The sequence below is a fragment of the Salvelinus namaycush genome, chromosome 5 (genome assembly GCF_016432855.1).
Source record: "Salvelinus namaycush isolate Seneca chromosome 5, SaNama_1.0, whole genome shotgun sequence".
Taxonomy (NCBI): domain Eukaryota; kingdom Metazoa; phylum Chordata; class Actinopteri; order Salmoniformes; family Salmonidae; genus Salvelinus; species Salvelinus namaycush.
Window position 1 is genome coordinate 41,510,510 of NC_052311.1, and position 144,179 is coordinate 41,654,688.

Consider the following 144,179-nt stretch of genomic DNA (forward strand, 5'->3'; position numbering starts at 1 on the left):
CCATGGAAAGGTGAGGGACACAATGCGCTGCTGAGGGAAATGGTATTTCCACACAGCTAAAATTATTTAAAATACTGGTCCCAATTCGCTCCCTGCCTCTTCCCCTAGGCCTTTGGTATCTGTAGACCTGAAGGGATAGGATAGATTCAATCCAAATAGTTGTGGACTATCCACAATTTTGCTTCCACCTTACAGATCTGCAAGCATGGAAGGGATCTGTAAACATCACGGTTGGCCAACTTTGACAGAGTATATGATCCAATTTAATTTTCCTCAGGCAACACAAACTGGAGGAGGCACTGCTGTTTTCAGGCAGATTCACAGACGCCCTTCAAGCCTTGAATGACTGGTTATACAGAGCAGAGCCACAGCTGGCTGAAGACGTACCTGTCGGTGGGGAAAAAGACATGGTCAACAATCTGATCGACAAGCACAAGGTACTTTTTTATACATTCTGTGTATGTGATTCGATAAGATATTGAGTCTTTCCTATGGACACCATAAAAATACCTTTCTTGGGGCGTCAACAATACAGGGTATGGAATTCCTCTCAATCTGACATTCTCTTGTTTCTCAGGTGTTCCAGAAGGAGTTGGGGAAGCGAGCCGGGTGCATTAGGACCCTGAAGCGCTCGGTGAGGGACCTGACCAGGAGCAGCACTGCTGATGCCCATTGGTTGCAGGAGCAGATGGACGAATTGGAGGGACGCTGGGAGGATGTGTGTAAACTGTCCGTATCCAAGCAGGCCAGGCTGGAGGCAGCCCTTCAACAGGTAACTCACCATACTGTCTTATTCACATTTTACGATCACATTTGACTTATATTCAGTGTTATGTAATGTACTTGTATAGAATGGACGGGGTATATCAAAGTTCACATCTAGGATGAGCCCCCAGAAATTGTCCAAGACAATTTCCCCCCTCTTCCAAAACACTTTACTTAAAGCCTGCAGGTATAATGATTTATGACTTGTTATAAACATGCATGAGGCTTTCTAATGTCTTGTTATGTCTTTCTATTAAGGACGGTTGATCTCATTGTCCTTTCATATGTGTGTCTCTGTCAGGCTGAGAAGTTTGACAGGCTGGTCCACTCCTTCCTGGAGCATCTGGCGGAGGCAGAGAGGGTGCTGAAGTACGGGGTCATCCCTGAGGAGGAGGAAGCTCTGCTGGCCTTTCGCAAACAACATGAGGTAGGTAGACATTTAGGCTTAATACCACTGTAGCCTCCATTATTAAGGTGTATAAATAGCATAATAACAATTAATATCAGGGCTTGTAGAGGTTGCAAGATATAAAAGCCTGATGCTTTATCTAGCTTTTGATAATAATAATAATAATAGTTCATGGTATTTATAAAGCGCTTTTCAAGAACCCAAAGTTGCTTTAAAATTGTAGAAATGAAAAACAAGAAACTGAAATCAAAACAAAACAACGCCAAACTTAACAAAAGGACAAAAACATGAAACAAAGAGTAGGGTCTGGGCTCAAGGAAGGGAAAAGGTGTGATGTGTCAGTGCATGACTGAGTGAGCAGGTGTTGTGTGTGTCTGTGAGTAAGTGGAAGATAGTGGGTGCTTGAGAAGAGGTAGGACTAGACTGAAAGATGGTGATGGACTCAGATGGCTGGAGGGAGGTAGTTTCAGTTTTGTGGTTCCCTTTTCAGCTTTACTGACTTTCAATATACCAAGCTTCAGATCATTTTGTATTTACTCATAGTTTTATAGTTTGATGGCATTACCCAGTAGACAGGGGGTGTATTGAGCTCTGTGTTTGTGCCCTGTGTCCAGGAGTCAATCACTTCCCTGAGCTTCCAGGAGATGGAGCTAGAGAGCATCCGGTGTCTGAGTGAGGAAATCCTGTCCTCCTGTCACCCAGACTCCATCATCACACTCAAGTCCTGGATCAGCGTCACCAAGACCCGCTACGAAGAGGTGAGTCCACTCTTACCTACTTAGGATTTTACGTAGGACAAAAATATAATGACAATGACTTAAGCGTTGTATCGGTGTAGCCTTATTTCGTTGAGGTATTTAAGTTCGCCTTTGCGGAGTCACCAGAAAACACTAACATCCGGTTCTCAGGGATACAGTATTTTACAGCCAAACTTCTGCTTCCCCTAAAAACTGAAGTGGGATCTCTGCTCAGGCGTCTTTCTACACCTGCTACGCAAGGTTATATTTACATTGACCATCCCCCACAAAAAAACTCTGAATGTTTGATCCATTTTTAAGATCCATTATGTTTTTGTTGCTGCCTATGATGTGCTAGCCAGTGCAAAGGGAATGAGTGAGTTGGCCAGCCAGACAGCCTGTCAGTCAATCTGCAGTCAGTCAGTCTGCAGTTAGTCATTTTCTGTTAGGTGGTCTTGCTGATTCCCTGTAGACAATACAGACTCCAGAAGTAACTTTTTGCTGGTGTTCCCTCTCTCTCTCTGATTCAGGTGCAGACTTGGGCCCAGCAGCAGGGCCAGAGGATCCAGGCCAGCCTGTCTGCTCTGGAGGCTGAGCGGGAGAAGCTGCAGCGCCTACTGGACTGGATCTCATCCGCCGAGGAGGCCCTCAACCTCAGAGACCAGGAGCCACCGGCTGAGAGCATAGAACACAACCAGGAACTCATCGTCCAACACATGGTATAGTACATAAACACAGAGTTTCACAGTCCCAAACCATAGAGTCTCTACGAGTTACAAACCATACAGAGCACAGGACTAACAAACACAGATAAACAGTTGCAATTCACACAGTATACAATTACCAAGTCCATTTACATTTGACATTTTAGTCATTTAGCAGACACTCTTATCCAGAGATGACTTACAGTTAGTTAGTGCATTCATCTTAAGATAGATGGGTAAGACAACCACATATCACACAGTGAGGACATTGTCCCTTAATAAAGTAACTATCAGCAAAGTCAGAGCTATTAAGGGGGGAAAAAGTCAAGTGCAAGTACTAGTTCACAAAATACTATATATTTTTTTTCTTTACAGACTCAAATTCTTTTTAGTTAAGACTCAAATAATAACTCGCCATTCCTCTCTCCAGGTATTCATGGAGGAGCTGAACCGAAAACTACCAGATGTAGAACATGCCACAAAATCCTGCAAACAGAAGCTGATCCCCAAACAGCAGGCTTCGCCGTGCCGCAAGGCACTGACAAGTAAGTGAAGGGTTAGGGTTTGCAACCTGTTGGCTTAGGGACTTTGTATTTTATTGAATGACTGTTTTACTTACAGCACTAATCTGAGCCATATTAAAATGTTGACGTGCACATTTTTTGAGGGATTATGTCAAACATGGACACATTGTACATTAAAGGCCCAACGTAGTCAAACATGTAATTAATTGTCCTGTGTTTTATACTGTATATATTTCCACACTATGAAGTTGGAATAATGGTGTGAAATTGTGAAAATTATAATAATGCCCTTTTAGTGTAAGAGCTGTTTGAAAAGACAACCTACATGGTCTGCCTATTTTGATGGGATTGAGTTTTGGCCTGCCTGGTGACATCTCTCTGCCAATAACTGCTCATTGTCAGTCCCCCCCTCCACCCAATCAGACCACTCCCAGACAGTCCTTGCTAAATTCTTGCTTGAGAAATTGCTCTTTGCTGTTTTTGTATATTTTTGACCACAGTAAGGTACTTCATTGTTCCCCAGAAATTATTTGATATTGAGATAAAAAATGTGTTTTAAAAAAAAATGTAAAACGCTCCTTGAAGTTTGTAGATACTAAGCTAATTGCGGTATCCGTCTTCCTGTGTTTGCTCCAGAGAGGAGGAGCACTCTGAAACTCCAGCCTACAGTAGTCCCTCTCCCCCTGGAGAACCTGGACCCTCAGACCCCTCAGCTGAGTCAGCTGGTCAGCCGCTGGCAGAAACTCTGGCTCCTGGCTCTGGCCAGACAGGGCCGCCTAGAGCAGCACGAGCAGAGACTCCAAGAGGTGACTGGCACAACATATTGCCAGCTATGTGTTAACTCTTTGCTTCACAGCGGTATGCTGCGTTCCCGTACATGCTTTATGAACGTAGTTCTAAACGTTTGTGAGCAGCTATTGGTGCATTAAAGTGCATTAGTTAATAAGACATAGTAAAAAAAATGCATTATGAAGAGGGTATTCATTGGAAGTGTTACCGGGTTTCCCTTTCAATAGCTTCAAATCTGGATCTAAATTACTCTATGTACAGTGTTAATGTCATTTGTCGCTAATATGATTGATTTTCAACAAACAGATGGATGAATTTGCAAACTTTGACTTCAACGTCTGGCGAAAGCGCTACATGCAGTGGATCAGCCACCTCAAGTCTCGGATCCTAGATGTGTTCCGAAACATCGATAGGGACCAGGATGGACGAATCAGCAAGAAGGAGTTAATCGACAATGTCCTGGCATCCAGTAAGCCCTGCCCTCATACCCACTCCTAGCCTCTCAGTGTCTGTCACTCAAACCCTATATCCATTTAATCAATATCAACGCCCATTCATTATTGATTTGATTTGTGTATAAAACTGCCACTTGCTACTAATGTCCTGGAGAGAACGATGGCCTTATTTAATCAGCAGAAACCTTTGATCAGTCTGTTATTAAAATCTTATTTAAATGTCATCTCCCATCACTGATTCAAAGTCTAAAACTTAAACAAATCCACATGAACAAATCCACATGTTACCTTTTTAGAATTCCCCACCAACTCCCTGGAGATGAATGCAGTGGCCAATATCTTTGACATCAATGGGGACGGCTTCATTGACTACTATGAGTTTGTGAGTGCCCTCCATCCCAGCCGGGATCCCTACAGGAGGACGCTAGATGCAGATCAGATCAACGAGGAGGTGAAATGTCTCCCAGAGTTGTTTTCATGCCCATCATCTTCAACGGTGTAACAGCATACAGTACCACGTACACCTAAACACAGCTGTGTTTGACGAAAGTTATCTGACTGACTGACTCCCGTATCTCCCTCAGGTGAGTCGACAGGTGTCTCAGTGCAACTGTCCCAAGAGGTTCCAGGTGGAGCAGATCAGTGCCAACCGCTACAGGGTGAGGGACCTTAAACCTTTTGATTGTATGTCGGTCATTGTAACAAGGAACATGTGTTGAACTGAACCCAGTGAAAACTTTGGTTATAGGGTTGTTAATGCCAGACTATTGAAACCAGTTATGTCTTTCGTTGGTCTCTGCTGTAGTTTGGGGATTCCCAACAGTTGCGGATGGTGCGTATCCTGCGCAGTACCCTGATGGTACGAGTGGGAGGAGGTTGGACAGCACTTGATGAATTCCTGGTCAAGAATGACCCTTGTAGAGGTTAGTGGAGACTTAAAGTAGGACCGCATTGATTGATAAATAATTCTCAAATATAAGGTTTTAACTTTTAGTTTATTTTCGTCTTATCTTGGATGTTGTCATTTCTTCCGAACCATGTTGAAGTTTGTTAGCTGGTCATTTTTTTTTCCAAGATGGCGTAGCAGTGTAGACGTCTTTGTCCTGTCGTGTCCCGTGTCCCTTGTATATATCTTTTTACATCTTTTTCTTCGCATATCAATCAATCAAGTTTATTTTATATAGCCCTTCGTACATCAGCTAATATCTCGAAGTGCTGTACAGAGACCCAGCCTAAAACCCCAAACAGCTAGAATGCAGGTGTAGAAGCACGGTGGCTAGGAAAAACTCCCTAGAAAGGCCAAAACCTAGGAAGAAACCTAGAGAGGAACCAGGCTATGAGGGGTGGCCAGTCCTCTTCTGGCTGTGCCGGGTGGAGATTATAACAGAACTATGCCAAGATGTTCAAAAATGTTCATAAGTGACAAGCATGGTCAAATAATAATCATGAATAATATTCAGTTGGCTTTTCATAGCCGATCATTAAGAGTTGAAAAACAACAGGTCTGGGACAGGTGGCGGTTCCATAACCGCAGGCAGATCAGCTGAAACCGGAACAGCAGCAAGGCCAGGCGGACTGGGGACAGCAAGGAGCCACCACGCCCGGCAGTCCCGACGTATGGTCCCAGGGCTCAGGTCCTCCGAGAGAAAGAAAGAGAGAAGGAGAAAATTAGAGAGAGCCAAGATTTTCAAAATGTTCATAAATGACAAGCATGGTCAAATAATAATCAGGAATAAATCTGTTGGCTTTTCATAGCCGATCATTAAGAGTTGAAAACAGCAGGTCTGGGACAGGTAGGGGTTCCGTAACCGCAGGCAGAACCGTTGAAACTGGAATAGCAGCAAGGCCAGGCGGACTGGGGGCAGCAGGGAGTCGTCATGCCCGGTAGTCCTGACGTATGGTCCTAGGGCTCAGGTTCTCAGAGAGAGAAAGAAAGAGAGAACGAGAGAATTAGAGAAAGCATACTTAAATTCACACAGGACACTGGATAAGACAGGAGAAGTACTCCAGGTATAACCAACTGACCCTAGCCCCCCGACACAAACTACTGCAGCATAAATACTGGAGGCTGAGACAGGAGCGGTCAGGAGACACTGTGGCCCCATCCGAAGATACCCCCGGACAGGGCCAAATAGGAAGGATATAACCCCACCCACTTTGCCAAAGCACAGCCCCCGCACCACTGGAGGGATATCTTCAACCACCAACTTATAATCCTGAGACAAGGCCGAGTATAGCCAACAAAGATCTCCACCACAGCACAAACCAAGGGGGGGCGCCAACCCAGACAGGAAGATCACGTCAGTAACTCAACCCACTCAAGTGACGCACCCCTCCCAGGGACGGCATGAAAGAGCACCAGTAAGCCAGTGACTCAGCCCCTGTAACAGGGTTAGAGGCAGAGAATCCCAGTGGAGAGAGGGGAACCGGCCAGGCAGAGACAGCAAGGGCGGTTCGTTGCTCCAGAGCCTTTCCGTTCACCTTCACACTCCTGGGCCAGACTACACTCAATCATATGACCTACTGAAGAGATAAGTCTTCAGTAAAGACTTAAAGGTTGAGACCGAGTCTGCGTCTCTCACATGGGTAGGCAGACTGTTCCATAAAAATGGAGATCTATAGGAGAAAGCCCTGCCTCCCGCTGTTTGCTTAGAAATTCTAGGGACAATTAGGAGGCCTGCGTCTTGTGACCGTAGCGTACGTATTGGTATGTACGGCAGGACCAACTCGGCATATCTTTTTAAAAATATTTTCTTAAACCTCAACTTCTACTCTCCTGCAACCCGCCTCACCCAATGTGGCGTGGATCTGCTTTTTTCTAAAGTATTTCTATTTACTTCTGATCTGGAATCCATCAACTGAAGATAGCCAGCTAACTACCTACCAGCTATCAGTTAGCAAACCATTGCTAGCGGTCATCAGCTAACCTTTAGCTCGGAAAGCTCTCGCTAGTTCGAACAACGTGACTAAAACCAGAGCATAACGGACCTATTTCTCTCCATATCCCCGGATTCTTACCGCAAACTCTGAACATTTTCATCTGGATCTTCGCAACTAGCTAACCACAATCCCGGGTGACCACTCCTGGCTAGCGTTTCCATCCCGGAGCAAGCACCAATTAGCCTGAAGCTAGCCCGGCTAGGGCTCCTGTGCTACCACTGAAGCCCACTCCTGGGCTACAATATCCGGACCCCTTTACTGCCGGTACGGAGCACGGAACCCCGCCGATCCTCTACGACTGGAATACCGACATAATCTGCCCGAGGACTCCAACAGGCCCCTCAGGCGTGACGCCCGCTGAAGGCCCATTCTGCTAACCTACTAGGCCTGCTAGCTACCTAGAGCTACCTGGAACCCTACTAATTCCACGACTGGTCTATCGACGTCACCGCACGAAGAGGCAAAAACAGACTTCCCCCCCATCGCGACGTCCCCCAAAGGCTAACTTGCTAGCCCCGGTCTGCTAACTGCTAGCTTGCCTGCCCCGGTCTGCTAACTGCTAGCTTATCTTGCAGCTAGCGCAGCCAGGAAGCTAGCACCAGTTAGCAAACACAATTCTACAATTCACAACCTCTCTTTCGCCATCGCCATCCGGCTTGGATTCTCTGTCGACACGACCACGTCTGGTCTGCAGACGAATACCCCATCCGCTGTGCCCTCAACCGGCCTCCGTCTGAGCAGACCCCCTCCGTCTGAGCAGACCACCCCCCGGGCTACTAACTTTAAACGCGTGCTAGCTTAGTGGAGGCCTCACTGCTCCATCTACGGCTGCCCCCTGGACACTATGATCACTTGGCTACATAGCTGATGCCTGCTTGACTGTCCATTAATTCACGGTACTCCATTCTGTTTATTTGTGTTTTATCTGTCGGCTCTGTGCTTTAACTCAGGATCTGTGTGTAGTTAATCCGACCCTCTCTGCCTAGTCGTCGCCATTTTTACCTTCTGTTGCTGTGTTAGCTGACTAGCTGCTGTTATCTCACCTGTTGTTTTAGCTAGCTCTCCCAATCAAGACCTGCAATCACTTTATGCCTTATTGTATGTCTCTCTCAAATATCAATATGCCTTGCATACTGTTGTTCAGGCTAGTTATCATTGTTTTGGTTTGCAATGGACCCCGTAGTTCCACTCTCCGTACCTCTGATACCTCCTTTGTCCCACCCCCCACACATGCGGTGACCTCACCCATTGAGACCAGCATGTCCAGAGATACAACCTCTCTTATCATCACCCAGTGCCTGGGCTTGCCTCCGCTGTACCCGTGCCCCACCATACCCTGGTCTGCACATTATGCCCAGAATCTATTCTACCACGCCCATAAATCTGCTCCTTTTATTCCTTGTCCCCAACGCTCTAGGCGACCAGTTTTGATAGCCTTTAGCCGCACCCTCATCCTACTACTCCTCTGTTCCTCGGGTGATGTGGAGGTAAACCCAGGCCCTGCATGTCCCCAGTCACCCTCATTTGTTGACTTCTGTGATCGAAAAAGCCTTGGCCTCATGCATGTCAACATCAGAAGCCTCCTCCCTAAGTTTGCCTTACTCACCGCTTTAGCACACTCTGCCAACCCTGATGTCCTTGCCGTGTCCGAATCCTGGCTTAGGAAGGCCACCAAAAACTCTGAGATTTCCATACCCAACTATAACACTTTCCGTCAAGATAGAACTGCCAAAGGGGGAGGAGTTGCAATCTACTGCAGAGATAGCCTGCAAAGTTCTGTCATACTTTCCAGGTCTATGCCCAAACAGTTCGAACTTCTAATTTTAAAAATTAATCTCTCCAGAAATAAGTCTCTCACTGTTGCCGCCTGCTACCGACCCCCCTCAGCTCCCAGCTGTGCCCTGGACACCATCTGTGAATTGATCGCTCCCCATCTAGCTTCAGAGTTTGTCCTGTTAGGTGACCTAAACTGGGATATGCTTAACACCCCGGCAGTCCTACAATCTAAGCTTGATGCCCTCAATCTCACACAAATCATCAAGGAACCCACCAGGTACAACCCTAAATCCGTAAACATGGGCACCCTAATAGACATTATCCTGACCAACTTGCCCTCCAAATACACCTCTGCTGTCTTCAATCAAAGATCTCAGCGATCACTGCCTCATTGCCTGTATCCGCCACGGGTCCGCGGTCAAACGACCACCCCTCATCACTGTCAAACGCTCCCTAAAACACTTCTGCGAGCAGGCCTTTCTAATCGACCTGGCCCGGGTACCCTGGAAGGATATTGACCTCATCCCGTCAGTTGAGGATGCCTGGTCATTCTTTAAAAGTTACTTCCTCACCATATTAGACAGCATGCTCCGTTCAAAAAATGCAGAACCAAGAACAGATATAGCCCTTGGTTCACTCCAGACCTGACTGCCCTCGACCAGCACAAAAACATCCTGTGGCGAACTGCAATAGCATCGAAGAGCCCCCGCGATATGCAACTGTTCAGGGAAGTCAGGAACCAATACACGCAGTCAGTCAGGAAAGCAAAGGCCAGCTTTTTCAAGCAGAAATTTGCATCCTGTAGCTCTAACTCCAAAATGTTCTGGGATACTGTAAAGTCCATGGAAAACAAGAGCACCTCCTCCCAGCTGCCCACTGCACTGAGGCTAGGTAACACGGTCACCACTGATAAGTCCGTGATAATCGAAAACTTCAACAAACATTTCTCAATGGCTGGCCATGCCTTCCTCCTGGCGACTCCAACCTTGGCCAACAGCCCCGCCCCCCCCGCTGCTACTCGCCCAAGCCTCCCCAGCTTCTCCTTTACCCATATCCAGATAGCAGATGTTCTGAAAGAGCTGGAAAACCTGGACCCATACAAATCAGCTGGGCTTGACAATCTGGACCCCCTATTTCTGAAACTGTCCGCCGCCATTGTCGCACCCCCTATTACCAGCCTGTTCAACCTCTCCTTCGTATCATCTGAGATCCCCAAGGATTGGAAAGCTGCCGCGGTCATCCCCCTCTTCAAAGGGGGAGACACCCTGGACCCAAACTGTTACAGACCTATATCCATCCTGCCCTGCCTAGCTAAGGTCTTCGAAAGCCAAGTCAACAAACAGATCACTGACCATCTCGAATCCCACCGTACCTTCTCCGCTGTGCAATCCGGTTTCCGAGCCGGTCACGGGTGCACCTCAGCCACGCTCAAGGTACTAAACGATATCATAACCGCCATCGATAAAAGACATTACTGTGCAGCCGTCTTCATCGACCTGGCCAAGGCTTTCGACTCTGTCAATCACCATATTCTTATCGGCAGACTCAATAGCCTCGGTTTTTCTAATGACTGCCTTGCCTGGTTCACCAACTACTTTGCAGACAGAGTTCAGTGTGTCAAATCGGAGGGCATGTTGTCCGGTCCTCTGGCAGTCTCTATGGGGGTACCACAGGGTTCAATTCTCGGGCCGACTCTTTTCTCTGTATACATCAATGATGTTGCTCTTGCTGCGGGCGATTCCCTGATCCACCTCTACGCAGACGACACCATTCTGTATACTTCCGGCCCTTCCCTGGACACTGTGCTATCTAACCTCCAAACGAGCTTCAATGCCATACAACACTCCTTCCGTGGCCTCCAACTGCTCTTAAACGCTAGTAAAACCAAATGCATGCTTTTCAACCGTTCGCTGCCTGCACCCGCACGCCCGACTAGCATCACCACCCTGGACGGTTCCGACCTAGAATATGTGGACATCTAAGTACCTAGGTGTCTGGCTAGACTGCAAACTCTCCTTCCAGACTCATATCAAACATCTCCAATCCAAAATCAAATCTAGAGTCGGCTTTCTATTCCGCAACAAAGCCTCCTTCACTCACGCCGCCAAACTTACCCTAGTAAAACTGACTATCCTACCGATCCTCGACTTCGGCGATGTCATCTACAAAATAGCTTCCAATACTCTACTCAGCAAACTGGATGCAGTTTATCACAGTGCCATCCGTTTTGTTACTAAAGCACCTTATACGACCCACCACTGCGACCTGTATGCCCTAGTCGGCTGGCCCTCGCTACATGTTCGTCGTCAGACCCACTGGCTCCAGGTCATCTACAAGGCTATGCTAGGTAAAGTGCCGCCTTATCTCAGTTCACTGGTCACGATGGCTACACCCACCCGTAGCACGCGCTCCAGCAGGTGTATCTCACTGATCATCCCTAAAGCCAAAACCTCATTTGGACGCCTTTCCTTCCAGTTCTCTGCTGCCTGCGACTGGAACGAATTGCAAAAATCTCTGAAGTTGGAGACTTTTATCTCCCTCAACAACTTTAAAAATATGCTATCCGAGCAGCTAACCGATCGCTGCAGCTGTACATAGTCCATCTGTAAACTACCCACCCAATTTACCTACCTCACCCCCATACTGCTTTTATTTATTTACTTTTCTGCTCTTTTGCACACCAGTATCTCTTCTTGCACATGATCATCTGATGATTTATCACTCCAGTGTTAATCTGCTAAATTGTAATTATTCGATTTATTGCCTACCTCATGCCTTTTGCACACATTGTATATAGATTCTCTTTTCTACCATGTTATTGACTTGTTTATTGTTTACTCCATGTGTAACTCTGTGTTGTTGTCTGTTCACACTGCTATGCTTTATCTTGGCCAGGTCGCAGTTGCAAATGAGAACTTGTTCTCAACTAGCCTACCTGGTTAAATAAAGGTGAAATAAAAAATATATATATATTTTTTTTTTAGCAACATCCATAATCTCCTGGCTAGCATTTTTTTATAGCAATGCTAGTGGAACAGCTTGTATCAGTTTTTAGCAGTGCATTCAAAAGCATGGTGACAGCGCCCGTGGTGACCTGAGAAGCACTGTAGAGCTCTTTCCGCATGCTTTTAATACAATAAATTTCCACTTGCATTGCATCCACTACATCCTCCAAAAACACTTGCTTTAACTTCTCTGGGATATGTGGGACGCTAACGTCCCACTTGGCCAAAAGCCAGTAAAAATGCAGAGTGCCAAATTCAAATAAATTACTATAAAAATCAAACTTTCATGAAGTCACACATGAAAGATACGAAATTAAAGCTACACTTGTTGTGAATCCAGCCAACATGTCAGATTCAAATAGGCTTTACGACGAAAGCACACCAAACGATTATGTTAGGTCAGAGTCACAGAAAAACACAGCCATTTTTCCAGCCAAAGAGAGGAGTAACAAAAAGCAGAAATAGAGATAAAATTAATCACTAACCTTTGATGATCTTCATCAGATGACACTCATAGGACTTCATGTTACACAATACATGAATGTTTTGTTCGGTAAAGTTCATATTTATATCCAAAAATCTTAGTTTAGGCGGGACGCTACTGTCTCACTTGGCCAAAAGCCAGAGAAAATGCAGAGCGCCAAATTCAAATAAATTACTATAAAAATCAAACTTTCATGAAATCACACATGAAAATTTAAAAATTAAAGCCACACTTGTTGTGAATCCAGCCAACGTGTCAGATTTCAAATAGGCTTTTCGGCGAAAGCAAACGATGCTATTATCTGAGGATAGCAACAGAGTAAACAAAGAGAGAGAAGCATATTTCAAACCTGCAGGCGCGACACAAAACACAGAAATAAAAATATAATTCATGCCTTACCTTTGACGAGCTTATGTTGTTGGCACTCCAATATGTCCCATAAACATCACAAATGTTCCTTTTGTTCGATTAATTCCGTCGATATATATCCAAAATGTCCATTTATTTGGCGCGTTTGATCCAGAAAAACACCGGTTCCAACTTGCGCAACGTGACGGCAAAATATCTCAAAAGTTACCTGTAAACTTTGCCAAAACATTTCAAACTACTTTTGTAATACAACTTTAGGTATTTTTTAAAGTAAATAATCGATAAAATTGAAGACGGGATGATCTGTGTTCAATACAGAATTAGAACAAACTGTAGCTAGCTTTCTGGTCACGCGCCTCTAACAAACAGTACACTTCAAGTGACCCTCGTTCAAGATGGCCGCACTTCTTCATTACACAAAGGAAAAAACCTAAACCAATTTCTAAAGACTGTTGACATCCAGAGGAAGCGGTAGGAACTGCAAGAAGGTCAATCAGAAATCTGGATTCCCAATGAAAACCCATTGAAAAGAGTGACCTCAAAAAAAGAAAACTCTGAATGGTTTGTCCTCGGGGTTTCGCCTGCTAAATAAGTTCTGTTATACTCACAGACATTATTCAAACAGTTTTAGAAACTTCAGAGTGTTTTCTATCCAAATCTATTAATAATGTGCTTATCTTATCTTCTGGGGATGAGAAGCTGGCAGTTGAATTTGGGTATGCTTTTCATCCAAACGTGAAAATGATGCCCCCTATCCTAGAGAAGTTAATGAAGCCAGATTCACAATGACCATTGATGTCTGTTATTTATTTCACAGTGAAAGGTCGGACGAACCTAAAGATAAAGGAGAAGTATTTATTCGACAACTCCCAGAGAGGAGGCTCATCTAAAACCCTGACGGTCAGCAGGTCCAACTCCAGCCTTAGTCTCTACAGCAGCGCCTCGGCTCCAAGCAGCCCCCTAACACGCAAAGTAAGATCACGTCCATCATAGTGTACTACCAAACCCCGAAACACTATTATCACTACCTGTGTATAAGCCTACAAACCAACAAGGTAAGCTTACCACTGTAACTTTGTACTAGCCCCAAACCAACACACTCTCCTTTGTAGAAGTATGATAGTCCTCAAAGCAATAAGGTAAGATCATCTATTCATGTCATTGAGGTGGCTAGTATCATGGTTTGATCATCTCTATTCCATTTTCCAGGCCTTACTGCGGAGGAGTCTCTCAGGCGACCGCTGCATCCGGCCCAGGAGCGCCATAGCTGCTCTGGGGTCAGATCTACAGTTCTCCACTGCGGGGAATGAGGATTCTCTTTCACAATCAGGTGTGTACAGTGAATCAACCCTCTATGAACGGAATTGGTCTTGCAATTATAGTACAGTTCAGATGAGTTCAGCATGATAGCCCCTCCATTGACATAATGTCTTTTGTTTTTTTGTATTTTAAGAGGAAGCTGAAAGACTGCCCACATGATGAGGAAGGTATGTCCACTACACGCATCATGTGAACGCTAGAGTGATGAGATTCACTACAGCCTTGGGGTCCAGAGAGAGAGAGAGGCCAACAAGACAAGGCCTCAGTCACAAGCCCATAGACTGCCACTAAGGGGAACTCCACAACCTTCAGAAGTGATACAAAAGGGCCTGATACTCTATTGGACACTGTGTTTGTAGGCTCTGTGGAGAGCCTCTGATTATTCAGCTAGGGATCTGGACATGACCTCTGACCTAAACCTGGACATATCCCACTACACTCCTCTCTGAGTCATTGTATTGACATAGTCATCATTTCGATCATCTATATCAATATGCAACTTCAACACTGGTTTTCCGAATATGACAGAGTCCGAGGATAGAGATACTGGAACAGTCTGCATGGATACACATTGCATGACGGTTACCAGTATAGATTACAATCTAGCTTCAATATTTGTTTTACCCTGTGCCGGTATAATGATGTCAGGGCAAGCTGCGATCAAGCAGCGATGTGGCCTGAAGCTAAATCACAAAACTCTACAAGAGCAAACACGTGTATTAGCAGAAACTGGATATTCATTTTCGAAGCTATATAAAGTCAGGATTTCATCAGCGACTGTCATAATTAGTTCCTTTATGTTACTGTGTGTACTGCATTTCTCCTTTTAAATAAGTGTGTCTGTAAAATGCGCTCACGTGCAAATACGTGAAGGTGTGCTAGTAGGCCCTGTGTCTAATAACAAGATACAGACCGTCCAAAAGATGACGCCAAAAACCTACACAGCCAATGGTTCCATCGTCTTTCACCATTGTAATAATTTTTCCATGACATAATAGGAAACACTAGATTGGTCCCAGATCTGCTTGTACTGTTTCGCCAACAACGTCCATAGTAGTTGGCAAGCCAGCACAAACAGATCTGGGACCAGACTAATGAAACACTGCTGGCGGGGCCACATTGCTATTTCATGTTTCAAATTTAACCTGAAGTGATGCTACACTGTCAGTTAAAGGTTTATTTTTAACGTCCTGTTAAAGTATTGTTTTAAATGCTACATTTTAAGATCAAAAAATGTATGAAGATGGGCATGGGTCATTATTTTGTTGAGATTATTTTCTCAGGTTTGGTTTTGCCTTTTGATGTTTTAAGGGTTCAATGTTAAGTGGAACATTACTGTGACATTGTAGATGTACTTTTTATGTTACTGCTGTGTAGTCACTGGAGGTTTTGTATGGCAAGTTATGTTCTTCACACATGAACTTCTCCCCATGAAATGCACTTTTTATTTACTGAACTACAGTCAGTGCATTGGTTTGGTTCTGTATGTGTGTGTGGTGACACATTTTCTGATTTAATTCACTTAGCTTCAGTGTTTAGGACTAGAGAAATAATAGTTATTTTATTTCCGATGAACAACTGTATTTCTACAGGGTTTCACGGGGTGTGACCCTCCCAAAATACAAACGTGTAGTTCTCAATGAGATCTTGACTTTCTTTCTTCCATTCGGGTCTTAATTCGGACTATTTTATGCAAACCAACATATTAATTTACACTTGAAGTCGGAAGTTTACATACACTTAGGTTAACAAACTATAGTTTTGGCAAGTCGGTTAAGACATCTACTTTGTGCATGACACAAGTCATTTTTCCAACAATTGTTGACAGACAGATTATTTCACTTATAATTCACTGTATCACAATTCCAGTGGGTCAGAAAATGTACATACACTAAGTTGACTTTGCCTTTAAACAGCTTGAAAAATTCCAGAAAATGATGTCATGGCTTTAGAAGAATCTGATTGGCTAATTGACCTAATTTGAGTCAATTGGAGGTGTACCTGTGAATGTAATTCAAGGCCTACCTGCAAACTCAGTGCCTCTTCGCTTGAAATCATGGGAAAATCTAAATAAATCAGCCAAGACCTCAGAAAAAAAATTGTAGACCTCCACAAGTCTGCTTCATCCTTTGGAGCAATTTCCAAACGCCTGAAGGTACCACGCTCATCTGTACAAACAATAGTACGCAAGTTTAAACACCATGGGACCACGCAGCCGTCATACCGCTCAAGAAGGAGATGCATTCTGTCTCCTAGAGATGAACGTACTTTGGTGCGCAAAGTGCAAATCAATCCCAGAACAGCAAAGGACCTTGTGAAGATGCTGGAGGAAACAGGTACAAAAGTATCTATAGCCACAGTAAAACAAGTCCTATATCGACATAACCTGAAAGGCCACTCAGCAAGAAAGAAGCCACTGCTCCAAAACCACCATATAAAAGCCCAACTACGGTTTGCAACTGCACATGGGGACAAAGATTGTACTTTTTGGAGAAATTTCCTCTGGTCTGATGAAACAAAAATAGAACTGTTTGGCCATAATGACCATCGTTATGTTTGGAGGAAAAAGGGGGAGGCTTGCAAGCCGACGAACACCATCCCAACCGTGAATCACGGGGGTGGCAGCATCATGTTGTGGGGATGCTTTGCTGCAGTAGGGACTTGTGCACTTCATAAAATAGATGGCATCATGAGGTACAAAAATTATGTGGATATTTTGAAGCAACATCTCAAGACATCAGTCAGGAAGTTCAAGCTTGGTCGCAAATGGGTCTTCCAAATGGACAATGACCACAAGCATACTTCCACAGTTGTGGCAAAATGTCTTAAGGACAACAAAGTCAAGGTATTGGAGTGGCCATCACAAATCCCTGACCTCAATCCCATAGAACATGTGTGGGCAGAACTGAAAAACCATGTGCGAGCAAGGAGGCCTACACACCTTACTCAGTTACACCAGCTCTGTCAGGAGGAATGGGTCAAAATTTACCCAACTTATTGTGGGAAGCTTGTGGAAGGCTACCCGAAACGTTTGACCCAATTTAAACAATTTAAAGGCAATGCTACCACATACTAATTGAGTGTATGTAAACTTCTGACCCACTGGGAATGTGATGAAAGAAATAAAAGCTGAAATAATTCTTTTTCTCTACTATTATTCTGACATTTCACGTTCTTAAAATCAAATGGTGATCCTAACTGACCTAAGACAGGGAATTTTTACCAGGATTAAATGTCAGGAATTGTGAAAAACTGAGTTGAATTGTATTTGGCTCAGGTGTATGTAAACTTCAGACGTCCAACTGTATGTCTCTTTCTTCCTTTTGAGCCTAAACATATAAGCAAAAGGTCCCACCTATAGCGTACGTTCCTCACATGTGTCTCTCAAACAATTACACCTCTGCATACAACAACTATCAGACAAAGGATTGATTTCACTCACCATGACTGTGCAAGTGCTACAACTCATATCAATATTATAAACCCAAAGAAAACTGTATATCAGGTGACACGCTTCTGAAAGTCTACACCCTCAACTCTACCTCAAACAGATGAGGCTTGAGGCTGACGATGTCCTAAAATTGACACCGTACATTATTTTGTCTATAGGTGGTATCTAGACTTGTCCCTGCTCAGTCTTGTATAGTGCTTGCCTTCTCTATGGTTTAATGTATGCTTACTACTGTAAGCAAGTGTGTGTATGTTACCACTGTTAGCAAGTGTGTGTGTGTGGGTATGTGTTAAGTGTGGCTTTTCGATTTGATTGAGACTGGTCGAAGAAGGGTTAAATCTTATATGACAAAAACAGTGGAGTGTGTACTTTACATGTGTGTACTTAAGGTTGGGGCTTATGCAGTTCTGATTAAGAAAAACAAAAAACAATTCATTCCACTGTCATTTTACGCTTCAATGTGAGAATGTTGGCCAATACAGATGTCAATGTACGGTGAAACACAATAGCCAGATTATTCTACTGCTATGCACCCCTATCTTTCTCTACTGTACATGTCAATTTCTATATCCAGCACTTGTTCTGTTATCTAATTTAGGAACACTGTAGAATAATGCCACTAATAATGTTTTCAGTCTATTGTAAAATAAACCATTTGTAATGAAATTAAGAAAATATTTCATATTTTAATACACACTTTATGGCTTTGATTTCCTATAATTTATTTCTGACCTTCAGACAACATCACTGCTCCATTTAAACACACGGGGTTCTCATAGTTAATTGTTACAGAGAAGTGTCACGTAGGCTAATAATGAATGTATAGTATATCTATGCTAGTAGTCTGTGAAATAATTTAGAGACAGGAAATCATACTGATAGCATGATCAGGGTGCTGAAGGATGATGGTACATAAAATCAGGGAAGTAGCTATTCCTAGTCTCAAATGATCATGTATTTTGTTCCTGTACCTAATAAGAGTATAGAAAGAACAAGATCTAACATAATTCCCAGGTGGTCGTCTTACTCTGTAATCTTTGTTTCTGCTTTCTCCACACTAAGACCCTTCATAAATGTCCAACTTCCTATTAATACATGTCACCCAAAACACACAAATGTGTATTGTTTAAAATGGAGCCACAAGACCCAGCAGAAAGAGAGAAGGGGAAGAAAACGGCCAATTGTGTTTCCACACACACAGCCAGCACCAACTCAGGTCATGAGAGTGACCTGCTTGACCGGCTTGGCCTGAAGTGAAACCACCATAGTGTCCTGTGACTGGACTTGTGTCCAGTTCACGAGTTCCCACCAGACCTGGGTTCAAATAGTGTTTGCTTCCTCTCAAATACTTTGATCTAGGGCTCTATTCAATCTGTAAAGCTGAAGCGTTCCAGAATCCACGACAGAAATGTGAAGGTCACCGTGAATGCAGACTCCGCTGAGGCGAGAACGTTGCCTTTTAACTTTTCAATCACGCTGTACAGCTGAACTTCTGCGGTGCGGAGTGAATAGAGCCGCGCGTTGTGTTCGATTGAGCCTGCTTGGAGTGCTGAAAGGGTGATGTTTGCAGTTTTAGGACTATATTTCCGTGTTGATTCCATACCGCCAGGCAAGCTCAATCAAGCGCAGCTGAAGTATTTGAAAGACATAACGCAATCTCAACACAGGTCTGCTTCGCACACACACACATCAAAATGCGACATCAACATTCTGTTCTGTGTGTGTCGAAGCCTGACATTGTCTGAACAAAACAACATCAGGACAGTTATGATACACTATCCATGCCTCAAAATAGACCAATCTTCTGTTCTCCCTAGTCGGTAACCCTTCACCTCTGGACAGAGGGTGTCTCAGTCAGGAGAACACATGATGTGAATGCCTTGCAGAAGGACCAGAGGGAGCTGCAAAACTATATCAGATGATAGTTGGTCATTTACTGTACTGCTGTAGCCATACAGGATGGTCTCTGTAATGTTGGGGAAACATGTTTGCCACATTAGGCTGTATACCTATTTAGTCACGCTACTCAGTACCTCAGCATCCTAGGCAATTGACTTTACTGACTATACTTTTGAGTGAACGTGCCCAATGAGAGCAATTGAGAAGAAATTCCTCCAGGAAGACCATGGGCTCCTTCAACTGCACAATCGAGTGTGAGTTATTTTGTCCTGCTTGGCAGACTCAACACTCTCACTGTGCTGATAATGAAGGAAAGAATAGTCAGAACAATGCCTTGCAGCTTGGATCCCTTCCCAAAGACAGGAAAGAGCTAACTTAATGAGAGACCGATGAACTGTGTTACTGAGGATGGTTCACGATTCACAGCCAACCACTGCCTGACATCCACCTTAATCGCATGGCTATAGGGCGCATGAATCTGACAAACCATCCTGGATTACAAAAAGTCAACCTGAGAAAATGTTTTCGTAACTCTAGAACTTTATCAGACAAAAAGTAGAAGCCTTGTATGATAGGATAGGTTAAGCAAGAGTGGCGGGTGGGCAGAGGTGGAGATGGGTGGGCATGTGGGAGGTTATGTGGGAGGGATGGGGAGGGCTCAGGGAACAATCAGGGAGTTGTTTTGTTTATTCGTTAAAAAAAAAAATAGTTTGTGGTATTCGGAGCAGCTTAAATTTGGTAAAAATGCATGCTAAAAACGTCCAAAATAATAAACAATATGTTTTCGTAACTCCAGGACTTTATCAGCAGAAAACAATTAAAAGTATACGCCCTTCATTAAAATCTTGTCAAACATAAATGTGACAAAGAATGCTGACAACAAATGTGCAGAGGTAAAGGATCTGTGTAGGATTATTATTTATGTTTTCTACCATGTTGATTTTGGGCTCAGTAACTCCCAGCACCAAAAATGTGATAAGCTTGGTAGTGTGGGTGTTAAAGATTGTTAGAAATGTTTTGTCTTCGGTAGCACGTTCAGATGACAGATGCTCAGTAAACTGCATCTACTGTACTGTAAGCATGCTCAAGTTGTAATGAATAAGCATCCAATCAGGATGAAAATAATTTGAGGACATTTTCAGGAGAATAAATATCTGGCCTTAATTGAGTAGAGGAGGGGGGTTGAGATAGAAGGTGGAGGGGTGCTCGTTCTCTGCACTCAAATCAACTCCCATCTAATCAAGCTCCAGGCCAATCAGGTCCATTCATTTGACATCATGGAATTTATGCTGAACAAAAGCTACCGTGCAGCCCCCCCCCCTCTGAAGTCAAAAATCACAAGCTGCTGTCCGAAGCTGTCGTATGGTTGGCTAAACTGGGCTACACACCCACCCTTCCAACCAGCAGGGAGGTCACAACCCTACTACCCCACCCTACCTCACTTCCACAGCCGCCCAGCTCCTCTCCCCCTCTCCAGCCTCTGTAGCCCAGGACATTGGCTCCCTAACTGGACCCCTGTGAACCAAAGTGCAGCGAAGCTCCCCCCCGAGTCACGTGATAGTCTGGTACAGTAGTTATACACACACAGCACCATCTCACTGTTATTTAACAGACAGACATATCAGCAACCTGCACAAGGTCGCTCCAGAGCGTAGCGTATCAGCACTGCAGCCTCACACGCACATACTCTGTCAGAGGACCATCACATTGCGCTGTGGGACTCAACCACCGGCAGCCAACATCCATCAACTGCATCCAACTCTGTCTGACTGAGAGGAAGCTTACAGAGTCAGGTAGGAGCAGTCAGGTGTTTCGGTGAGGATTGTAAATGTGTCATAAGTAGATGAAGAACTACTATATCATGTTTTGAGAAGAGTTGCGTTAGGGGTTGAATACCATCATGTTACATGGCCATCTGAGGTTGAGGATCACTGGTATAGATATTTAAATGGGGTGGTGTTTTTCCTGGTTGCTTAATGAGTTATAAAATCATCCATGTTATTTGACTGTCTTTTTTATAGATTTTATTTGACACATGACAATTACTTTTCAGGTGTGCCTAACTATCATTTATCAAGTTTACACGGTAATTGGGATGGACTAACAGAAGCATATTTGACTGTATTTAGAAAATAAATGATATAACATTTTGGATTGAGAGATGCAACTAGTTGATCAGGTCTCTTCAAAGATAATTGAGGCACTTTGTATTTTTCTTACTTTACCGTACTGTACATCTTACCTAAGACGACATACCTCATAGGATTTAAAATGTCAATTCACTTTAAGTTGTATACCCCCTTTTCTAGCAATTAGTGGTACAGTACAGTATATCCAATATGAAGTTTGATGTTCTTTAGTTTTTCTTCTTCTAGCAAGTAATCTGTGTGAAACTAACTTGATTGCAATTTTTTCCATGTCTTATTTTACAGTCAACAACATACTGAAACTTTGCCAGGGTTGCACAAGGAGGAATGGTCTTTTTGTCACAATGATTATTAATGTAAAGTAGAAATAATGGCTGGAGATTGGTTACAGCTGTACAATACCAAACAAATTGAAATGCGTGAAATACAGTGTGGATGATGTTAGAGCTTTTCCTTGAAATACATGAGTAGTTGAAATGCAATTGCCATTGCATTGCATGTTTAATGTCAAATGGAGATGAATGTACTTTCTCATCAGTCCTCATATCACTTTGTCTTTCTCTTGTATAACTGTCTGGGGTACCTTTCATAAGAGGTGAAGGACAAAAACGAAATCAGATGCTTTTAGCACCATCTACTGGTCTACAGGCAAAACGTACCGTATATTCAATAGCGTTTAAGTAGTACCATAGGCCTACTTAATATTTTTGTTGATTTCTACTGAAGATTTGTTGTGAACGGTTAAACAAAAATGGCATAGTTCAAATACTTGTTTCATAAAACAGAGTTTTCCACAGTGACGTGTGATTTTATAAATGTCTGTATTTTGACGAAAGTGCACTTCACAGCCAATTCTTCACTGTGAAGAAACATATGTTCACTCTAGGCTGCATCCATCTGGTTTTTGGCAAAAACAAAGCAAGTTGTAAGAGCTTGAGGAAACACCTGCTGTTTCTCTTAGGGGAAAATAGAAAAACAATTAGGTAATAATCCTTTAGTATTGCAGAGTTTTTGTTATTGCATGGTTTAAATTGTATGCTAACATGGGTAACTTTTTCTCATTAGACTGGTTCATGTGCTCCAGCTACACAATGCAGTGTTGGATCCAATTAGCCCAACATTCATCTGAATCAGGAGACAATCATTAGATCAGAGCAAACTAAAGAAAATGTTAGCTGACTGAATCCCTATGTGAGAAAAGGTTAGAGGCATGATGTACTCCAAACAAAGGATTGTCGACAACATTCCAGGTAAACGCTGCAAGGTGCCAACTCGATTGGAAATTACCTTTAAATGTCAAGCGCGCTGTAATCCGGTTATGGCTTGAACCCCGGCCAAAATCGTGTCATGTCAAATGAACAATTAGAAAAGATCAACAGTACAATATGATTGTGACAACATCTATAGGCACCCTACTAGAGGGTAGAACATAGATAATAAACACATTTAATGACTCTCCAAGGATTCAAGGCTGTTGGAGAGACGTGCTGAGAATATGGGACTGTGGGACAGGAAGAAGATTGAGCAAACAAGTCAAGCCTGCTTTTCATGTGTTTTGGGTGTGTTGTCTTACTGTAATGTCATAGACATTACAGATACACTAAGTGGTCAAAGTAGCATATACTGCATTTCCTTTGAGTAGGTTACTCGGGGGCACAGTAACAACTTGTTTCATCATCAGCCTTTTAGGTCAGTGCAAAAGGAAACCTGTACTGGAAACTAGGAGCAGTGACACTGTTAGTAGTGTCACGTCTCAGGTTACAGTCTCCTAAAACCAATCTGGAGTAGTAGGAACTGCCCTCTGATATTCTGTTATAAATACACAGCTTCTTGTGACTGGTGTGTAGTAGAGTACTTGGCACCTGCCTCTACCTCTCTCTCTCTCTCTCTCTAACTCTCTCTCGCTCTCTCGCTCTCCCTCTCTCTCTCACGCTACAGCCAACGTTTTATGTTTAGAGGGGCAGAGCCAAGGGCATATTTTCTAGGGGTGGAGGAGAGGGGGAGGGTACAGTAGTTGACCCCTCCCCCTGCTGCTACTGCAACTTGCTCTAGTGCTCTCGGGGCTGCAGGGAGGCAGAGCCGAAAAATTTATTTTTCGAACGAGGCTCCTTTAAATCCGGGGGATTACGGCGTCATAGACAAGAGGAGCCTGTGTACTTCCTGTTCTGTCAATTGAATGGGATACACGGAAGTCGTGAGTGTGTGTGTGTGTGTGTATGTAAGAACGATAAAGAGGGGGGAGGGAATATGAACTGAATGTACACACCTGCCGGCTGATGGAATAATGCTCTGATCACAGTGGAGTGCGAAGTTACCCAAGAGAGAAGGAGATATAATAGGCAGTCTCACTCCATCACAAGGTAAGATTATCATTCGTCTGAGTCTAAGGGGAATTAGAAAATAATTCCACAAGCCTCTAAATCCATCTGCTCCACACTGAAGCTGAGCCAGTTTGTTAATTAGGTAACATGGGATAGAGAAATGGTCTAACCAATAGTATTATTGGTTTGACTGTTTCCTCATCACTCACATCCCATGTTGCCTACTTAACAAATTGTCTCAGCTACAGTGTGGAGCAGATGGAATTATTATGTCTTCCGTGTAGGATGGATTCAAGCTGAAGAAGAACCAGGAAGAGAGGAACTGAGTTACTGTGAGCATACAGTAGTTCTGTAAACTCTTAAGTGTGTGTGTGTGTGTGTGTGTGTGTGTGTGTGTGTGTGTGTGTGTGTGTGTGTGTGTGTGTGTGTGTGTGTGTGTGTGTGTGTGTGTGTGTGTGCGCGCGCGTGTCCGTATGTATGTAAATAAGAACCGTGTTTCTCTCGGTTCAGACACTGAGTGAGGTGACTCATCAACTATTCAGTTACAGACGTTGAATTACAGGCAACTATGAATCAGCAGAATCACCTGTGTGTATGGGGCTGTTCCGAGACTAGTGAGTTTGTGTGTGAAAGGTCAGGTACTCTGTGCCAGACTCAACATTCGGGGGGGGGGGGCTGCTGAGTCTGAGTCTTATGGTCACATACTGTGTAGCAGACAGGCTGGCTTTTGTAACCAATGACAACGTGGGTGAGAGGATACCCCCACCAACACTTACACATAGGCTAACCTTGAGGAGAACCAAGGGAACTAAGGAAATGGGTTCATATAATGTTGCCATTGTGATGATGTTGCAGAGCTGAGAATGGGGATTTTGATTTAGTGTGTGTTCTGGTAGTTTTTGGTAATTATGCCTTTCAGCACCCCAACAAATATCAGTTCATGTTGTTCACTAGTTTGCTCCAAATGGGGGAGGGATGGTTGGGTTGGAGGGTAATAAAGGAAATATATATTTTTTAAAGATATGTATGCATGTATTTATATATGTGTGTGTATGTATGTGTGTATGTATGTATATATTTGCAAAAAAATATATGTGGGATTGGAAGTGATGCAGACAATTGCATTGATGGAAGCTACAATCTATCTGCAATATTAAAGCTGATTTATAGCCCCCCCCCAAAAATACAAATAAAATATCAGTACATGATCAGTATTATGGCAACGTATGTTGTTGCATTTTAATCATGAAATTGTGCATTGTTTGTGTGTTTCAGGTCCTTTATGCAAGTTGTTTACTGGCTGTGCCCCTGCCCTTCACCATGACTCTCCTAACCCACGTGCTGGCATGCCTCTTTGGCATGGGCTCCTGGGTGGCCATCAACGGGATGTGGGTGGAGCTGCCCCTTATCGTGCCCGAAATTCCAGAGGGTTGGTACCTGCCCTCTTACCTCACTGTGCTCATCCAGATGGCCAACGTGGGGCCCCTTTTCGTCACCCTCATGCACCGCTTCCGCCCGGGCAAGCTGGACGAGCGGCCCGTCATCTACTCCATAGTGGGCCTGGGCGTGGTCGCCACCTTCCTCCTGGCCTTCTTTTGGAAGCACACGGTGCCCCTAGCGGGCGCTACGCATAGTGTCCCCCTCCTAGTGCTCTGTTTCCTACTCTCTGTGGTGGACTGCACCTCCTCGGTCACCTTCCTGCCCTTCATGATGCGCCTCGGGCCCCAGTACCTCACTACGTACTTTGTAGGGGAGGGCGTTAGTGGCTTGGTGCCTGCCGTGGTGGCTCTGGTGCAGGGGGTGGGGGTGGTTCACTGTCGGAATGCTACAGTGGCTAGCTTAGCCAATGGGACCTTAGGTATTAACTCCACGGTAGAGGCCAGTGGAGAGCTCCAGGCTCAATACCAGCCCGCTAACTTCTCGGCCCAGGTCTTCTTCCTCTTCCTCAGTGCCATGATGGTGGTGTGTCTGGCCGCCTTCCTCTTGCTCAACCACCACCCGGCCGTGGCCAGGGAGAGGAAGCGCGAGCACTACTTCAACAGAGGCCTGGCAGAGAAGAGTGACCAAGCCCTGTCCCTGTCTCACAGACCTCAAGAGGAGAAGCCCATGATCAACTCTCCGGATGGCCACCGGAGAGCCCGGCAGAGCACCTTTGGGACAGGCTTCTACAGTGGGCTGGAGGTGACGTTCATCTTTGTGGTTCTGGCCTGGGTCAATGCCCTGACCAATGCAGTGCTGCCCTCAGTGCAGTCTTACTCCTGTCTGCCCTACGGGAACCAGGCCTACCATCTGGCGGCCACCATGGCAGCCGTGGCCAACCCCGTGGCCTGCTTCATCGCCATGTTCCTGCCCTTAAGGTAAACCCAACTCTTGATTAGCATAACTGACTGATTAATAATTTACTGAACATAGACTCTCAGATCTATGCAGTCACCAGTGAAGGCTGTTGAAGGTAGACATGGGGTGGAGTCATTGTAATGGCTGGAATAGAATGACTGGCAGTCACTGAATCAAGTTGACTTCTCTAACAAAATACAGAATAAACAGCATTAAATAACATTGTACTGTCTCATCCTAAAACATACAGTACTTCAACGGATCATTTAAGTAATCCAAACGCCTTGAATTTTCCAACCCACTTCCTCAACTCACCTTCCATCTCTTCCTTGTTCTTTTTTCAGGTCATTGGTGCTGATTGGGCTTCTGACAATAGTTGGGACAGGGTTTGGTACTTACATCATGGCCATGGCTGCACTGAGCCCCTGTCCTCTACTGGTCCACAGCGCCTCAGGAACCGCACTCATAGTAAGGCTCTTTCTGTTATTACGTCATGAAATAGAGAGAATACATGTGTTACGTTGCAAGATTGCTGATAACATCTGAACACAACATTACTTCAATTTGATTTCATTGGGCCATTGAAAAACGACATGTTTCTGAGTGAAAATGGGACGTTTGAGGTCAAACAAAGGCTTCCTAAACAACAGTAAACAATCAAACTCATGTCCATGCTATTCAGTATGCAGTTAATGATCCTCTAATGTACTGTGAATATTGACACAATGCTAGTATTTTTGTTTGTAATGTCTATCTACTCTCTGTTGTAGGTCATAGCCTGGATGTTGTTTGTCCTGACCCTCTCCTATGTGAAGGTGATCATTGGGGTAATCCTTCGGGATGAGGGCCACAGCGCCCTCGTGTGGTGTGGAGCAGTAGTACAGCTTGGTTCCATGCTAGGTGCCTTGTCCATGTTTCCCTTGGTCAGTGTCTATGGACTCTTCAAATCAGGGGACCCTTGTAACACCATGTGCACAAAGTAGGGATCAAGCTGTGGCTTACTGTTGAAACTCACTGTAGAAAAGAAAAGTTGTTGACACTGTTAATGTATATTTCATCATGCGAGTTTGCCTCTTTAAACTGATTTTGACGTATCTAGTCTGTCGCCAAAGCAATTACATATCTCCCTATGGTTCCGGAAGGATCTCTTTGAGGCACATTCTCAGATTAGAAACTAAATGGCACCAAACCGTTTGTGTTTGTTTTCTGTTGAAAAAAGTTTCAAAACATACGGTCTTATTTTGATCACCTTGTTGGCAAGATAGGTTTTTCTGCATTGCAGGGGCTTTAAAATGTGTAGTGTATTTGAGGTTTAAAAAGGCTACTGAAGTTTGCGTTTTCCACTTTGACATTTCAGACTTTAATTTTCCCTTGCGAAAAATGTTTCATTCCCTATGAAAATTCCCATTAATTATAATCCACATAATAATTCACATTTCCTGTTGCTGCAGGATTATTTTCCTGCTGTTGCAAACTGGCTCAAATTAAGATCTGAAATCTGTAAAGTGTGGGAGGCCAACTTTTATTGTTACAAAGACCACAAAGATGCTAATATTTTATTGCTAAGCTTTTTACAATTCTTCTTTAAAATAAGATGAATGCCTTTTTTTACATGAAGGGTAATTAAGTATAGTGTTATAAAAGTGATGGTTGGAAGATGTTACTGGGACAAAACAGTGCCTTCATTTTGGAGTTTCTAGCACTGCAAATGTCAACCAAAAGGTAATTTATGTTTATTCTTTACCCGTCTATGTTTTATGTATTTTTTTTCAAAACCAAAATTTGTCTTACATGCTTTGTATACGACCTTACTGCAGTTATAATGTAATGGACTGTCATTATGTATGGCTCAAGTCAATAAAAATGTGTATATATATATATATGTTTTGTATTTCTCTATTAATTGCTGACCTCATTATCAACTTTCTGTAGTTTATTTATCGCTAGCATGGATATAAAGCATCACTGTAATCCTAAACATACTTCAAACCTTCGCTTCCAGAATTTGACCAGTAGGTGTCAGGCTAGGATAATGGTAACACAAGCTGAGCGTGAGATCTGAACAGAGCAGGGGTCTACATCCTGGCAAGTAGCTCAGACCTATGGATATCAATCTAACTGCAAGATCTAATGGAAAAGTATTTAGCGATGAATACAACTTTTTAAAATGTATTTTTTTCCTTCACACTGCTTTCTTAAGAAAGCGTGTATAGTTCATTTTGTGTAGGCATGTTTCTGTTATTTATTTTGTTATTTATTTAAATTTGAGTCATGTACAGTAGCTAGATTATCGGTGTAGACTTACAGTATGGTTTAGGATTTTTAAAATGTATTGATATACATAACACATTTACTCACATTAATGTTACCATGAATATAGCCCTTTTATAATAAGGCCATATTCAAGATCATTTTATAAATATCACTGTATCACATTTTTCTTTTTTACATTAGTCATTTTCTATTTGCCCTTCCGTCTGCTCTTTGAATGCATTCTGAAATTTCGCAAAGTACCGTAGGAGTTGTGCATGTCTCTTGAGTATTGCCCCATGCCACTAAGAGTCATGTCTCAATCATTTCCTGAATCTCACCCACTCACAGTAACTTAGAGTTCTCAGTTGATGGGTGCAGGTGTGTGCTCCTTTTCTCTACAGACCCTAAAGATAGAGAGCACCGAGGAGCAAAGTCATAGCCTGATTCAGGCCCCAGTGGATTCATCATCTCCTGTTGTCTCATATCATACATATGCTCTTATGTCTATTTGTGGCTTTAATGGTTTAAGTGTGCAGGGGCCCATCAATAACAGAGGTCAGAGAACTTTAGGTGCTGAGTAATATATGCAGGGATTTCTTTGATTTATCCTCTTTGTCGAGAGAGCCCTGGCCAATTAGGATGCTTCTTCTGTGAACGCTATTGCTTCTGTGAATGTGCAAACTGAAATGCAGGTGGACTGCCTGACCTACGGGAAGGTGGGTGCTTTGGTGAAACCGTCATTGGAGTAGCAATGGCCATCTCTCTCTCGTTCTATCTCTCTCTCTCCTATTGTCTCTCGAACCAATTTTCTCGCTCAGTCTCTCCCTCTTGACCCAAATCTCACACTGTCCGTTTCCCTCTCTTGGCTCCCTTTGATTATGCGTACAGCATACGTTGTGATCCTAATTTGAATTGAAAACATATGAGGGGAAATCCTAGCTCCCGCAGCTCTTTAACGGGCCGATGTGGGATTGGAGAATGCTGAGAATGATTGAATTTTGTGTTAAGGCCAGGAACGATCAGGTCTCGCCTGGCGTTATGCAATCGACCATTCTCCCCTCACAACGCGACGTCTGGTAAAAGCCAGAGAGGGAGGGCTGGAAAGCCCGACGTCTGGACGAGACCTAAAAGGGATTTCTCTAAATGATTCAAGGCAATACTAAAGGAATGCTGAGCGATCAGAGGAGCCAAATGAGATTTGATTCACCACTTCAAATGCAGAGACTCTGGAGGAGACTGCTTTTAATATTGTTAAATGGATTTTTTTACACCGTGATGCTTGACACACTATATTTCCTGACGGACGGAAACATATGGTTCCTATAGGAATCCTGCTATGCACTTTTATTGATATGATTATGTCATGTCTGTTTTCGTTCCACTCTTTCCACCTGCTTGGCCGCATTTGAACGTCTTATTGCGCAAAGGCCGGCTTACTCCCAGGCCTTAAAATTACCACTTTGTCCAAACTCATCAAAAACATTTTTATTGCAACCTCATACTATCATTTTGGGCCCGTTGGGGAAGGCTAGAGACTTTTTTCCCCCGTTTAGCCCATTACAGAGTTGTCTTGACCTTGGCTACTCTTTTCGTGCGACAACGTACGGCGTAATCAAAAGTTAAAAGCAACACAAGGTAGGCACCTAGCAAAAAAAACACAGCTTTTCTGATAAAACATTCATATGGGCTATATTATATATCAGGCAGGAAATCATTGGAGATGACAGGGTTGCCTTGCGGTTAAGTCCAGTATGGGTTCTACTTCTAATATCATCCTTCTCCCACCCCTTGTCAACCAATTGTAGCTGACTGACCTACATCAGGAGTGTACTATCAGTGTACTATATGTATTTTTTGCAATACTTCATAAAATAAATGACATTTGTGAGATGAAATGAATGAGTTAGGTACTCTATGAGTGACAAGATTTACTGCTCTACCATTTGTGAACCATGAGGCCACACACACACACACACACACACACACACACACACACACACACACACACACACACACACACACACACACACACACACACACACACACACACACACACACACAGTCCCATCACAGAGAGTGCAGGGGCTTCTGTTAACATAATACTCAGCTGTTATGAGTTTTCTGTGCTACAATGCACACAGTAGGGACTATGAAACAGAATGTCCGAGCTGCGGTCAGAGAAGGAAATACCTCTGTGTTTACTGGCTCTCTAAAACGTGGAGGCACTTCCTTGTGAGTCCTCTGCGAGTCGTCTGCTGAAGGCCTAGAAGCAGGGCATTCGAAACCGATTTGAGATGGATCACAAAATGTCTCATGTGAGGGGAATTACTGGATCCCAAATGGTATCGGGTGAGGAAAACCCTGTTGGACCACAGAATGTGAGGAAAAGTAAACAGTTATTGATGACAGGAAGTGAAGGATGACACTAAGTTCTTAAAGTTACTTAATTGTTTTGCTCTGTGTGATATATTTTCATGAAGGTAAGACTAGGGGCTCTATTCAATCCGTATCGCGGAAGTTCAGCGTTACAGCGTGATTGACATTTAAAAGGCAATGTTCCCGCGTTAGCCGAGACTGCATTCACGATAAACACTGCCAGCTCAATCAGAAATTACTTTTACATTTCTATCGCTTCAGCGATACAGATTGAATAGAGCCCTAGCCGTTCGCTAAGCATTTTATTTCCACGTCTAACACACATCTTCAGCTAGTCTGGCTATGCTGATTCTCTACACGCGGAATAAGGCTGCGGCCGAAACGTGTCCATGCAGAGCAATTTGGATTCATTGAAGATTATTTTCTGGTGTCCTGTCCATCTCATTTACTGTATTCGGACAGTGAACCAGACTAAAACCTCCTGTTGAGAAGTCCTATAGTCTCCTCTCTGTCAGGAAGGCAATCCACCAGGGGTGTGCCGGCAGGTCACCGCGAGGTCACGCCGGGCATCCATTAGAGTGCTCATTTAGTGGATTGCTCCTTTAAGAGGAGGGATCGGCCTGTTAAGGCAAAGAATCATTACCCTTCCTCCCGCCCCCACCCTGCTAACAATCAATACAGAGGGATCATTAAAATGAATAGCTGGACATTCCCCTTTCCTCCGGATCCTCATTGTGAAATCAGTGTCAGGGGATATGAAGCTTGAGCCGAGAGAAGGCGTCTAAAAGCCTCCAGTGATTGTCATGAAGTCATCTTAAGCCGAGAGCCCATTGCTGAGAGAGAGAGAGAGAGAGTACTAAGCACCCACCTGAACTCTGACTAGCCCTGCTTTTAGCCCATTAAGAGCAGCCCACGTGTCTGCTGCTACTGTAACATCAACACAACTACATAACGTATACAGAACTGTATGGTAGACAAGCTTGAGTGCAAATAGTAGCGTCGATGACTGTACAGTATGTGTGTGTTTCAGGGGTTTTCGCATGAATTTAGTGCACTAAAAAGGAATCAGAAGGGGATATCGGAATTAAATGCATTGGATCAATTGACACACTGAAACCTTATGATAATATCAGTAAATGGACTCTTTTTGAATGATTTTCAATTCAAGTCTCCTCAAGCACAACAGTATGTCCTCGTCAGAATTGTTTGAATCCTTGCATGACATTTCCCCTCATCGCAAAAGAGAGAAATAGTGAATCAAGTTGAATGATTGCAGATGAAGAAAAGATACGCACACAGTTTTTCCAGTCCGTCTGGCTCTGTCTTTTTCAGTGTCTCTTAAAGTCACTTTTAAAAGGGGATTCGTCTTTGTGACCGCAGTGATGTGACCATGTCAGTGGGTCATCTGTTTGGCCTGTCACGTGTCCAGAGGGCCCGTGTGGAGAGAGAGAGTGCACCTGTGGATCCCCCAGACACACTGATGCACGTACGCATGCACACGCACGCGCACACACGCACACACACACACACACACACACACACACACACACACACACACACACACACACACACACACACACACACACACACACACACACACACACACACACACACACACACACACACACACACACACACACACACACACAGAGAGACCCTATCAACCCTCCTTCCCCGCTCCCTATGAGGGGCAATATAATCATTCATTCTCTTCACGGGCAGTAGATGCTGATCAGAGACCAGCATTAATACCGCCACTATCCTGCTAAATTTGCATAACGACATACCCTTATGTCTCTGTGATCATGAACAAAAATATCCATGCAGTTTTCTCCTTTACCCAAAACAGAAAAACATCAAAAATATCTCTATTGCTTAGAATGACAGATTATCAAAGTCCAACTGTATGCATGGTCAAGCAATCATCTCTTAAAGCATCTCTTAAAGTCGCCCCCATGGCTCTCTCAACATGCCCTTCATAACAGAGGTAAGTTATATCCCGGATTTACGATCTGCAGATGGCTGGACTGGAGGAGAGGAGAAAGAGAGGGCAAGAGCTGAACCCCTGTGCCTAGCTATGCATTCACTTTATAAAAGCAGAAATCAAGGGCTCAGTGGGAATACAACGAGAGAGGAAGCGGAGCCATAAAGAACCTGTAAATCTACCCTCTGAAACGTCTTAGCACCGTGCCAGGTGAAGGTGCACGAGCGCCCCAGAGACCAAATGGCACGAGCTAGAATCATTACGATTTTCACTGGGATCTTTTTTCACTTACAAAGGAAGCACATAGAATCAAGCCACGTAGCAAATCTGTCAATTTATCTCACGCTGTCTTAGGCCACTTCATCAATAAATGCCCTATAACATGAACATGATAGGACCACTGCTATTTGTTTGTCAGTTAGATTTTTCTTCTAAATCAACTATATGGGTCCTCTAATAAAATGATACCGGTTTCAATGATTACTCAACCGTGTCAAAGGGTAGCTGGCTCCGTCAGAGGAAGATCTAGGTGAGAGCGGGCACCAGGAAAAAGAGGCGTGACTGCGTCTGTAAATAGAGGGGCTATTTTGGGACTGCCGTGGGTGTACAGGGGAGCACCGCCCAGGCCTGCCCGCCTGACTTCTGTCACTATGACGATGGGCCATTCAGAACTTTGCTGCTAGATGGAAAAAGTCAGGACTGGCAGGTGGTACACAGGAGCGTGGTACAGCTCCCTTGGTGAGAAACACTCTGCCACTCCCATAACCACCCACTCCACACATGCAAAACCTTACTGTAGGCTATACACGTCCTTGCAAAGACATACACCTGAAGGAAATGCATGTTCAATCGAGTATAGCAGCTAGCCATGCTAGTCAGGTCAATCTAAATGAAGGTAAAGGCTTGAATCTTGGATCAATGGCTTGAATTGCATAAGAAGAAGAATTATGACCAAACATTGCCTGCTATTTGCAGTTCATTTATGTAAATACCTTGTTGCATCTCCACCCCACCACCCCAAAAAATAACTGCCTATCTAAAAATTCTAAAATATTGTCCATATATTTTATTGTATTTTAACATTTTGTTAATAAATAGGCCATATATGTAGACTACCGTATTGTACCTTGTAAGAGACCTTAGAGGAAATTAATGCATCATCAGAGTTTGCATAAAGCCATGGTAAGATAATTGAATTTGGCCCATACACATCAAGGTCCTGCTGTGTCCATTCCAAGCTTTATTAGGCATATGGGTACAGGTTGGAACCATCCAAGGTTTACCATGGTCAAATACTATAACACAAGAAAACCAAAAGCTGTTGAGTTATAGAGAAAGTCTTAAACTAAAGCATAGCCATATGGAGCATGGATGGACAAGGCAGAGAACGAGTTCAGTGTGCTTAGAGAGATGCATTTCGTAAGTAATTGATTCTGTATCGCTGTATGGAAAATATTGTTTCAGTGTTGAGGGTAAATTAGATATCTAAAAATGTTATGTCATTCCAGACAGTCGGAGGGATAAAACACCATATAGGATTTCTGGTAATGATTTGTGCCAAAAGGAAAGGGTTTTTATAGCACACGCATAGATTCATGGACAATGCCATCTGGTAAAGACAGCAATATAAAACAGCTAGAGTATCACTTTATGTGTGTTGTGTGCGTGCGTGTGTAAAATGCTCAACGTAAAAATCAAACTAAAATCCTAATAACAGCAATGCACAGGTCAGTATTGTCATTATTATGTCATTTATTCATTCATTTTTTTATAGAACACATGGAGTGTACATAAAACACCATTTCAATTTCCATAAATATTTCATATCAAAGAGGAAATATGTTTCACCTTTGTGCCTGGATAGAAAATGATTAAGAGATACAATCACGTTGTAGCAGAGAGACAATAGAGAATAAGGCACAATACATCAATCTGTTACATAGAGCCATGCTATCATATAGTCCACATGTATTCATGAAGCTAATTAATGGTATAGTAAAGCTAAATCATATATATCATTAGTATTCTCTGCATGCTGAAGAAAGACGTTCTACTTGACGACATAGAAAAAGATTGCAGATCTGTCATCCTTTAGAAGAAGAGACCCCCCGTAGCTCAGTAAGGGCTGTCTGTCCTATCATACTAAGTATATGAATCTAGATCCTAAAACATTTGGTCATGACGGAAGAGAAACCTGTGCTGCTACCATGGTAAAGTGCATTACATACTGACTGAAGCCTACTGAGCCACTGTCTCTAACAGTAAAGAAGAAGCTTGAACAATAATTAGGTAAAATCCTTTGATATGAGGAAATCAATTATTGCCGAGCTGAAGGCTCAACCCTTCTCTAGCTGTATTATACAGGCAAGGGGAATACGATTTAGTCTTAGATAGTCCTTATCATCATATGGTATGTACATGCAAACCCAGTTGTTCTCCTTCGGTATGTGTAGTAGGCTCTTTCCTGATGGTCTAAGCATTTCTGAATATTTTTCAAAAGAAGGGAAGAGGGAGAGGGAGGCCAGAGCGGAAGGATAGAAGAGGCACTAGGTGTTAAGACAGGTGCTAGCAACGAGGTGGTACATATTGGATCATCAGAAAAAGGAAGACACTGGAAAAAAAACGAGGCGCTAAACCGCAAAACTGCATATTAGATTTAAGGCATACACAAAGTACATTTCAAATACATGTTTATACAAAGAATATCACACACAACATTCCGTATAAATGGACAAGGACATAATAAAAAAAACGGATACACAAATCTAACCTATACACACGTCCCTACTTCTTTTCCAGCTATTTTTAGTTTCCCTGTAAACGAATGATTGAAGTGATCGAAATGACATTGCGTTCTAGTCAGTGAGTGATGTTGTAAGGCACCGCCTGGGTTGATGTGGTTTGCCAGGACGCTCTGACCAACATACGACACACCCATTGGCTTGTCCGTATATTAGAGTCCAACACACATAAAGAAGAGGTCATCAGTAAAGAAACAAGTATTCAGTCTTACTGAGCTGTTTGGTCCATGGAAGAGCAAGAGTTGTCATTTAAGGCAAGTGTAGTAATTGTCAGTCCCTCCCATTATATCTAAGGCCGTCTCACATTATATTATAACATTTGTTCATATGGAGCTTTGCAGTTTCCTGTCAATGACCACCAGTCGACCAATCGTTCTGCAGTGTCACGAGGGGCAAGCGCATCAGGCATCTGGGAAATGTAGCAATGAGGAAGTGGTAATGTGAAAGCTCTCTGTTAAGGGGGTCCTCATGTGGATATAGGAGCTTTGGTTTGTGGTCCCTTTGCCTCTGTCCCTTTTTGTATCTGCAGAGAGTTTATGTACTGAGATGCACTGAGATGCTGGACAGGTCGTTTCGGATGATCTCATTGACTGTGGAGACAAAGGGAGAAATAGTGTTACTCAAAAACCCATCCAAAACATACCTCTCATTATAACATCATCATTGTCACAATATTCATCCTCGTCATCTTCACCATCATCACCACCATTTTCTGCGGCTGCACCTGTACCGCATGATATTTGGTGGTTAAAAGTTTGTCACTGTGATTTCTGCAGATTCATGTAAGAGTAATAGCTCCACTTTCTCAATAGCAGCACAATTGCAAACTGAAAAATATATAACTCATTCTAAATCTCTTATGACGCAGCAATAAAATTGTTTTTCTTTAAGAATTTTCAGCGAATCACCGCTGTGGGACTTAGACACAATTACACACTCACACACACCCTTATTCTCTTTCTTGTCTTTCCTGTTCTAGATCCTGTGCCCTCGTGTTTCCCACAGTCAGGCAGACAGAGAGCAGTCCCCTCTCTTTATCTGCTGTGTGCTTTGGCACATTGGGGGGGAAGTGACTGACCCGGGCCCTAGGACTGGGAGCAAACAAGAGGCTCCTCAAGGCACTCTAATGTAAAGCAGAGGAACAGAGAGAGAGAAAGAGAGATAGATAGAAAGACAGAGAAAGAGACAGAGAAAGAGAGAAGGGCCACTCAGTCTGGAACTCAGTGAGGTCACTATCCACATCACTGGAGGCGGGAAAGGAAGTCAGCACCCGCCTCATATCCACTCTGCACCCACAGACCAGGGCAGACTGGGCAGACTAGGCCTACTTTATCAGCTCCTGGCCCACTGGACAAACAGGCATACAGTGGAGACAACCTACCCACACAGATATCGCAACCCCCCCCAAACACACAGACACAGATATCACCACCCTACACACAGGGAGAGAGGGGGGGGACCAAATGAAGGCACCCTTTCATTTATTGTGGCAGTAGAAGTGTTTACATGATTTAATACTGTATTTTCCTGGTGTTTCTATGACTATGAATGTTTATGGACATGAGTTGTGATAAATTAGTTCAGTGTTTTGAATTATGATCGACTGAAACAGCTTGGTAGAGGTAAAAAAAAAAGGAAATAATTCTGAATATGAATGCACGGACGTATGCACACACACACACACACACACACACACACACACACACACACACACACACACACACACACACACACACACACACACACACACACACACACACACACACACACACACACACACACACACACACACACACACACAGACAGACAGACAGACAGACAGACAGAGTTGGGGCTCACCTCCCTTTCAACTCCCACTGGAAAAAGTCAACCTGAGCCAACACCACGGGCTGTTTTTACCAGTGATTCCGCTCCGGGCTAAACAAGCTTTTACACGTTGGGGTTATTTTTAGTTACGCCTCCTCGGGGCAAAAGAAAAAGGCACACAAGCGTGTTACAATTAAATGATCAAACTTTAATGCCAGTCTTCAATTCCATGGTTGTGAGAGAAACAAGAAAGTAGCTTAGGGCAGAGAAGAATGGTCGAGGGAGGGAAAATCCAACACCTCAGCGGCGTATGCCACAAATGAACCTTTTCTCTGAGAGAAAAGCAGTAGCTTCCTCTCTTCTTGTCAGTCAGGATAAAAACACTGACATCTCAACACCCACGTATTAACCACACTGTTGTTTTTCTACGCTTTATCAACTAATATTTTCCACTTTCGAGGCGCAGGAAAAAAGAGAAAAATTGTACAGGTAGTTCAACTGAACTGCCCCTGACAGCCTCCTGTCTGAGCCCTGTTGACGTTCAGAAAGCCATCGAAACAGGATGTGGCCAACTTTTACGCCACACAACTATCACAAACAGTTATTTATAACTAGCTAATGCCCTCAATTATCTGTATCGCAAGGGGAAAATAATCATTCTTAGGTAGGCCTCACAATAATTGACTGACCAGGGACAAATTAGTTTGTATTCGTGTTTGGTGTTTTACTGTGCTTAGAGCTCCCCATAAGATGTCATGTGAAACTTTATTGCATTATTCAAGGTCCACTCTATTATGAAGTCTGTCTCTGTCTCTATACCCGTGTTACTAGGTAGGGGCTGTCCTAAGTTGTAGGCTAGTATCCAGGTTAAGGCGTCAAGCCCTGGATCTTGTTCATGGAAATAGCTTTGGAAATGGCGATGGAAATGGTTTCAAATAAAAATCGACGTTTCTCATTGGACAAGTAAAGGTAGTCCTTCCTTGTTTCAGGGAGTTTTCCTCCATGTGGTGCCTAATGGACATGACCCAGTTGTATTACTGTACCCTAGGCCACCCTGTCTAGTCCTTGAGGAGAAACACATTCTTCTGAGGCGAGGAAAGAAGGGAAAAAGGGGTCAGCCTCGCTCCTCTCCTTGCATTCTTCTTCCATGACGCAACACTAACCCGGATGACGGTGCTTTACTCACTCTCACTCCCTCCATCCACCTCACTCTCTCTCACATGAAGGAGGCGAGCATGAAAACACAGTCAAATGGTGAGAAGTCCTATTTGAGGGCGAACATTGTGTTCGAAGTGGATTTTTGCCATAAATCAAGGCAGTTCAAGGCCTAAGACCCTATCAAATATGCCCAGCTGACAAAATAGAAAAATGATGATACTTCATGCGGATGATAATGTGATGATAGGCAGTCAGTATCAAATGTGGTTACATTATATATAAAGTCATATTCATTTAGGTTCTGAAAATATTATTGCAACCACTACAGATATTAATGTGTGACTCTCCTTGGATCAAACTTTGATTGATGACAACACTACTTTTGTCATTCCAACCTGCTTGACAAGCTTCTCAACAGCATCGGAAACTTATTTTTCTTTCGGTTCCGGTTTCTCATGTATGGAAAGCTATACGTGTGAGAAGTCCTTTGTTGAATAAACAAAAACAGTGTTAAATTCAACTGAACATATTCCACTCATGCAAAACAACACAATCCTCGACAAAAAAACAAATAAAAGATGCATCCTTTATTACCTTAAGTACCTGTAATCGCGTCCAAACCACAGCCATCACTGTCAGCCTGTTTAACAGCTCATTTTGGAAGTGGTGAGAGTGACAGAGGGCTGAATCTCAATTGTGATCCTTTGATTTCTCACCTCCTCTCTCCTCGCCTCTTTCAGAGGGGAGAAAATGTTGATTTTCTCCTACAATCAGTATGGTTACATGCACACAATAACCTGATTACTGTGGCTAGTCAGATGAATATAATAGTTTGCTTAGAACATTGACACATTTTGCAAGAATAACGATTTCCCTAATAATCCTGTTTACATGGACACATCTGAATGTAGGCTACCCGATTGGGACACAGTGTAGAAAATCAACAGATCAAAATAAACCTTTATACCACAGAGAAGCCTTTTTGATTCTAAGTTTCCCAACATATAACGTTTTGTGAAAACTAAACTTCTAAGATTCATACTTTCAGTTTATCGAAACTCACTCCACTCACGCAAAAGAGGGAGGCTTCTGCTACTGCTGCTGGCATGTGCCGATCAAATACACAGTCTGGAACCCTGGTTAAGCTGTTTCCATGTCCTAATAATTCAAAAGATTACTCAGAAAACCAGGTGTTTTAATCGGTGTGTGCTTACTTTGATTTTGACCGTACGCCGATGAAGGTAAGCAAAGTGTTTGCTTGACTATTGCCATAAATCAGCCTACTGCCATAATCCATTTTATATTCAAATGACTTACTGTGCATGTAAACATACTCAATGTTTGGAGAAGGAGAGAAGGTAGCATGGAAATATAGTGTGTCAATGAAGCAGACACCGCTCCTACCCGCCTCTATAATTATCCTGCTGCAGTACGTTCTATGTGTTTGTGCGGTGGGGAGTACACGTCTAACCATGTTTCTACGGACGGACAGGCAATAGATGGTTGTATCTATGGGATTGGCTTGGGTTGGGCTTTCTAATCTCTCTGCTACAGTACATCAGGGAAGAAGCAGCTTTCCCTCCGGGGTGTGGCCCTACTGAACAAGTGTATAGAGAGCTCTCCAAGGTACTCTCTCTGTCGGCATAAACAGTCATTAAAAAGACTTCCCTCATCTCAAGGAGGAGCTACCAGGCACCTCTGAAAGGGCCCAAAGTGCACAGCAGAGGGACTGCAATGCCATATAATTAAATTTCAAGCTTTGACTAAACCATGTTTGTCAGTTGTACATGAAATTAGAACACAGCACCAAGTGAACCGAGAGGTTTAGATTACAGGCTGCTGTTAGGTTAAGCTACCGTAATGTGCCTGAAATGGACGCCAAGGCAGTAGGCACCCAAAAGGTTAAAGAGCTTGTCATTGTTCAATTCTGATAAAGACTGATCTGAGACCAACAGCGAAGTCCATCAGAGCAGCAGTGGAGCAATTTGGCCCTATTTTGATTGCGTTATCCAGGCAGAAGCATTATGACTTCATTTGGGCGAGGAGAACGCGCCACCCGAGCTCCCCCAGCCAAACCTGACCCGCGCGGGGAATTGAGTTAGCCGAGGTTAGCAGATAGCGTTGGCGTCGGGGTTCGATAACATCCAGGCTATCCTCTGAGAACAGAGGATAGCCATGTGGTTAGAGGAGACGGAGAGGAGAGCCTCAAAAACACTTGGTGGTCCCTGCAAGCGTAACCCGATTCCCCCTTTACCCAATCAACGACTGGCAATGACCTGGCAGCAGCGTTGACTTCGCTTCACCTTCTTCCTGCTCAACTTTCTAAACATACCCTTTGAACTCTGAGTTGTAAGCGTTGTAAGAGAGGCATCCTCTGCTTGGGAGTTTCTATTCTCTCCGGTCTCCGGCTGCCCATGAAGGAAGGCATAGCTAACTTCCTGAAACACTTTCACAGGGTGGATAAACTACATTAACTCCAGTGGTGTTAGGGTTAGAGACCTCGGTGCTGTACATAGGCGTACTCTTCCTCTGCTTACACTTCCCCGGGCCCTCGAGTGCCCCATCATGCCTTGTCTGAAAGACAAGCACAGCTTCCACCTATTGTGTTCTGGCTCCATATGAAGAAGCTGATCTGAATCATAATGGTCATTCATATCAACATGGACACGCACCGGCACGCAGGCACACAAGCGCACCAACACATACGGACAGCATCCACGAATGCACGCACGCACACAGACACAAACAGGCACACACAAAGGAGCACGCATGCAGACACACATGCAAACCATGGCATGAAAATCCAGATGATTTAGGAACAATAGCGTAATGCAACAAAACGACGCATTTACCCTTCTCTATTTCAAAATACTGTAATAGGCAGAAGAGGGGAGTACAGCCAAATGCTCAACCTCGTTTGAACTCAACGTGTATGTGAAATTGATTTGTTGAGGAAGCTGAACTGGAGTTTGAAGCTGCTAAAGCGAGACAATTGAATTTCGTGCTACATATTACTTTTGTTTCCCTACAATATCAAATCCGCTCTCGGTTTCAGCAGAAACGCTTAATGGACAATTTGCAGCCTCCCACGCAGGGCTGCAACAGCTAGAGGGAGAGGCTGGATGCACGTCACCCAGTCCTCTTCTCTTAAGAATCTGTCAGAGCCAGTGTTGTGAAAGGGTCAGAGCATGCAGACAGGTACACACATACCCATGCACGCACGAACACACACACAGACAGACAGACAGACAGACAGACAGACAGACAGACAGACAGACAGACAGACAGACAGACAGACAGACAGACACGTGCACTCGCAGCACACACACACACACACACGCAGCACACACACACACACACACACACACACACACACGCAGCACACACACACACATGCATATACAAACTCATCCCTATTGATAAACGCAGTTGGACACAGAGAAATGACACTAAGCTAAATCTTCGTCGTGATCGAACACTTCATAAATTCGTCTCAGACTAGCAGGTAGACAACAGAGACTGACACCCTGGGAAGCCCTGTGGGTGTAATGATGTGATTATATGTGCAGATGGGGATATATCATCCCCACAACTCTGCTAATGTGTGAAGCCTGCCTTTCCCCATGTGGAAGCACTCAGCCTCACGACTGACCGGAGGAGACGAAAGAAAAAGTTTTAGTGTGTGGGAGAGAGAGAGCGGAGAGAGAGGGCGGGGGGGGGTGTAGCTGGAGTCGACTGTGAGGGTCTCTGCTCGTGTTTTACAACCCTTCCGGCAGCAGCTGGGCCGCTGCGCAGACGTTGCTGTGTGCCCTGGGCCTCGGCCAATCCGCTTCCTCCACTGCCAAGGTGCACACCAATGGTAAGGGGGGGAGAGGAGTAATGGTTAACAAAGGCTGAGCCACGCTGGCGGAGAGAGGGAGAGAGGGAGTCCTTGGATCTCCAGGAATACTTTCCTCTGATGGCTGCTACTGCTTGCAGGACCTCAGAGTATTGCTCCACGGTGGAGAGCAAGGAGTGGGGAGACAGCGAAGATAAAGTGAAGTGCTGCTCTCATCTCATCTCCACCTGTGTCTTCCTACGTGAGTCTCTGATGTGCTCCTCATCTCAGACAGCTTGCTTTATAGGTCTCCGAAGTCAGATGAAGCCCGCTCGTTGCCAGGCTAAACGGGTGGACCCCTAGAGAGCTAGCGAGCGTCTGCTCTGTGCTCAGCCCAGACGGAAAACACCAGGCAGTAGCCAGAGGGCTGCAACCGCCGCCTCGCAGACCGAAACAGGCTGAAAAACAATAGCCAGCCAGCCCAAAATTACACAGCCAATCTAAAAACAACAGCCTTTTCACTGAAAACCACCCGACACTGATTTGCTTGTTTTGGCAAGGCACTTTCTCTTTGATCTCCCATGGTGTGTTGCTACTGGTGCCTCTCCTCCCTATCTTACTTCTCTGTGAGATGCCGCCGCCGCCGCCCGTTCCTCTCCTCCTCTCACTTCCTCTAAGGCCCTGGGGGCGGTGGGTGTGTTCGCTGGGGCCCTTCTCCGGGGACAAGGCTGGGGAGGTGTTTACACGGCTAGGGCTGCTCTCCTGTGAGCTCATCATTGACGGACTGAAATTAGTCACTTGATCGTCTTCACTGTGTCCTCCCCCAGTTTCTCGACTACTAATAGCACAAAGTAAAGCAGCGGGAACCAAGATCTCATGATATATTTGATAGTCAAATTAAACAGGGGCGTTAATCTCCTTCTGCATGCTATAGTATACGCTATATGCGTTTCTTTACGTATAACGCTGCAATAAAGCGCAAGCCCAACCAACCACAACGTCTACAAATACCTGAGTGAGAGAGTGAGTGAAACACACGCCTGCATGGTGGAGATATTAAAGGAGTCGGATTTATAAAGTTGCCTCATTGACTTAAGGTTGCATGCTAAAATAACGATGGTCATCAGACATGCCCGGTCTGATTGATACCGAATTGGAAAGGCATGAGGCAACAGTGGCTAAGGCGCATGGATTGAGTTCTCCCTTTTTGAATATGGCGGAAAAAGCATTGACATATTGAAGCTATCATACTTTGCGAGATTACAGCCACCTGAGTGAGAATTTGGACGTACACCTGCATATGATGGGATTTATGACATCAGCATTTGTATTCTGCCTCTTTAAATCACCTGTTCCCTGTCAGTTGTAAAGTGGGATTCTGGAATCCACGTTTTATATAGAAAACCACATTCCCTGCATCCAAAAAGGCATACCTCAGTGCAAGTTTTATTAGACCCTATCTATCATAGACATGAGGCTTAGAGCGGTACCTTATCGTTTGAGTGTGTGTGTGTGCGTGTGTGTGCGTGTGTGTGCGTGTGTGTGCGTGTGTGTGCATGTGCGTGTGCTTGCGTGCGTGCGTGCGTGTGTGTGCATGTGTGTGTAGAGAGCCTGGCGCTTGGCCTTCGACTTGGCCGTCGCTCTTTCCATCCCGGGTGAAGAGGTATGAGCTCTTGTTCTTTTGCAATCTCTTTCATGCATTTACAAAAGGGAGCCTTTGAACTTGACAATATACTCCTGGAGCGACCCATCCCAATGCCAGCAGGGATACCGTCTCAATCTGCCTCGCAATGTTGGATATACAGCGAAGACCTTGCCACGAGGAACTTCCAGGAGTCACAGCACATCACAGCGCAGCACTAAAACTCAGACGGACGGACACTAAATCCACAAAAGGCTCAAGCAGCGCAGAGAAACTCCTCCTGTCTCCTACACTCCTGCTGGGATCTCGCAGCTGACCTACAAGGTCAGACTTATATTTACTGTAAGTCTCAGATCTGATTCACTCTCAGTCCACTGACCTGGAATCTGCTCTGAGTCTACACTGTTTTAAATCTTCTTCCACCTGCTATGATTGGTAGACTGAGAGGCAAAAGGGTCAACTTAGGGTGACTCATGGACTTACTTACCTGGGCTAGGGTTAAAGGGAAGGGGGTGGGGTGGCTTGGCAAGTCCTCTCCTCACGTCAACCTCTTTTTTGATTTACCTAGTGTGCAGACAGACAACCTTCTTACATCTGGAGGTTCTGATCCATCCAGCCATCCTGGATACTATAACATCTATAGGGATCCCAGGATATCTGTGCCAACTTCTTCCTACACACATCACAGCAACCCTGCGCACACATGCAAACTAACACACACAGACAGACAGGCAGACAGACACACACAGGAACGAACGCACGCACACACACACACACACACACACACACACATACAAACAAAAACCTTTGGCGGTTTCACCTGATTCACCTGATTATGGCCGATACTGTCAGGACCCGGTGCGAGAAACAGTCACTAATAATCGTCAGAACCCAGAAGATGAGGCAGACACAGCAGTACTAGAGATGGTGGTTTAATTAAAGAACAAAATCTTCAGGCAAAGAAACTAAATCCACAATGTCCAAAAATAAAGCCAAGAGGCACAAAGTGGAAATCCTCCAAAATACAAAAGAAACTCCACAAAGTGGTAAAAAACAGCAGGGAAAAACAAACCTCAAAAGACTACTCAAATAATACACAAGAACTAAACCAGAGAACCTCTGGAAAATCCAACAAGAGAAATATCTATATAAAACAAGGCTTGGGCTGGGGCTGGGTGCTAACTTACAAACACTGAGCAAGGAACTGAGGAACACACAGGGTTTAAATACTAACAAGGGAATGACCTACAGGTGCAAACAATAATTAGAGCAAGAAAAACAAAAGGTACAAAAAAGGTGCAATGGGGACATCTAGTGACCAAAACCCGAACAGTCTTGGCCAAAACCTGACAGATACGACTTCATCACCTGTAGATTTAATGCTTGCCATCGCTCGGGGAGTTCGCCACATGAACGTCTTAGCAGAGAGGGAGTGCCGCTCTTTTTCCTAAATACAGTAAATCTTACTGATTCAATTAAAACATATGTGACATCGCCGCTCACCTGGAGCGTTAGCAACTGACCTTACCTGACACGAGGGACGTGCAAGCGGATTTGACATGAGTGATTCATAATACCTAACCGAGAGAATCTCAATTTACCCCCATCTAAAGAGAAATAAACAAACGTTTTCAAGAGTGCAGCTTCGCAATCTCACATCACCTCCGAGTTTTAACCTGGACTCCCCTGACTAGCTCTTGGAGGTCTTACCTCTTCGTGAGGTACGGCAGTAGACAGGGTCGGCTTAGCGTCCACCTTCTATACATGTTAATATCGAGACGAGAACTTAAAATTGTAGTGTGAGAAAAAGAGGTCAGTCGGGGGAGTCTAAGGACTAATTGAGATGTATATCCTCCACGGTTCGTAAGCCAGCAATGGGACACTGAACGCTCACCGCTTCCGAACGATCCTTAAAAGCAAACCCATTCAACCTCGGCGTGGTAATTCTCTGCTCTGCAGGCGCTCGGTGGGAAAATTAGATAAAAAGAGAGAGAAACACACTCCTCCACTCTGAGCCGTGTTTTCCTTTCGTAGACTTCTACCGATTCAGTTCATAACAGCTTTCAGCCCAGTCAGAAGCGAGTATGTTCTGTCTGCGTGTGAAGTACAGGGGCATCAGGAGAAACTGCCAGGGAATCGAACCAGAGATTTGATTCGATTCACTCTCAGTGTGTCTGTCCGCCTTCTTGTGAGTCTGCCCTGTGTGTGTGTCTGACTGAATATCCCTGGATCTAAGCAGGTATTGAGGGTGCCTGCAACCCCCCCCCCCCATAGCCATTCTCATAGCAGCTTCGGCCCCATTGCTTCCTATCGCTCTCTCGGAATAGGAAAAGATATATAAATATATGAGTATGCCATTTAGTAGATGCTTTAGGAGACCCAGGAAATCAATGTGATGACGTTAAATCAACGTGGAAAACTGATTGGATTTGAAAAAGTAATCAACCTAAGGCTATTTAGTCTTTTTTTCATCCACCTTTTAACCTAAATCCAATGACATGGTGACATGTATTGTTGATTTCATGTTGGATTCACGGTTAGTTCACAACTCAGCCAAATGTAAATAAAAACTAGATGTTGAACTGAGGTCTGCTCTACGATTCCCATTCCGCAAGGAGAATATATACTCTAAAGTAGAAAATATCTCCCGTGATCCTGACGCTAAAACTTGACATGATTACAGAAAGAAATACAGAAGAAATCGATAAATAACTGTACGATTATAAATGTGTATACGAGAAAATTCCTTTTCTCTCTGTTGAAACATCTGTGGAGAGGATGATTTGTGTAATGGCCTGCACCATTGAAACAGGGGGTGATGTGCAGTTAGTTTATAGGCCAGTGACAGAAGCTACTGGACTACTCGTTCTTCCCCACTCTCTCTCTCCTCTCTGTCCCTATCTTCCGCTCGCTCCCTCTACACTCTCCATCTTCTCTCTCTCTCTTTAACCCCCCCCCCCCCCACTCCCTCCCCTCAGCAGAACACAATGGAGACCGGGTGCTTTTCCAAGAGCAGCAAACCCCACGTCATTCCCCATCTTGCCTGGCTGGAACAGCCCTCTTCTGTTGACATCCGTCACTACAGGATACTATATCACTGAGCGAATACATTTCAGATGGGGCCTATTATTAACGAGTCTGAAATGAGAGATCTGCTTCTGTTTACCGATGCCACAGGTATTTACATTCCCCAACAAACTAACAACAACAAAAAACCACCGGTATGAAGAGTGTGAGAGTGAGGACTTACAGTGTGGCAGTGGCAGACCCGCTTTGTAAAGGGGGACTTACAGGAATGTGTGTTTGTCTGCCTGTGTGTGTGTGTATCTACGCGTGGGCGTAGATTGTGTGTTGTGTGTGTGCCAGCAGACAATCACAGCAGTGAGAAAAGATTTACCGTGAAACCATCCAGAAGCCAATATGTCAGTGGTCTGGAGAAGAGGAAGCTACAATCATATCTAGTATAATGTCTTTGCCAGGCTACAGATAACCTCAACGGCTCACAGGCCAAAAGGGAGTCAAATGGGAGTCAATCAAAGCCTGTGGAGAACAATATAGATCATCCTGTCAGTGTTGTAAACCACATGCACATCAATCATATTTAGATGCTGTGGAGAGAATGCATGGGGCTATAGGGCGCAGAGGTACCACCACCACCACCTCACCCAGATGCATGGCCCATCCCAGGCCAAGCCACAGGCCTCTCTTTGGGGCGTGACCTGCTGCGAATCGCGTGGCTCCGTGGCTTCTGAATGTGTACTCTCGGAGCCTCGGAATGCAAGCCACAGAAACCAGCCATCTAAACGGCTGTGTCAGGAGAATCTGCATAAACACACATCACATGCCCATCCAGGCGAGTACAAATGATAGAGTAATGAAACGTCCTACCGACACACACACACACTCGCGCGCATCCGCACACGACACACACACCTTACTTTCATTAGATCAATTATGAGAAAGCACAGCTAGCCACAGTGTCAATTGGCCACTCTTCAAAGAAATGGAGTTTGTGCTGCCATAGATTGGCTTCTACCTAAATCCGTTCACGTACTGTACCTAACCATGTGCGCACAGCATGGAATAATTAGACACTCTCACAGTAGCAAATCGTCTAGAAGCATTCCTGACATCTGAGCATTCTTTCATAAACACAAAACCCATTAAAAAGGAAATCTGGTCTCGCATCTAATTACATCAGGCCTCTGACATGGAGAGACCCAATTTGTTTAGATATAGAACTGCAGTTACGTGGTAGACGGATTCTTTCACAGTGACTGTGGATATTATGACGGAGCGGCCCGAAAGCACAGCAGACTACTGTGGTTAAGTTGCTGGGCCTGTAGGAACACATTTGAAAATACCCAGAGCCCAATGGAACGTAATAGGTTGACATTTAAAGAGAATATACAGATCTTTTGTCTTTGGGGGTGCTCTTGAGACAAAAAAATATAAATATTGCCCAGAAATGACCTAATTGGACAGAAAGGGACACATATTCCCACACCCATGAGCAAAAGCATACATTGTTAGCTTACAACTAAGGATTGTGTGGTTTTCTAATAAAAAAATGGATGAATGCTATATTAATGAATACAAAAAAATCTATCTAACTTCCATATAGTATGTTTAAAGTTAGAGTCTTCATACAGCTCATCCGGCCAATCACCTTCCTTAGGAGTTTACTACAAGGATACTGCAATTCAAAGCTTGATGGTGACAGCCTATCATACTTTCACCATTATATGTAACCACTTAAATAGGACTATTTCCCCTTTCCTCATTATCTTGGACTAGAGAGCATATAACACCATGACATGTCATAATAGGGGGAACCGTGTAGAAAGCAGCTGGTCCCAAACAGCAACCAGAGACCTTCTCAAGCCTGGCCAAGAGGACAGAGGTAAAAGCACACTGAGAGGAAACAGAACACGGTGCTAAAGGTAATCCAAAGTGCTTCACACACACACACACACACACACACACACACACACACACACACACACACACACACACACACACACACACACACACACACACACACACACACACACACACACACACACACACACACACACACACAGTGCAAAGGTAACCTATTCCTCAAAGCTTGATGGGATCTCGCTATGACCATGAGATCATGGTATATTCTGATTTCAGGGTTTCGTTAAGTCCAGCATGCATTTATTATATTACAGAACATCAAATAGTTACATTAAAAGTGTAAGGAGTGAAGAGATCACTCTGAAGGCTTTCCTTGCTTTGGACTTACTCCTATTTCTAAGTCATTGCATATCATATCCTACTATATGCATAAATAATGTGAGAAGCAAAGAAAGGATATTAATCGTGACTAATAGTACATTGGGCCAGTCTATGATAACAATAGTAAAACGAGATAAATAATTGTTTTAATCGCAGGGTACAAGACATGGTTTTGATTCCACTAGGAGAAATCTGCAGTTGACACAATGTCCTAGTGATCTTCATTGTCTCCCTAACCATCTCCTAAGCCGTCAACGGCTCTCAGAGGCCTATCATACGGCCTTGTATTATTTTTTCCTACCATTATAAAACTTCCCAAAAGCCTACACCCTCCTTTATCCACCGTCAGTTCAAGGTCCTGCCAGGAAAACAAGATTCCTAACACGAAAACGCAGCAATAACAACAATATTAAAAAGTCCACATCCTCTCTGAAGTCATAAATAATAAAGAAGCCATCCCCCTTCTATTATACCTGTCAATAACATGAAGCATAAGCCGTGGGGATAGGAGGTCTTGACACTGCACTTAACCAACAGAGAGTATTGCTCTCCCGCCTCTATTAGCCCAGGCTCCGCCCCCTCCCAGCAGAGCTGGGGGTCAAAGGGTGAGTGTTGTGAAAGCACAGGCTCTAACCGCTAACGGCTGACCGTCAGATGGTCTACCTTTCCTCCTCAACACACACACGCAGGCTCGCAGACACAGACACACACACACACGGAGGCAGGACGCACTCGTGCAAGCACACACACACACACACACACGGGAGCAACTCAATAACAGCAGCTCATAGAGTCCGTCCCATTAGACACCCCTCACCCCAACCGCAGCTTCTTTAATGAACCCCCTCACCCCAACTCCGCGCCAGTCTCGCGACACACACTCCGATGTTAGAGACTCAGCATGTTTTCAGAGTTTTGCGGACACGCTCTCAATCATCATTAGGGGTTTTGCAGAGTCCTGGGGTCTGGGCACCTGTCCAGGATGTGTAAAAGTTTCCATGAGAAAAGCTTGAGTTGCCGTTGGAGGGGAACGGTCGCGGACAAGGATCCTTAGAAATGTTAGAATTCTGTATTGTTGTTGGGGAATTGTTTGAGGGAGATGGAGAGAGAAAGAGAGCGAGCGAGGAAAGACGAGGTCTGTCTAGAAACCTGTTGCCACTGACGTCTGCCTCTCTGCCTCATGTAACACCGGGTCTGTTTTCAGTTTAGAAAAAAAAAACGTTTCAATTGTCCAAAATTTGAGTTGAGGAGGAAACAACTACTGGAAAGCTGACCCTGAAATATAAGGCAATCAGAATACACATGTCAAGTGTCAGAAATCAGCAGTGTACATTTGGTTGTTTTTCTCATGTGGGTGAATAAGGCCCCTCTGTATTCAGCTGTAACCAGATGGTAAGAGTCTGGCTGGCTGATTAGCGTTAGCCCTGTGCTAGTTCAGCTGCGCTTCATTATATCACCCATCACACCAGAAGCTAATGAGAGAAGACACACAGCGGCAGCCTCGCTGGATCAGACAGATGTCCAGGCCAGCATACTATGACTGCATTACACACGCACACACACGCACGCACGCAAACACACACACACACACACACACACACACACACACACACACACACACACACACACACACACACACACACACACACACACACACACACACACACACACACACACACACACACACACACACACAGGCACAAAGAGGCCTTCATAAGCACCCTGGATTGAGGACTGGGGGTGCGTAATGTGGCTCAAAGCCTTCAAATCTGATGTGTAAACAGCAGCCAAGTCTAGGATCAAAGCGGCTATGTGTGTGCGTGTGACGGGAGGGGGTAATGATGTCACCGCAACTGCAGCTCGGCTAGGACGTGTGACAAAACGTGGCGTCATCACAGACCCCTGTTTTATGGGCTAATTAGCCAGGCTAACAAGGCAAGCGTAAATATACTGCCCTCCTCATTCTTCGTAACTTCTATTGTTTTTATTGATGTCGTTTGCATGACATTGTGCTCAATGCCATATGTATTGTAAATCGCCCCGGATTAGAGGGAGCGAGGGTATGACTCAACGTGAAAGGTATTTTTTTTACTTGAGAAACTTCTGTTTAATGTAAACCTCACATTAGATATGTATATATTGCGTTTGGCGTATGACAATGGGCCAGAAACAATACAAAGACCTCTAGGGCTAGCTTTTGAAAATTCACTTTAACATACATCTTGCTTCCATTCCCCCTAAGCATCAATCCATGGACCTTGGTCCAGGTTTATTCGCTCACTCAACTCTTCTGGCTATCGTGAGACAGACAGACCCCTGCTGCAGCGAACCAATGGCAGCCGCAGGCCAGCAGTTCTAAATACATCCCCAGCACAAGCCAACAGATCATTCATCAATTTCAATACAATCGCAGCTCCTGGACATTACCCAAAAAGCCTTGGGGCACCCTTTTACAGACTGACAGTGCGTAATGTCCTGCAGTTAGCTAGCCTCGAGGCTCCAATGCTCCATCACAGAAGTAGTGGATGAAATGGTGCTAGTTGGGAGAGGGTAGTGGGTTAGGGGGTTGAAGGGCAGTTAGAGGGGCTTATGTTCAACTTGTCATCCCCTCCCCCTCTAGATCTCCTACATATCTACCCCACACTGACAATAGAGCTCCTTGCGGTACAGTAGCTCAGCCCGTTGATAGGTTGAGTGATGTCTCGGGGGCTGGGTTAGCCGTGCGAGCCGAAGGCCAGTGAGAGATATTTCCTCTGGCTGATGAGAGCCCGAGGCCTGAGCGTGGGAGGCGCTCCACTCTGGGGAAGCTCAAGTGTCGTCCCGCTGCAGAGCTCAAATCACTGGCTCCAAACCGGCCAGGCTGGGACTCTATGCTACGCGGCTAATGCTAAATCACCACCGCCCGCCCAACCGCCTGGTGAGGTCATCCCCTACCGTCGCCCCTCTAATGGAGCAACTCGCTAACATATGATAATAACGGAAGGTAATGACTGTGGAAAGGGAGCTCGCCACTCACCGACTTCTCCCAGCTCTAATTTTTTTTTTTATCTCAGGCTCATTTGAGGGGTCTGGAATTGTCCGGAATGGGGCCGGTGGACCTGACCGGTACAGCGTGCAGATGCCTTTGGAGTATGCTGTTACCACCACACACTTACCGGTACTCCAGGAGCACAGTTAGCCCACCACAGATGCTCATTCAAGACATTAGATGAGGCGAGATTGCAGCGGGCCAAGGTTTTACCAGGGACGCCTTGGTAGGCCTCTGCCAATCAATACGCATTCCTGTGAGTCTCTAATGCATCTGTATTCACAGGCCCAATAACATTTGGTCACTTGGTCCAGAGATATGGGCTCCGCTAAAGTGACAGTGGATGGGGTGGTGTTGGCGGTGGTGGATTATGAAGACATGGTTACTACTTAAGGGTTATAACTTTAGCAGAGGGCAAATGTTGAATATTTCCACACTGTACAAATGATGGCGTAAAATGACCCCCTAACAACCTTTTACCTAGCGCAAAATAAAGCTTGAGTTTCACTCTTATTTGATTAATTCTCATACTCTGGCTCCTTTTCCTGCCCATAACTACTGAGAAGTTTGAAAAGGAATTAGACATGTTCATGACAATGCTAATCGTATTTCCTTTGGACTTAGCGCCAGTGTTCTCTTGTTTCAATGTACAGTAAGGGGAAATATGCCAGGAGCTGGCGCGGAGTCAGAAGATAAATGCTAGCTCTGGATGTGTGAAGTGACAAAGACTTGTAGAATGTCCTATTTGAGTGTTGTGCTCATTTTATGGAGTTGATAACAGACAGACGTCCTCACTTCTCGCTATTGTCTGTTTACGAGGTGAGGACTAACGGGGACTCATCAGGCTGGACAGATTTGCTGACAACCACGTTTCAACTCAATTACAGCACTGCTACTAAACCCCTCGGCCCCCAATGCCCATCACCCCTGTGCTCCCTTGGCTCGCACGCATGCAAACACACACACACACACACACACACACACACACACACACACACACACACACACACACACACACACACACACACACACACACACACACACACACACACACACACACACACACACACACGAATGTACACACACAGTGCTGTAGGTCTACTGCTGTTTACAGTGGGAGTGAAACAAAAGGTGCACAGGAAGAGGGATGTTCCTGAGTTGAGCGGGGACTCGCCTTGTTCACTCTGTTTGGATGCAAGGGGACTTTATCTCTTCTGGCATACCGCCACGTATGCTGCATACCGCACAATCAGAGCATAACAATAATGTGATGAGCAACCCCGACAGGGCCATAACAGGCTGGGAGTGACCAGAGGGAGGGACGATTATGAGGAGGGGGGGCACATGGAGAGTTAATAGGGGGTCTACACACAAATGCTGTGTTCCCCCATTCCCCTCACATCCAGTGGGGCTTTGGTAACCCCCCCCCCCCCCCCCCCCAGCCTCCCCAGCGTCCCTCGATGACGTCAGCTCCAACACTACACCCTCCGCAGGGAAAACACGGGAAAACAAAGCGCCTCCTGCCTGCTGACATCCCTCGCACCGAGGGGGGGAAAAAGCGTTGCAGCTCAGGAAACCCCTACCTATTGTTTTGCTTCCTTCATTATTCCTTGTGTCAACAGTCGGGTCCGGCACGCGTGCGCCACTGTTTTTGTTCTCTTGCTCCCTGCCTGACCTCGCTGCTTCTGATGTTTTGACAGATTGTTTCGAAATCCCATCAAGGCCCAATTGACTGTTAAAATAAAGCTGTTACTAACTCAGACAACATACACGGTAGTTGCGAAAACAAAAAGGATCTGTAATGTCTAAAATGAACAAATCTGACGTAAACCCATGGTTGATAGCGCTGCAATTCGCCAGGAAAGAGGGAGATGTGGGGGAAAGGGTGTGGGTGGGTGTGGGTGTGTAGATAAGCAAAGGTGTAAAGTTAACGTCATGTGCACTGTAAATGGAACGTTCTAGAGAGAAATGAGAATCGTGTTTTTTATGACCCTGTGTTTTCATAAGGAAAAACAACACCAATGTGATAATGACAATGATGATGTGATGTCACTAAATGGAGAGCTTTGATTGACAGGTCTAGGTAGATAAACCTTGTTCTTGTGACTCACCATCGTCCAGGTACATCTGGTCCAGATCCTGGGGTTCCCGCTTGACGGTGACGGCTAGGGAGCGGGGGCTGGCGTCCACCGGCAGCAGGCTGGGAGGGCTGCTTCTGGCCTGAGTCTGGCTCTGTCCCTGGGTGGGGCTGTAATCTGGTGCCTGGGCGAACGGGCTCTCTGCTGCCCCCCCTGGAGTGGAGGGGTGGGACCCTGGGGAGGTGGAGGGGCTGCTGTTGTGGTAGAGCGGGTGGAAGCCATGGGGACTAGGGTTACCAAGGTGATGCGGGCTGTTGCCCTGGGAGTGAAGCATGCCCTGTGGAGCTTGGTCGGGTGAGGAAGGGCAGACCAGCGGCGCTGGGCACAGCCCTGGCGTCTCTTGGATGGCGGACGCCAAGGGGCCATTGTGGGCGTGCGTAGGGCTGGTGGAGAGGCACTTGGGGTAAGACACGGGGGACAGGTCGTGCAGTGTTGGGCTGGACCTGGGGGAGGAGGCGGGCATGCTGCTAATGCTGCCATGGCAAGGCGGGCAGGGAGAATAAACCCCAACCAGGCATGTGTCAGCATCCCCCACAGGTACGATAGGAGTGAGCCTGGGTTGGCCATAGTAGAGCTTGGAATGAACAGACAGCCCCTGAGCCCCCAGAGGCTCATACTCATCATTCGGTTCTGTCTTTATTATCGGGACTGGAAAAAGAGAGGGAGAGAGAGAGAGAGAGAGAGAGAGAGAGAGAGAGAGAGAGAGAGAGAGAGAGAGAGAGAGAGAAAAAAGACAGATTAGAAACGTGAGGTAGGTCCACGTGGCTGAACGAGCAACTGAGTGTATGAGTAAAGGAGTCGGTGTAGTGAGATGGATTGTGGGTAGGATACCCTCCAAAAACAAAAAACAAACAACCAGCGATTAAAAGAGACACTGTGTCATTGGCTTGGCCTCTCAAACGCCAGCTCAGAACCCCCCCCCCCCCCCAAAAAAAAAATAGATGAGTCATCAGAGCAGAAAGCCACAGCTGGCTCTAATCATGAAACGGCGCTATTTTCTTTGGACTCTCCTTCAGCTCTGATATCCTATGAAAAAGTGCTTTAAAGCGTCTGGGCTGCTGCTGCAGGAGCCCGAGACCCCTAGGCCTCTTCCATACTCCAAAAGCAATTGTTGCTCTCAGGACAAAAAGAGAGAGAGAGAAAAAGGATGATTTGATTGGGGTGGTCCGTGCTCCTTAAGAGAGTATGGTATGCCTGCGGTTTCAGGAGCTCTGACTTCAGCTAATGCAGGAGGAGAGTGCTATGACCCCACTTGCTCGTGCCGCCGTCTTCCAACTCACTCAGAGTCCATTTGGGAGATGTTTCCGCCATTTCCTGATTAGTTTGGACTGACAGTCATCGTACAGTAGGTTTCCTGGCTGTGTGATCAAGATCAGTTTTCATCTTTCGGAGACTGACCATGACGTGTGCACTATTTATTAAATATGTAAACATATCCTCCAGTTGCACACGCACACACACGCACACACACACACAAAGCGCCAAACCCTAAGGAAAAGATGAAAGAAAACCCTTTATAAACCCCCACATGCTCCGATTCTGCCACGAGTACTGTGGCACAACTACTGTAGGCTTGAATTAAGACACCCAGATGAATAACAAAAAGCTTCTGAGTCACAATACATGCACTGTCTGTTGCTATTTCTGCACACAGTGAAACGTGTTAATGGGTGCGGTTAGTGTTTGATGCCAATCATAAGTGTTTTGGCAAAGTCTGAATCACTCTAAACGTCTTCTGACACTCTCTTCAGCCTACTAAATGTCTTCTGACACTCTATTCAGCCTACTAAATGTCTTCTGACACTATTCAGCCTACTAAATGTCTTCTGACACTCTATTCAGCCTACTAAATGTCTTCTGACACTCTATTCAGCCTACTAAATGTCTTCTGACACTCTATTCAGCCTACTAAATTTCTTCTGACACTCTATTCAGCCTACTAAATGTCTTCTGACACTCTATTCAGCCTACTAAATGTCTTATGACAACCTATTCAGCCTACTAAATGTCTTCTGACACTCTATTCAGCCTACAAATAGGCCATCATAAGTGTATTTCTTATAATAGTTACTTTTTACTAACAAAGTAAGAATAAGTCAATCCTGATGAAGGCGTAATAATACTAATAAGCACTTCTACTTCCATTGTCTGAATAAATGAGTGTTTTGATTAGACGAAAACCAGCCCTATCGTGATGTTATGATGTTATTATTGTTGGGACAGGATGTAACTGAGAGATTAACTTTCACACCCCCAGTCTCCTTTGGGGAGAGATGAGCTGGTGTGATTACCCAGTGGGAAGCTCATTTACGTCAGTCTTGTCAGAGCCACGGGGCCGGTCCATCTGTCTCAGAGGCTCCCTAGGTAAGGTCTGTATCCTTAAGAAAGTCCCAGGATGACACCTCCATACACTTACTAGGGAATATCATACTAGGCCTTGTAACAGGTTCTCCATAGTACAGACCTGGGTTTACGCTAGGTCTAGTATTTTTTTCTGTTCTCTATACTTTAGCTGCATTTGATTGAGCTTGCCTATTGCAATGGAACCAATGGAATAGTCCCAAAAGTCTAAACCCTACATACATAGCAATACATAGAATACTTAGCAATCTGATTTATTCTGTAAAGCGTCATAGTCTCCCACCGTCTCCCACTTTCCCTGAGACTCAGACGCTATGTCACACATTCCCCCTCTCTTACAGTATCTGCAGAATGAGATCCTTTGAGGGATCCTTCGAGCTCGCCTCTCCTCCATCCAGCTCTATTTGTCTCCCCCACTCTAACCGATCATTCCTCAATATGTCTCCCCCCGTCTCTCTGACCACTCCTTCCAGCTATCTGTGTGTGTCCCCCCCTCCAAACACACACCCTCCCCCTTCCCAGTTCCATGAAAGCAGATTCACCCTGTGAGTCCCATCCCCAGCTGGCTTCTATTTCCTCCCAACCTGCGGGTTATGGCCCACATGTTATTCTCCACATCTCTGCCTGTCTGTGTCTGTCTGCTCGCATTAATGTGATCAGGCCTGATCGGAGTATTTATTAGGAACTGGTTTCCTCCCAGGGATGGGGGTGAGGGTTCGAGGACGGGTTTGAAGGGTGTTGAGCACAGAGGGCCTAGGCCCGGTAAGTTGTCGTGTGAAGGGAAGAGACAGCCGGGCAAGAGGGTTTTCTGGGATGCACTCTGATTCTCATTACGATTGGCTGCTCTGCTCTCAGAGTGGAACTATGGAGTGGATGATCTACTGTCTCCATAAAAGAGCTGGTTTGATTGCACTGTGGAAAGAGTGTGCACAATGCATTATACCTAGGGTTCTGAGTTTCTCCTGACCATGTGACCTGACTAGGCCCTAGTTTTAGCGACCAGGTGGTGCTTCATGGTGGTAGTCATCAACTCGCAGGTGTCTAATTCACCACGTCCCACTGTGGTCGCAATCGGGCTGACGGCTGGTGTCCTAGTCTACGTAGGCCATGTAAAGGTGCGTGTGAGTGTGTCTGCGCGTGTTTACGTGTGTGTGTGTGTGTCTGTCACTGCCCTAACTACTGCCCTAACTTGGAAACAAGGAAACGTCTCAGTCTCCAGTTTGGTTAGAATGACACATCTTTGGGGAGAAGTTCACGGCGTGCGGTTCGTTAAGTTTTCATGTATTGTGTCTCTCTTGTTTCTTCCGAACATAACCCTCTCTCTCTCTCCTCCCTCCCACGTCTCAGACCACAAACCTACGGCCAGGAATCAGCAGCAGCCCCCGTTGGTGTTAATAATAGAACCCGATCTACACGAGGAACCTCCAAACGGCTTGTGAAATGAAAGGCATTCCGAGAGCTGACTTTGGTCGGGCTTTCGTCAGCGCCAGCACTTTCGGCGTTTGTTGTTTTATGTGGTTCCGTGAAACGGTTTCTTCTTTAAAGAGAAGAAAAGGGCGGCGTGTCACGTCTTTACTCGACGCAAGAATGATTGGAAATGAGCTCGGAAAAGAAAAGTAACGCTCACTCACACACACTGGGAGGTAGACAAGGACACTTGTGCTGTATGTTCGTCGCAACATCGGATATGTGGTGATTTATACAAACCAGAACTGCTGCCAACAGCTCATTTTAGAGTCTACAAAAAAAGAGTAACTTCAGAGTGACATATTGCTTAGATTCTTGGATCTTTCTCCTCTGAAATTGTAACTCATGACAATGCACTTTCCGGACAAGCTTACTAAGCTTTAGTCATCAAATTCATTGGACTAACGTGACATTGTGAAGGAAAGCGAGGACAATGAATAGCATTTTGAGAAACACAAAGACAAATAAAAACTACATGTTTCATAAGACAATCTACATTCTATTGTTTGGCATCAATATGCAACGGCATTATTACCATGCAAAATGCTAATTTGGAAAAACTCCCTGTGTGAAATTCGGGAAGAATATTACCGATAACATCTGGTAAAAAGTAAAGGTTCAAATCCGCTACTCCTTTCTTGCTTGTGTAGGACAAAACAGGCCTACGACAGCCTTGTCATTCAAGCTTATCTTCACCTGTCAAACATGGCAAAGACTCAATCGTTTCCAATCCTCCAGACTGCATCTGATAATAATATCCGTACTAGCTCTGAGGCGTGACTAAACTAAAGGGGAGATACGAATCAGATGATGTTTACATGACAGAAACAATGCCTCTCCCGTGAGATATGACTGAGCTATTTAGAGGATGGAGAGGAAACGATTCAAATACATACTATCTCTTGTTTCCTTACTTGGGCATTTAGCTGCTCCGTACAGGTTTGAGGTTCGACAGTGAAAGCTTTGGCCTTGTCAACACGTTCAATAAACCTTTTCACACACTTGTCTGAGAACGTTTTGACATGAATGAGCAGAGAACATCACGTGACTACAGTGGAAAATACACGCTGTTTTCAATAGCGATCGGAGGACCGCAGATCGTTTGTTTCGTCCTTTCACTTTTTCAAACAAGCGGGGCTATTTTAAGTGGCGGTTTCTAGATGAGCACAGAGACGAGCACACACCCGAGCGTGAACGAAAAGTTATTTTTAGAAAGCATAATTGACGACCACAACTGTGATTAAAGTGGGCCAGAGCACCGGAAGCCCCACTCAGATGGGTGAAGGAGGAAGTGATGAGAACGACCTCTATGTAACACATACACACACCCCCCCCCCCCCCCCCCCCCTTACCTGGCCACAGTGTTCAAACACTCTCACACAGTGAAAGCCTCAAAAGCAAACAACCAGGTTTTCCGCTCCTTTGCTATTTATATATCTCTGTTATAATTATCCTCATTGTGACTTAGAGATCTGTTTGCTTTCATGACATCCTGCATCTTATCTTGGACAGATATAATTAGGGCTTCTCTTTGACCTCAGCACAGTTGAAACGGCACTGTTTGCTGAAGTCATATACAGTAGAGGCCACTTCTCCCAGACACTTCACCCATGGGCAGACAGACATGGATTCAAGCATTGTCAGCATTGTCTGAGTTGTTTATTATTGCTTGTTGACTATTGTGTTGAATAAATTATATTTAAGTGTTAAGGCCCGAGGAGGTGTGGTATACAGCCAATATACCACGGCTAAGTTTATAATACCTTATTGCTATTAGAAAAGTGTTACCAAATGAAATTAAAACAGTAAAAATGATTTTCTTGGTAATACCTGTGGTATAACACAGCTTTCAGCCAATCAGCATTCAGGGCTCAACCCACCCAGTTTATAATAGATTAATAAATATCAAAATAAGAAATAAGAAGATCTGGTGAACCACAGCAAGTGCCTTTGACTGTGACTCTAGTGGTACATTATGTTCCGTCATAAAGACACTGCCCCTGCTTGTGTGGTCCCCACTGCAATTTAGTTTACTTGGCATCGTAACAGAGAGCACACCCCATTCATCTGTTAATTGGACCATGTTGACGCTCTGTGAAAGTGACTTGAAGATGCAATTGGTCAAAGTGTGAGAGAGAGAGAGACGCAGCAAGCTGTGAATAATTAACAATGTTGTTTCTAGCAGCATCAATGGATTTCAATCAATATCAAAGTGTCTATGCATGAAACTTGGATTTGGCCAATTTACTCTGAGCCCAGAATGAAAGGTATTTAGTTGGTGATGTAAGACTGTGAAATGACTCCTAATCCCAATAACTTCTTCACATTCCAATGTGTCAAGCCAACTATAAATGTGGAGACCAGGGGGCACGTGAGTGTGTAGCGCAAAACGTGAGTTGTGTGTGATGGATGTTCCCGTGAGTTGTGTGTGAGCTCGACGGTCCAGCGATTGACTTCTGACATTTAACGTCAACATTGCCCAGAGGCTCTGTCAGTCAACCCTTCACACCTCATCGCCGGAGAACGCAAGCTCGCAACCAAATAAACACAACTCACATCTTCTGCTTCACTTCTGCCCTCGCTCAACAGAGCCGGTGATGCAGCGGTGTCAAGCACTACCGAAGCTACAACAGATTGCGTGTGTTTTTGTGGAGCGGAAATGATTTCGGAGGAAACACTGAAAGGTACAATTGGGTAACATTGCCGGTGTAATGCATGAGCATGTATGACCCCTTTATAATTTATCAAGCAACACTAGTAGGAAACATAAACCCCCCAAACCACGTGCAAGTGAGGAGGTAAACCTGAAGGTTTGTGGGGTTACCATTTGGTGAGAGATAGGTGAAGCGCTGGTATTGGCTCCTCTTTCTCTTGCCATTGCAGACGTAGAAGTTGACCTGCACTGGGCTGGATATTCTCTGGTTCCTGTAGGGAGGGATCTCCACCACCAGCGCCGTCTACAACACACAGAAACAGCACAGAATGGATACACGCACAGTACGAACCCTCCAGACGCACAGTATATTTGTGTGTGCGGAGCAGATTTTCAAAAAGCTGTCAAAAAAACATGCATTACCTAAACATTATGAAATCAGACTAAGACGGCATGGTGAAGATTTCAGTTTGAACTTCCATCACTAGCTTAGGCCTACAACCCCTTTCAATGCTCTTCTAAGACACAAACAGAACTCCAACTGTACTAAGTGTCAACTCATTAAAACCTCTTGGCAATAGGGGGTGCTATTTGCACTTTGTAATAAATTCGTTCCCAAATTAAACTGCCTCGTACTCAATTCTTGCTCGTACAATATGCATATTATTATTACTATTGGATAGAAAACACTCTCTAGTTTCTAAAACCGTTTGAATTATTTCTCTGAGTGAAACAGAACTCATTCTGCAGCACATTTCCTGTCAGGGAGTGAGATTTCAGAAATTGAGGTCCCTGTTCTGAGGTCAGTTTATAAGTCCCCATGTAAGCCATCGGGCTACATGCACTGCATACGTCTTCCTCTAGATGTCAGTAAGCGGGGAGAATTTGAATGGAGTGGATTGCGCAATCTGGGCCACTATAAATGATCATGGAACGGAAGTACCATTCTTTTCAACGGGACATCTGGCGCAAGAGGACATCACAATGGCGTCCTGCAAACGCTTTCGTTTTAGCAGTTCTATATCTCCGGTCATGTTTTTATTCGTTATAGGTGTTAAAGACATCATAAGGTAGTTAATTTAAACCGATTTATAGCAGTTTATATCAGTTTATTGCGATTTTCCTGGATTTCTTTGTGATGCGCTTTCACGAGTTGGACACCTCTCCAGTGGGTGGCTAACGTTAGCGGCTATTTCGACAGGACAAGAGGACATCTTTAAACCAAAAGACGATTGTTCTGGAGAAAGGACACCTTGCCCAAGATTCTGATGGAAGCTCAGCTAATAGTAAGCAGTCTTTATGCTGTTAATTCGTACTTATGTTGACAAATGTCAAATAATAATTCCGCCATGAATTATGGTGCGGTCTCGCTTTAGCGCACGCTGTATTGCGCAGTAACGTTAATTTAAAAAATCTAACACAGCGATTGCATTAAGAACTAATTTATCTTTCATTTGCTGTCCAATCTGTATTTTTTAGTCAAGTTTATGAATAGTTTTCGATTAGATTAGGTGCCTCTCCAAGATGGCGCCGGACAGATTGCTTGAAGTTTTGGCCACTAATCACATTGTATAACCACGATTTGTGCCGCTAAATATGCACATTTTCGAACAAACTCTATATGCATTGTGTAATATGATGTTATAGGACTGTCATCTGAAGAATTCTGAGAAGGTTAGTGAAAAAATTAATATATTTTGGTGGTTTATACGTTATCGCTATTTTTAGCTTGAATCAATGCTGTTGTGATGTTTGCTATTGTGGTAAGCTAATATAACGCTATATTGTGTTTTCGCTGTAAAACACTTAGAAAATCTGAAATATTGTCTGGATTCACAAGATCTGTGTCTTTCATTTGCTGTACGCTGTGTATTTTTAAGAAATGTTTTATGATGAGTAATTAGGTAATACACGTTGCTCTCTGTAGTTATTCTAGTCGCTTTGGTGAGAGTTGTGATGGTGGCTGCAATGGTAAACTATGATTTATACCTGAAATATGCACATTTTTCTAACAAAACATATGCTATACAATAAATATGTTATCAGACTGTCATCTGATGAAGTTGTTTCTTGGTTAGTGGCTATTTATATCTTTATTTGGTCGAATTTGTGATAGCTACTGATGGAGTAAAAAACTGGTGGAGTAAAAAAAGTGGTGTCTTTTGCTAACGTGGTTAGCTAATAGATTTACATATTGTGTCTTCCCTGTAAAACATTTTAAAAATCAGAAATGATGGCTGGATTCACAAGATGTGTATCTTTCATCTGGTGTCTTGGACTTGTGATTTAATGATATTTAGATGCTAGTATTTACTTGTGACGCTATGCTAGGCTATGCTAGTCTAATTTTTTACTGATGGGGGTGCTCCCGGATCCGGGTTTGGGAGGAATTAGAGGTTAATTAGCAGGTATGTATGCTTGTTTTGCTTTCGGGGGAACCCTGGAGGAGTGTTCTGAACAAGCTTTCTGAGCTGGGTCTTCGGCCCAATCTGGATGGGCTCAGCAGGAACCCCAGAGTGTGCACCGCGCCCCTGTTTGTGTCTGTCTGAAGCCCTGAGGGCCAGGGGTTTGAACCCTATCCCTGGACTACTACAGGGGAGAGATGTGGGCCTTTGGCCTTGTTTTCACAGCCCCTGACCAGCGTGTTGCTCCAGGCCCAGGGTGAAACCTCCGTAATCCTGGACGGACGTGAACTTTGGAGGCTGCAGAGCAGGGATTGAGGTGCATGACAAAGGCGCCATTGGGACATGACTGAGTGTCTGCCTGTCTAGAGTCTGTCTGTCTCTCTCTCTCTCTCTCTCTCTCTCTCTCTCTCTCTCTCTCTCTCTGGGGGCCAGCTCAGGCCATATGGGGTGGTGGAGCAGAACAGGAAGCCATTCCCTGTTGCTCAGCATATTTTGTGGGGTCTGTCTACGTGTCTGTGAGTCTGTTTATAGGCCAGGTCTGCCCCGGACTGACGGGGTCAAAGACAGCAGAGACACAGGTGTCGATGACCTAACACCCCCTCCATCCCCCTCTCCTCCCATCCTCCCACCCAGTGAGCAGAGCGATCCAAACAGGAATAATGAAAACATATGGCAGGCAGAGCATGGGTGACCTAACGGTGGCCGGTGGCAGCAGGGGAGAAAAGGTCAGCAACACTGTGGCTTGTTTGTCGGTACGCCAAATAAGCACACTGTACTATTTGTCCTTCACCTACCTAACCCAACCCTTCACTGTAATTTCCCAACATGTGGGACTAGCCTTAACATCAGCCAGCCCTTAAGGCCAATTAAACATTGAAGCATCAGAGAGGAGGAGGCCGTATTCAACACTCCTGATGCAACAAAGCCAGTCACCTGAACGTGAAAACAAACGACAACAAAAACATCATCATTGAAATGCCGCCGTATTTTGACACATGTTCCATGGGCGATGATTTACCCTAGACCCCTGCAATTGTCAATGACAGCAGTTCGTTTACAGGGAGACATAGGGATGGTGAGACCCAGCTGATGAAAGAGAAGAGAAAGGGAGGGGGCATGGATGATTTGAAACACATTGTCATCACACACCCTAATGTGCACCCGAAGACACAGACACACACAGGCAAACACACACTCTCACAGACCTTACGAGTCTCTCCTCGCCATAAGTACTTCTTAATTAACTCCAGAAGCACATGTAGCTTCTCTGGGACACGTACAACATTTACCGTCCCCTCTGACGAATCCCCTTTGCCTTGTTTTTATGAACAGAATGTAGGCCTAAATGTGTGACTGGGCATCAGTAGAAAGGTGCACTGGTTTATTTTCTCATTACTTCTCCCGTGAAAACAGCAGGTAAAAAGGGAGGGGAATAATCCACTCTTGGCCAGGCCTCAAGCGGAAGGCCGAGCTCAGACAAAGTGTTTAAGCGCTCCTCCTCCCTGAACCAGAAGTTGAACAGTGAACTAAATGTCTGGCTACGCTGAATGAGGTGTTTGGTAGGGCAACTGGGCTTGCATCAGTATTCATTAGGCAACAAACTGAAGAAAATGCACTGAAACTGGGAGGGACTACCTAAACTTGTCCAATGAGAAACATCCTTTTTCGTTTTCCATTACAAAATGGTTTGCTATGGTGTGCCCTAATGAATATGACCTAGAGTAGTAGAGAGAAGGTGGCGGTGTGTGTGTGCACGAGTGCACACGTGTGTGTGTTTGCGTGCACGTGTGAACGTGTGTGCTTATTGAGGGGTGCTTGTTGATGATGAAGCAAGATACTCTAGGTGCAATCACTCTGTTTACCGTGAGAGAGAAAAATGTGTGAAAATTCCATTCAGGATTGCATGGACTAATCAACACGACTAATCTCTCTCCTTGGTAATGTCTTAGCAAAGGTTACATCAGCAAAGTGAGTAAGGGGAAGTGAGGGAGGTGAGGGAAGGAAATACAGGGGGAGAGAGGGGGGAGAAAAAGAGAGAGAGAGAGAGAGTGAGCGAGAGAGAGGTGGGTAATATAATGGAAGAGAAAGATACATGGAATGTATGACTGACTCAATTTACACTTTCAATCTTAACAACAAGACTACAACCTATTCAGTACTGTGTTTTACTGAAAACACTGTGGAATACTTACAGACTTGAAGGAGTCCTTGTCAACTTTGGCTTCTGTCTCCCATAGGTGGTGTCCATCTATAAAAAAAAGGACAACAGAAAATATGAAACACTACATAACCACACACAATATAATTGCAAAAACTAAACTTGCGAACGGGAAGCATAGAAATAGCGCACATAGAACAGATCCGCTGCTTCTTAGACTTGCTTTCGATGAGAGTGACAGACCCATAACTCCAATTTCTACGTGAATTTGGTCGGATCGGCCAAAAAAAGTGACATATTGCAGCTTTACCTCTGCTTCATAAACGCTTTTTGTTCGTTTCATCTTGAGAGTGTGTTGTGGTGTCGAGGCCTCCCTGTCATGCAATAAAAGCCCAGGGATCTGCAACAGCTGCCGGGAATCTGTAGCTGTAGCAGTTCTCTCACATTCTTTGGGTCTCTCCGGGATTTCATGCCACACCTTCACGAACAGATGCTCTTGTGCTCTGTTTATACAATCAGGCCCAAACCACAGCACATTTTCTTACAGCCTATGACTCGTTAGTGGCTGTCAGAAATAGAAATGACAAAATTCAGCCTTTGTGTGTCTGTGTCACTGCCAGTGTCTGTGTGTGTATGGCACTGCCATGCTGGCTGGCAATATAGTTTTATCTGTGGCACTACCATGCAGTGTTGGCTGGCAATACAGTTGTGCCAGTGTGTGTCTGTGGCACTGCCCTGATGTCTATGGCACTGGCTGACTATATCATTCTGTTTGTGGTCCTAATTTCACAAGGACTGTGAGATATGTGTGAAGTAACACACACTAAATATGTTATGGCCATTGGGCAGCTGTACTAGTATAACTAAAGACCCAAGTAATAAGATGTGGTCTCCACACCAAATTGTTCTCCCAAAGTGTTCTTTTTCACAACGCAAAAAGAGAAGAAAAGATCCCAGTCATGCTTGGCCTGCTATCACTCGTGAGGAAGGGTGGAGCTGGGGTTGGGAGAGAGCTTAGGAGGATGGAAGTCACCATGTATCTATTTCCAAAAAGCAATATTAATAGTGAGGAAAAGAGAAGGGCAGACATTGAAAAAGATCACAGACCGATGTCTTTATTTTGAGTTCAGGCAGAAGTGAGAGAAATTAAGACAGAAGAGAAAGATGAAGTGAGTAAATAGACAACTGTGATATTTCGGTAGGGTGACGAGCACGCCTATATGACCGTGTAATGCTATGTGCAGGTGATCATGATGTGCCATGGAACTGATATGCTCGTCAGGCTGTGAGATGGGAAGAGAGAGAGAAAGAGAGAGAGATGATAGGGAATGCTCATTCCTCATATTACATCTGGGGAACCAAGAGGGAATCTCGCCCGCCCCCGCACTGGGACTCCCTCCAAGAGGGGAAACCTTAGACGTCAACCCTCCACAAGTAAACATGTTTTTCAGGATTCTCTCTCTCTCTCTTTCTCTTTTTCTCTATTGCTCTCGCACTCTCATTTTCTTTCCCCATCTGTCTTCATCTCCCTCTCTTTCCTACTCTTACTCGTCTCAATCCCGTTGACATTCTCTTTCGATTCACCTCACTTTCACCCTCTGTCTGTTTGTCATCTGCAGAAGCAGCAATTAAGCAGACCCTCCTACTCTTTTAAAATAGATGAAACAAGACGAAACAAAAAGAGTAAAAGCAGCCATTTCCCCCTCTTCTCTCTCCTTCACCTTCGCTGGATCGGGAGACAGCCACATATGTGGCATGCCAAACTTTTCAAGTCAGAGAGTGCCGTAGGACTGAACCGCAAATCGTTACGTTCTCTCTCTCTCTCTCTCTCTCTCTCCCTCCCTCCCTCCCTCTCTCTCTCTCTCTCTCTGTGCAACATCTGTAAAACACTTCTGTTCTGTCAACAGAACCGCCCCTCCCTACTTCGCAGTGCCCCCACCCACATACAACCCCTCCCTCCATCTCCATCTCTACCTCGGCCTCCTCCTAAACTCTCCCTCTATCAGACTGGTCACAGGGCAGTGGTAGTAGGAGGCATAGCAACTCCCTATACGGGTCAATGGCAATTGCACTCAACACATCAAAAGGTTTACACACACACACACACACACACACACACACACACACACACACACACACACACACACACACACACACACACACACACACACACACACACACACACACACACACACACACACACACCATTGTCTCAAGTAAAGTCCTTTGGGGAAAGATCAGCCAGCTGCCTTTTAATGTGTCTAAACTGGTGGGAAGAGTCCAAAAGACTCACATTGCACAGTGACACACACCAAATGACCTACTGATGAATGAAGCATCATCAGGACAGTTGACGGAGAGGTTTAAACAGCCGAACCACAACTCAGTCAACTCCCAGGACTAAGTATTGCTAAGCAACAAGACGGACCCTATGTTTATTCTGTGATTCATATAATACAGCATATGCTCCCACATGACTACAATAACAATAACCTCCCACTTGTTTTCTTTCTCGACAGTAATTGCTTGGAGATTTGGTTAATGACAGGAGATACAATGTGGAACGCAAGACAGGATGGTGGGACCACTCTGGTATTTATTGAAGAACCATTCTTATCGGGCCTCTCTTACACGTGTCCCTGCACTGACCTGTGTTTGGTTTACACCCAAACACAGAGAGAGACAACTCTCATCCTACTAAAACATAGGGAAAGGGGCATACCAACAACAGAACAACTTCCACTGGCCAAAGAATGTTCACCTTGGTGGTTTTGGGAATGGAAAATCTGATTCCCCCCGTCTTAATTGCAGAGGCACTCGTGAAACAAGCCAGCCTTATTTTTCGACTTTCGTCCCTCCCAGAGATAATTTTGGGGGTGTCTTTTATCTCTCTCTATCCCTCTTTCCTGTTTATATAATACAGTCAGTTATCAAATTTGTCAAAATTCTGCTGCCACCTGTCTGGCAAAAACTGTCAGTAAATTTGGAGCCAAAATAGCAGGCAAAATCGCAGGCCAAACAGGGTCCATCACACACCAGACCAGGGTTTGGCTTCTGCTTCTCTAGGACACCTGGTACAGTACCTGCCAGTCCTTGTACCGGTGAAACCTGACAAATCTGTCAACAGAGGTGGTAGGGTGGGAAAGTTAGACGTGGGATCCAGGGTAGAGGTGCTGGGCTAGGGGTAGACCTGACTTCTATTTCCCTGCTGTGGAGCTATATCTGTGCTGTATGCTCCAGACCTCCAGGCACAGCTCCAATCACACCAGATGTAAAAGCTATCCTGCTCACAAGGGAATTCCCTCCCTCCCCTCTGAGTCAGAGTGTAGGCTTTCCCCAGCACTCCCTCCTCTCCTCCTTCCCCAACTCCCTCCATGCATGGAAATCAGGGCAAGCCAGAACACACACTCGATAAGGTGCACCAGGTATGCCTTTCTGCTCCTGTGCCAAAACGAGAGGGTTGAGCGAAGTCAAAACACACACGCATGCACACACACGCACAAACACGCCCCCCCCCCCCCCCCCTACATAAACACCAACGTAATAAAAATAACAGAGACATCATAGCTAATCCAACTGATCAGCGACACAAAACGAAATGGAAAGTCTCTGAGATATGGAAAGGAAAAATAATCACTCCGAAAGCCTATAAAACAGTACTTACTGGTACAGAGCGTGAGACTCTCAAACACAGCAAAACAATTCTCCGTTAACACATCAACTATGATCGCTCTCAACCCACATGGTGCATGCAAAGGGTAACATCATACTTATGAATCAACTGACAACTTCAAAAGTTCTCTCCACAAAACGTGGGTGAAATATCACAGATCGGTCTCAGAGCTTGGAGTGCAAAGATAATAGCCATCTCCAAAACCTTGTTGGAACTCACTCACTAAGCAGAGAGTCAGCAGTGAGAATCGACAGTGAGAGTCAACAGTGTGAAACACACCCAAGGAACGGATGCAGGACATCCACTACTGGACAATATCCGCCTCTCCTGCCCCTGGCTTTCCTGAACAGCACTTTGTCTCACCCTGCCTGTGCCCCCTCCCCTCTTCCCCTCTTCCCCTCCTCCCTCCCTCCTCCCCCTCTGTTCTCATCTGTTCCGCTTCGCCTTTCTTTAGGGAATCCTTCGCAGATGAGTCACTGAAAACACTTCCTACTGAACACACAAACAGGCCCGTAGGCTAGCTACCCTACCCCTCAGCGGCAGCACACACACAGACATGTACACACACACACATGCACACACACACATGCATATGCTGTTTGCATCAGTCAATCCTGCGGGTCCTTGATACAGAGCAATAGGGGCGGCCTTAGCATTTGAAAAGTAAAAGTAATTATTTTTCTGGGCACATTAAACCCTCCCGCAGTGCCACCATCCATGAGCTTTGCTCTTTTGTTACCGAGAGGGAGTCTCAGGGGGATCGAGAAACAAGCAAAACAACATACGAGAGAGGAAGAGAGAGGGAGAGAGAGGGAGAGAGAGGAAGAGAGAGGGAGAGAGAGGAAGAGAGAGGAAGAGAGAGAGAGAGAGGAAGAGAGAGGAAGAGAGAGGGAGAGAGAGGGAGAGAGAGGAAGAGAGAGGGAGAGAGAGGAAGAGAGAGGGAGAGAGAGGGAGAGAGAGGAAGAGAGAGGGAGAGAGAGGGAGAGAGAAGGAGAGAGAGAGGAACAGAAAGACAGTCCATTATGAGCCTCTTAAATGGATACTGGTCGCCTACAAATCTTAACCACTGTTATTGTGACAACAAATCAATCACTTTTTGTTGGAAAACGGACAATTCATTATCTAGTTGAAATCAAGCTTCTATACGTTTATGGCCAAATCAAACTATATCTCGGTACAGATAATGAAGTTTTAGTTTGAACAATAGATGCGGTAAAAAGGTCAATGGCACGCAGGATTCTGTGATATATCTGATTTGGATATATTTGGCTGTTTTCGCTGCATAACATTTCACAGTGGTCCCGTTTCAGGTTTAGAAGAAGTGACTGCTAACTCAAGTTCATATGCGCTGGTAGCATAGCTAGCGTACAGAAATCGGTGGTAGTAGTCGTGTTTAACTGTAACGCACTTGATTGGGGACGATGACGTGAACATATATTGGGGTTGACATCCATCCAAGTATTTTACTCCGATTTTAACCTTAACATATTGTGAAATACACCAATAAACGTAGATTTGATTTGATTTACAATACACATTTGACTAATTTTGCTGGGGGGGGGCAAAATGGAGATTCGGGATCTTTCTCCCACGGCATCTTTCCCACCCCGCGCGATACCATGGCGATTCCATTGTTTTGGTCGAGTACCATTGACCTCTTTACCCCATCTATTGAGCATCCTACCAATAAAGACTGTAGAGCACCAGGTAGAACTCTACAACCAAAGGAAATGGCAAAATATCAAATATGGGCATTGACGTACAGCATGAAGGAGGTGCCCTCTCTGTGCAGCAATGGAATACAGTACTATTCCATAGTTTGGCATAGAAAGCTCAAGTTAGGTCAAGTTAAGTCCTGTCTATTGCTCTTTTGTAGCTCTTGAGGAATAGATATTTGGAATTTTCTGGGAGGTGTTTATTGAAGCACATTCTAGAACACTAGCAGCTCTCCTCACCTTTAATCACTGCAGCAGTAATGGATGTCACCACTGGAACACAAACAGTGATGGCTATAGTGTGTGTGTGTGTGTGTCTGTGCGCGCGTGTGTAATTAGTGTAATGCTATGAATTTCACTCATGAACTTTTTCCAGCGTAATATAAAACCCGATTTACGGCATACAACTTTAATATGAATATATTTCATTGGATAGCTTTTCATTTTTCTTCCTCTTTAGTCTTCCCGACCTAAATCAACAATAAGAGATTTTCCAAACTCAAAAACGTTTCTCAAACTGCAATATTATGTGATCAAAATGCCAAGATTTCATTCTATATAAAACATTTAAATAGAGCATAAGAAGATCTCTACAGATGAATCAACTCCTGTGAAGTGTATCAACTCCTGTGTGTGTGTGTGTGTGTGTGTGTGTGTGTGTGTGTGTGTGTGTGTGTGTGTGTGTGTGTGTGTGTGTGTGTGTGTGTGTGTGTGTGTGCGTGCGTGCGTGCGTGTCATACTGTGATAATGAGCTTTGAGCTGGGAGACCCTTGGAAGTACTGGGTCCTTTATTGCTTACATAAGAGCAGATAAAGCAGACAAGACACTGAGACAGGGTCAGGGAGAGGGAGGGGGCATGAAAAGAAATCCCTCACTTTGTGCACCTTCTCAGAAGTCTCGCTCCCTGGACGCCACTGAGAAGGAAAACAAGCCACTGAAATTGTCGATAGCAGGCAGCCGTGTGGGGATCCCTGGAGCACAGAACTCCAGACCACATTGGCTAATTGCTTTAACGGGCCGACGAGTAGAGAGAAAGATAGTGAGGACAGGGCTGGGAGAGAGCAAGAGAGAACGAGAGAGCAGAAGGAGTAGGAGGGGGAAAAGGCATGGGGGATGAAAGGTGAAGGGGGTAAAAGGGGTTCTAGACTAGACAGGGCTTCCCTCTCTTCCCTCTCTTCAGGGATACCCCTTCATGTGGAGTTAGTCCCAGCACATTAATAACCACTTGGTGCACGGATCCCTTTAATGGGATCATTTTCGTAAACAACCGCTGAATTTCAGAGCGCCAAATTCCCAAAAAATTGCTAAAAATATTTATATTCATGAAATCACAAGTGAAATATACCAAAACACAGCTTAGCTTGTTGTTAATCCACCTATCGTGTCAGATTTTGAAAATATGCTTTACAGCGAAAGCAATCCAAGCGTTTGTGAGTTTATCGATCACTAGATAAAACATTACGAACAGCTAGCAGCAATGTAGATTGGTCACGAAAGCCAGAAAAGCAATAAAATGAATCGCTTACCTTTGATGATCTTCAGATGTTTGCACTCACGAGACTCCAAGTTACACAATAAATGTTCCTTTTGTTCGATAAATATTATTTTTATATCCAAAAACCTCCATTTGGTTGGTGCGTTATGTTCAGAAATCAACAGGCTCGAGCAGTCATGAACGACAGATGAAAATTCCAAATAGTATCCGTAAAGTTCGTAGAAACATGTCAAACGTTTTTAATAATCAATCCTCAGGTTGTTTTTAACATAAATAATCAATAATATTTCAACCGGACTGTAAACTATTCAATACAGGAGAGAAAGAAAATGTCGAGCGGCCAGTGTCGCGCGCATGAACTAATGGAAGGACATCCGTCTATCCACTGACGCGATTTGATAAATCTCGCTCATTTTTCAGAATAAAAGCTTGAAACTATGTCTAAAGACTGTTCACACCCTGAGGAAGCCATAGGAAAAGGAATATGGTTGATATCCCTTTAAATGGACGAAAGGCAGGCAATGGAACAGTGATTTTTCAAAATAAGAGTCACTTCCGGGTTGGATTTCCTCAGGTTTTCACCTGCAAAATCAGTTCTGTTATACTCACAGACAATATTTTGACAGTTTCGGAAACTTTAGAGTGTTTTCTATCCTACCCTGTCAATTATATGCATATTCTAGCATCTGGACCTGAGAAATAGGCAGCTTACATTGGGAACGTTATTTTTCCAAACATAAAAATTCTGCCCCCTAGCTTCAAGAGGTTTTTAACAAGTCCATCTCTCCTCCTCCCCTCACCCCGGTGGGCTCTAAGGGGCTGAGGGGTGAGCCAGCCATCAGGGCGAGAGACACACAATGACACAGCTGTGGAAGGGTAAGGGGTTGATAAAGGGGTTTCGGGAGTGGGAGGGGATGGGGGAGAGGTTACTCTTGGCAGCAGGGGTGTTTTCATGACAGGGAGACTCCAAGGCCAATAATACCAGGCGTGGGGAAATCCTCTCCAAAAAATAGGAGCAAATACCTCGCTCAGAGCTGATAAAGCAGCTGCAGAGTCCTATAGCCTGCCATCTTCACCCAATAGAAAACAGACACCCTCTCAGGACATAATGACGTGTCAGGGCTGATGCTTCAAGTCTTGTACCAGTCTACTGAGTTATCCTGGAGTTGGAATGTACCTATAGTCGTCTTTCTGAATAGCCCCTCTATAGCTTGTCTAGCAACTCCAAATCATTCCTACGAGGGTAAATGAAGATATTATGAAAACTTCTCAAATATAACTTTCTCTTCTTACAGAACAAACGTCTTGAAACACGAGCAGTAAATATCAGTTAACAAATGCCAAGAAACACCACAGACAGTATATCTATATAAACCTATAATGAAGAAAGGTAGGATTTTCCTCTTTCCTTGGAAAATGTCTACCACTATCCACTATCTCCTCATGATCATCATCATCAACATCATCACATGTGTTTACACAGGCCATACTTGGCCAGTACAGTTGCCTTTGATTCACTGGACCCAATCAAGGAAATGACTGTTTGTAAACTTGATCACCAGTGTCTTCACATAGTCATCTCTTCTCTCCCTCCCACACAAAGAGGAAATGAATGGGAAAAATATGAAATGTAAGTAATAAGTAATAACAAATCACACCGCAGGAGGGGGGAGACAGTGTGTGTGTGCATGTGTATGTGGCAGCATGAGAGAGAGATAATGAGTGTGAGATAGAGAGTGAGAGAGGGAGAAAGAGAGAGAGAGAGAGAGAGAGAAAATACAGGAGAAATGGTGGGACAGAGGTGTAGATGCCATGTCTTAATTTGATCATTCTGTTGTTGCAGGAAATGCAAAGTTTGTAATTTCCTATTTGCCCTTACAAAAAATGTATCAACCCCTACTAAAATGTCAATTAATTATAATCCTGTTGCTGCAGGATTATTTTCCTGTTGTAGCAAACTGTCTCAAATTAAGATCCTACATCTGTACGAAGGTAACTTGAAAGACGTGAAAGAGAGAGAGAGAGAGAGAAGCAAAGAAAGAAAGAGAGGTTGCACATGCCCCGCTTGTGATTCATTCCTTAACTTGTGGCGAGCGTCACTATACAGGCAATGGAAACTTCTACAAATGTAAATACGGTTTGGTTAAAAATATAGTTCCTTAATGCACACCACATGTGGCTCTCTGGCAGACCCTGCTCTATTTTGACGGGAGGAGACCGGGGGAACGCAATGAAGGGAGAGAGAGAGAGAGAGAGAGGCAGACAGAGGGATAAATTAAAAGTGAGATATTAAGGAAAAGTGTGAGAGAAAGACAGATATATAGAGAACGATAGAGAGAGATAGTGATAGAGTGTGTAGCTGCTCTGTTGCGTCCTAACTTACCTTGGGCCTTCTCCACGAACACCACCTTGGAGTCTGGCAGAAAGTTGTGTCCACTCAGGAGGATCTTCTTTCCCCCCGTGGCGGGGTAGCTGTCCAGGCTCTGCTTCTCTATCAGGGGCAGCTCCTGGGCCGAGCGCTGGGCTGGAGGAGGGACAGACAGAGAAACAGACAGACAGGCAGACAGACAGACACGAGGAGAGAGTGTTAATTCACATCCAACTTTGCACAATAGCTGGACAAAAAAATAAAAACAGTGAGCGGATATACACTTTATACTACATATACAACAGCACTCTATACTGCTAAAGCTTTCCTTACCCACTCCCCATCCGCCCCCGGTCCTCCAGATCCCCTACCTCCCCAACTCTGCCATGTCACAGCAGGAGTTGGTTAGCAACAGCCTTATCAGTTTTCAAATGGCTTTTAAACACCACTGGCTATTTTCTGATTTTCAGACAACAGATGTTGTTTTTTTAACGTCAAATATATAAAAATGGATGAAAACAATTTTATCTGGTGACCCAATCAGCTTTTTTACTTTCTAGATTCATTATTTTTCATATTCACTCGGGGAGGAACAAGCCAAATAACGAGTCATACTTTGGTCATGCTTTATCCACCACCTGTCTCTGCTTTTATCAATGTACCTCGGGGTTCTTGGTTATCAAGACCATGTTCACAGCCAGACACACAATGCTCCGTCATTACATCACTGTGAAATGTACTTGATTCATTCATCTGTAATAATGATCCATCAGATCATTGTAAAAAAAAAAATGTAGTAGCCAATCAAAAAACGTGCCTTAATCAACCTGGGACTAAAAACGACAAGACTGGCACATTCCTACCATCTACCACACATAGTCTATCTCCTCAGGATGGACATGACCACACACACACACGCACACGCACACACACACACGCACACGCACACACACACACAGACACAGACACAGACACACACACACACACACACACACACACACACACACACACACACACACACACACACACACACACACACACACACACACAAACACATAGACACACTCAACTGATTGACATAGTTAGCGGTTTCCATACACTCTTCCAACCCCGCCAGATCTAGGGCTGGGAAATGACCCTTCATAAACCTGTGATAATAGGGTAGCCTCACCACAATACGTTAGGCATAAAGTCATAAAATGCACTGAGGGATAAATAACATATGTGCCTGACCTCACAGTTATCAATTAAAGTACAATGCATTCAATGACTTGGCAAATAGCTTTCATCATATAAAGATTTGAATTGGGTCCAAACGGCCACCTCATACTGATTTCCGTGCTATGGGAGTGTTATTGGGTTTGTGTGTGTGCACCTGTGGATATGTGTGTTCATAAGGAACAGTCGTTGTGTGTGTGTGTGTGTGTGTGTGCGTGTGTGTATCTGTGTGTATCTGTGTGTATCTGTGTGTTTGTGGCTGTGTTAGTGTGTGGGGGTGTATGTGTGTGTGTGTGCGTGCGATGGTGAGTCCATGTGTGTGTATATGTGTGTGTGCGCACATGTGCGTGTATACTCACAGCACTCGATGGGGTTGGAGGAGGCCTGTAGGGAGATGGTCCTGCCATTGGGCTGGTTGATGTGCACACGGAACACCATCCTCACGCGCGTGTTTTTGCGCCCGATGTCCGTCTCGCCCTTGCGCAGCTCGATGTCGGAGTTCCGCAGCTTCAGAATCCCTGCACAGTCAATGCTGCCGCACAGGGGAGAGGATCCATTTTAGCATCCGCATACTGGTACTAAGCAATACACTGTCTGTAGGAGCACTACGCTACAGCTTGTCTCAAGAATCCTGAGTTGATTATAGGCCATGATCATGAGACTATATCGAGACATACATTACAGATGGAATATAATGTATCATCATATAACATAAACATAACAAGTACAGCATGTTATTATTAGGGCATCATCATTAGACCACAGAGACTATCTGTAATGCAGATGTACAATATGTTCACTGTCACGAACAAGTCCTGGAGCTCTATTTGATCAAAGAGACTAGGGCCAGATCCACAAAGCCTCTCCCAAGGTAAGAGTGCATATAATATGATTAATTATGATCTAAAAGGCAAAACTGACCCGAGATCAGCACTCCTACTCTGAGACGTCTCGTCTAAAGTTCCGGGTCACAGATATCGGAAGTCCCGCAGAACACTACTGAGTCGCTCCCCATCTGTAGCTAGGTTCTTCTTAGAACAACATTCCATTTTTTGATGTGACTTTTAATGTTCCTGGTGCCCCAGAATACAGCTCTCTGGAGCAATCTTCAGGGCAGTGTTCATTAGGGCAAGTAACAGAACACGCTTTAAAACGATTTGCAACTGTTTCACTCCGTTTATCGTCTATTTGGTGCCTAATGAACACAGCCCAGGCCATTGGTCTCTCCACTGTCTCCTCCAGAGGAAAACCCCATTGGCTGCCGCTTGCATTCTCACAGCCACTTTATAACCCTCTGCCTTTCCTCAAAAAAACATGCTCCCTCTACACTGTTCATACTTTTAACATTTCAAACATTTACGGTTTCAACCTTACTAACCAATGTCACATTTAGCTGCAGATGTATTCTTTATTTATGCTGTCTTTATTTATTTTATTTTATTTAATATATTTTCTTTGCGGGAGGATTTTCCTTAGGGGAAAAAGGCATCACTTTTCAGACTGGCCTTTCAAGAAATTAAACTAAAACCAAAATGTTACTGGTAAAAAGTCAGGAAATACATATGGGATATGGCTCGGCATTTAAATTATTTGACATTGTAGCTTTTTGGGTGGAATCCCTGGAACATGTTAAATGTCAAGTTTTACACAAATCCATTTCCCCCCTTCATTTTGGTCTATCTGAATGGGATTCTTTTTTTTTTTAAAGAAAAATGTCAACAAGTTTCTTTAGTGGCTCATGCATGATGTAAGTGTTCATTCATGCAGTTATGGTTTTAAAACAAACACATTAGAGGTAGTGTGCCGTGCTCTATTTGACTGTCAAACGACTGTTGGAATGAACATTAGTGTCTCTCTTCATGAACGATGGTGTGGAGCAGCCAGTCGCGGCTTGTAGCAGTGATATGTTGAAGTCAGCTCAAAGTAAAGATCTGTAGGGAGAGCATGGCGACTGTTGGTCATAAAAACACTGCAAGATGTATCCTACACTTGTGATGGAACAGTGTCAGCAAAGAACTAAGTCACGGACTGCAATGGTGGAAAGGGAAAGGGGGATACCTAGTCAGTTGTACAGGAAAGGTGACAGGAAAGGGTTACCGAACAAAAAAATTGATTTGCATATTGATGGTTTATTTTACATTTGAACTGACACATTTTGACTAGTCGAGTGGATTTCCCCCCCCCCCCAACAACAACTCTACTTGTTCAGTGAATGTTACATGATTCGAAATCATAGTATAGAAGTAGCCCAGAATTTTCTAGATTCTCAGAGACAACATGCTGTGCAATAAAGCAGAAGCTACTGGCTACTATCTATTTCAATGGGTGGATACTAAACAACAGATAAAACTTTATCAGCAACAATAGGGAAGAAAGAGATAGATTGATATGTGTCTGGAGTCTGACATCGGTTGTCTACAGTACCGTCTATGTAATGTCCCACACAGTGAGTGAGCGAGAGAGAGCTGGCGTGAGAGCAAAGGGCTAGCCGGAGTGTTATCAGGCTGACTGTTAACAGCTCAATGGAAAGACTCCGTCAGCGACCAACCCTCCTCAGACAGACCCTGGCCTTCCAGCCAGTCGGTAGAGAGAGGAAACATGGGCTGTGTTCATTAGACACCAAAGAGATGAAAACAGACTGAAACATGGAAGGACTACCTGGACCAAGAAATGCTCATTTACTTCTCCCGCTGCGATACACTTTAAAACGTTTTCAGTAATGTGACCTAATGGACACTAACCTGGCCTACACTGTTCTACCCCAACCCTGAGGCTCAGTTCTACTATATCCTTTCACTGCTCTCTCCCTCTAGTTTATACGGTGACGACAAAAGGGAAAACCTGACGTCATCTGAATAGTTCTCTCGAATATAAGATTTATCCATGGTGCCCTGTAAAGTGTAATGGCTGAAGTTCAACAAAGTATACCCTGTCTGGATTTGATACATTATAAAAGGTCAGCATAGCATTGTTGGAAATCAAAAGGTGTATGCATGTTAGGTTCAACCACGTTAAACCAACAAAGTTCCTTTTCTAGTCAAAGAGATCTGATATCTCATGGTGCTTGCCAAATATCTTTGTAACCTCCCACAATATCCAAACAAATATTAAAATACGCTTGAACTTAATATAAACCCATTCAATCTACATCAGGTCTTCTAAAAAGTACATTATACCAATGAAACACAGAGGAGAATAAAGCTACAGTTCTGTAGGTGGTGATGGAGCTTATATAACCGGGGTTGAGTGGAGATTTAGCTGCCTTCTCCATCAGAGAAAGTCCTGGGCCTCGGGACAGCAGACCAATTGTGGCGTGAACAGAGCCTCAGGGCAGGAGCTGCTGCCTGGGCACCCTGGGGAGAACAACCTTCTGACCTGCTGGAGATCCGGAGTTGGAGAGTGGTTTAAAACTGCACATAAGGATATAGTGATTTCAGGAATTGTATATTTTTATGCACAAGGCAGATTGGGTGCAATTGGGAGAAAACCAACAGAAATAGGGCCTATTGGATTTCATGGGCATTATTCCTTTTAGACTCTACATTATGTACTGCACTGTATTAGGCATGCTTTGGTTGTCTTTCTTCCTGAATTCCAACACACACTGTTGGTGATCATTGCAAACACTGCAATGGTACCATTTCTAACACTAGAAGCGCAGAGGCAGTCCTTTTGACTGCATATTTATTTAAAATAGAAATATCTCTGCCATTGTTAGTCATGCCCCCCTCCTAAATAAGTCCGTTGTTCGAATTTTGTTAGAATTTCGTTGTCACAAACAGAATTTGTGTTATAAGCAGTTTTAAGAGGACATGCCTTATTTTTTTGCAGGGAAGACGTTTTGAATTCAATATAATATCAGAAAGAGCCGATTCTGAGGTTTCCAAAACACGTTTGTCAAATAACTCTCAAAATTGAAGAGATACGCTCAAAATATAAATCTTTCCAAGAATAACCTCTGTTTCAAGCGCTCCACATGTGAGCGTGCAGCAGCAGATAGCTTTCTGCAGGGTTACCCAACAGGCAGCCCGCAGGTGATTTTATTTGCCCCCACCCAAGTTTTGCGAGCAAAAAAAAACAAAGTAAAAAAAATAATTGTGTATAATAAAATATCAGATAATCAGCTCCAAGTTATTTTAATTTTGGAAATCTGTTCCCAAGTGTTCCCACACACAATAGAAAGACACATGATCGTATAGAAATGTAAGCAAGGTTTGAAATTATTCTGTTTATGTCAAATATTATATCTGTTTGGGCTTCTTGCGGTCAATTTGCAGTCTACATATCATTTGTAATTATGTACCTGTCCCCTGATCATCCGCTCAAGGAAAAATCTGCCTGTGGCTAAATCTAGTTGAGTATCCCTGGCCTACAGTAACATAAACAGATGAAAATGCTATTGTGTTTTAATGTTATCCAAGACCTTCATAAACACAACCAAATTATAATTAAATATGAAATCCATTTATTACACTGTTAGAATATTGCAGTCAAAATGCTCGCTCGTTGCTTCAAAGTGGGGTCCTTCGAGGCCTAGCTTTTCTAGTGTTAAGAGCGAGAGACAGGAGAGTGAAAGGACAAGCACTCACATGGCTCTCATGTTGTTCTCGGGCAGCAGAGGGATCTCCAGCACCTTGGTGTTGGACTGCAGGGCCTCGTGGCTGGCGGTAGAGACAGTCTTGCCTGTGATGCGGTGGACCTGGTAGAAGGCGTGCGGTCGCAGGAGGCGGTCGTCTGCGGTCCCGATGAACAGCTGCAGGGTTAGGGGCTCGCTCTCCATGTAACCGTAGAGCTGGCGGGAGAACAAAGAGATCCAGGTGAGACCCAATGTCAGGTTTTAAAGCACCTCATAAACAACCCGTCATTTTGGGGAAATAGAGATTGAACATCACATCAGCTACTGATAGTTAATAAGAAGCCCTTTAATGAAAGGTTTTTAGGGGGGGGGTTTCAGAAAATAGGCCCTTTGGTCGGATTTGTTTTTCGGTTGAGTTGGAGACCCGTTTCCAGATTCTTGGTGTCTTCTGTTTTTTGAATTTGGGAGCGGTTTGTTAATGTACATCCCTTTAGGGAAGGGTTAAAGAGGCTTTTGATATTTTGGAGGTAGTCTGTCTGGGGTAGAGATCTTCTGGGCAGCCAGACACAAGTGCTGATGGAGAGGTTGGCTTCCCATCACTTCACTGTTCATTAAAACCTCACAGGCGCCATAAAAAAAGTGCCCAAGGAGAGGATAGCAGTCGACAGTGACTCAATGGAAAGTGACCATTTTGAAGACCAAATAGAAAACCAAGATGATAATTTAAAAGTCTGCCTCTGAGCATAATGCACAATGTTTATGAGGATTTGATCCCCTCAGCAATGGACTAACGTTAGTAAACATTAATTTCCATGTCAGAAATGGAGTTGAATTCATAAGGGGTAATCATAAACAGTATTTTGGCAATCTATGTTGAATATTTCTGCTGGTGCACCATACGTATTAAGTATTTTAAATGCAATCCTTTATAGAATAGCTTTTTAATGTGATCAGCAATATCTCAAGAACAATAAATCCTAGATGATTAGTAGCTCCACACATGTGTTCAATAAATGTCTAGTACACACAATATCAAAATACTAATGTTTATGAGAAAATATCAATTCTGGTCAAAAGTCACGCACACCCAGTTGAAACAAAATGTCATGACTCTTTATCGATTTGTTCATATTTCTTAGGTCGTCTATTTGTTCTACATTGTTGACTACATTCTTCTGCGTTTGGTCCCAGGAATTCATAAACTTAGTGGCCTTGTGGTTATAGTGCGCCCTGAGATTGGAATGTGGGAGTTCGATCCCTGGCCGAGTCATACCAAAGACTGTAAAAATGGGTCCCAATGCGTCTCTGCTTGGCACTCAGGAGATGGATTGTGGGTAAGGCCCTGCGATAGACTAGTGTCCTGTCATATTAAGCTGCCTTACACTACAGAAGCAGGCTCCTATGAGCTCAAGCTATTTACTTTTGGTTGAAAAATACAGCAGAAAACTCGATCCACATTTACTCGGATAGCTTGACTTTCAAGGCTAGCTTAATCTCTACAAGTAGCGTACTCCCTTTAAAAACATTCACATACTCGTGCCTAGCATGCTGACAGCATACAACCCCTTGGCCTCTGGGCATTTATGAACCTGCATTATGATTTTCACTAAGGCCTATGAAGCTCTGAAGCGGAACCGGTGTCACACAGAGATGAAAGAGGCTCCTGTATCGGAACCACCACTTCAAACAGTTTTACACTTCCCCTCTTCCTCTCACGGACCACCTTCAGCTGCTACTGATTCCCCAATAAAAGCAAGTACACCAATAAAACAGGGATGGTTACTACATCTTCTAGATAGTACAATAGACTTGGTAGACAGCGTTGCTCAGTGTGATCTCCAATGGCCCCAATAGCCAAACAAGAGATAGGTGAGAAGGCGATGCCTGTCAGTTCATTGAACATTTAGTCAACCTCGGAACAACTAGAATCATCTAGAACAACCATAGACCAACCAGGAGAACCATCTAGAACAGAGCTCTACAACCCTGTTCCTGGAGAGCTACCATCCTGTAGGTTTTCACTCCAACCCTATTCCAGCGCATCTAGTTCTAATACTTAGCTGGTTGATAAGCTAAATCAAGTTAGTTACAACTGGGGTTGGAGGGTTGAAAACCTAGCGGAGGGTATCTCTCCAGGAACAGGGTTGGAGAGCCCTGATCTAGACCAACTGAAACCATCTACAACAACACTGTCTGCAGAAAGAAGCATGGGGGATGGTTGAAACCCATTTGGAGAGGGGAAAAATACTTAAACCACAGGAGAAATTGGCAGAGGTGCACATTCCTCAATGTGGTGAATGTTACCAGATATTTTGGGGTACGAATCCTGACCCAGGCCCATTTGCTAACCCAATGGACCACTTCTGGTGCAACCAAATTGCTAGACCTCCCAGCTCCCAGGCAACGTTTGTTCAAGCGTGTGTGTGTGTGTGTGTGTGTGTGTGTGTGTGTGTGTGTGTGTGTGTGTGTGTGTGTGTGTGTGTGTGTGTGTGTGTGTGTGTGTGTGTACGTGCGAATGTGCATTTAATGTGGACTTGGAAGAATCTCCAAACCTAGAAACTCTCCAAAAATTGGGGATCCGTTCCGAACAGTCAACAGGCAAATCTCGCACTGGGTAACGATGGACAGACCTCCATGGCTTCACACAGCTAGGTCCTTGACCACATCAGAGACCGTCACAAAAAATCACTTCCACTAGACAGGTCTAACCAAACAACGTCCATCTGAAAAAATCCCACAAATTGCTCAATTATCTCCCCAATAAACGTGTATAATTTCAAAATCCCCTTCTTAAAGTTCAGTCTTATGGAAGTTCAGCGCTGCTGTGTCCGAGTGAAAACAGCGAGTCAAACGGAATAAGCGACTCCGTGTTTATTTAACGGATTGAGTCATAGAACAAAACACAGAACACATGTAACCTATGACATCATCTGATTAATGGATTTATAATTACCTTTGCAAGGGGTCAGGGATTGGGGAGTAAGTGAAGGTAGAGAAATACGTCATTGGAATCTTGTGTCTACAGTAATTCGTCTGCCTTGTTGGCCATGTGGACACTTGGTAACAACCAATAATTAGGACCCCACTTCTGCCAAACACAAAGGGGAATGACCAACCGAAGACACAATCAGCACGCATCTATGAAGGCAGTGGAGAAAGACTGAGCTCATTTTGCTCTGGTGAGACAAACTGACGATAAACTTGCCAGGTGACTGTGAAAACAAGTGAGGTGAGGTGATCTACAAACTGAAGGCATAATTTGGCTGGTGCGACATATTGAGTTATGCTCACGCCTGCTAATGCAGTAGCTCTCTGTTGGTGATTCTCAACACAGTACAGTACAGTATAGCACAGTACTAGACGTATGCTATCCAAGGGTCTCAATAATGGACAAACCAGCAGCAATTACTACAAAACGATCTGGTTTTCTACTTCTCGACTTGATATCATCCCTTGTTTGATTCAGATATCAAGGGAACTAGTTAAGCAGGCTATACTCTCCTTTCCTCCTTCACTTTCCCCTTTTTTTCGTCTTCACAGCTCCACACAGTGTCTCCAGCAGCTGTCCTGAGCTGTGTGCTAGTCACACATGCTAGTCATCAGTGAGTTACGCTGGGGTCAGGCGCTTCTTGAAGTCTCTGTGTCTCCAGAGAGCACTTCATCCATGCAGTGATCTCACCAGCAGACCCCTCTCTCTCTGCTCGCCTTGTTATATTTTACTTACGGTGTCACCAGTGGTAATTACGCTTAGCCGCCACATGCTACCAGTTACTTACGCATAGACAAGTCGACCGAGAAGGAAGGAAAAAGTCGTACCATCATGCTACAACGGAACCGATGGAACCGGGCATGAGGTACCAATTTGAAAACGCAAAACGGTCTGTTAAAAATGGCATAATTTCTTTATGATTTAATAAAAGGCAGGCTGCCAATCTGCTAAGCCTGTGTCCTCTGTCCCTTTTGAGCTTTGCTCCTCGGTAGACTTTGCTATTGAATTTCTTTGTGACCTCCAACCATTACCTTAGCCTCAGCCTTCACATGTCTGCATATGGATAAACCGCAAGAGGTGAAGTGTGTGTGTGTTGGGGGTAGTCTTTATCCCTTCACTCGGCAATGCTGCGGTAGCGCACGATGACGGTGGCGTCCTCCGGTGGGGTCGGGAAGTGATTAATGAGTTCAAGCAACCCTCAGTGATGCTGGTCTTCCCAACAGCAAAGGAACGTGGTAGGGTCCCCCCTGGGCGACCTCCCTCAATAAATTTACCATATGTGCTCCCTCAGCCCTCCTCTCCCATATCCCCTCTACCTCTTTCCCTCTCTGCTCCAGTGACGTTCCCTTGTCCACACACGCCAACCACAAGCTGAGCGCAAAATGTACTTCTTCATTTTAAATCCTCACAAGGGCAATAAGAAAAGACAAAGTTGAGGAACCGTCGTAAAGTTTAAGTGTGGTTCAACGAGAGAGGCTTCGCACACCTTTGAATCCTAATTCATATTTGTGTCTCTAGCCATCTATGAGTCTTGATACAAAGCCTAATCTTGACCAGATGAGTTTAGCTAAGCTATGAATGTAGTCAAGCTGGGCTACGTATATTTATCTTTGAGATCTTCTAAACCAAATTTTGGTCACACTACACCAGCTTCTGCCACTTCATGTGCCAAATTAATTTACATCTCTAACCATCATCTACTGGCAAGTTAGACAGCATCTCCTCTTCCAACACGTGCCATGCAGGATAGACCGAAATCTCAAATTAAACAGTTTGTACATGTCCGCTGAAGCATTAATTGTTGTACACAGCTGGGTTGTCTAGGTCAGACTGGGTTTTGATGATGTGTAACTCTGAGGGTGTTGAGCTCAGAACCAGAGCTCACCCCGTCCTTTTCCACCATTCATTTCACATGAACCATTACAGATCCATCATCATGGCTGCTAAAATTCAGCCCTGAGATGGTGGTGCTCTGAAGAGGTTTTTCCTATGGGCTTTCAAACCATGTTAGCTATGTCCTCTTAATGAGAATCATGTGTCCTTGTCAGTGATAGCTTAATGAAGTTGTTTTTATTATTTTGTGTAGCTGTTGCTTTATTACCTTGGTTTACTTACTTTTTACATAAAAACTTGACTTCACACTTGTAAGTGTTATGCTCAAGATCTAGAGACAGACCTGGTTGAAAAATGGCAGAGAAAAGATGTGCACATGTTTGTTTAAGGAAGTGACTTGCTGGTGAGTAGCAGCACAGTCTGGCCTGTAGGGAGAGTGTGAATATGGGCCTGCACAGGAACACTCTCTTCCCTCTGACTCTTTCCAGCTCCCAGAGATTTCATCACCGCCTGGAGAAATGTCATGACTCGTAGTCCACGTGGCGCATGCAGCGGAGGGGAGAGAAGACTGGAAGCAGGGGAGAAGGGAGAGGAGGGAGGGCAGCTCAGGTTTTCCCCATTTTCACGCTCCCTCTCTCAAGTGCTGACAGTCACACGGCGAGACTTCGCTGTACCCAATTCAAACACTCATCCAAGTTGTCTCTCTCCCTCCATACTGTCTTCATTATCCCCTTTCTCCTCCTCTTTCTCCAGTGCCTCATAGTCATACAGTATGCATAGATCAACATGTGAATTGTTAATGTATTGGGTTTCCCTAGTTCCAAATGGCACTTCTTTATAAGCGACAAAGTGGCTATATTCCTCAAAGTGTGTATTTAAGTGTATTTCCCAATGTTATGTAATCAAGGGCACCGTTTCAAGTCCTGGCCCATGTCTAGACCAGCAAAGTCCAGATTCCAAATAAAAGAACGACTTGTTACCAAAATGTCTAGGCATTACGTTTTAGCCCAGGTACAGGGTATTACATTTGGGCATAGTGATGTGTAGATGATTTCAGTCTACCCCTGATATAAAGGCTGGCAACCAGTGTTTTGCCTCATAACTCTGGCGGCTTCTGGTCCTCACCTCAAACCAGTGAAAATGCAGTCATTTAGTCCAATTCTTTCCAGTTTCTGTTCAATGGTAATTAGTGGTTGCCCAATATACCAAGGCTGTGAGTAAGGGAAGCCCCTCGGAGGCCTAAAACACAGTTTCATGGGAGCCTAACTGCTCCTCGGGGCACAGACGAACAGCCATGACTGCCTCTTGTAGAGCAGTACATGGTCGTGTTCAGTAGGGACAAACCGAAAAAAAGAAAAACGCTCTCGAAATGAAATGAAACAGGGAGGTACTATCCGAACTTGTCCAATAAGAAATGCTCATTTTCATATCTGTTGCGAAACGTTTCACTATGGCGTTCGTCAATGAACACAATCCGGGAGTCTGCACGAAAGAACAAAAGGCATCTTTCATGTTTTAAACAAGAGGCGGCACCAGATTTAAAACACAATAAATGACAGTCTTCGCAGCGAACGTACATTTACTGTAGCTGTTGCCGAAGACATTACACAGCCAGCATAGATGTCAAGGTGAAACGGCACATGTTCAACCAGCAGCACATATGCTAAGGTTCTTCATGTCAGTCTAGATATACTCTATCCATATGTAGTACTTACTATAACACTGTGTGATGGGTCTAATATTCTACAGGTGTTGTCTAACACTGTGTGCCCTGTGCGTGTCTACGTGTTTCCTATGGTTTCTTGTCTCAATGTATACCTGAATGAAATTCCCCGAGAGGGTCACGTCCCAGGTCGCTACCCCTCAATGCAAATATAATTCCATGTAATTCCACTTTGGCAATCATTAAATTCTATCATAATATCGGTTTCTTTGGAAAAACCCATCCATCAAGACGTGGTGGTCTTTGGTGTAAAGGAAGGTAGAAGATCAGGTTTGGATTTTTCCTGAGCATGCCTTTGGAAACCATGTTGTAGACGTTGGACATAACTGTGGTGAGAGGAGGGGAGCCTGGTGAATCATCAGGGGGAGAACTGGGAAGGTAGTTGGGGTAGAGCAGAGGACCCTCCATCCCGTTAATGGGCGCTGTGGTCTGCAGCCAGTAAGTAAAGTGGAAAAGTGGCCGCGGGGGTCAGGACGTGGTACATCATCGTGAGAAGGGGCTGAGAGGCCTGTGGGAGGAGGTCTGCACTGTAGCGATCTCCAAAAACAAATGATGGAATTTTTGATCGAGGAGCCAGAAAGCAAACCGGTGGGGGTGAGAGGATACGGACAGCAGAGTGCAGTCAGTGTACCCCATAATCTGGAGGTTACCACGAGTGTGCGGCTGCGGCAGCGGGCTGCAGCTCGGGGCCTCTCCAGATTTACGTCTTCATCCTGCAAGAGGGGCTGGTGGAGAGCGGTATTATGGTGGAGGAGACGGAGCTAGGAGCTGAGCATGATGTCACTGTTACAAAGGGACGTTTCCTAAACAAAGGGGAGCCTGTGTGTTTGGCAGCCGGGATTAGAAAAACACCTCCGTTCATTAAGTAGGAGCAAGAGGAGGACTTCCGTGATAGCAAATTGAGCGGTCATGAAGACAGAAATAATGGCGCTGTAAAGGTAGCAAACATTGTTTTGAGTAAATGTTTTTCAGTCGGGTGTTTGTCAGTCAGTGCTCTTGGGGTCATAGCGTGTACTGCAACGCTTCATTAACTGATAGGTTAGAGACACGGTGTCTCATCATGTTGTTCAACAAGTTATTTTTAAACTGTTGTGCACAGCAATGGGATATGTCACAATCACCCATAGATGTTGTGCCTGTCCAACCCTGAGCCAAAACCCCAGTGTTTGTGCAGGTTTAGCCAGCATTGGGAAGGTCGGTGTGGGAGAGAGGTTTGAGGAATGAGTGGCTCACGAGAAGCAACATCGGCAGTGATGCGGAGGCCCACTGGGCCAGGATGGTGGTGGGGGAGGAGGCATCGGATGGGCTCTGGGACTAGTCTCACCTCACCCTACCCCTCCTCCTCTCCCTCCACCCAACCCCAGGGCCACCCGGGCCCTAATCAGCAGGAAGCAGAGTCTCTCTGGGGGTAACACAGCCGAGACCCAGCTGCCTGCCTGCCTGGTGACTCCCTGTGCCCTCCCTCTCTCCTTCTTTCCTCTGCACCGCTCCCTACGCCTCCCTCTGCCCTCCCTACACCCTTCCACCGCCTCACTCTCTCCGTCTGCCCTCATCACATCTCTCTCTGCATGTGCTCTCTCTCCCTCCATCTCCCTCTCTCCCTGTCCTCCCTCCCTCCCACATCACTAAACACTCACCCATTCTCCATGATTGCACCACCCACCGATCGCCTGCCACTCATTTCTCATAACAGCAGGGCACCCCAGGGACTACAACATGCCCTATCACCCCTATCCAGCCTCCCTGGGGACTGCACAGGATGAGTGAAGAAAGAGAAAGAGAGAGAGAGAGAGAGAGATATGTGCCCCCACATCCTACACACGGGGAAGAGATATGATGAAATCCTGTCTTCATTTTGCTAACGTTGTGTGTGTGTGTATCAAGTATTTACCTGACCTTCTGCATTAATCGTTCTCTGCCAACAAACTTCCAGTCAGAGGCTTGATTCTTATGAAATTCCCCAGAGATTCTAATTCACTCCAAATGTAATATTAGAGGTGTTGAATCATTGTTCCATAAAAGTAAAAGTAAAAAACAATGTGAGTGGGTGAGAATATGTGTGTCCCTAGAGCAGCTGTCATTATGTTTATCTGAACCATTGCAATATTACAGTTGTTAATACCTCTTTAATAAAACACATTTCCAATCGAGTACTCTATACTGAATAAAAAATGGACTCCAGCACCCAAGTGATATCGGCTCTTTCAATGAATCTTTCCTCGATTCCTCACATCCTCTCTCCTTCCCTCCTTCACAAAATACAGCTGAGAAGGAGGCGAGGAGATAGGTTCTGGGGAATCAAAAACGGGCCTCGAAAAAAAAGGGCCTCGATGCTTGATGCTCTCAATAGACATTCATCAGGGTTTATGCAGGCTTTAGTGTGAGTTTCTTTTCACTTCACTGAAGTATCCGTGTAGTAAGACAGTAACTCATCAATACCATCACCCACCTGGGAAAAGTTTCCCACACATACACACACAGGATGCTAATTCCCTACTCCTGACTCACTCCTTAGACCCCAGCCTGACATACAGCCCGAGTCACAAAGTGGTATAAACTAAACTAAATCAAGTTCAGTTTCACCTGCCAAAACACTGAACGTTGGTCAAAGTCTCTCAGTGCAACAGAGTACAATGTCAACAGTGCACTTTTATGTCGTTATACAAAGGGTTTGAATGAAGGGGTGTAATTACTTTCATTTAGAGAGAGAAGCTGAAACTTGACAGGCTATGTCTACAACACCTTGTTGGGCGCAACAGCTGTTGTCAGACTTGAAACTCAGCACGTTAAGTTGTGTTGAAAAGATCTATTTGGAAAACGGGCTGCAGTGCTAACAACACGTTGAGTGTTTTAGAGAAGTAGGAACCATCAAGCTGGACCAAGAGAAGACGGTTTGCTCAGCCCTTCTAATAGGCAATGTGCTACGCTATACTGTATTTGCTATGTATTTATATATAAGCTATGTGTTGTTATATTTATTCACAGTACATATATAATGACACACACACAAATTCCCGCCCCCCCCCCCATACACACTTAGCAGCTTACCAGGGTCCCCACCTTGAGTAAATCAGCGTGACGGCCTTAGAGAGAAAGGAGCTCTGTGTTGTGCCGCTGTGGTGAGAGTGACGTGAGCTCTAGAAGCATTGCCAAGCACAATAACGAGAGGTGATGGTCCTGCTCCATGCTAATTGTGTCAATATGTGCAACTGCTAGCCACAGTGACCTCTTACTGCAGTAGATTGACTCCTGGCTTCAAGGGACATTAATAATAGAGAACACACGTACGCGTGTATGCACGCACAGGTGCACACACACACACACGCACACACACACACACACACACACACACACACACACACACACACACACACACACACACACACACACACACACACACACACACACACACATTATTGAGAAAGGTACCTGTACGACTGGATGACCTCCGGAGGGAGCTTTGACTGCCCCGCGGCTGCCCTCTGTCTCGTAGTGGGCACGGTGGTGGGACTTGGGCTGCATCTCGATCTGCAGACTGTACGGGCCAGAGCAAGACGGCAGCTGCCAATCCAGGGCGGGCAGGGAGCTGTGAGGAAGAGGGACCGTGCTTGGTATTGTGTGGAACATATAGATAGTATTTATAATATAATAATATAAATAAGAATCTACAGGATAGCTTGGTCCCAGCTGTATGGGCCGTAGCCAACTCTTCTGTAGACATCATGCAATACATGGACACATATGCATGGCATGACAATGAATGAAACCAGAAAGGAGTTGGATAAAACACAAACAGACAGGACCACCAGGCTACCTACAAGCACGCACGCATGCACAAAGACGGATCCATTTCACTTAAATCCAGATCTCTGTTTCCCTTGTTAAATAATGTCCTGATCCTTTCCATTTCATCATTGGCTCTAATCTAATCAATTGAAGTCCTAGCCTGACGTACGTAATTCCTAAAGCCTGGGCAATAACGGCTCTTTTGATGAAAACTAAATGAAACTAAATGAAAGAAGCATGAGGTCTGGTTAGTCTTCTGTGTGTTTTTTTTTATATTGCTGTGACAGGTGTCGATAAGTGGATTCTTAGAAGAAAAGGGTTCCAAAAGGGTTCTTCAGCTGTCCCCATAAGGAGAACCCTTTTTGGTTCCAGGTAAAACCCCTTTTGGTTCCAGGTAGAACCATTTTGGGTTCCATGTTCCAACAAAGGGTTCTCCTATGGGGACAGCCAAAGACCCCTTTCAGGTTTTAGATAGCACATTTTTTCCTAAGTGTGTGGAGAGGGCATAGTCATTTCAGCAGCACAATGATACAACATGCCTAAAGGCTTAACATAGATAACCTAAGTGCATTGGTGGTATCAATAATAGAAGTCGAGCTATCATCAAAAATCATTGAATCCCACGCAGTAGTTTAGTTTTTAAAACCAGACAACTGTCTGACAAACCGAAAGACCATGGTATCTCAGAAAGTGTCACAGCTGGCCACTCATAACATCATTGTTCAGATGCCGCCAGGGAATTAGCCTATCTTCCCATGTGAAGACTGCAGAGATATTGAACCAAAACAAACATTTGCGAGACAATATTTCACTGCGCCGGATGCCTGTGAAGCATAAAACCCCTGACCTAAAGGCTGGCCATGAAAAGCAATCTCCGGCATCCTCTTGGAACTTTCAGGGTGTTTGTTGACCCAAAACTAACTGATTTCCCCCCTCTCAGGCTTTATCTGTTCTGGCCGAACATTACATCATGTTTAGTGGCCAAAGAGAAGAGGGGGCACATGACAGCACAGGGAAGCCGGTTGTGTGATTACCCCACCAACTGTTTCCTTGAGCAATCTTGTCACCATCACTTCCTGTCTCTGCATTATCTTAATCAAACATTTGATTTCCAACAGGAAAGTGTGCCAGGGCAGGAAAGAGAAAACAGAGAAAGGGTCGCCGTGAACTGAAAAGGTTGCCTTGTTAAGAAGGGAGTCTGTCTGTGTGTGTGTGTGTGTCTATCCGTGTGTATTGTTTGTGCGGGGGTATCTATGGTAACAGGGCACATGTGCTACACTACTCCTCCCTGCGAAATATGATTTATGAAATGTTTTGTATCTTCAAAGAGAAGCCCTCTTGGACACGATACAGTGACTACGTTTCGACTGCTGCCTTTCTCTGCGGTCTATGAAGACAAAAACAATTTGGCACTTGCAATAAATAAACATGTCTATATTTGGAAAAAAACAAGACAAAACCTGGGATGGCAAAATAGCGGTGCAAGTGGAAGAACTGTTTTTCGTGTGGGAAAAAGGAGTAGACCTTGGGTTGGATGTTAGTCCATAAATCTTTTGAAATAAGCTCCATGAGCGTCATTGTATTTTTCAAGGCCTAATAACGCTTAACAATGCTGCCTTATGTTCTAAGTGAATTCCCTGGCGCCGTCAAAATTACTTTGTTTTAAACTGTTGATAATTAATGATTATACAGTACAATTAATTGACCCAAGCCTTCCCAGTACAGCAATATTTTATTTCCACCTACCTGAGGTAGGGCTTTGGCTTGGACCAGGAGTAGGGGTGCTGGGGCACGTCTAGGAAGCCCCCACAGTAGCTCTCCTTCTTGAAAGGCAGGCGGGAGATGTGGTCCTCCTGGAGGAGCTCGCTCCCAGGGCCCATCTCCTCTCCTCCCGGCTCCGTCTTCAGGCTCATGGTGGGGCTGTGGTCTAGGTTGGTCTTGCGGGCCTTGACGGGGACGCCCTCGCCCATGTCGACCAGTCCGTCGGTGGTGAGGGCGTTGATGGCTGCCACGATGGCAGAGTTGGTGTACTGGTTGGTGTTGGCCAGCCAGCTGTCGTCTGTGACACTGACCCTGGGCGAGCCGCGCGGGGAAGGGGTGGACGACTGGTTGGGCGAGTAGGTTGGCTGTCTATAGGTCGTGCCGTTGAAGCTGTATTTTCTCTTCCCCACGCCAACACTGCCACCTCCTCCGCTGCAAGCCGGGGAGTTGGGCCTGGAGCTTCCACAGGGCCCCTGTCCCACCCAGCCCTCTTCGGCTTGGGCCCCGATCAGGGGGGAGGTGGATGGCGAGTGGCGGGGGGAGGTCGAGGGGGGGCCGAGAGGAGCGTGTGGGCAGGAGAGGAGAGAGGACGAGCTTTTCGGAGAGACACAAGGAGACTGCCATGGCGAGTTCTGGGATGAGTTGTCATAGTTGTAAAAGCCAGACTCGTAGGACGACGCATCCGAGTTGCAGCTACGTGATGACAAGCTGCTGGCCGGGCTGAGGCAACTGGGGTCGCGGTAGCCATCGGCGTTTGGCAGCGTCAGGGTCACAATGGAGTTGAGCCCCCGCTTGTGGTGGACGAGGTGGTCCATGCTGCTGCTCTCCTCCACCTCCTCCTCAGGGTACTGGTGGTAGGCTGTAATCTCGATGCGAGGACTCTCCAGGGCCGGGGCCCCATTAGGCCTCAGGCCGTGGGACATGTAGTAGCCCTGGGCTGGGTTTTGGTTGTTGTGATCGTGGAGACCGTAGCCTGTCTGGTGGCAGGAGGACACGGAGATAATGGGGCTGGACTGCAGTGTGTGGTACTGGGTGGCCAGACAGGGATTTCCCATGCCCAGTGGCAGGGACAGGCTGACGTTTGGAGTGTAGCTATATGCATCTGGAAAATACAAACACACAAGGGCACTGTAAATATAGGCCACCATAGAAACATTTTTTTTTACAAAGTTGATGCTTTGTAAAATGCACCTTTTCTCACTTCTAAATCCAAGACTTCACAAACAGTGTTTTTCATGACGTGTTGGTAACAATTTACTTTAGGTCACCTATGTATTCATAACGCCTTGATAAAAGCTATACTACAGGTTATAAAACATAGCAGGCTAGCAGATACCCATAGACGTCCAGTCATTGCGCTAATGCTAGTTAGCATTAGTGCATACTGGACACAGAGACATAAACATGGAATCCATGAGTCCATCTGACTTTGGGGGAGTAGATAATGGGCTGCATTGCCAAAATCCCAAAATGATCCCTTAAACCCGACGTCTATTGACCCGAACAGTGTTTTTCATGACGTGTTGGTCCAATGAAATGTGTGAGATATCAGCAGATTGTTAACAGTTAACAGTCCGTCTGGAGCTGTGCAGAGATCCACGGTGTGCTCTCTGGACTATAGGACCTCCTCCAGCAAAGCAGTGATGGATACCTTATTTGATTGATCGCTTCACTCGCTGAGTGAATTAGGGCTCGCCCATGTTGAACGCTAACAGCACTATGCTTTGCTCTGAGCTCGTGATTAAGTTTACAGCTGCTGAGGCATCACACATATACAGAATACATGCTCAGACACAAATGGTTGGACACACATTCTCACACACACACACACACACACACACACACACACACACACACACACACACACACACACACACACACACACACACACACACACACACAGATACTGCACACATAAACACAAAGACATACAGTACATACACACATTATCCGCCACACACACACACACGCACACACAAACACGGAAAAACATTTACTTTAACAATTCACACAATTGCTACAATATAATGATTTCTGTCTGATAAGGGTCATTTTGCAATCTCAAATGAACACCAACCAAATGTTGTGCAGTGTACTAGAGTAGGGCAATCCCCTTCCAGCTTGTGTGCTATATTTGTTAACCGTAACTCTACGCAAACAGCACATCACATGAAATGATGAACCTGTCATGCACCACAGAATACGTGGGTAGACTGTCTAAAATTAGTTCACGACAGACTATTTCCAGAAACAGTGGCAGGTCAAATTCTAATTGTATTTAGTAGTTATTATTATTATTTTTTTGCTCAATGAAGCAATTAACAGTGGTATGAAACGTTATAGGCGCACAAATGTACATTAAAGCACATTATGGTGGAGAAAGCAGAGGAAGGGTATGCAAATGTAAAATGTTCTTAGCAAAAGGGCCAAAGGGCACTAACAAAGCTTGCAATAATAAGGGAAGCAAACATAACTACATTATTAGATCTTCTAATATCTGTAATCATAATAAATTACAAGTCTAAATGCCACTATGTAAATTATTCTGCTACGCAAGATAGGACAACAAAACATTTATTGTCCTATACTTATTATGGTCTAAGAAGCCTATGTATTATTAATTACACACCAAAAACATGAAAAAAAAGCATGGGAATAAGTCAGCTCTGACAAACAGATGAAAATAATCACACTAGGCTCAACTGCATAATGTAAAACATACACACAGAGCAAAAATAAATCACCCAAACAGTTTGAGCTACCACAAGTTCAGGAACACACATCAACCCCTATCCAGAGATCCGTCACCACCCACCTCTGTCAGGCCTGTGGCCACACTCTCCCCTTTGGCTGTACTCAAACAAAAAGTTGAAGTCAAACTCTGGTTCTTCACGACGGGAGCTCATCTTTGCCTCAGCTTAAGGGTGATGAGAACAGCCTCCAACACCTCAGCTCCAACTTTTGTCAATCTCTGTCTGTCTGTCTTGTCTTCTCCTTTTTTCTTTAGAGATGCTGATGTTTTCTGGTGCTCGTTTCTGACAGACCCTCCACTTGTACCGAGGATGCAGATCTCTTTCTCACTCCACCTAATGTGACTTAGAGGAGGGGTGGTACACACCTACTGACTACAGGGCTGACTGCAAGTTGTTTTTCCCTCTTCTCTCTGTGTGTGTGTGTGTGTGTGTGTGTGTGTGTGTGTGTGTGTGTGTGTGTGTGTGTGTGTGTGTGTGTGTGTGTGTGTGTGTGTATGTGTGTGTGTGTGTGTGTGTGTGTGTGTGTGTGTGTGTGTGTGTGTGTGTGTGTGTGTGTGTGTGTGTGTGTGTGTGTGTGTGTGTGTGGCGCACACTATGCCTCAGCACACTCTCTGTTTCTAACACATGAGCTACATCCACCCACACACATCGGGACTTTCACTCATTTGTGTTATCTCTGCCAATCTCGAGCTTTGCATTTCCAGGTTGCGTCGGCTGAACACTGAACTAACAAAGTGACAGATAGCAAATTGGGGGTGAGAGCTCTATGGAATGATGATATCTCAAATCCAAGAAAAACAATCACTGATGCTGTTTCGGTGACTTGCTTTCAGGAATTTTTTATGACAGTAAGTAATCACATCTGCAAATTCATGGCACTATTAATACTGTATACACGTTTGCCGTTTAAAGTGCCTCACATGGCATGCTTTTCTCTCTCGTCACCATATTCCAAAATGTTTTCACTCTGGTTTTGTTATTACCGTCCATAAATCCTTTCCCCCAGCACATGGGACCAAGTCAATCTGCATGTCTCTAAATACAAGCTGGTTTCATTCACACAGATCGTGGGGATCTGCTAGGCCCAGACAGAGTCAACCTCAGGAAGAGCTAGGTGGTCACAGATAAAGTCATCTGTAGGCTCAGAAAATCAGAGGCTTCGTGGCTTGCAGTCAGTTATCACGAGCACCTTTTCTTGTGGCTAGGTCACCGTAGAGAGAGGGGTTGCGTGTGTGTGTGGGCATGATGGTACATGCTACCATACAGGGTCACAGGGAAAGGAGTTTGACTGTATGTCTGCAATACTGCAGTTGTCAGCAGACTGGTGAAGCAGAGTGGTTATGCATTTACCCCAGCCAAGCAAGCTACACACAGAAACACACACACCAAGCGTGCACGCGAACACACACACACACACACACACACACACACACACACACACACACACACACACACACACACACACACACACACAAACGCACATGTGCCTGCTATTAATTATGAGTCTTACGAGGGACTGAAATGAATAAATAACACAGCCCCCATCCATCCACGTCTCGAAACCTCAAAGACAAATTAAATCCCCAAACCACAAAAAGTCCATGACATCAGCACTGGAATACTTCTGTAGTCTAGGCTACTTCATGAATTAAGTGTCAAGGCAGATAGAGCACCTTCAGTGAGGTGGATGGTCCAAGTATGTGTGCATGCATGACGCAGATTTGTCAAGGTTGAAAAGCACGACCATGAAAACATACATAAATATTTTCAATCAACATGGTCAAATAAACACATCAAAATGTGGGCTGTGAATGATTGATTATTGACAATAAGGGCATTGTGAAGCCTGGGGAAAAACATACAAAAAACAAAAACAGCGTTCCTTGCACTCACATGTCGCCTACACATTGCTATAAAAGTGTCACTCGCGCACTTCGGGCCCTGGTTATCATATGGATGCCCCTCACCGCGTCAGGTATAGCGCGATACGCACAGCATAAATTGCGCGCTTAGGAGACGCCTGTATTGAAAACACCGACACCTATTGGTAGCTGAAGAAACATTCCCAGACGGTTGCAACTATTGTAGTGTATAACGTCATAATAATAAGCATGATTTCATTGATAGCAACTCACGATTTGAGAATCATTAAAGTAAACATGACACAAGCAATCCAGTCAGATAATAACATTTGAACATTGCCACGTCAAATTAACGGAAAATATAGGCTAGACAGTGAAGCCGATTACCTTCTTCTGCAGACTTCATCTCGGTAGCGAGAGAGTTGAGAAACTGCAATCCTCGTTCCTTTCCCAAAGCCGCTGGGAGGACTGGTCCAAAGTTGAATTTGGAGCTGAGTCTCAAACAGCTGATATCCTGCATTCAACTTGCGATTGGTCTACTTTTGTGGTTGTGACGGTTGACAATAATATCACAGGTAGTATCATATGAGCACTGCGAGAAAAAAACTATTTCAGACTGTAGAAATGTGCATTAGTCAAAACAAAAATAAACGCATTATTTGTCAATAAATAAGTAAACTCGAATGCTGATTTGATATTAATTCAAACACTTTCATCTACGTGACAGCACTCCAAGAGAAACTGACATGGAAAAGAGAGCAGAGTATGCGCAAGGGTTATCTTCACAGCACTTCTCACACACTCGGGGTTGGTCTGATGGTCAGATGAGTTTTGCTGTCGTTTTGTTATGCTTTAGCCTAATTAAGATTTCCAGAGACTCCCGGTAGCTGTGACACAGGGCTTGTCAGAAGGGGCTGGCTCCATCCCTTTTAAAGCTGGAAAACACCTCCTGTTCAGCGCGCCGCCCCTCTAGGAATGACGTTATCGCTGCCTACAAGCTCCTTTCTGGAGGACTGACGATGCTTGATCGAGTGCGCCAAGAGATTCCATTGTTGTATACGTGGGAGGGAGTCGGGAGGTGTTTTGAAAATCCTCGACTATTTATTTGGGTCTTTCATTGCTCACCTTTCAGGTCAGTTTGGGAAGTTTTGAATGCAGATAGCCTAGTTCAGGAGTATTCAACCGGGGGTCCGAGGCCCCCTAGAGGTCCGCTGATGCACTGCAAAGAGTCCGCAAAATATATAAACCAAAGAAAATGGAACAAATCTTTTTTTTTTCCAATGTTGTTATGAATATCGCTAGCAGCAACATAATAAATACATGTTTTATTACATACCTACAGTAGAAAATAGGATAATATCTTCTTTCTAACTTTCTATTTCTCAACTACTAATATTGAGGAAATAGGCTTTGTCGCTGGCTTGGACATACGTTTTTGCCAACACACTAACCTTTGTTTAACCAGCTAAACAGCTGCTCTTAGCGAAAATGTGTTCGGCGTGACCTTTCTATGTAATTGGCTATGTTAGTTTACACTTCCTCTTCCAATTATAATTATAATGGGGTGGCAGGTAGCTTAGCGGTTAGAGCGATGAGCCAGTAACCAAAAGGTTGCTGGATCAAATCCCTGAGCAGTTAACCCACTGTTCCCTGGTAGGCTGTCATTGTAAATACGATTTTTTTCTTTACAGACTTGCCTAGTTAAATAAAGGTAAAACCAATAATGTGGGGAGGTCAAAATAATGAAAAAGGATCAACTAAACCTATTTATTTTAAAATGTTGATTACTTCTACCTTCCATTATCATTTACCTGATGATAAGACAAGACGTGAATTAAAACAAAACATTCTGGGCCTCCTGAGTGGCGCAGCGGTCTAAGGCATCACTACAAATACCTGTTCGATCTCGGGCTGTGTCGCAGCCGGCCGTGACCGAGAGACACATGAGGCAGCCCACAATTGGCCCAGCGTTAGGGGAGGGTTTGGCCAGCTGGGATGTCCTTGTCCCATCGCTCTATAGCGACTCCTTGTGTTGGCCAGGTGCATGCATGCTGACATTGGTGTGGCTGGCTTCCGGGTTAGTCAAGAGGCAGTGCGGCTTGGCAGGGTCGTTTTATTTCGGGGCACGCATGGCTCTCGGGGGACGCCTGAGTCCGTACGGGAGTTGCAGCGATGGGACAAGACTATAAACTATCAATTGGATATCATGAAAAGGGGTAAAAAGTACAATAAACATATTAATAATAATACAAAGAAATGCTAATGTATGATGGGGATCCCTGGGTAAGAAAAGGTTGACGACCCCTGGCTTAGTTCATAAATAACTTGAACATCCATAGCCACGGTTACAATTGTATGACCTCATTAGAATTGTATTGCAACATAAAAGCCAGGTGAATGCAAATAATATTGACCTGGGTAAAAAAGTTAAAATATACTCACCTCACAAATACCAAAGTTAGACTAGCCTAACCTACCATATACATTACAGAGGTCTTGAAATTGTGCTGAACAGAAATATAAATGCAACATGTAATGTATTTCTCTCAAATTTTATGCACACATTTGTTTACATCCCTGTTAGTGAGCATTTCTCCTTTGCCAAGATAATCCATCCACCTGACAGGTGTGACATATCAAGAAGCTGATTAAACCGCATGATCATTACACAGGTGCCCCTTGTGCTAGGGACGACAAAAGGTCACTCTAAAATGTGCAGTTTTGTAACACAACACAAGACTACAGATGTCTCAAGTTTTGAGGGAGCCTGCAATTGGCATGCTGACTGCAGGAATGTCCACCAGAGCTGTTGCCAGAGAATTGACTGTTCATTTCGCTATCATACGCCACCTCCAACGTCGTTTCAGAGAATTTGTCAGTACGTCCAACCAACCTCAGCTCAGGACCTCCACATCCGGCTTCTTCACCTGAGTGATTGTTTGAGACCAGCCACCCGGACAGCTGATGAAACTGGGTTTACACAACAGAAGAATTTCTGCACAAACTGTCAGAAACCGTCTCAGGGAAGCTCTTCTGCGTGCTCGTCGTCCTCACCAGGGTCTTGACCTGACTGCAGTTTGGCAAATACTCAACTTCGATGGCTACTGGCACACTGGAGAAGTGTGCTCTTCATGGATGAATTTGGTTTTCAACTGTACCAGGCAGATGACAGACAGCGTGTATGGCATCATGTGGGTGAGCTGTTTGCTGATGTCAATGTTGTGAACAGAGTGCCCCATGGTTACGGTGGGGTTATGGTATGGGTAGGCATAAGCTACGGACAAAGAACACAATTGCCTTTTATTGATAGCAATTTCAATGCACAGAGATACCATGAAGCTGAAAATGTCCCAGTTTTTCCACGGCCTGCATACTCATCAGACATGTCACCCATTGAGCATGTTTGCGATGCTCTGGATCGACATGTATGACAGCCACCCAAGTTCCTCAAAAATGGTCAAAGACTCCAGTAACCCAAGTCATAGACTGTTCGCTCTGCTACCGCATTGCAAGAGGTACCGGAGCGCCAAGTCTAGGTCCAAAAGGCTCCTTAACAGCTTCTACCCCCAAACTTTAAGACTGCTAAACAATTAATTGCATGGCCACCTGGACTATTTACATTGACCCCCCCCCCCTTGTTTTTAAACTGCTGCTACTCGCTGTTTATTATCTATGCATAGTCACTTTACCCCTACCTACAAATTACAAATTACCTCGACTAACCTGTAGCCTACACATTGACTCGGTACCGGTACCCTCTGTACATAGCCTCGTTATTGTTATGTCATTTTATTGTGTTACTTTTTATTAAATGTTTTACTTTAGTTCATTTAGTCAATATTTTTACTTTTATTTATTTATTTATTTATTAAATATCCGAAACATACAATATACTTGCAGTGAAGCTGCTCAACAACTACATCATACCAGTCATCCAACAGATTCCCATTCAGAGCGACACACAGAAGCATCCAGGGTCAATGACCTGCTCAAGGGCACGTTGACAAATCTACCACCAGGCTAAAAAACGTGAGCCCGAACCTTCCAAGTTCCCCAATAGCTGCCCCTCAACCATTCGAGACCCATCCCACAGTCCCCCTCAAGAAAAAAAAGAGGAAATACAATTCATTTCATTCCCCACCCCCAAGAACCCCCCAATGCACCAACAACCAAAAGAATGAACTTAAAAGGAAACGACAGAAGAAAACAGCAAACAACAATGCAAAAAAATATATAAAACAAAATAATACATTTCAAACAAAGAACATCAAGGACAACTAAAATCATAACAGCAATGCCAACTGTATATGTTTGTATGCATGTCTGGCACTATTTCATGTATGTGTGTGTTCTTTTATGTGTTTATTTGAATGAGAGTGTGTGTGTATATGCATGTGTACAGTTTGCCTCAGGCAAACTGGCATTAGTTGTAAAAACACTGCCCCTCAGTGTCATTCAAACTGGCTTTGTATTATGTATTATTTTTATTTTACATTTTATTTTTTAACTTTTATATTTGACCATCAGTCAATATTTTCTTAACTCTATTTCTTGAACTGCATTGTTGGTTAAGGGCTTGTTAGTAAACATTTCACAGTAAGGTCTACACGTGTTGTATTCGGCGCATGTGACAAATAACATTTGATTTGATTTGGAATATCCAGCAACTTCGCACAGCCATTGAAGAGGATTGGGACAACATTCCACAGGCCACAGTCAACAACCTGATCAACTCTATGCGAAGGAGATGTGTCGCGCTGCATGAGGCAAATGGTGGTCACACCAGACACTGACTGGTTTTCTGATCCATGCCCCTAAATGTTCTTAAAAGTTTCTGTGATCAGCAGATGCATATACTGTATGTATTCCCAGTCAGGTAAAATCCATTGATTAGGGCCTAATTTATTTATTTAAATTGAATCTCAGTTAAATATTTGAAATTATTGCATATTGTATTTATATTTTGTTCAGTGTAGTTTGTTTGTAATAAACACACAGTGTCACGCCCTGACCATAGAGAGCCTGTTATTCTCTATGTTGGTTAGGTCGGGGTGTGACTAGGGTGGGCCATCTAGGTAATTATATATCTATGTTGGCCTGGTATGATTCCCAATCAGAGGCAGCTGTTTATCGTTGTCTCTGATTGGGGATCATATTTAGGCAGCCATTTCCCCTTTGTGCTTTGTGGGATCTTGTCTAGGTATAGTTGCCTGTGAGCACTACTCTGAGCTTCACGGTGCGTTTGTTCACTTTATTGTTTTTGTTATTTGAGTTTTCTCTTCCTAATAAAAAGGATGGAAACATACCACGCAGCATTTTGGTCCACTCCTTATGACGATCGTGACACACAGGCCTACCAGTGTAGGCAATTCTGATCTTTTTTTGACTAATTGGTCTTTTGACCAATCAGATCAGCACTGAACAAGATCTGATGTGAAAAGATCTGATTGGTCAAAAGGCCAATTAGTGGAAAAAAGATCAGAATTGGGCTGCCTGTGTTGACGCACACATACAGTATAGGCCTACAACAAAAATAACAGGCTTGACTTTGGCATTAAACAAAAGTACATAAACTAAACTGAATGAAACCTTAAGTAAATTCTCAATAGAAACCCAGCCTTCAATTAGACCTGGCTGTAACCCAGCAGCATGTCAATCTGTCTGCTGTTTGAAGACGAGAATCGCGGGTCGGCAATGTTGTAGCCAATCATTTAGCCTAAAATGTAAAGTATGTACCACGATTTGCCTCATTATTGAAGAGAGTTTTCTGTCCGGTTCCTGGTCGGAGGTCGACAGTCAAACAGCGGTGCATTCTGGAGCGCAAGGTTTATCCTGTTTTGCAAGTATGAGTGCAAAGGTTACCAATTCCCAGGTGGAGGACATGTTTGTATCCCTGAGCTATGTGTGTTTAAATCATGATTCAATCACTTTTGTTGACGTTCAACATGTGTTACTTGAATGTGTATAAACCTAGTGGTAGCCTATGTACCATGGGTACTTTACATAGGCTACCGCTTGCCTATTAGCAACACTTCATACAGGCAAAAAAAAAAGGCTTTACACACATTCAGGTTACCACATGATAAATATCAACAAGTCATCGTGAATATAAATATCAACAAGTCATCGTCATCGTCTTCAAGTTCGTCACCCCTCACCCCGTCCGTTGGCTGGTTGTGCCTGTTGGTCTGCCCTGTATGGCGTTACCTAGTTTAAATATCAACACTACTGGCACAGCAGCACAGCATTTGATTAACACCTGATACCACTTGATTTACATCATCATCAATATTCGGTCTGGTTGGCAGATATGCACAGAAGAGAGATGCGGTAAGCTAAGACATAGAGAGGAGCAGCTGCATCAGCAACCCCCCCCCCCCCCCCCCCCCCCCCCCCCCCGACTCAACTTCAGTCAGGGGTTGCACATGTGAAGGCAGCAGCAACACAGGTAGTCTAGACTCTAGCTAACCGTAGAAAACTATCCACACAAGCCACTAGCCAGGCATACATCAAGAGTTAGAAGAGTATTATTAATACACTATGAAGCTATTATTTAAGAATGTAAGAGCATTTAAGATAAATCACAATCAGAACGTTTTTGGGGCTAGCTAACTAGCAGGTTTACATCAGTCAACATCAGTGATCAGCCGATAGCCCACCCTCTTTTCCGGTGTCAATCATGTGTTTAGGAGGCACTCTATCTAGCTTGCTTACAATATGTGATGAATGCGTTTTTGCATAAATATATAGGCCTTTCCTAAAACATTGAAAAAAAATGGCTACAGAGGCAGTTTGTATGCTATGATTTTCGAGATATGAATTATCTGAAAGGTCTGTTCCCCCTGAAAGGCCTGTACATGGCCCTGTGTAACTCTATTTATTGAGACTGGGGGCCAGGGCTGGGTCATCTTACCTTGCAAGGGCCATTGGGAGACTTTCATTCATGCCAAGCAACAAAAAAACAGTCATGTAGTCTGCACCCACACTAGGCACTGTAGCATGATATTGCCCACATGGTAGGACCTGTAATCAAATCAATCAATCAAATGTATTTATAAAGCCCTTCTTACATCAGCTGATGTCACAAAGTGCTGTACTGAAACCCAGCCTAAAATCCCAAACAGCAAGCAATGCAGGTGTAGAAGCACGGTGACTAGGAAAAACTCCCTGGAAAGGCCAGAACCTAGGACGAAACCTAGAGAGGAACCAGGCTATGAGGGGTGGCCAGTCCTCTTCTGGCTGTGCCGGGTGGAGATTATAACAGAAAATGGCCAAGATGTTCAAATGTTCATAGATGACCAGCAGGGTCAAATAATAATAATCAGAGTGGTTGTCGAGGGTGCAACAGGTCAGCACCTCAGGAGTAAATGTCAGTTGGCTTTTCATGGCCGATCATTCAGAGTATCTCTACCTCTCCCGCTGTCTCTAGAGAGTTGAAAACAGCAGGTCTGGGACAGGTAGCACGTCCGGTGAACAGGTCAGGGTTCCATAGCCGCAGGCAGAACAGGTGAAACTGGAGCAGCAGCACGGCCAGGTGGACTGGGTACAGCAAGGAGTCATCAGGCCAGGTATTCCTGAGGTATGGTCCTAGGGCTCAGGTCCTCCGAGAGAGAGAAAGAATGAAATAAAGAAAGAAAGAGAGAAAAAGAGAGAAAGAGAGAGAAATTAGAGAGAGCATACTTAAATTCACACAGGACACCGGATAAGACAGGAGAAATATGAGAACAAGGCAGTTAACCCACTGTTCCTAGGCCGTCATTGAAAATAAGAATTTGTTCTTAACTGACTTGCCTAGTTAAATAAAGGTGAAATTAATAAATAAATATACTTTACATAATATATAAGGCCTATCAAAACATGTTCAGAAGTATGTTTTCCACATCAGAGGGCGAAATGTGCTTTCTACCAGACTTTCCACAAAGCAACACAGAATTGTAGGAGAAACTGTGTGAATACACCAATTCCTGTTCTCCCCCATTTCAATCATAAAACCTATCCATAATAAATGGATTGGCAGAACACCCTGTGCTCTTCTCTCTCTGGCTCCCCATGTTAGCACTCCTACTGACGGAGATCAGAAATATTGCTATCAGTGCTGCTACTCCCAGGACTCCATAATTAGTGACAGTTTGAATAATCTACGGAGTAATTCATCTTGAACCGGAGCCAGTCCTGAAAAACCCTGGATTGCCCCTTAACCTGAAAAACTAGCTGGCAAGTTAAGCATAGAGGATCATCACACATAATCACCAGCAGACATCCCGGGCCTTGTGGGGTGGGCGGTGTAGGGTTGGGGCAGCGTAAGCACTCTGCTAGAGGGGAAAGTATATGCAGTGTTTTCTTTGCCTTCAGTAGATTTCTGGTTTCGACTGTGGCTTGGCTGTTTTTCTTCTCGGAGCTTCTGGGTGAAAAGCCACATCACATACTTTAGAAGATAAATTATGGTATTAACCATTGGTAGGGAAAAAGAAGCTGTAGACAATTGAGGAACGGCTCAATGACGGGGGTCCGTTACCGCTTGTTTACAACTGCAGTCACACCAGGAATCATTGCTCCCTGGCAAGTGGAATTGGAACTTCATTCTTGTAAATGTGCTATTGATTGTAATTGTAACATCGGTGTCTGACACCAGCTGAGGAGAGAAAGGCCATGACACCTATTGATGACCCGACAGTTTCAGTTTCCCAGCCTGGGTTCCATACAGTATTTATTCCTGTATATCATTCTCATCTCAAAGTGTCATTAAAATAATTAATAATTGTGTTTTTACATAATTTTAATGATACACTTCCTGGGAAGACGTCATAATGTATAACGCTTCTGCATCTGGCCCAATGGCATCACACACACACACACACACACACACACACACACACACACACACACACACACACACACACACACACACACACACACACACACACACACACACACACACACACACACACACACACATATAGCACAGCATAGCGCAGCAAAGAGCAACCACATGGGATGTCTTGCGCTGAGATTTACGAGCAGTCTGCTCCTCGCTTGTGTTTTCATGCAAAATGATTATTGCTCTGTCTTGTAAACAGACATTCACTCCCTCAACATTTACGCATTGAAGACTGCTGCTGCGGTTGGTTTTACTGGTACTCTTCCTATGGTCATTTCTGGATGCAAGCTTAACGGTTCCAGTGCACAATCGAGAACATACACACATGCACATTATACACACAGTCACAGACACACACACATGCCATGCACTTGAAACACACACACACACACACACACACACACACACACACACACACACACACACACACACACACACACACACACACACACACACACACACACACACATACACACAGGCACGCACACACACACACAGAGAGGCTGTCAACTTTAGCTGCCAGTTGATCTTGGCTGAAGACTTCTGAAGTGTGTTTGAGTGTGTCTGTCTGTTGGAGGGTTTTAGATGTTCAGATGTTTAGTGCTACGTGTGTGTACACAGCGCAAAACATCTGAACATCTAAAACTCTCCAACAGACAGACTCACTCAAATACACTCCAACAGACAATATCAACTGGCCACAAATTGTAACATCGGTGTCTGACACCAGCTGAATCAGAGGAGAGAAAGGCCATGACACCTATTGATGCCCCGACAGTTTGTACTCTTCAGCCCCTCTTGTCTCTAATCAAATCTAAAAGACATGCTAGGTATTCATACTTTACTGGGGTCCATCCAGTTGATGAAAGATGGAGATGTAATGGCATTCATTTGAGAATAACAGAATAATAATGTTTTTATTGCTGTGTTACCATTTTATTATGTACTTTCTAAGTAAATACTTGGTAAATAATGTGCCATAAGATAAAGTGATACTAACCATTTTACTAGATGCTGGCTGGTACCGCCTACAGTAATGGTCACACTCACTTGTGCAGTGGAGACTGGATTGTGACTGAGCGAGCACACTCCAAAACAGAGTAAACAAATGTGATAAAAAACTGTTCTGAGAGGTGTTTTAAATACTCAAATTAAAGATAGTCTGGGGAGATTGAGCTATGGATTTGTGTTTACCATTATTTTTGAATGGCAACCACATCTCTGTACCCCACACATGCAATTATCTGTAAAAGCAGTCAAGCAGTGAATTTCAAATACAGATTTAACCATAAAGACCAGAAAGGTTTTCCAATGCCTCGCAAAGAAGGGCACCTATTTGTAGATGGTTAAAAAAATTACATATTTGACAATGCATATCCCTTTGAGCATGGTGAAGTTATTAACTACACTTTGGGTGATGTATCAATACATCCAGTCACGAACTCAGTTGCTGGAGAGGAAGGAAACCGCTCAAGGATTTCACCATGAGGCCAATGGTGACTTCAAAACATTTACAGCGTTTAATGGCTGTGATAGGAGAAAACTTAGGATGGATCAACAACATTGTAGTTACTCCACAATACTAACCTAAATTACAGAGTGAAAAGTTGAAGTCTGTACAGAATAACACTATTCCAAAACATGCATCCTGTTTGCAATAAGGCACTAAAGTAAAACAGCAAAAATGTGGCAAAGAAATTAACATCATGTCCTGAATACAAAGCATTATATTTTGGGCAAATCCAACATAACACATCACTGAGTACCACTCTTCAGATTTTCAAGCATGGTGGTGGCTGCATCATGTTATGGGTATTTTGTCATCGGCAAGGAACATGGATTTTTTTTTAGGATAAACAGAAACTGAGTAGAGCTAAGCACAGGCAAATCCTAGAGGGAAACCTGGTTCAGTCTGCTTTCCAACAGACACTGGGAGACAAATTCACCTTCCAGCAGCACAATAACCTAAAAAACAAGGTAAAATATACACTGGAGCTGCTTACCAAGATGACATTGAATATTCCTGAGTGGCCTAGTTACAATTTGGACTTAAATTGGCTTGAAAATCTATGGGAGGACTTGAAAATGGCTGTCTAGCAATGATCAACAACCAACTTAATAGAGCTAGAATAATTTTTTAAATAATAATGTGCAAATATTGTACAATCCAGGTGTGCAAAGCTCTTAGACACTTAACCAGAAAGACTCACAGCTGTAATCACTGCCAACGGTGATTCTAACATGTATTGACTAGGGGTGTGAATACTTATATAAATGAGATATTTCTGTATTTCATTTTCAATACATAAAAAAAAATATATAAAATGTTTTATTGTGTGTAGATGAGTGATTTTTTTTTATTTCAACCATTTTTAATTAAGGTTTTAACACAACAAAATGTGGAATAAGTCAAGTGGTATGAATATGAAGGCACTGTACATGGCAGTTGTAGGAACTCAACATAACTCCTCATACATTTTATCACCTCAAATAAGCAAAGACTTATTTCAGTCCGTAACATCATTAAACTTATTCTACAGTAGCTGTACATGTCAATATATACTTGAGTAGTGTGTAGACCTATTGTGCACAAATGTGTATTGCTGATAGTTTGTTGAAAGCACGGGACGATCAATTCCACAAGCATCACATGGTTCTGTCTTGTGACACTTGTTACTTAGGCTACCGTTGTAACAAAGGGAAGCCCCCTTTTTGTCTCACTTCCTTATGTCCTCTCCGAGGGTATCTAGTAGAGTGGCTCTGAAGACAGCAGAATTCTGTTGTTGATACAGAAAACAAGGTGTGAATGATTGTGGTTAGCTCCGTCGCTGTTAATGATGCCTGTAGCGCCTACTCATTGACAACCCAGGGCCTGTAGCTACAAACCTCACACTCTTTTTCCTCTGTTACTATTTATGGAGCTGCATAATTCACTGTCTTACAGCTCACAATGAAGAACTGCTGGAAGGCATGTCTGGACATCACAGTATGTTTAGCAACAGACTTTTTTTTTTTTTTTTTTTTTTTAAGATTCCTCATATGGGTATGAAGTGACGTGCTGTGTTTGTCTGGCTCTTACACTCAGAGAACAGGATGGTCATTGTCACACAGCCATTGACTAAAATGTAATCTATAGACCTGTCAGAAATAGGACCAGGTTACTGTGCTGGTGTGTTGGCAAGGCGATGGAATGACTTGATTCATAAGAATTTGCATACTATTCTCAAATCCTGTTTAAAAGATCAGTCCTTATACAAACTGTATTTTGTTGAATGTCTTTCTGGTTTATGCTGCAATGAGATTATTGTTAGCTAGATTAACTATAATGTAGCTAATAATATGCTAAACGTAAGCTAGCTTGCTGCTAACATGAACAACATTCTAAAACTAGCTACATTATCCATACTGTCAAAGTTTGACATTGTAAAAATGGATTTGCTTTATCATCTTCATGGTTGAAATGATGAAAGGTAAGTGATTAAAACGGGTCAACTCCTAAAATTGGGTCAATTAAATCTGTCCAATTCATAATTCAGACTTCAAGGGTCGTTCAAGTGACGATTTCCTCGTATGACCTCCTTTGTGGCTCATTTGGTAGATAATGGCGCTTGCAGTGCTCGGGTATTGTGTTTGATTCCCATTGGGGACTACTATGCAAAAGTAAAAATGTTTATGCACTCCCTACTGTAAGTCACTCTGGATAAGATTTTCTTCTAAATTAAACTTGTTTATTCACATTTATGACAGCACCTGAAGGCAGCATTAGTGTACAGAATTTGCATTGTCAACAATACAACATATTTTTGAACTTTAGTCCAACACATCTGTATCACCAGATGTGAAGTAAGTTCGATTCTGTTGTATTGTACCATCTTGATCTCCCGTGACTGGGACAGTCTGTTGTGTTGTAAAATATACTGTGGATAACCAAAGCAGTATGCATGCACGTGTGTTTTATCCAAACCTGTAGCCAATAACATGCTATGTCAAGTCATATAGACCCAATTTTCCAACAGGAGATTTAACATGGAGAATCATTTGGCGAGCCGGACGAGAAAGACCATAATGTCAGTTTCAGACAAGATGATATTATATAAATACAGTTTTCCCTCAAAAAATGTGTATTAGTTTAGTTTTGTTGCAAATCCAGTAATGATATGGGATTATGAGCTTGGATGGTTTCATTTTCCTTGGGCTAAGACTGTCACATCAGGCTCTATTACGATGATTTAAACCCAGGCACATATGCCAAGGCCATTTTTATGACGGGGTTCTCCAGGCTTTCTGAAGTGCATTTAAATGCCTTTATAGAGTCTAGTGCAGTGAGAGCCCTGGTTATGCCGATGTAAAGGGTCACTCACAAATTCAGGTTCAATCTCCGAATCCCGAAGCGGTGCGTGAAGGCCACTCATTGAATCAAGCTGCACTCTCTCCTTTGACATTGGGGTTGACTAGTTGTCACGTGCAGCCAGGTTTTCATGGCTATTTTCGAACCATAGTTTCCATTAAGTGTACAACAGGTGAGGAGATGTGAAAAACACTGCACTGTACGTAGCCTACATCACAGCGTTGTCAGAATGATCGAGCAGTTCTGGCTCAATGCTGAATGCAAAGACATTGCATATCTCTGTTTTTCCTGTCGTTCCAGATTTTGTTTTGTTGAACATACCACTGCGATGAGGGCAATGTGATGAAGAGTGCCTTGGTACTCTTTTGTTTTTCGGTGACCAATAACCCCACAAAGAGCACCTTCAATTAGGTTGTTGATGATCTACTACTGTCTCCTTCTGGCACTTTCCGTCCCCCTTCTTTTTTTCCACTTGATATATTGTATTTTATTCTCTGTAGGTTGTTCTTGCTGGTCAAAATATAGGACACCCTCTGCTGAGTTTGTTGCGTTTGCCCCCACTTCCAAAATATATGACTGTCTGAATACTTTATGATCCATTCAGGTCATGAACTCATGCTCTACACGGTATGTCATGTTTATGTTTTCATCTCTGTTTCCCTTGTTGAATGAGTAGTGAGTACCATCCTGCTCAGGCAGAGTAGGGCACTTGTACAGAGACAAGCCTTAACAGGACCTTATCCTGCTCTCTATTGTACAGGGAACTTCACGTCATCTATGTAGTTAGATTAGATTGAGCGATACTTTTTCCGAATCTGAATTTCACACATAGTTTGGAGTACAGAACAATGACTATGAACCAGAATGTGGTGTACACTGAGCTATTTCTGTTGTGTGTATTGTACTTTGTTTACAAGGAGACTGGGACCAATGTGTGTACATGTGACTGTGATTCCATGACCTGTCCTTTGCTGTCCCTTGTGACTTGCAGTAAAAATAGTAAAAATACCCTTGCCATGGCTGGTTTTGTAGTAGTAAGTCATATTCTTGTTAAGCCTCTAAGAGCTTGTCACACTACCGTACCTACCCGAACCAATTTGTGCTGGCTTGGATATTTTCTTTCCACAACTTAATTCCACATTCCCTATTTCAGCATGGATCAGTACAGCTTGGCTCCTCTTGGCTCAGTGAAAAGGGTATATCTGGTCAGGTTGTATAGGAGCAGAACTTGGCACTATGAAGTGGTCTCTAAAACATAGGGTAGATATTTGTGCGTGGAGGATGAGAATACAAGGCTTTCTCTTTCTCGTAGGCCCTGGGACGGAATCCCTTGTCTGTTTCCTGCTGTTTGAGAGGGTTGCTGGGAAACCGTGGCAGCTGTCCAGTTCGGAGTGTGTTTTCTGAAGTCACGTGGGGGCTGTGGGGTTAGCGGGTCAGGTGTGTGTGTGAGGGGCGTTTGATTATGGGAATTTTTGATTGTGTTTTATGTTTTTGATACAGAAAAAGAGGAATACACTCGATATACATTCTTGATGTTGTCAGAAGAGAATAGGATTAATAATTGTCTAATAGTAATGGGTGTCTCTCGTGTTAACCAAAGTCATTTAGCTACTGCTCTTTTACTAAGAGGACAACATGACCAAAATATGCTCCAGACCCTGTTAGAAATATAACGTTTTGATTCACACTATATTTATAGACGGCCCTTTGTTTGATTCACTTCGATCTGGTTTTGATATGACATGAGTCAGTATCACATGAGGAATTTACTGTATGATCCTCAAAGGTTCAACAGTCTTACAGAGGCAATAGAGACCCTGTGGGCAGCAGGTAGCCCAGAGGTAAAGTGCATTGTGCCAGTAACTGAAAGGTTGCTGGTTCAAATCCCTGAGACAACTTGGTGAAAAATCTTTGAGCAAGGCACTTAACCCTCAATTGCTGCCTGCATAAGAGTTTCTGCTAAATTATGTAAATGCATGCCTTCTGAGAGGACCATTGGACCACAGTTTAAGGTTTATTTAAACACGTGCACAGTACAACAGATGTGTGCACACACATGATTGGCAATGGGCTTACATACAGTTCTTGTACTGTTGGAGTGTCCTTTCTTGCCATTAAATAACAATAGGATGTCAATTTCACTTTATATTGTATCTATCAGAGCACATATCCCCCAGAACTGAACTTATTTTACGTTAGCTCCACTTGTAGATAGTAAGCGAGGTACAGTAAGATGGAAGAGACACACACACATACACACGAGCACACAATGTGAGTGTGAGAACATCTCGGCATCAGGATAAACTTATCATCAAGACATTGTGACTCAGAGGGCATGCATTCCATTTAGTCAATCTCACAAACATATATATGCACGCAGGCACGGACACACAGATACAGACACTGACACTGACATTGACATAAACACAAACATAAACGCACACACACACACACACACACACACACACACACACACACACACACACACACACACACACACACACACACACACACACACACACACACACACACACACACACGCACACAAATACACACACGAACACACACACACACACACACACACACACACACACACACACACACACACACACACACACACACACACACACACACACACACACACACACACACACACACACACGAACACACAGCTGTGGTGGTGTAGTATAAAACAAATTGGGCTCTTATTTCCATTCAGTCACATCTACATGATAGACTTACAATACAGATGTAGGATCTTAATTTGAGCCAGTTTGCTACAGCAGGAAAATAATCCTGCGGCAACAGGAGATGTTAATTATTATGTGGACTGTAATTAATGGACATTTTTGTATGTGTTACTGTAATACATTTTTCGTAAGGGAAAAACAATTCTGAAATTTCCAAGTGGAAATTACAAACTTCAGAAGCCTTTTTAAACCTCAAATATACTACAAGTTCTTCTGCAACAGGGTGATCAAATTAATATCCTACATCTGTAGATCAGCTTACCAAATCAAAGGACAATAATTATTGTCTGTTGAAAGATATCCCTCCATTGGGAATATAGGTCAAATCTTTGTGAATACATTTGAAGTTATATCCACCTTGCAGCCAAAAGCTATGGTGTGTTTTTCCCATTTTGAGAGCAGTGCTCCTAAGCCCAGACAATGATCCCAATCAAGTGGAATACCACTGATGCTGCAGTTTGCTCCCTCTACACTGAAACCAAATAGTATAATGGTATAATGAGTGGCCTTCCTCCATGGAAAACATTGGAAAATCCTACCACTACTACTGCAGATAACTTAGTATGTCTCTCTTGGTCTATCCCAGTCAGCTTGGTGTACAGTGGTGGTACCAAAACATTCAACATTTGTGTTGGATAATGAATATTTCACATTGAATATGAAACTAAGTTGTCATTTTAAGAACTAGCATTCAATTAATATCAGTACTCACAATGTTATATTGTCATGTTAAATCTTTGTTTTGGCAGATCTATTGACCGATGTTACTGTTGGATTTGCATGCGTTTCAAGGCTATATAACCTTGTATATAGCCTTGAATACACAATCAGAATAAACAATGTCGTTTGATAACAAAAAACACTCAGACAAACAGATGACTGAATTGGGATGCCCTGGAAAGACTTGTGGTGAGTCTAGGACAAGTTTCAGTACAGAGAAAACAGGATATACTGTATATCGCCTCCTCTCGTCCCCTCTCCTCCCCTCTCCTTGTCCTCTCCTCTTTCCAGGATTAGCCCAGACAGACTGACCTTCAGTAGCTAAGCAGAGAGGAACTGTGCATCCGGCTCAGGGCGGGTTTATTGACACGACATGCAGGAGATGTGTGTTTAAGCAATGGCAACTCAGTCCTCTACAAACAAAAGGCATCCTAACGTTTCTTCATGAGACACGGCTGGATTTGAATTGATTACGGATATGGAACACATAACTTTCATTTCAGGAACATGACAGTAATACTTCAAGTGAATGACAGTGTCTCGTTTGAATTGCTGTGTAGATTCTACAGTGTAAAATTGTTGATACGGCCTCCTTTCCAGGGTAAAGCATTGTTAAACACTTGCTCTCTGAATGAGGTTGTAGACGTTTGATGCCGAACGCTTTTCCCTTGGTTAAATTCAGAAGCGCAACTTTCACTGGGGACGGGGGAGACACCCCCCCCCCCCCCACACATTCTGAAATTGCATTTTTGTCTCCCCCAGTATTATCATTGCGTTGTGATACAAAAAATGCAAATGTGTGCTTTAGGACTATGCGGACGGAAGTGCTGTTTGAAGTGAATGAACTTGCTAGCTAGCTAGTAGCTACAGTACCACAGCCAGTTCAGCTGTAGCCTCTAGCTATTCGTCAGGTAGCAGTATCTAACAGCTATTGTGTGCATGCAAATGTTTTGTAGCCATTGTTTTGTCGCGTTTCAACAGAAGTAAATTAACTTGGCTCTATTTTGCCAGTTACCATTAGAGCTAGCCAAAAGTTGGCTAACGTTAGATATCATTTTTGCCCCAATCACAGTCAGTATAGCAATGTAACGTTATTGATCTGTCAGTTTCCCTAACTAATTCCCTGCTTTTCACACGGAAACGGTATAAACAGCTCTACAGGCTACACTGTCATGGTGCACAGTCAGTACACAACAATACACTCATCATGTCTTAGCAGGATCAGAGGGTGACAGGTGTCCCAGCAGGCATCAGACAGCCAGGGAAGACCAGTCTATGGAGCTCAGGTGAATTTTGCAGTATATTATAACAATCAGTGAATGGATACAAGGTTCCATCTTGAGTTCATGGGTAGTCTACAGTCTGGGATCTGGGAATAATGGTCATTTCAATTATTGAACCATTGATTCTATTCTTGGATAATATAATGTGTCATGACTGTCCTGATCAGGTCAGGTTACAGGAGACCACAACCCTACAGATTATCTCTCAACCCCAACAGATGAGGAGAGATCTAGGGGTCTGAAGATGTGGGGGTTTTATGACCCCTCACACCCATGGTAATTCTGAGGCCACAGAAAACATTCCCTCTCACTATGGAGAACCAGCCTCAGAACTTTAAACATGCAATAAAGGGACTTTGGAACAATGGTTTCCGTCAACTACAATGGTGGTCATGACGATAGATGGAATATGAAAATGTATGTCATGTTTGTTTTGTGATTAAAGGTTACTAGATTACGTTATTATGAAAACATTGTAACGTTAAGAGTTTTCCTCGTATATGCTTGATGTTTATACATTGTACGTTGTGTGGAAAATGTCCAAATCAAAGAGAATGTTTCGGTAGAGATGAAATGTGAAGTTAGTTGTCTAAAATTGGATTTGAGTAAAATCTATACCTTGCCCCTTAAACCTGGTACGCCCAGAGAATTGCCCTGAAGGCGGTTACGCCCACTTCTGACCCGAGGGTATAAAACCTGTGAGTGCAGAATTAACATACATGACTAAGTGACCCGAGCTGCAGCCAAAGGTCTAAAAGGTCAACGAACCCAAAACGCAACAAGTTTGAAGACAAATAAATCTTTTTCTACCCAAGCTACGGATGAGTAGCGGTCTAAGCGGGTGTATTCAAGCCGAACCACCTAGCCTCCACTCCCCATCGAATCGTGGTATCTACACTCTTTCATCTTTACGCTGTGAGCTCTGAGCTACAGAGCTATTTGTCCTCCGAAGACCCCTTCCAGAGCGAGGACAAAGGAACAGGCCAGTAAAGCCAAAGGACACGGACATCGTGTCGTGAGGACACCTAGAGAGGTGCGCAGGAGAAGTGCGTCATTGAGCAGCTTGAACGGTCCACGCGGGAAAATCCACGGAGACCTTCCACAAGTAATAACATCATTATATTCTGACTCATAACAGCGGCAGTTTGGGGCAAGGCTAGGGTTAGAATGAGCATAGTTGACAATTTCACCCAAATGTATATTCCTCTCGTGTAATCTCTCTCTTTCTCTCTCTTTTAAATCCCCATTTTGGGTAACACGCGCCCTAGTGTGTTGGCCCGTTATACTAAGTTCTAATCAATAGCATAGAATGTGTTTTTGTGTATGTGTATCTTTTATCATCATTTTAGCTTTTTAGTAAATAAACATTCAACTAAGATTGGTGTGGTGCGAATTCATTAGTGAGACCCGGGTCCGTGCAGAATCCCGGGCTATACGACGTTCAGAACGAGACTGTTAGAGGCAACTGGTTAATTAGCAGCTGTGGTAAAATCGATATTCTGATATTCTTTGAGTTAATTTGGGAAATAGAAACTCAATAAAAACTAGTTTTCCCATGGTGCCCCAGGTTAATGAGTTAATAATTGCTTGATTCAGTTAATCACGTAATTAGAAACTTGTAATCATTCGATGAGCAACAGTCGCCACATTAACTAATACAACGTCACGACAAATGTATACATGTACACTAAGATAATTATTTATCATGCCTCATCTAAGCAGGATCAGAGGTCTCAGCAGGGTCAGACAACCAGGAAAGACCAGTCTGACTGCTCTGCGGTGAACCTCTGCAGATGCAACACTTTATTCTCTCTGTGCAGCAAACACTGGACAGGCCAGAAGCGTCAAAGATTGAAATTATTTTAAGGCAGTCTGACAAACCTCTAAAGTTGATTTCCAAACGGTATCTAGAGCTGCTTTTCCCGATTACACCAAACATGTAAAACAAAAATGTGAGGAAGACCTTGGAGACACTACTGATGATGATACAGATATGTTTGAATGCCCAGCCATGTTCATATAGTCTCAGACATAAATTACTACAATTTAAGACCATTCATAGAACATACGATATACAGGTGAAACTGAATATCATGCACTCAGAAATCGAATTCCTCTGCTGGAGGTGTAAAACACAAAAGGGGACATATTACATGATGTTATGGTCTTGTGAAGGCTGGCTGAATTCTGGCAAAGAGCATGTTCTTTTATCTGCATGCCTACAGATTCTACCGTCTCCCTGTTTGTGTTTGCTTGGAAATATTGATACTGGAGACTGTTGTCAGAAGAAACCGTGTAAGCTGACATTTGTAGCGGCTAAGAAATGCATTGCCATTTATTGGAAGGTTGGTTAACCTCCCACAATGTCACAGTGGATGGCATGAATGTCAAGTTATGTATCATTATATTTGATTTATTACAAGATTAAGGGCATACTGTGCAACTTTCATAAGGTCTGGATGCCTAATACATGGAATATTGTACGACAAAAGGAGTCTGTCTTGAAACATACCCACCTCAGGGGAGATACCTATTTAGGCAATCGCTAGCTGCTGGGCTGCTCAGTCCTGGCCGTGGGGGTCTGCCAAACTGTTGTTTTTTACTCCATATATTTTCCCTGACACCCAAAAGTATTAGTTCGAATTTGAATGCTTAGCAGTACAGGAAAAAGGCCCAATTCACACCTTTATCAAGATAATGTCCCTGTTCATCCCTACTACCTCTGATCTGGTGGACCCACTAAACATAAATGCTTTCTTTGTAAATGATGTCGGAGTGTTGGAGTTGCCCCTAGCTGTCAAAAAAAAGTTACAAAAAAGGAAATTGTGCCATCTGGTTTGCTAAATATAAGGAATTTAATGTATAGCATTTACTTTAACTTTGGACTTTAACTCAAGTATGACAATTGAGTACTTTTCCACTGTACTTACAGTAAGTATATTTAAAATCTGATACTTTTAGACTTTTACTCAAGTAGTATTTTGCTGGGATACTTGAGTCATTTTATATGAAGGTATCTTTACTTTTACTCAAGTATGACAATTGAGTACTTTTTCCACCACTGTGTGCAAGTAAAAAGAGCTCTACAGTACTTTTAGGCCTATGATATGAATTACAGTGCCCTCTTTACTTATTGGGACAGTGAAGCATTTTTTCTTCTGTTGGCTCTATATACAAAAGTTTGGAATTAAAATTTAAAAAATGACTAGGAAGTTAAAGTGTTGATGGTCAGCTTTCAATTGAGGATATTTTCATCAATATCAGGTGAACCTTTTAAAATGTACAGCTCTTTATGTACATAGTCCACCAATTTTAGATGAGCAAAATTATTGGGACAGATTCACTTGTATGTGTATAAAATTAGTAAAAAGGGAAGTATTCGGGCCCATATTCATAGCACGCAATGACTACATCAAGCTGGATATTTGATGCATTTGCTGTTTATTTTGGTTGAGTTTCAGATCATTTTATTGCCCAATAGAAATTAACGTTAAATAATGTACTGCATCATTTTGGAGTCACTTTTATTGTAAATAAGAATAAAATATGTTTCTAAACACTTCTACTTTAATGTGGATGCTACCACAATTACAGATAATCCTGAGTAAATAGTGAATAGTGATGAGTGAGAACATTACAGATGCACAAATATCATACATACCCCCAAGACATTCTAACCTCACACCAATACAATAACAGGAGAGGTTGGTATTTTTTGGTGGGGTATGTTATTTTTGCGTCTATAGCTTTCTCACTCATCATTATTCACAATTCATTCAGGATTATCCATAATCATGGTAGCATCCACATTCATTTACAAGTGTTTAGAAACGTGTTCTATTCTTATTTACAATAAAAGTTTCCCCAAAATGACCCAAAAGGGTCATATTAGATTGTGTAGAAATGCAGAAAATTAGCTTTAGATGCCCAAAAGATTCTGAGGGAGGACCTTCAGACCCCCCACCCACCAGGTAATACCCCTTCCCCCCACTTCTAAAACCAAAGTTGCGCCCCTGGTTAAATTCCTCTTCCATGTATGCTATCCATTATTTAACACATTAAGATAACCATTAGTGCGCTAGCTGAAGGATGGAGTATTTTCACAGGAGCGCTGGCATTATAATGCCTTACTGTATACTACATCCATTTGAGATGACACATCTCTCCCCAGTGCATTCCAGGTTGGGTAAGAGGTTGTGAAAGTCTGCATGCCTTCACGGTTTGTTAGCTTGGCCTATCTGGCAGCAGGAGGCACTGTTACTCAGCAGCTCCCATGTGTCAAGACGTCGCTGGCTGTATGTCTGAATGTGTGTGTGTGTGTCACGGCTGTTACCTACGTAACCCTGGGGCTTCTGGGAAACCGTCTGGGCCCTTAATCATTCTCTTGTAAAGAGAGATTGAGGAGAGCAATGCTGCCAGACAAATATGCAGACAGACTAACATACAAAAATACTAACACACACGCACGGAGGTGCGTGCAAACACACACACACACACACAAGCACATACAAACACACACACACAGACACATGCAAATGCAAACATGCACACACATTCAGACATACACTCAACGCTGTAATGAGTTATCAAGTCAGACTTTTGCATTTGGGAAGATTGAAGAGTGTCATAGTTGTTGGTTTGTTTATGCTGCTCTTATTTAATAAGAATAATAACAGCTTGTGCGGAATGGGGGTTAGATGACGTCTTTGCTGTTCTTATGTCATAGTAATACACACGCAGACAGTAAATTGTGTAGCTGGCCGAGCGCACTCAAGATTTGTCTCACTCACTCGGTCACTCATTTTCTCTCTCGCTCTCTCAATCGCTCTCTCTCTCACACACACACACACACACACACACACACACACACACACACACACACACACACACACACACACACACACACACACACACACACACACACACACACACACACACACACACACACACACACACACACACCTTTCATGCATACTTCCCGTTCACCCCTCCCTCTACAGAAGTCCTGATTAGCAAGGCTTTAGGTCTTGTCAGAGGGAATCCCTGCTAGCCAGACTGAGAATAGACATGCTCCACATTGGCCTCCACCGACTCACTACTCCCCCTCTAAAAGTCTCGAACGGCTCTGACTCAAAGTCGAGTGACTCAGTGTGGCTCGCTTTCCACACTTCCCAGAAAGAAATACCAGGGTCTGGTTAGAGAGGTCTCCAGACGGCTGAGACTTACAATTTCTGCCCTGGGTCCTCTGTTGGGACACATTAGTGTTTTGAGTTTGCGTGTGCGTGTTTACTTCTAAAAGCCCCTCAGACCCCGAGTGGAGCTGAAGGTGGAAAGCGGCCTCTGAAATCCATTCCATCTCATCATGGATGTGAACTGGCTGGCTGGCTGGAGTGGAGAAGTGGGTCTCATATTAAGGCTGCTAGACTGGCATGGCGGCGCTGGCTCAATGTCTAGACGGTTATGAAACTCGCTCACCAAACGCATTATTATAACCCAGTTATGCCTCCGTGATGTGGTTTTGGAGGGAAACTGGCACCAAGCTCTATTTTAGAGGGAAATCCTCGTTGTCTCCCACCACTTGCTCATTGCCCAGAATGGTAAAGTGTGTCTGGGCATTTCTCCGGGACTGATGCTAGGCCATGGAGGTCCCCTGGACCCCAGATAGACAGTCAAATGTGGGTGTAATGTGTTGTTGTATCCCCTGGCATATCCTGATACTTCATGTACAGTACACTTGTGTTCTGTACTTGTTGTGTGTTAAATAAAATAATATAGAGTATGCTTGGCTTCCTTGGATTACAGTAGTAGAAAATGTTATTATTTTCTGATCTACTTTAATCATACTGTCCTTTTGAACTGTGACACATATGTACACATAATGTATGGTTTGAACATGAGCACATGAGCATATGTCCAGATGTGTGTTTTTGAGGGTGTAACACAGCAGGTAAAACAGGCAGGACAGTGTTAGTAGAGTGCCACATTCACCACGCCACCCACCCTCACTGCATTTTAGGTATGCAGATTTGACTGGCAAAATAGTTGGACTCTACAATAGGAAAACACTGCACTATTGTTCTATGTGCCCAAGCTGAGGTCCTCTGTTTTTCCTACATGCATTGTGTTGGTGGACTGTGGACACACAGTCCAAGTTATGTGCACACAATTACACACATACTGTACATAGCATCAATGATCATTTGTATGCCACCTTAAATTAACACATGAAGCAAGGTCGATTGGTTGGCTAAACATTGTTGTCTTGTTATTTCAACTCCATTTATCAATTTAATCAAGTTTGCAGTTACTCTTCATTTTGTCTCATATTAACCCAGATTACAACCATAAATCGACGTTGGGGCTTCCAACAGTTTATTTCACATGAATTCACATAAAATATCAAAATTGGAAGTTGTTCTGATGTCTTTGCTCAGTGAGCCACAGTTATATTGGTCATAGGTCTATTCATCATAACTTTCCGTTTGTAATATCGCAGATAACGAGAAACAATGTCTTCTTTTGAATAGATTCCCATATGAAGGCGCTTACAAATTCACAGAGGCTATCGAGAGTATATTTCTGACCAGAGACCAAATGAGCTAGTAAACTATAGGAACAGACATTAGCAGATAAAGATGTGCTTTAATATCTCAGTCTCAAGGATATCGCGTCACACATCTCATGACAGAGCGAGACCACAAACGTTTAATCACAGGAACAATCGTGACAATACTGCATCATGGCATCGTAGAGACGTGTGAAGCGATCAGACGAGGGCTTGAAGGAAAGAACATTGGATATGAGCAGATGGAAAGTTGTGGGTGTCTGGATCGCTGACTGGAATCAGACAAGAGTAATTAAAATACCATCAGTCAGGTTGGAGAAGTGTTTGATATAACTCACCCTGGTCTGAGGGGCTGGGGGGTGGAGGGGGGTGATATGGAAGGGGAGGGGTGGAAGGGGGAGCAGGATGTCCCTTCAGCTGCCTGCCACATGGGGTAGAGGGTCCTTAACCTTGGCACGTCCAGACACCCACAGGCCACAGGCAGACGGCACCAAGCAGATGTACTGTGCTGCCAACTGACACTGAGATTGCATCTGGATTTAAGAGTTTTATAATAGTGGACATGATAGTACTCAGTTCTGGATAATCACACTTTTATAGCCTGAATGGCTCTTGTTGATTGACAGTTCCTAAGATGATCTAAGGATGTAAAGTCACTTTGGTACCAGTTATTTTATGGATAGCTAATACTGCATATGGTCACACAGCACAAGAAGTCAAATACAGGTCAATTTTGAAATTGAGTTTGGTGAACCAAAAAAAAGCTGCATCCTTGATTCATGTGCCATTGGCGCAACCTACTGGTCATTATAAGTACTGCATGAAAAAGGTGTCATTCCAATGTCTTTCATTACACCTCCTGGTGGACATTCAATCAATGGACACTGTCTTTTTGTTGTTTTGTCCACTGCAGTGATGAGTGAAATTCAGGGATAGTGCACTGTACAGTTGTTCTTTGGTAAGCGTGTAATTATTGTGTAGCAGTAAGGGATATGGGAAGAGAAGCTATGCCATAGCCAATAAACTACTATTCATCCAGTGTTGAATCAGTGGATGGACCTAGATACACTGAGTGTACAAAACATTAGGAACACCTTCCTAATATTGAGTTGAACCCCCTTTTGCCCTCAGAACTGCCTCAACTCATTGGGGCGTGGACTCTAAAAGGTGTTGAAAGCATTCCACAGGGATGCTGGCCCATGTTGACTCCAATGATTCCCACAGTGGTGTTGGCCGGATGTGCTTTAGGTGGTGGACCATTCTTGATACACACGGGAAACTGTTGAGCGTGAAAAACCCTGCAGCATTGCAGTTCCTGACACACTCAAACCGGTGTGCCTGGCACCTACTACCCCGTTCAAAGGCACTTACATCTTCCGTCTTGCCCATTCACCCTCTAAATGGCACACATACATAATCCATGTCTCAATTGTCTCAAGGCTTAAAATATCCTTATTTAGCCTGTCTCCTCCCCTTCATCTACACGGATTGAAGTGGATTTAACAGGTGACATCAATAGGGAATCATAGATTTCACCTGGATTCACCTGGCCAGTCTGTCATGGAGAGAGCTAATGTTTTGTACACTCAGGCGTCAAAGGTTGTGAGGAAGAATGAACAACTAAATGTTCCTCCCATTGAACTTTTTCCAGCCTTACCCTCCCCAGATCTATTTTCACTCCATTCATATCTATGTGTCACTCAATTCTGATCTGCATTTATACTTTTAAATGTCTTTAGGCCTCTACTGCACACTCTTAGAAAAAAAAGGTGCTATTTAGAACCAACAAGTGTTTTATGACTGTCCCCATAGGAGAACCCCTCCCCTTTGGTTCTTTTGGAACCCCAAATAGTTCTACCTGGAACCAAAAGGGGTTATCCTATGGGGACAGCCTCAGAACCTTTTTAGAAGGCTTTTTTTCTAAGAGTGTACAGTATGCGTAAAACATTTCCATGACAGTTATCCTCTGTCTCTTCAGTTTTCTTCTTTCATTGAGAGGACCGATTTTTTACCCAGTGGATGACCTCTCTCCATTCTTTTATTTCTTGTGTGTTTGTATGTGTGCGTGCACGCTCACATGCATATGTGTGTGTATGAATAAGTCTTAGGCTACATGATGGAGAAACCTGAGAGGTACAGTTGAAGTAAATGAGTTGAAAATGCCCTCCTTAATGTGTGCTGGGCCTCCTTGTGAAATCCACCTGGGTAAGAAAGACTCTACTGCATTTCCATGGTCTCTCATTCACAGCAGTCTCTCATTCACAGCACTTTCCTCTCTCCACTGCCCTAGCTCTAACGCTCTCTGACGGATCACATCATTGTATATTCACATGTATGACACATTCCACGGATGCAGACTGTGAAATAAGGGAAATGCGATAGTGACTGAAATTCAAATATCCGCTCATATTTCTCCTCCTGCCATTTTGGTTTTTAATTAAAGGCAGACGTGGTGATGTCATGCGTAGATGGGGACCAGGGATACTTTTGAGAGTTGTGTCAGTTTGCATAAAATAGTGAAATATCAATTTACCCAGCCAACAAAGAGAAGTGTGCTACTTATGCAGACGTTGGGTAACCTAACCTACTGAGAAACGCATGGGGAGCAGTGGTTGAGGGAAGGAGGACTGATGGAGACATTTGAAAGAGCTCAAAATCCTGAAAGGAGTTTGGTAGTAACCTGCCGCGGAATCTTTCCCTTTCTGAGTTGACGAGGAACACAATGTTTTCGATGACAGTTGGATTTAGCCTTCCCAGTGAGCAAAATTGGTTAAACATATTTTTACCCAAAATATGTATTTTCAACGTCTTGTGCTCATAGGGTCAACAAAAGTAATATTGCTCACATGCACCAAATACGTGTAGACTCTATAGTGAAATAGTCATGGGTGAACAGGAGGAGACTGAGCACGCACCCCTGAGTGGCCCCTGTGTTGAGGGTCAGTGTGGTGGAGGTGTTGTTGCCTACCCTCACCACCTGGGGGTGGCCAGGCAGGAAGTCCAGGATCCAATTGAAGAGGGAGGTGTTCAGTCCCAGGGTCCTTAGCTTAGTGATGAGCTTGGAGGGCACTATAGTGTTGAACGCTGAGCTGTAGTCAATTAACAACATTCTCACCTCGGTGTTCTTGTGGAGTGCAATAGAGATTACGTCCTCTGCGGATCTGTTGGGGCGGTATGTAAACCCTGTTACAAATTACAATTCGTATGACATGTTATGAATTCGCAAAACGTATGATGTGGTATGAATTTGTTTTGGCTAACGTAATCTACTGTAGGTGACTAGGTGGCTAAAACTCATTTTAGCTACCTGGCTAACGTTAGCTTGGCTAGGGGTTAGGGTTAGGGGTTAAAGTTAGGGGTTAGGTTAAAGGGTTAAGGTTAAGGGAAGGGTTAGCTAAAAGGTTAGCCTGTTAAAAGGTCTTATTCACATCGGCTACGAAGAGCGTGATCATAAAGTCGTCCGGAACAGCTTGTGCTCTCACATATGGTTCAGTGTTGCTTGCCTTGAAGCGAGCATAGAAGGCATTTAGCTAGTCTGGTAGGTTCGTGTCACTGGGCAGTCCTCGGCTGGGTTTCCCTTTGTAATCCGTAATAGTTTGCAAGCCCTGCCACAGCCGTCGAATGTCAGAGCCGGTTTAGTAGGATTCAATCTTAGTCCTGTATTGACCCTTTGTCTTTTTGATGGTTCGCCGGAGAGCGTTGCGGAATTTCTTATATGCTCTAGCATTTAGCTCAGTGCAGATCTTGCCTGTAATCCATGGCTTCTGTTGGGATATGCACGTACAGTGCATTCGGAAAATATTCAGACCCCTTGACTTTTTCCACATTTTGTTACGTTACAGCTTTATTCTAAAATGGATCAAAATAAATCCTCATCAAGTTTTTGCTTGTAAGCAGGAATCAGGAGTATAGAGGAGGGCTGGGGAGAGTTTTGTATGCATCTCTGTGTGTGGAATTAAGGTGATCTACAGTTTTATCCCTCTAGTTGCACATGTGACATGCTGGTAGAAATGAGGTAAAACGGATTTCAGTTTTCCTGCATTAAAATCATCGGTCACTAGTAGTGCCGCCTCTGGATCAGCATTTTCTTATTTTCTTATGGCCCTATACAGCTCGTTGAGTGTGGTCTTAGTGCCAGCATTGGTTTGTGGTGGTAAATAGACAGATACGAAAAATACAGATGAAAAGATGAAAACTCTCTTGGTAAATAGTGTGGTCTACAGTGTATCATGAGGTATTCTAACTCAGGCGAGCAGAACCTCGAGACTTCCTTAATATTAGAGATTGTGCACCAGCTGAGTGCACAGGCCAGAAGTTGTTTAGGCTCTGCCCATTGGCATTTTGGGGTACAGGCACAATGCAGGAGTATTTTCACGGTATAGGTACAATGGAGGTAGACAGTGACTGCATGCAGATAAAGTGTAGGATTCAGCACTGCTGCTCAACACAGTTCTTGAGCACCTGCGGTTTGACTTCATCCGGACCCGCAGCCTTCCTGGCATTGGTCAGTTTGAACTGTTTTGATTTGGTTTGATTTACTCGGATCCCCATTAGCTTTTGCTGAAGCAGCAGCTAATCTTCCTCGGGTCACACAAAAAAACATAAAACACGACGAGTAATACAACACTGATACACTGATAGACAAGAACAGTCACACAAATGTAGAATACAACAATATTCAAACAGTTTAACTAAATAATAAAATGTGTGTAGATTGTGTGTGTTAGAATGTGATAGTGTGTCATTTTACAGTCCCTGTTGTTGTTCTACACCTTTTTATAGATCATTTTGCTGTTTGCTTGAGTAATTGGAGATGAAAGGGAGTTCCATACGATCACGGCTGTACAATACTGCCCGTTGCATCATTTCGTTGAACCATACAATTTTTCGACAGTAATCCCAGTCTCTTAACAGGTGCATGCTTGTCAACAATTGGCATGAATAACTTTACAAATGCTTCCATTGCATCTGGATTCACTTCCTCATACACATCAGACCAACATAAATGTATTTATATCTTCAACAAAAGACTCCTGAAAGAACATTTTGTATAATCTTTTATAAATTACTTTAGGTCCAACCTTTGGCACTTTGGCTTTCCATGTTATTGCCACAATGTTATGATCACTACAGCCAATGGGAACTGTAGCATTAGTGAAAATATGATCAATAAAAGTGGATGTCACAGATCCAACACTATTGGCATGCACTCTACTGTAGTTGGTTGAGTGATAACCTGGGTCATATTACAGACATTAGTCACAGTTGCAAATACTGACTGTTAGTACTTGGTGGCCTATAGCAGCATGCTAAAATAAGAAGCTTTACATGAGGCAGGTGAACTTGCAACCACACCACTTTAACTACTGTACAGTTGACATGAGATCCTCACTAAGCTTTACAGGAATATGGCTCTGAACATACACAGCAACCCCTCCCCCATAGGCATTCCTGTCTTTTGTGTAGATGTCATATTATTATACTGCTACTGCTGTATCATCAAAGGTAGGAGTTTCAGAAATGTTTTATCAAACTGGTCAACAGTCAGAGTAATAGCCAGACTGGTCCCAGACTCCGCTGCTGTAACCTCTCCACAGACTCCCGTCTTTCTGTGGAGAAATCACAGTTGTCGAAGCGTGCGAAGAACTGGTTGAGCTCATTAGCTGGTGCATCCACAGTTCTCTCAGTTGGCCTCCCACCATATCCATCATTCCTTTCCACACCTCCCTGATGTTGTTGCTCAATCTTGTTCTTGTAGATCCGCTTTCAAGCCCGGATCATTTGTTTTAATTCCTTCTGTATCCCTTTCACATGGTCCTTGTCACACCTCAGGAATGCTTGTTTTTTTTCATATTGAGTGTGTTCTTAATGTCTTTTGTAATCTATGGTTTGTTATTGGGGAAGCACTTCAGTGTTCTCTAATGAACAACAATTTCCACACAGAAGTTGATATAAATCAAATCAAATCAAATGTATTTATAAAGCCCTTCTTACATCAGCTGATATCTCAAAAGTGCTGTACTGAAACCCATCCTAAAATCCCAAACAGCAAGCAATGCAGGTGTAGAAGCACGGTGACTAGGAAAAACTCCCTAGAAAGGCCTAAACCTAGGAAGAAACCTAGAGAGGAACCAGGCTATGAGGGGTGACCAGGCCTCTTCTGGCTGTGCCGGGTGGAGATTATAACAGAACATGGCCAAGATGTTCAAATGTTCATAAATGACCAGCATGGTCAAATAATAATAATCACAGTAGTTGTCGAGGGTGCAACAGGTCAGCACCTCAGGAGTAAATGTCAGTTGGCTTTTCATAGCCGATCATTGAGAGTATCTCTATCGCTCCTGCTGTCTCTAGAGAGTTGAAAACAGCAGGTCTGGGACAGGTAGCACGTCCGGTGAACAGGTCAGGGTTCCATAGCCGCAGGCAGAACAGTTGAAACTGGAGCAGCAGCACGGCCAGGTGGACTGGGGACAGCAAAGAGTCATCATGCCAGGTAGTCCTGAGGCATGGTCCTAGGGCTCAGGTCCTCTGAAAGAGAGAAATAAAGAAAGAAAGAGAGAATTAGAGAGAGCATACTTAAATTCACACAGGACTCCGGATAAGACAGGAGAAATACTCCAGATATAACAGACTGACCCTAGCCCCCCTACACATAAACTGCTGCAGCATAAATACTGGAGGCTGAGACAGGAGGGGTCAGGAGACACTGTGGCCCCATCCGATGATACCCCCGGACAGGGCCAAACAGGCAGGATATAACCCCACCCACTTTGCCAAAGCACAGCCCCCACACCACTAGAGGGAAAGCTTCAACCACCAACTTACCATCCTGAGAAAAGGCAGAGTATAGCCCACAAAGATCTCCGCCACGGCACAACCCAAAGGGGGGCGCAAACCCAAACAGGAAGACCACGTCAGTGACTCAACCCACTCAAGTGACGCACCCCTCCTAGGGATGGCATGGAAGAGCACCAGTAAGCCAGTGACTCAGCCCCTGTAGTAGGGTTAGAGGCAGAGAATCCCAGTGGAGAGAGAGGGCAACCGGCCAGGCAGAGACAGCAAGGGCTCTGCCTGGAACCAAAAAGTGTTCTTCTATAGGGACAATTGAAGAACCATTTTGGAACCCTTTTTTCTAAGTGTACTATCAAAGCATTCTCTCAGAATTGTACAGCTGTCCTGTGACCATTTTCATACCATGATGGTTTTGAGCTTCTGGCGCTGGACAATTGACCTGCACTTCAGTAGGAGTTGAATCATTTTGTGGTCAGACTGCCCCAAAGGGGGAAGGGCACTGGATAAGTATGCATATTTTACATTAGCATGCAGCAAGTCAATAGTCTTATAATTGCAAGTGGGGCATTTTAACAAATTGCCTGAAGTTGGGGAGAACAAAGGATAGAGAGCAGTGGTTAAACTCCCCAGAGTTTAAAAAAACCTCCATCTGGACATGCCCTCTGCAGGTCCTCTATGATTGTTTGTTTACTATCCATGGTACACTTTGCATTCTCTGAAGGAGGGATGTAAGTGACAAGGGCAATCACATTTGTGAACTCATAATGAAGGTATTATGGTCTACAGCTAACAGCTAAAACGTCGGCATACGGAGTACATAACATCTGTTTGATTGTGATATGTCCAGCAGGACACCGTCTGTTGTTGACATACAAACATACACCGCCCCACACTTTTTTTTACCCATATTGTTGTAGTCTCTATCCAACCGCACAACAGAAAACCTATCAACCTGTATCCACCCTTAGCCAAGTTTCGGGGGAAACAAAACAAAGCTCATATCGCGAAAGTCCCGTAGGAATTGACCTTGTTGGGCAGTAAGCGCACATCATAGCATGCATTATCCAGTCATGGGATTCTGTCTATCATTTATTAGTTGTTTCTGCATATTAACTATCAATTTATTTCATTTCAATTAGAACAAATGTAATGTATTTCATTTCAATCACACATTACTCAGAACCTCACAATCTGTACACTTCCGATTCTCTTCCCGATCCAGACAGCTGTATCTAATAAGACATTACAGCAAACTCAGCGTATTACTTACACCTGCTATTGCTATTGATGTGCATACGTCAAATTTAGGGTCGGGGTACCCATTTGAATTTCCAGTCTTTTCCCACTATTTCCAGAACAAAATATTTAACTTACCACGTCGTCGTTGTACGTTTTATAAATGATCTATGAACGGCTTGTACATGAAAGTTGTTATAACACGTTGTCTTGATTTCTCTTGCTATGACTTGAGTGAGTCCCTACCCCCATTGTGTTTTATCTGTGATGCGCGCTAACTGAGGATGACTCTCATTGGTCTCTTGTGAAGCAACACTAACGGCTAATGAGCATGTGTGTCTATCAGCCAAACGTCTGATACATGACTAATAAACACGCAGGCTTACATGGGGATATTTTAGGGCCATAAATGAAGGCGTTTGGACAAGAGGGTATTTTTCCCGTCCCTCCACCTCTCAGCCCAGTGTCAGTCGGTGTCAGCCGCAGAACACGACAGCATGACTCGGCCCTCTGACACTGATTAGCACTGGGTCAAATCAACAGATCAACAGTGTCAAACACGCACGCACGCACGCACGCACGCACGCACGCACGCACACACACACAAACATACACGTGCACGTGCACACAGACAAAACCAGACAGACAGTCACAACACTGCCACCACGTGGACATCTGTGGACATAACCACTTCCTTTAGATGTGCTGTGTTCTAGGAGCATGTGGTCAATACACATACAGTGCCTTGAGAAATTATTCAGACCCCTTGAACTATTTCAAATTGCGTTGTGTTATAGCCTGAATGAATAAAATTGATATTTTTTGGCACCCATCTACACACAATAACAAATAATGACAAAGTGAAAACATGTTTTTAGACATTTTTGCAAGTGTATTGAAACTGAAATACAGAAATATCTCATGTACATAAGTATTCACACCCCTGAGTCAACACATGTTAGGATCACCTTTGGCAGCGATTACAGCTATGAGTCTTTCTGGTTAAGTCTCTAAGTGCTTTGCACACCTGGATTGTACAATATTTCCACATTATTCTTTTTTTTATCCTTCAAGCTCTGTCAAGATGGTTGTTGAACATTGCCAGATAGCAATTTTCAATTATTGCCATAGATTTTCAAGCCAATTTACACTACATGACCAAAAACATGTGTACTCCTGAATGGCTATGAAAGGTTGGTCATGGCTCGTATCAACATCATCATCCTGGAAACACTAGACCCAGTCCAATTCACATACCGCCCCAACAGATCCACATATGACACAATCTCAAACGCACTCAAACACACTGCCCTTTCCCACCTGGACAAAAGGAACACCTATTTGAGAATGCTGTTCATTGACTACTGCTCAGCATTCAACACCATAGTACACACAAACGTAATCACTAAGCTAAGGACCCTGGGACGAAACACCTCCCTCTGCAACTGGATATTGGACTTCCTGATGTGCCGCCCCCAGGTGGTAAGGGTAGGCAACAATACATCTGCCACGCTGATCCTCAACACTAGTGCCCCTCAGGGGTGCGTGCTTAGTCCCCTCATGTACTCCCTGTTCACCCATTACTGCGTGGCCAAACACGACTCCAACACCATCATTGAGTTTGCTGACGACACAACAGTGGTAGGCCTGATCACCGACAACGATGAGACAGCCTATACGAAGGAGGTCAGAGACCTGGCAGCGTGGTGCCAGGACAACAACCTCTTCCTCAATGTGAGCAAGACAAAGTAGCTGATCATTGACTACAGGAAAAGGAGGGGCGAAGAGGTCCTTATTAACATCGACGGAGCTGCAGTGGAGTGGGTCGAGAGTTTAAAGTTCCTTGGTGTCCACATCACCAACAAACTATCATGGTCCAAACACACCAAGACTGTCATGAAGAGGCCACGACAACACCTTTCCCCCTCAGGAGACTGAAAAGATTTGGCATGGGTCCCCAGATCCTCAAAAAGTTATACAGCTGCACCATCGAGAGCATCCTGACTGGTTAAATCACCGCCTGGTACGGCAACTGCTCGGCATCCGACCGTAAGGGGCTACAGAGGGTAGTGCGTACGGCCCAGTACATTACTGGGGTCAAGCTTCCTGCTATCCAGGACCTATATACTAGGCGGTGTCAGAGGAAGGCCCTAAAAATTGTTCTCTCTGCTACTGCACGCCAAGTCTAGGTCCAAGAGGCTTCTAAACAGCTTCTAACCCCAAGCCATAAGACTCCTGAACATCTAATCAAATGGCTACCCAGACTATTTGCATTGCCCTCCGCCCCCCCTTTTACACCACTGCTGCTCTCTGTTGTTATCATCTATGCATAGTCACTTTAATAACTCTACCTACATGTATATATTACCTCAACTAACCGGTGCCCCTGCACATTGACTCTGTACCGGTACCCCCCTGTATATAGTCTCGCTATTGATATTTTACTGCTGTTCTTTAATTATTTGTTACTTTTATTTCTTATTCTTTATCTTACTTAACAATATATATAAATATATATATTTTTAAACTGCATTGTTGGTTAAGGGTTTGTAAGTAAGCATTTCACTGTAAGTTCTACACCCGTTGTTTTCGGCACATGTGACTAATAACATTTGATTTGATTCTATGATTTTTCCAGTGCTTAGCTCTATTCCGTTTCTTTTTATCAAAAAAAAAACTCCCTAGTCCTTTCCAATGGCATGCATACACATAACATGATGAAGCCACCACCATGCTTAAAAATATGAAGAGTGGCAGCAGCTACTTTCCTGGGGTCCTGCCGAATTCAGACAGTTATACAATTTTAAAAACATTACAATACATTATTTACAGAATTCACAACACACTAAGTGTGTGCCCTCAGGCCCGTACTTCACTACCACATATCTACAACACAAAATCCATGTGTACGTGTGTGTATAGTGAGTATGTTATCATGTGTGTGTATGAATGTGTCTGTGCCTATGTTTGTGTTACTTCACAGTCCCCGCTGTTCCATAAAGTGTATTTTTACCTGCTTTTTAAATCTGATGCTACTGCTTGCATCACTTATCTGATGTGGAATAGAGTTCCATGTAGTCATGGCTCTATGTAGTACTGTGCGCCTCCCATAGTCTGTTCTGGACTCTTCACAGCTCGGACTGTGAAGAGACCTTTGGCAGCATGTCTGGTGGGGTATGCATGGGTGTCCAAGCTGTGTGCTAGTATTTTAAACAGACAGCTCGGTACCTTCAGCTTGTCAACACCTCTTACGAAAGCAAGTAATGATGATGTCAATCTCTCTTCCACTTTGAACCATGAGAGATTGACATGCATGTATTTAATGTTAGCTCTCCGTGTACTTTTAGGGGCCAGTCGTGCTGCCCTGTTCTGAGCCAACTGCACAGTAGTGACTGTGTGTATTGATACACCATCCAAAGTGTAATTCATAACTTCACCATGCTCAAAGGGATATTTAATGTCTGCTTGAAAAAAAGAAAAAAAGATCCATCTACCAATAGGTGCCTTTCTTTGGGAGGCATTGTAAAACCTCCCTGGTATTTGTGGTTGAACCTGTGTTTATGATTCACAGCTAGACTGAGGGACCTTACAGACAATTGTATGTGTGGGGTACAGAGATGAGGTAGTCATTCAATATTATTGCACAGAGAGTGAGTCCATGCAACTAATTATGTGACTCGTTAAGGATATTTTTACTTCTGAAGTTATTCAGGCTTTCCATAACAAAGGGGTTGAATACTTATTGACTCAAGTCTTTTCAGCTTTTCATTTCCCAAATTATTCAAAAAACATAATTCCACTTTGACATGATGGGGTATTCTGTGTAGGCCAGTGACAGAACAGTTCAATTGAATCCATTTTAAATTCAATCTGTAACACAACAAAATGTGGAAGAAGTCAAGGGGTGTGAATACTTTCTTGAGGCACTGTATACACTCATACTTGCATGTTCAAAGGCTGGCATGCAATATAGAAACAAACATCAACATGCAGGATATTTTAAATTAAAGTACGTGTAACATGAATTAGGCTGATAGGTGCAGTAGTAATACAGTACACAGTTTGCTCTATGATATTTGTTAAATTATATATTGTACAGTATATGCTCCTGTATGGGTTTTTAAGGGAAATGTTAGGGGACGTTAGTTGACAGAACAAAGAACACAAAACACAAAAGCCTATTCCCCCTCAGGAAACTAAAAAGATTTGGCATGGGTCCTCAGATCCTCAAAAGGTTCTACAGCTGCAACTTCGAGAGCACTGTTCGGCCTCCGACCGCAAGGCACTACAGTGGGTAGTGCATACGGCCCAGTACATCACTTGGTGCTAAGCTGCCTGCCATCCAGGACCTCTACACCAGGCGGTGTCAGAGGAAGGCCCTAAAAATTGTCAAAGACCCCAGCCACCCCAGTCATAGACTGTTCTCTCTACTACCGCATGGCAAGTGGTACCGGAGCACCAAGTCTAGGACCAAAAGACTTCTCAACAGTTTTTACCCCCAAGCCATAAGACTCCTGAACAGGTAATCAAATGGCTACCCGGACTATTGCATTGTGTGCCCCCCCCCAACCCCTCTTTTATGCTGCTGCTACTCTCTGTTTATCATATATGCATAGTGACTTTAATTATACATAAATGTACATACTACCTCAATTAGCCCGACTAACGCCCCAGCGCTTCGACAAATGAACTTTGATTTGATTTGAAAAGGACTGTGAATAACCACAGATAAGCAGAATCGGAGCCCAAACAGGCTTGTTCTTTTACCTTCCCTGAGGTCAGAAGGTCAAGAAGAAATTGTACTTGAATATAATCAGCGGCTTTAACATTTTAATTGTAAATTGCAGTCTTGAGGGTGTCATTTACGACTACAGTGTATTTATCTAATTTATTTATTTTCCACACAAAACACATTTATATGTAAATTATATCAAAATAATTTATGTGGGAAAATTAATTAGCTTCCTTGTAGTACATGCTGGGTTTAGGGCTTATTCCCCCAATATAAAAGTCACCAAAAACATCACTCTCATTTTCACACGAATTTGCCAACTATCTGATGTGATTGCGCTATTTCATTAAGTCGTACGGTGACAGAGGGCAAGTCATCCCATTTTTCTACATGCGCTCTGAAGAATATCGGAGCTTCAGACAGCCCGGGTGTCACGAACGTCGTCAGGGTGGAAATGACCGGACCAAGGTGCAGCGTGGTGAGCGTACATTTCTTTTTATTATGAATGTCGCCAACAAAAACAAGAAACAACAAAATGAACGTGAAGCTTACTAGGGCTATACAGGCCACTAACAAAGTCAACTACCCACCACTAAGGTGGAAAAACAGGCTGCCTAAGTATGATTCCCAATCAGAGACGACGATAGACAGCTGTCCCTGATTGAGAACCATACCCGGCCAAAACATAGAAACAGAAAACATAGAAATAAAGAAACTAGAATGCCCACCCTAGTCACACCCTGGCCTAACCAAAATAGAGAATAAAAGCCTCTCTATGGCCAGGGCATGACACCGGGCCCACTTCTTTGGACATGCACGTGTCTGCTGCTAACCTCCTGTTTGCCACCTGTCAACAGCCCTATATAAAACAAAGGCAACAACATCTCCACAGCTAATATATGATTGCTAAATAAATTAGTTGAAAAAAACGGGTGAAAAAAAGTATTTTGTCTGATGGCATGGGACGTTTTAGCTCCTTTTAATTTTAAACTAAAACAATGAATTGTAGATGAGCTCAGTTTGGAAAAAATAAATGTATATAGTGGCGTTGTTCAATTGAATAATCTTTCTAAAATAATACACATTCAAAATGAGCTTACCCCCAAAAGTCAATAACTACAAAAGTAAGAACGAGAAACAGATAACAATCAAAACTCAATAATATAGCAGGTTGTGGATAATGATTAGTATGACTTGACAGACGCACACACACACACACACACACACACACACACACACACACACACACACACACACACACACACACACACACACACACACACACACACACACACACACACACACACACACACACACACACACACACACACACACACAGGGAGTGGATATTACAGTGATCTGTACATCATTAACACCATTGTTATGATTATGACATACGGCCTCATCCATCTACTCCTGGGAAAAGCTCCTAATCACAGGCCACTAATTAAATTAAGTTGCCCTCAGCTTGTATTGACTCACAAATACAGCCAATGCAATTATGACCATACGCCTGCCACTCTACTCAGTGTGCTAGCCAGCCCCTGAAATAACTGTAATATATCCAATCGTGTTAGCCCCACATTGATCGCCTCTGCTGACATAATGCATGGAGCCCATAATATATTGGAACGGCAGGATAATTATGAAGCACCACAACAAGGTTGCTAGGCCGAAGAGGAGAGGATAAATAACACACAGTACCGCACGCTGTAAAACACATGTTAGACACGTCACACTCGCCCCCTGTTTGCATACCGTAATTGGCGAAATAGACAAAGGACGTAGTCATTAAAGCATGTACACTGCATCATTTCATCTAGAGATTTCTATGTACAGTTCAATGATGCTGAAAGCTTTTAATCCGCTAATCGGCTTAATACAGTAACCAGACACATACAATTATGTTATAAAACCTGATTTGCACTGGCATGTGTTGCTTGCCAAAACTATGATGGCAGCACAAGCATTAACCCTTCAGCGTGTGAATCGAGAGACATACTTCTCAACTATTATTTTAGTGAGGAGTACAAAACTAAATATATTTCAGTATAACAAAATTTTCTGATCATTGTTCGCAAAACAAACTCCGTCACCATCACACATGCGCACGCACGCACGCACGCACGCACGCACGCACGCACGCACGCACGCACGCACGCAGGCACGCAGGCACGCAGGCACGCAGGCACGCACACAGACCCTCTGACACATAGTGGATAGTGGATAGTTACTGTTCACACAGACAATAACGTTAATTCTCTGCTGTCCTGACAGGATATGAAGATAGTGGAGACTTATCCTACAGGGGTCTACAGCTGCTCTACAGCGGTCCTGGAATTCACTGCACACAGCCACCTGAGGAGCAGCAAGGAACATCCAGCATCTAGTCAGGGGGTAGGAACACACACACACGTAAGCATGCGCACACACACACACACATGCGCGTGCATGCACAGATGTATGCATAAACATTACACATACACATATGCACACACAGCATGTGTGGAACCACCCTTTACTCCCCTGTCTATTAGGAGTAATTTGCATACTAACACAGACAATTCAGAGTCGCATTTACTTACACAAACGAGCAATACACTGCAAGTAGATATGGAGGACAAGGAGCTTGTGTCCCTGTCATCTATAACAATACCTTCTCACTGTGTTGTGGTGAGGACTGTCAATTACTATAGGTCCTCTATATGTCTGAGAGCAATAATTGTACCCCACAAAAACTGAGAGACTGAGAGACTGAGAGAGAGAGAGAGAGAGAGAGAGAGAGAGAGCCTCCCTCCACTTCCTCTCCTCAGCGTGACATTACTCACCATGTGTGCTAATATGCAACGCTTATTCATATATTTAATACTAATCCACAAATGATTCTTAATCTGTAACATGATTAACCGTGGAGCAATTTAGAAATACTCACTACTGTTAGCATTTACATATAACAATACAGGGGCCTATTCCCGGGAGAGGTGGGAGAGGGCTTGAGCTTTGCTGATCGGCAATGGCATCTGTCGTTTTCTTTTAAATGTATTTTTCAAGGAAGCGTTAAGACCCCGGTGTGACAGAAACCCTGAGAGAGCATGACCCAGGTCAGAGGTCAAACAGAAATGTATGTCAAGGCCTCACATTGATATGGCCTGATGCATGATTAGCTAGATATGTACATTTAGATAATGTGTTTACCCCGTTATATATTAGGGACCTCTCTGCATGCTCCTCGCCCCAGGACCCTAATGCACTTAAATGTATTTATGGTCAATAAATAATTAAAATGGAAAAGCATGCATTAAAACCACTCGCTACTTAACAGATCTTAACTAATGAGATTAGGATAATGAATGGGCCACTTTATGAGGACTGGCCCCAGTACAGTGGTCATTTTGCTGACAGCTGCTAAATATGACAAGGTTAATTAGCATTATAAGTCTTTTGCACTGAGGGTTTTAAGGCCTGGAATAATTCTCTCAGAACAGTAGAAAAGAGGCCAGCGATTTGTATAAATGCATTCATCAGGAAAATCAGGAGGAAAATAACTCCGGACCTGGGCTCCTTGTCAGGAAATCATAATTCGATGAAAAATGACTGGCATTTTGTTTGTGTCTGGAACGAAACAAATACATTAAGCTGTTCTATTTGTTTATATTTGTTACGTGGAGCTGGTTGGAATTATGGTCAGTGGAAAAACAACAGACTATCCCTGATCCTAGCTAATATGTGGTTAAATAAAATATATGTGGGATTGAGAGCACCAAGGAACTCCAGAGTGGTGTCTTCACTCCCTCAATGCTCAATTTGCTCAATCTCCGCCTGATTTCCTTGACTAAAATTCCTCTTGAAGAGTGCACACAATTGAAATAAAGCCAGTAGAGTCATAAAACGATCCGGTTTCATCACCGTTCCTTCCTCCTCTCCTTCCTCCCAGCAGAAACAGCGTCTGCCTGCCCTGCACAAGCAGACAGCATCAGCTGCATATAATTCAATACCCCAAAGGTTAATTTTCAATTTGCACAGTGAAAGGTTAACATTACATTTTGACCTGCAAATTGTATCTCCCCCGCTAATACCCTATCATTTCATTTTGGGTTCCTTTGTAGTGTTGGACTGGGGCTGGCTGTATTTGGTGATGGCCATCTGTTTATTATTTGGGCCGTGCTTGGCTGTGGCTAGGCAGCCTGTCGGAATGAGAGAGAGAGTGAGAGAGAGATGGCCAGCAGCACTACCTGGCTCTAGCAGGCTTTTTTTTATCAGTCTTCATGGACTCATCATGTTCACTGTGATACTAGTTGTCCCAGAAGTTGGCCTCTGTGGAGGGTGAGATGGAGGAGGGTCCCTTGGCTACTTTAAAGTGCAGCTGTTTAATAAGGGGACATAACATGATATAAAGCTGTGTGTGTGTGTGTGTGTGTGTGTGTGTGTGTGTGTGTGTGTGTGTGTGTGTGTGTGTGTGTGTGTGTGTGTGTGTGTGTGTGTGTGTGTGTGTGTGTGTGTGTGTGTGTGTGTGTGTGTGTGTGTGTGTGTGTGTGTGTGTGTGTGTGTAATCATAATACTGCAATGAAGCAAAGAAAAAACAACAAACATTGTGTTGAAAATGATTTGGTGGTTGCTTCACTGTCTGTTCTCACAGACAACATTGCATTGGATCGAATTAATCATGTTCAATGATTTACCACCAGTGAGCGCGGAGTGCCGCTTGTCTGATTAATATCTGCATGCATACCACAAAAAGCATGGGTTATTTGTGCATTTCTGAATGTTAAAATAATTTTTAAACAATGGCCAATATTAAACTCCATTGCAATGATATTCTGCATCACTCAAGCCACTGCATTTCATTGTCATGTCAATACCAAATCATAAAAATACAATTCCATGTGAACATGATGACATCACACAATCAATTTGATAACAGCCAGCGGTTGATAACAGCCAGTGTTTATTTAAATCCATTGCCATAAAAACACACTTACATAGTCCCCGACTGGTCCCCGACTGGGAAATGTGGCCTTTTTCAAACGCAATCTTCTTGTTGTCTTCTTGATTTAATCAATTGCAATAACATGTCTAAAGATTACGTTTCAACATTGCCTGCTTCCGAGCTTTGACACTACTTAGAAAAAGTAATTTTGTAGGGCTTCCCCCAAGTCCCTTTTGACGACTATGCTAGCAGCCGCGTGAGTGCTAGCTAGCTACCGACCGGAACATTAAGCTAGCCAAGACCAACAACACAAACAAACACTCTACACCAGTGGTTCTTAACCTGGGTTCGATCGAACCCCAGGGGTTCGGTGAGTCAGTCTCAGGGGTTCGGCGGAGGTCAAGACACACATCCGACTCATATGATTCGTGATGACACGCCCCGCTTGGCCATCATTGGCTGCAGGTGATCACGCAACATCGCTTGGCCTATCTGTGCTGCAGGGAATTTGGTGCGCTCAGTAGTCAACTTGTGACTGTCGTGATGGTACGTCTTGTGATTTCTTTCTTAATATTTTAATCCCTTCATACTTACTATGTCGAGCAAAAAAAGAAAGTGGTCGGACGAATATGTACAATATGGATTCACATGTATAACGGAACGTGCGTCCTAACTGCATGATTTGCACTGCCAAGTTGAGCAATTCTAGTCTAGCACCGGCAAAACTAAGAGAACACTTCCTTCAGCTGCATGGAGATGGAAAATACAAGAACACAACGCTCGCTGAATTCAAGGTGAAGAGAGCCAGATTCGATGAAAAGGCTACTCTGCCTGTTCTCGGCTTTGTACCCATCAACAAACCGATCCTCACAGCATCGTACGAAGTTGCTTACCTGATCGCAAAGCAGGGCAAACCACACACCATTGGTGAAACACTCATAAAACCAGCTGTGTTGAAGATGGCGAATATCATGCTGGGAAAAGAGGCTGAAGTTAAGTTATCCCAAATTCCTCTTTCAAATGACACCATCAGCGACAGAATAGAGGACATGAGCAAAGACATCTTGGCTCAAGTAGTTGCAGATCTGATTTCAAGCCCGGCAAAATTCAGCCTTCAACTCGACGAGACCACAGACGTTTCCAATCTAACCCAGCTTGCTGTATTCGTGCTTTATGTGAAAGACGACGTGATAAAGGAAGATTTTTTATTTTGTAAGCCTCTTACAACAACAACTAAGGCAGCCGATGTGAAGAAACTTGTGGATGACTTCTTCAAAGACAACAATCTTTCGTGGGATATGGTTTCTGCAGTTTGTTCGGACGGAGCTCCAGTCATGTTGGGAAGAAAGTCTGGTTTTGGTGCGCTAGTGAAAGCCGATGCACCACACATCATTGTTACGCATTGTATTCTGCACAGGCATGCGTTGGCAACAAAAACCTTGCCTCCAAAACTGGCAGAAGTATTAAAAATTGTAGTGGAATGCGTGAACTATGTGCGAACTAGTGCTCTGAGGCACCGCATCTTCAGTGAGCTGTGTAAAGAAATGGGCTCTGAATTCGAGGTACTTCTGTACCATTCTAACGTTCGGTGGTTATCCCGGGGACAGGTGCTGAATCGTGTTTTTGCCGTGCGTGTGGAATTAGCCCTGTTTTTGCAAGAGCACCAACATTGTCATGCAGATTGCTTCAAAAATTCTGAGTTCATTCTCATTTTAGCGTACATGGCTGATATCTTCGCAGCTCTCAATCATCTCAATCAAAAGATACAGGGCGGTGGAGTCAACATCATCGAAGCGGAGGAAAACCTGAAGGCTTTTCAAAAAAAGCTACCGTTATGGAAACGACGAACAGAGAACGATAACTTCGCAAACTTTCCCCTGCTGGACGACTATGTAAGTAAGATCGAAGATGTATCTGGAATCGGAGACATTTCTGTACCCGCGGAACTGAAGCAAGCAATTGCCACGCACTTAGATGAGCTTGCAAAGTCTCTCGACGGATACTTCCCTACAAGAGAGTCATATCCAGCATGGGTGAGACAGCCGTTCACGTTTAGTGTTGAGACAACAGATGTCAATGATGAATACCTCGATGAAATCATTGAAATTCAGCAGAGCCAGGTTCAACAGCAACTCTTCAGAACAACAACGCTTTCAACGTTTTGGTGTCAACAAATGGTAACGTACCCTGTTATTGCTAAGAAAGCTCTGGAGATTTTCATACCGTTTGTTACAACATATCTTTGCGAGCAATCCTTTTCGAGGATGCTGGACATAAAAATGAAGAAAAGGAACAGACTTTGTTGCGAAAATGACATGAGAGTGGCACTTGCCAAGGTGAAGCCGCGCATTTCTGAACTGGTCTCTGAAAGGCAACAGCAGAAGTCACACTGATTTGCAGTAAATATTCATTATTATGTTTTTGTTTTTGTGTGAAAATCATGTTTTGATGATTTTGTTCTTTGAACACACGGTGTTGATGTTGATGCACGGTTCATTTTGTGCACCAGTAAAATATATACCTATGTTTTGAATTTGAAAAAATCATATTTTATTTTTCCAATTAAGAAGGGTTCGGTGAATGCGCATATGAAACTGGTGGGGTTCAGTACCTCCAACAAGGTTAAGAACCACTGCTCTACACGTAGTGAGTTGAGTTACAAAAGGACTGTAATAAACAAGGAAAGGGTTTTACTTGGGATTAAATGTTTTCCACACACACAGCTAAGTGTAGCCTACTTGGACAACGGGTCCCCACATTTCCCACGGCGAATAGCCGGAAGCCACAGGGCTCTTCTCGCAGGCTCTATTTTCCTTCTTAGGAGCATTGCGAACTGAAAGTCTGTATTTTTGACTTGGTTACATGTACATTGAACAACACAGCAGCTTTTCAGAATGTTTTGTTATTTCTGTGTAACTAAAAATAGACAACGAAGTTGGCTCTTTTACAGTGGGAAATAATATTTGTTTTCCCCAATTTGTGGACATGGCCGAGGGGAATTCCTTATGACGTGAACATCGACTCTGAGTATAGATGCGGTAATGTGGTCAATGGAACTCGATCAAAACAATGGAAATGCCATGGAAACTAATGAGGGAATGATGCCGTGGGGGAAAGGTCCCGAATCTCCTCATTTCCCCCCAGAAAAATATGCCTACATTTAGGCTATTGTTTATATGTGTATTTCACACTATGTTGAGGTAAACGTCGTATAATGCTTGTATGTACTGTATGTCAGCCCCAACACATGTTCTTGTCATTTTCACCAGTCAACTGCATTACAGTACACAACTTTTGGCTACCACCACCCATTTCTCTATGCTAGGTATGCTTACAGCTTATATTATGAACGGGAGTTAGCATTTAGCAATCACTTCTTCTAAACCTGAAAAGGGACTACTTCTAAATGTTATGCAGTGAAAACAGACAAATATATCCAAATCAGACATACACTACCGTTCAAAAAGTTTGGGGTCACTTAGTAATGTCCTTGTTTTTGAAAGAAAATATAAAAAATTGTCCATTAAAATAACATCAAATTGATCAGAAATACAGTGTAGACATTGTTAATGTTGTAAATAACTATTGTAGCTGGAAACGTCAGATTTTTTAATGAAATTTCTACATAGGCGTACAGAGGCCCATTATCAGCAAACATCACTCCTGTGTTCCAATGGCACGTTGTGTTAGCTAATCCAAGTGTATCATTTTAAAAGGCTAATTGATCATTAGAAAACCATTTTGCAATTATGTTAGCACAGCTGAAAACTGTTGTCCTGATTATAGAAGCAATAAAACTGGCCTTCTTTAGACTAGTTGAGAATCTGGAGCAGATACAGCATTTGTGGGTTCGAATACAGGCTCAAAATGGCCAGAAACAAAGTACTTTCTTCTGAAACTGATCAGTCTATTCTTGTTCTGAGAAATGAGGGCTATTCAATGCGAGAAATTGCCAAGAAACTGAAGATCTTGTACAACGATGTGTACTGCTCCCTTCACAGAACAGAGCAAACTGGCTCTAACCAGAATAGAAAGAGGAGTGTGAGGCACAACTGAGCAAGAGGACAAGTACATTACTGTCTAGTTTGAGAAACAGACGCCTCAAGTCCTCAACTGGCAGCTTCATTAAGTAGTACCCGCAAAACACCAACGTCAACATTGAAGAGGCGACTCCGGGATGCTGGCCTTCTAGGCAGAGATGAAAAGAAAAAGCCATATCTCAAACTAACTGGCCAAAAAAATGTAAGATTAAGATGGGCAAAAGAACACAGACACTGGACAGAGAAACTCTGCCTAGAATGCCAGCATCCCGGAGTCACCTCTTCACTGTTGACGTTGACACTGGTGTTTTGCGGGTACTATTTAATGAAGCTGCCAGTTGAGGACTTGTGAGGCCGTTTCCAGATACAATAGTCATTTACAACGTTAAAACCTCTTGAAGCTAGGGGGCAG

General features: G+C 43.8%; 2 protein-coding genes across 4 annotated transcripts; one reads left to right on the forward strand and one right to left on the reverse strand.

The window, feature by feature from the left end:
- Window positions 1-21,240: 21,240 nt before the first annotated feature.
- Window positions 21,241-28,312, forward strand: LOC120048274 (riboflavin transporter 2-like). 3 transcript variants are annotated; one of them, XM_038994121.1, is made up of 5 exons: window positions 23,686-24,134; window positions 24,380-24,427; window positions 25,371-26,452; window positions 26,777-26,900; window positions 27,203-28,312. In XM_038994121.1, the coding sequence occupies exons 3-5, from the start codon at window positions 25,416-25,418 to the stop codon at window positions 27,413-27,415; spliced, it is 1,374 nt and encodes a 457-aa protein (XP_038850049.1). In that variant the 5' UTR covers window positions 23,686-24,134; window positions 24,380-24,427; window positions 25,371-25,415; the 3' UTR covers window positions 27,416-28,312. The 3 variants fall into 3 exon arrangements, with proteins under 3 accessions (XP_038850048.1, XP_038850049.1, XP_038850047.1); XM_038994120.1 differs by lacking the exons at window positions 23,686-24,134; window positions 24,380-24,427 and adding an exon at window positions 21,241-21,420; XM_038994119.1 differs by lacking the exon at window positions 24,380-24,427 and having other exon boundaries at window positions 23,712-24,134.
- A 6,664-nt stretch (window positions 28,313-34,976) lies between these two features.
- Window positions 34,977-97,902, reverse strand: LOC120047116 (nuclear factor of activated T-cells, cytoplasmic 1-like). Its single transcript, XM_038992654.1, has 10 exons — window positions 97,884-97,902; window positions 92,867-93,983; window positions 90,764-90,920; window positions 80,803-81,005; window positions 76,573-76,745; window positions 75,011-75,151; window positions 65,779-65,834; window positions 61,353-61,485; window positions 54,674-55,348; window positions 34,977-36,436 (listed from the first exon to the last, which is right to left on the reverse strand). Exons 1-10 carry the CDS (start codon window positions 97,900-97,902, stop codon window positions 36,381-36,383), a joined length of 2,730 nt encoding a protein of 909 aa, XP_038848582.1. The 3' UTR covers window positions 34,977-36,380.
- Between the last annotated feature and the right edge of the window lie 46,277 nt (window positions 97,903-144,179).

What these genes read in the sequence shown, in the direction of transcription:
- LOC120048274 (XM_038994120.1), top strand. Translation starts at nt 25,416, where the DNA reads ATGACTCTCCTAACCCACGTGCTGGCATGCCTCTTTGGCATGGGCTCC. An exon ending in GCCATGTTCCTGCCCTTAAG is followed by an intron (nt 26,453 to 26,776) that starts GTAAACCCAACT and finishes TTCTTTTTTCAG; the next exon opens with GTCATTGGTGCTGATTGGGC. An exon ending in CCTCAGGAACCGCACTCATA is followed by an intron (nt 26,901 to 27,202) that starts GTAAGGCTCTTT and finishes TCTCTGTTGTAG; the next exon opens with GTCATAGCCTGGATGTTGTT.
- LOC120047116 (XM_038992654.1), bottom strand. An exon ending in GAGAACAACATGAGAGCCAT is followed by an intron (nt 76,746 to 80,802) that starts GTGAGTGCTTGT and finishes CCTGTGCGGCAG; the next exon opens with CATTGACTGTGCAGGGATTC. An exon ending in CACCTATCTCTCACCAAATG is followed by an intron (nt 55,349 to 61,352) that starts GTAACCCCACAA and finishes CTCTTTTTCCAG; the next exon opens with TCCCGATAATAAAGACAGAA.